Raw genomic sequence first — 139,611 nt, 5'->3', positions numbered from 1 at the left:
ATATGGCCACTCGCCGTAATAATAGGCATATGTTAGAAGGATTAGCTAGGCTTGAGTTTAGCTTGGGTCTCTATGTAAGTCATTTCTCCCTCGGATATATAAAGGGAGGGAGACAAGAAGAAGAAAGTAAATAGATCCAGTTTATTCATATCCATATAAAAAAATACACATGATGTAAGGCTATTATCCCCAGGGAAGCTCGAACATGGATAACCCCCACTGTTCTTTAGTTCATCATACGCACGCAGCTAGGACATACGGCCCTAGGTCACGGATCACGCGCCTGTCATCAGGTATACCCCAGAATTATTATCAGAGATTAACTTCCGACATTGATGAATAATGTTTACATTATATAGTACATGAACAATCATGTTTGTGACTGTTGGGATTAGTAACTGCTAATCAGTTACTCTCTAATTGATCATATGATTAACACCTAAAAGGTGTCTACTCGTAACACTAATCATTCTTATGAGTTCAACTCTACATATTCTACTACTATTTATCATTTTAATCCCATCTATTACTAAAGCAAGAAATTTATCTATGTTCCATAAGAATCAACCTGACAAATTCCAGAAGTAAATTCATTTTTGAATCGTGAAAATACAATATACTCAAAGATGTTGTTATCGGTGGATTTGTGACAGCATATGATGACTTGTACTTGCACCGCAGACAAAGGTGATCACTGAAAAATAAAAATTTAACCGATATACTATACAATCTATAGACACAAGGTGAATTCACCCCTGACTGCAGATCAACACTAAGGGCATGTTTGGTTACTCGCATGTCCTCGTTCTGACTCGTATGAGTCATATAGGCTGAGTTGAGACAGTTTGGGGAGATGCAGTAGGGTCTGTTTGGTTAGCTTTATGTGTTCAGTTTAGTTGAGAAGAGATTGTGTTTGGTTATCTACATGAGTATATGTTGTATTACAAGGAACTCATTTTTTTATCAAATAACCTAGGGTTGAAAATATTTTTATAAATTAGTACATCACCGGATAAGAATATTAGTGATTTTTTTTTATGATTTTTGGAGAATTTTAATTAAATATTGACTTAGGCTTTTTGATCAACCTAATTAAAATGAGTTGTTAGTGAGCTCTAATTTGCTCACGAAAATATTTAGAATTTTTGGACCTCTAAATAAAATCGAAAGTTAAATAAAAAAATTTATACGCACAGTGTTTTTGCATCTCCCCAGCCAGGCCCGACGAAAACAGCCGATTCCGACGTTTCCCCGAACCTGGCTAGACGGATGCAGCTGCACGAGCGGGTGCAGTCACGAGCGCCAACTAAACACACGCACACCGCTCCACTCTGCATCCGCCGATGCATACACGCGCTCAGCAAGACATCCAAACACGTCCTAAGATCACGTAACATCATTTCTTTGCATAATGGAGGCCTCAGTGCAATTCACAATGGATATGCCAAGGGTAAAACAAAACAAACAGACAAGAGAATGAGTGGTCATAAAAAATCATGAAACTGTTAAAAGGGAATCTGTCAAAATTCCAAGCGAGAAGACCTCATTTCCATTACACCATCACATCAGAATGGTGTCATGCGCACCAGCATCCAAAGCAGCACACAGCACAATTACGCAACAGCAGTTCTTCTCAGTGAAGCTATCTGTGACTCGCGAGGTTCATATTCTGAGAACGACCAGTACAGAAAGATCAGACTAGAGTAGAAACAAGCATATTTGTATATACAAAAAAGAAAGCTCCAAGTGTTGCGAGACAGACGATAAAATAAGAAACCAACATTATAGACACTTAAAAAAGATCGCATATTGTCCTTGTTCACGACAAACAGTTACAGCACTTCCTGAGCTAAAGGAATGGCAATAAAAGAAGCGAAATTACCATCCTTCCATACAATAAATTGTTCCTCTACTCACAATAAAGTCACATCACATTACTTCACCAAATTCTCACAAGCGTGATTCATCTGCCTTCTACGCACTAGTTTCTAGCCTTCAGAATTTCATGCCAAAAGTTGCGGCTAATGATAAGTCTTGTGGCATCCACACGTTATAACGGAACAAAGTAATAATCAGCCATTGGAAGTCTCAATCTTATCTTTTTTCTCTTGCCCACGCGCAGAGCACAAGCATCCGGTTGTCCACAACTATGACAAACTTACTGTTCGTATCTGTGTCCTACAAGTTCCTTTGGACAGAGAGATTGTATGATGCAGATTGCAAGGTCATCTTCATGCTAAAGAGTTTCCAAGCGGCAAGCGGAGAAACCTTCATGATAAAACATGTGAAATCATTCATTTTCATGGTTCCAAATCCAACCAATCATTTGCACAACAACTTGTACATCTATGTATTTCTATCTCAGCCTCAAAAGTGGCTCGAGATTCGTGCAACAGCATTTGCAATTTTCCGAAGAAGGGATGATGGTGCGGGTTTTGAAAGTTTACATCAATCTCGACCCACATTATATGGTGATGATAGTACATGTTCGAAGTGATAACATTTCATCAGAACTGTTGCTGCATGGCATACAAGTTAAAGCACAATTAAATCACTAACTTCAGTTCTGAAAAGTAAACAGGAGCCAAATAGCCCACCACATTTGATTCGAGTATTACTCTTGTGGTAAGATAATATTTATGTACATAAATCACATCTAGGTTTCAGTTTAGACTTGATGTGTACATTATGCCTGTTTGAGATAAAATAAAACTGAGCTGGAAAAAATGAGTTGCGATCGTGATTTCTCTCTTACAGTTATTAAAATTCCATAACAGGGCATAAAAACAGAATACTATTAACACAACACTTTCCATTTCATGTTAATAAATAGTGGAACAGTAACTAGTCATATGTGACCCCCTCCTCTGGGAAAAGTGGAAAAAGATAGAGAAAAAAAAGGAAAACCAATCACCAGTAATACATGGATCTGCTGATTGATAATACAATCACTGGCTCACTTCTACTTCCCAGTGATAGTTCAATCAGATATTGCGCAAAACTAAAACTATAAATAAGATACACTCATCGATGGTACCTGACATTTTGCCACAGATGTACTTATCCTACCTTGAAGTCCATCCATGGCTGCCAGTAAAGTTTCTTGGATGCCAACTTCTCAATGGTTTACAGGGGCATATGGACCTTGACCATCTCTGTTATAACTTATGTGACTTCTTGTTGAAGGAACAAACATGCTCTGGAGAGATGGATAAACAAGTCATAAGGTTACATTTGATGACACTTAAAATATGTTACCAAAGTAAAGCAACTCTAGAGTTTTTCAGCAAGCACATCTGTAAATTGACAAAATACCTTTTCCTTTTCAAAAGAAAAATAACATGTTTCTTATTGCATGATATGGATTAGTAGATCGGTAGGATAAATGGCACCAGCGCACTCGCCCTCTCGCAGAGGCTCTAAGCAGCTGATTGCATGGAGGAACTTTCTTGTTTATTCATTGTTGATACCGATTCTCAGCCGCCCTTTTAAATAGAGCTGGCGTTACAGATTGACTAACACCTTGCCCTAATTCAACTAACAAATCTTATCTCTAACTAATAAATCTAACCGAACTAACAAATCTTATCTCCAACTGATGAATCTAACCAGACTAACTTAAACTAACAAACTCTATCTCTAGCCTTCCGCCAAAGAAGCTTGGCCTGATCCCTCCTGCTGCACCGGAGTTGCCTTGTGCCGCCTCCTGTAGGTTCATCTGATAAAAGCGTCTACAACACTTCCGCCCTCCTGGAAAAACAGCTCGTCCTCGAGCTGGTACTCCGGATATTGCTAAGCAAAGCTTTCTAGAGTCTCCCATGTGGCATCTGCAGCACTGCGCCCAACCCATTGCACCAAAAGTTCCCACACACCGTGATTGAGATGGGACCACACAATATTTCCCGGCTCCGGAAGAATTCATCCATGTTTGATGTGCGGCAAACAAACAATATCTGTCCGAGGGTCACCATGATACCTCTTCAAGAACACCACATGAAACACGTCATGAATTTGAGCATGAGCTGGGAGTTGTAAACGATACACCATTGGACAAATACAATCTTTAATCTGAAAGGGCCCGTAATTTTGAGGAGCTAACTTCCCAGCAGCCTTGTCTATAATTGTCGCAGTCGTTCGGTGTTGCAAGTGTAGCCATACCCAATCACCTATTGCAAACTGAATGTCATGATGGTCCTCATCGTAATGCAGCTTCATGGAGTCCTGGGCGTGACAGAGGCATTCCCGATGCCTAGCCCATAACATTGCATCCCTCCTGACATGCAGCTCGTCCTCAAGTTGTTAGGCAGGCGGTGGCCATGATACCTCTTCAAGAACACCACGTGAAACACGTCATGAATTCGAGCACGAGCTAGGAGTTGTAAATGATACGCCACCGAACAAATGCGATCTTTAATCTGAAAGGGCCCGTAATATCGAGGAGCTAACTTTCCAGCAGCCTTGTCTATAATTGCCGCAGTCGTCCGGTGTTGCAAGCACAACAATACCCAATCGCCTACTGCAAACTGAATGTCACGATGGTCCTCATCGTAATGAGGCTTCATGGAGCCTTAGGCGTGACGGAGGCATTCCCGATGCCCAGCCCATAACATTGCATCCCTCCCAACATGCAGCTTGTCCTCAAGCTGCTAGGCAGTGGCCATGGTCGAAGACCTTGTTGACTCCGAATGGACGCAAGCCGGGTAAGCAAGCATTGGAGTGTCTTGGGCAAGATGATGGTGGCGTTGGCTGCAGTTGTCATCAGGAGGTTGAGTGACCCAAGCTGAGTTGCACATGAACTCCTTGCACCACTTGATAAGGCAACAGTGGAGCACACACGACGATGACATGCTCGCTTGGTAGGAAGCCGATGTGTTCCACACCGTTTAAGGCATGACGTCAGTCAGCGGCGAGGCGAACACCAAAGTCATCCCGGTGGCCTAGCCACGGACAGGGATGGACCAAGCAAGCCCTAGCCAAACGTTCCGATGACAAGCATGGAAGACGCTGGTGTGGATGGCGCCGTTGTCGTTGGTGATGCCCGGAGCTTGTATACGTGCGTTGCCGACCTAGCAATTTGGACGCCATTGCCGCCAAGAGGCTTGCGGTCATCGTTGTCCTGGTCAGAGCCTCCGGCATCGCCCATGCCAGAGGTGCCGGCCTCGCACGCGAGCTGCTTGACAACCACGATGAGGGAGGATAATTGGGTCTGGATGTGGGACATCTCATTATTGTAGCGGTCGACGGCGAGCAGAATCCGGACGAGCTTGGGTGTGATGTCAGCCATGGTCGTAGAATCGCCCATCTCTGATACCAAAGATGATATGGCTGGGAGATGAGGTGTACTCGCCCTCTTCATCAAAGGCTCTGAGCAGTTATTAGATGGAACTAAACTTATTTCATTACTTGTTGATACCGATTCCCAGTCGCCCTTTAAATAGAGCTGGTGTTACAGATTGACTAACACCTTATCCCTAATTCAACTAACAAATCTTATCTCCAACTAATGAATCTAACTAAACTAACAAATCTTATCTCCAACTAATGAATCTAATCGGACTAACTTAAACTAACAAACTCTATCTCTAGCCTTCCGCCGAAGAAGCTTGGCCCAGTCCCTCCTGCTGTGCCGGAATTGCCTTGTGCCGCCTCCTGTAGGCTCATCCGACAAAAGCATCTACAACATTGCAACTGCCAGCTCACTAAATACTTTGCAATATTGAAGATACGGTAGGTATTTGCTAGCAATGGAACTAGTTTACAAGTATCAATGACTGCTCATTGCACTCGTCTTGAGAGAAATTTAGCATCGTATCATTGGTGCTGGCTGTACTGGAGATAAACAGAAGTACAAAACAAGCATGACGTGTAAACAAATTGTTTATATCTAGAAAATAAACTAATATACACCAGCTTGTTTGTATCTAGAAAATAGACATCATAACTTACCTTAATTTGTTGTGGCAAACCAATCCAAAATTCCAGGTTTGGAATGGCCTGGAATATAAGAGAGTAAGACAAGATTGTGGTTTTAAATCATCATAAATTGTAATGCATGAACAAGTTGCTAAATTAACTGCTCACAGAAATATCAGTGCTAGGTGACGGTTGAGACTTTATATTGCAATTGCAAAGGAATTTAAAATAAAATAAAATCAAAGGACACACTATGATTTACTTTTTTATTTGAATTTCATTTATTGATATCTTTATATATCCTTTTAGTTCTTGACGGTGGTTGTGAACTTATATACAGTTCTCAGAAATCCATTTAGAAAGAGGGAAATCCAAATAAACATACCAATTTACAAGAAATCCAAGTGGAATGATTGAAACAATTATTTTCATAGTTGGGTGCACCCTATTCTCAAATTGGGTGTTTGGTACAAAACTTAACATTTTGAGTGAACTATTTTCATCTCCCAGCATTGGGATCAGGTACAGTCTTTAGGAGTCGGTCTAGCTCAGCCCTCTTGGGGAAAGACTACAACTTTTAACAAACTTTTGAAAAAAAGTTTTCTTGAGCTCATTCCCAAAACTGGGACCATAATGAACAATATATCATCCAAAATTTGGGATAAAACGGTACATTTTCACAACAAATTTCAGAAAAAAAAAATTCTTTAGAATAACCATGTATGCATATACACATGCACATGCAGATGCATCATTTAACTGGGAGTTGGGTTGATGAGAATTGCTATGGATCTCCAATGGCTGGGAGTTACATACAAGAAGAAACTGTGGGAGTTACAACTAGCCTCTCAAAGAAAACAACAGCAGTTGGGCCCACCAAATAATTTACTGGATGAGGCATATATCACAAGAAAATAAATTCAACGACTTTGTGTTAGACTAGATTTACCTCTACAGAATGAATGCCGAGGAAATAATATCTGTACATTGCACCAATCAAAATGTACCCTCCAAGAAGGCACATAACTCTGCAGAAAAGTTAGGCATTAATCCAGCCAGAACTCAAAAAAAGGAAGAAGAATAAGAAGTGAAAAACTTTGATGGCATGAAAAATCATAAACGAGACTGTAATTTGGTATCAAGAAGAACATAGGCACCCAAATTCAAGACGAGAAGGACTTGAACCTGGGTGGTGGAGGTGTACACCCACACCTCCCACTAACTGAGATAGACTCAATTGCTTCCTACTGTAGATCAATGGTTTACTATAACAACTAGTTGAAGTTTCATAAGTATATGCAACTCAAAATAACATACGTTATGAACAAAGTGCCAAACCATCCCCAGCCACTTCCAGAAGCAGAAACAGATCTTGCACAACCAGAAGGGTGTCTAAGTGTTGTAGCCTGTGAGATACAACTCTGTTAATGTCTTAAAAGAAGAATCTGCTGTAGAAAATTGCACGATTGCAAATTTTGTGTACCCACATAATCACAAGTTCCAGATAGGATGAATTTGTCTGGTACCTGCAAAAGAAAGGAATAAGGCACTGGTGATAGAGAAACAAGCAAAACAAAAACTTCAAGGAACTGTAAATAAAAGAATCTACTCACTTGGGCTACAGTTAAATCACAAAGGACGGAAACAGAAATAGAACACTTTGATGAGAACATCTGGACAACAACACCCTTTTGAGGATTGCTCTCATCTATTCTTCCCCCCAGAGAAACAATAACCATGTTAGTTCCATAGAGTAAGGATAGTTCTGAAAGATTCAAATGCCATTCTCACCAATTAGAGATATATGAGATTTGGATAAACTTCCAATGGTTGTGCAAACATCATATCCTGCAGACAACAAAACATAGATTATGGTACACCCAGTCACAAACACCAGCAACCAAAAAGAAAATATAGCAATCCTGACTGATGTTTTAAAAATAAAATTTAAAATCTTTTGAAAATGCAAAGTGGAACTACTTAAATTAATTGTTCCACCGGTATCGTTCCTGATACACAGTTAAAGATATACTAGTGCAAAAACTGGTGAAAATATATCTACTCAAGGGAAAAAAGCTACCTCCAATATTATTTGACACAAGCGCAGTGCACTGGGTGCCACACCTCAATGGACCGCCACAGTCCTTATGGCATGTAAATGATCAGAACAAAACAAAATGAAAGAAACTAATGAGAAAAATAGAATAACTGCAGATAATGTGAAGGTACAGAGGAAGCAAAATGATTGGCAAAATAACAATGTTCAGGGTAGTAATATATGTCCACACTATCAGTGCACCTATCAGATTAGTCCTTGACATGAGAACTTATCAAAGATTATGTACAAAAGCAAGAGCATCCGCTAGCACAAGGAAAAGGTCAATGTTATGCACAGCTATGTTTCACCGATACATTGTGGAGGTCGCCGTACCCGTATCTGAATACGGCGGGATACGGCGATACGGTGCAATACGGCGATACTCGTGGGGAAGAAGGTGCAGCTAAAGCAACGATTGAAGCGAGCACAAAAGGAGTGCTCCCATGCCGGTGCAGCTCTCATTGTCGACGAAGGCATCCAAGAAGAAGAAGCAGACATGTATGCATTGCCGAGGACAACTCTTCCGCAGCAAGAGAAGGCCAATGTTGGCAAAAATTAAATATATATTTATATATACTCGCCGTATCGGCGTATCCTTGTTTTTGGGTGATCGCCGTATCACCGTACCCGTATCCATATCGCATATTGGTGAAACGTAGATGCACCGCACAGACTGCTTGTTAATGCTTACTGGAAATTCAGCTGATGCAAATGAGCAGTTAAGTATGCACCTGATGGGCTAGTCTTCTAGTGATATGATGGACCCTTGATACAATCCTAACTAGTACAATGAATGGAGTTGCTACTGAAGCAGTGTCGATGGATAAATTCATATACATGCACGAATCACAAATGAAAAGTAAAGGGTTTCCGGATTTTGTAAAAATAATTCAGACAAGTAAGAAAGGCCGAGCCAAACTCAATATCGACCCAGATAAAGCAGCATCGAATGTTTCTGAATGGCTTCCGTTTAGCTTATGGAACGGCTAGGTCAAGAGAGTACCTCACAATTAAAACACACAGGTGGGTCAAAGTTGAATATCATTTCATCGCACAGCTGCACACATGGAACAAATAAAACTGTTGTTAATGGAACTCTGAGCCTCGAATTTTTTTAAGGGAGTTCAATCAATCCATTTTTGCAGTTATTGTTCATCTGCTTCTAATATTAGCTCTACTAAATGTAGGAATTACATTTGCAAAAGACGAAAGAGTAACCTATCAAAACCAACCTGGAACCAGAGTACCGAATCATTCACAGCCACCTTGTAAAACCTGAAACACAAGATGGCCGTTGTTACGGGACCACTCAGACATAAAGGTGCCATAACATTACAAACAAATGACAATGCGACCAAGACAACCAGATGGATTTCAAGGTTTGCTAGTGCACTGTGCTGTTGTGCATACTTGCAAAGCTCTGTCCCAACCACGCAAAGAGTAGTGAAGTCTACTAGTAATTTTCAACTTTGAACAAGCGAGCCAAGCAGGCCACAAGTACACACAAGTTTGTAGAGACATGCTGCTCTCTTACCAGGATAAGTTTGTTATGCTTACTATACTAATCGGTCAGCTCACGTGACAAAGTCAAGTGACGGAATCACCGCATCACAGCTTCGGCAACGCAGCCAATTCTCAAACACAGAACGAGCATTTCGTCAAACACGAGGAGCTCGACTCCGCGAAGCACGAGTAGTAGGTCCCGAACCTACCGCTCGCATTTCGTCTTCGTTCCATCGTCCGTCTCACCTCCCTTTTTTTTTTGGGCGCAAAGGAGTAACCAATTCACGCGAGTGTTACTAGTGGTCGAGCAGAGGGAGTGGTTAGTTACGTACCCGTCCTCGCTGAGGACGCCGTGGCGGTGCGCCGGCGTCGGCGCCGCGAGGGTGAAGCTGAAGAGCTCTCCGCCGTGCGCGACGGAGAACTCGCACGAACCGCCGCCCCCGCCCCCGCCCCCGCCTCCCCCCGCACCGGCGAGGCCGCAGCCGCAGGCGGCCGCAAGGAGGAGCAGAAGCATCAGGCGGGGTTCCAGAGCCGGCATTCGCAGCGGCGGCGTAGTCGAGGAGCGTGTGTGAGCTTGTCCGCTTGTGGCCGGGCGAGGACTACCGAGGGCCGAGCCTGGATGCCTCCTTCCCTTGCGCGGCTGCGGCTCGAGCTCACCTCGGCCGCGGCAGCTGTCGCCTTCGGCTCCGTCTCCATGCCCTGCGAAGCCGGCACCGGTCACGTGCGGCACTGCTGCCTGCCACGGTCCGCGGCCAGTCGCTGTGCCGGGCGGGCCCGTTCCACCCGGCTCGCGCGTGGTTTGGTTTGGGTTTTGGGCTCGTGTCCGCGCCTGCGAATCTGATGGTCGACTCGTAGGACCTGGAAGGCTGGAACGCCGCAAGCGCCAAGCCCAACCAGATTGCCGTGCAATCATCGGAGCATATCGTTTTTCGGCAACGATTGCGCCGTAACGCGAGTCGATTTTGAACCGTTGCGTCGTCTGACTCGACTGTACCTGGACGGCTGGTCATGATATTGATATGGCACAGGCAACGCAGACTCTGCCAGCCTCGTTTGCCAAGACTCTGCCTGCAGATACGTTGGGACTCATGGTGCGCGTAGTCGTGATGCAATTGCGAAACGGCACTCGACAGCGCACAGCCACAACTCGTTTCTGACAATGGTTCCATGGACGCGCGACGATTGTTTGTTGAGTTCCAATTTCGATTTGCCAAGTTCACAGAAAATGTGATTTATTACTGTTATTTATCTCGGCGAAGCCAAGCAGGCATCTCGTGTTGCACAAAATCACAGAGAAGACCAAACGGGCATCCTAAACACCCGAGGTTATCTCACGATCGAGTGCCGCACCGCTTCCTGGACGTGGACGCACACTGCAGCTTATCAACGGTGCACCGAGCCCTCTCTCGCCGCCACAGGAGTGACGCTCTTGCAGGCAACACCGTCGTACACATCACGGCGAGGCGGCGCCACCGGCGTCCTGTCGTGCTGCTGCTGCCCCTGCCCCTGCCCGCCGCTGCCGCCGTCATCGCCCGCGTCGCAGTACCCCTTGAGCATGTCCCCCTCCTCGGGGGTGAACCCAATGACGGACAGCATGGCGTCGGCGGCCCAGCAGCGCTGCTCGATGACGCGGATGGCGCGGCAGCACCCGGGGCCCAAGTACGCCTCGCCGTTGAGGAAGAAGAGGATGATCTCCCCTGTGCACGACTTGATCTCTACCAGCACCTCCCAGCACTGCTGCGACCCTTCCCCGTCCAGCCGCTCCACCAGGCCCCGAGCGGCCACAGGGACCGGCGCGGGTGCAAACATCGTCGGCCGCGCACCGGCCGTCACGTTGGCCCCGGCGAGCAGCGCCAAGCAGAAGATCAGCACGGCCAGGGAATGGCGGGAGCGAGCCAGCATGGATGGTGGTGCCATGCTTTAAGATGACACGAGCTAGCGATGCGCTAATTTGAGTGGGCGTGAGGCTTGCGGCTGTACTTATACAGGGTGCAACAGGCATGCGAAGAGACGTAAGTTTCAGAACGTGGAAGGGCACGGTTTAATCTACTAGTATATGGGAAAAAAGTGAATTGTAATTTACAGATTATAAAGGCTTGATCAGGTGCATTATCATGCGGGTAATTAGTTTTTTTTTTCGGTTGCCACCTCTCTTAGACAGCTGGGATGGAATCGTTCCATGAGCATACCAGATTATCATAGAAAGAAAGACATTATCGCATAATCGTGTGCTGCAGAGTTTGTCTTCTTTTTACAACTGAAATAGTAAAACTAGTAAACATCCTGCTTAGCTCCTTGATCTCGTACCATAAGCTTGCAACAGTTGACCTTCCACCTGAGTTCATTCGAAAAAGATAGGCCAGGTGAAGACAATCCGTTTTCAAGATGATATTATCGTAGCCAAGTGCCACTGCGACCAATAAATTGTCTCTTGCTGCCATTGCCTCAACCATTAATGCATCTGGGAGGTCACTATACCATTACGCTTCTGCTGCCAAAATATTACCATCATGGTCCCGCAGGACAGCACCACTAGCCCTAGAATAATCTCTTGGATGAAAGCGCCATCCAAGTTCACTTTAATGACACCACAAGCAGGTGACCTCCATGATTCACATGAGTTCGGATTTGATGCCGACTCTTTCATCTCTATACACATGAGTTCTTCCACCATGCCTCCTTTCATTCCTTCTTGACCATAGTGACCAAGCACCACAAACAAACAACGAAGCATCGGCACGTGAGCACAGCTTCCCTGTAATCAGATCGTGTAATTAGTTAAGGCCACGATTAAAACACCCAGTGGTAAGGGCGCATGCGCTCATGTATGCTGCCACGTTCGTGGCATGGCACCCATCGGCACGCCAAGACGACGCACGCAGGGTGTGCGCGTGGACGGAGTGCTCATCCAGTCCATGATGTCCTGTGTAACCGAGCAGGATTGACTAGATGTGTTAACAGTGTTAGTATGACACATTTTTATGCTCTAGAATTTTCAATTACGATTACAACCTCAACACATTTTTTTCTGCTCCAGAGTTTGCATGTCCTTCCTTCCCCTATCGTTCGCATTTTTGTGTGTGTATTTTGTGATGTTGTTAACCGCACCAGACCAGGCAGTGGCGCCGGCGAGCAGCTCTAGCAAATATTGGAGCAATGGAACGGTAAGTTAATACGTGTGTGATGTGTGGGTATGCAACTTGATGCTGTATTTGTACATGATGCAAGTATTAACGTACGTGTAAGTGAAGAGGCTTAAGTTTCAGAATGTGGAGAGCGCATTTATGGGGCATAATGGGAACGGTTTAATCTACTACATAATGGCAAGGAAGTGGAGTATGAAATACGAGCCTCGATTAAAAGACCGTTTGTCACCATAGTAGAAAGACTGTTGGTGTTGCCAAATGCATATCTAAAAGGGGATCTCGAAAAATGAACAGGATAGTGAATTTACATTTCAATCAAGAGAACAATTGTTATGATTCTGCCAGGCTGACAAACTTAAAATACCACATTACATTTCGACTAAATCTACCAACACATGTGGGCTATAAGTCCTCTAAGAAGTGAAATATCGGATTTTATACCATTTCGAAATATTAGTATTTGATGGTGCACTAAGACACTAGAGTACATACAACAGGAGGCCAACAGAAACATCTTGAAGGCTCAATTTAGCCTCAAAGACATCATATGTAAAGCTAGGCAGCTACGTGTAGAACTAGTAATTGCAACATGGCCATGGCCAATGTTGGATGAAAGGAAGAAGCAGCAGAGGTGCGAATTGCAAGAGGAAACGGGCAACTGTCTACAGATGGATCAACAGTGGTTATCAAACCCAGGCCATTGAAGTTGCAGCTTTCCTCGATCTGATCATGTTGCTGGTAGTAGTTGTTGAATGCATACGACACATTACCAGGCCAGCCAAGTCTAGAGCAGGAGCCACCAGGCAACAGAGCAGTGCAGTCGCCATTGGAGCACGCTGCAGAAAAACTGGAAGAAACATTGGGCAAGTCCTTGTTGTTGTCTACCACACACCATTTTGATGGAAGGTAGTCCACATCAGGGCCATTCTTGAGAGCTTTAGGACCTTGACCTATGTTAACATGGTACTTTGCCTGTCCATCAAATGTAAAAATGCCACTGTGCCTTTCATAACCTCCGCTTGCTGTACTGCATCGATCTTCATCTAAAAGGCTGAAGAGATACGTCGCAACTGGAGGCACTTTTGGGCGAAGTGGAGTCCCGAACTTTTTAGCCAGGTGATTGACTAGGCCAGTCATGAACGATTGAGCAATGGCAGGAGTTGCATTCACAGCTGCATCTGTTGGCCATCCTGCTCTCCCAACAATGATGTCCATGTCTCCGAAGCCAGCTTTGGTTAGAGAAGTAACCAGAGCATCTAAGCTTGCATCAAAGTAGTTGTCATACTTGTTTTACCATCTTTTACTGGATGTGACATTAGTTGGAAAAGGTGATAGTCCAACGACAGGTTCTTGTTCTGTTGAAAGCTCAAAACTGGATTCAGCTCGACCATAAATGGAGAACTATTGTTTGCAAGAAATGACAGGAGTTCAGCCATGGTCTTGTTAACATCAGGTCCGAAGCTAGCTTTTGAAAGCGGGGTAGAAGCATTCTGGTATGTGTCAGCGCTACAAGGTACCACCACCTTGATCTTGCTAGATAATTTTGCATCAACCAATGCTCATTGAATATTTTCTGCTGTACGGACTACAAAAGGCTGGAAATGTTGTCCATGACTCATAAGAAATGGCTCATTCCCAACAACAACGTACCTGTAAAGTCAATTTACTTGTCAATTATCGAAGGTACAATCACGAAACCGAATTGCAATGAAGCCACACATACAAAACAAACACAAATTATGGATCATTACTTGAATTCATGATTCACTTCATTTATGCAGTGGGATACAGGCATACAGTGTACTCATGATACTAACTGTATAATAAATTGCTATCAATTTGAATTTCGTGCAGAAATCAAAAATATATTTTTTACCAGACAAGGTATCATCTGCGAAGTCGACAGAGCACTAAAGACCCAATTATATACTCTTTCAGGCATTTAGGATCTAGGTTTTGGATATAGTAATTGTGAACCTGGATAAAAAAATGAGGAATACCAAACCGTAACAGATATTCTCCCAGGTTGAAAGTTGTTACCAAGGAGTACAGATATGTTTGCAATCTATCCATTGAAGAACTGCTGTTAGAAATAATGTATTCCACCTCCAATTATTTATAAGGTCTAGAGACAAGTGCTTTTATTATCTTTCAGCTCGCATTCACCAGGGGAAACCCAGCTAAAGTCAGATGATCTAAAGTTAAGTAACAAACATACACCCACCAGCACATCAATGCTGACATTTGTGGATTTTTCATAATTTAATGTCACGAAAAAGGGCAGCAGATACTTATAAGAAAATTTCAGTGGCCTACAGCAACAGACATTCATATACCAAATTAATGTCAACCAATACATCAGTAAAGCAATTTCAATTCAGATTGGTCAGCCATCAGCGCTGTTAAGTTAATCTATGAACTCAAGGCAACAAAGGAACAGTCCATTTTTCCTTGACATCTAGAATAGAATTCCAGTAACCAATCCTACGAGAAAAACTAATGGGAGCAGAAATAGTTTAACTAGGATATTCGGGCCAAATTCTCTAGTCACATTGATTAATCGAGTCAACTAGAGCCAACAGTGCCCAGTGACCCATACTATGTCTAAATATCGCAACATAACAATGTGGTCAACTTGAACCATATTAGACTAATCCTAAGAGATTCCCTTCAGGGGTTAAATTCCTGTCGTGAAGGGATTTTTGTTCTCTTCAGCGCTCCAACGGTTTTTCTTCACGGTTTCTGTGACAACGGGATTCCCAGGGTCATTTCCTTCAGGATGAGATTCTCTCTCCTTTCCCTTCGCGATTCTCTCAAAAGAAAGTTGTTGAAGATGAGAGAAAATAAAGGAAATAGAAACGGGAAAGATAATTGGAAAAAGAACGAAATGAAGAGAATATGGTTAGGGATGGTCTTATAACCTTTTTTTTTAAGTACAGCACACTAGTAAAAGATTACCCTCCCATTTCACGACTTGAAGAACACCACTGTAACATCAACCGCGATGAACGCACGGACTGATTGTGATTGGTGCATAAAAATCACGCATTGGAAGGGGAACGGGGCTCTTACTCGAACCCCGGTCGAAACAAACAGATAAATACAGTGGGACTATTTCACCTGTGAATGTACTTAAAGTCGCCTAGAGGGAGGTGAATAGGCATTTCTGAAAATTAAAACTCAACAGCGGATTATTCAGGGGCCAGATACTCCGGTGAAGGTTGGATACTCCGGTGGTCCGGAGTATTCGGTCTAGTCCGGATTATCCAGGTTATACAGGATTTCAAAATCAAATGAATCTAAGCAAGTTTGCTAGAATCTAAAAGATACCACATGTTCTAATATGAGTAAAATGCTTAAACAACAATAACCTGCAGTAAGAATCTCACGAATACTAGAATTTGGAAAAAAAAATCCCAAAACTACAACAATGTAAAGTTTGCACAAAATAAGGAGACAAGAATTTATCCCAAAGTTCGGCCACCTCATAAAGAAATGTCTACGTCTCCGTTGAGGAGCTCACAAAGAGCCGGGTCTTTTTCAATCCTATCCTCTCCTAGCAACTACAAAAATTAAGCTAAGTTTTCTTACTCAAATTGATGGCAATTACAAACTTCCTGTGGCACTCCACAACTCTTGGATGCTCTACAGGCGACGACTTGCTGTCTAGGAGCACGAGGCTCCAAGAGCAAAGATCACAAGTGAGTGATTGATGATGAACTCAATACTCAACAACTCAATTACTCTTCCAAACACAATCTCTCAATTGTGGTGCAAAACTAAACACTAGAGATGTTTGGAGGGCTCTTGAATGCTCTTAGGAAGCTTTTTCAAAGTGTAGCTCAGCAGCAACAGCAAGCATTCAATGCTAGGGGGTGTGGGGGTATATATAGCTGACCCTTAAAAACTAGCCGTTACTGTTCTGACTCACCTAACTCGGAGTATCCGGTGAACACCGGAGTCTCCGGCCTGAAATCCAAAACGGGCTCAGAACAATGTCAGAACTAGCCGTTACGGTTCTGTTGAACTGCTCGGAGTATCCGGTGAACACCAGAGTCTCCGGGTGGGACTTAGTCACCTCAAAGAAACAGTCCGAAGACTTGCCGGACTCTCCGGCCTTTCCAGGTACCGGAGTATCTGGTGAACACCGGATACTCCAGTCATTTAAATTAAATGTTAATCGAGACTCTCTGGCGGAGTCTCACTCGGAGACTCCGGCCAAAAACTTCATCTACCCGGAGTATCCGGTGAACACAGGAGACTCCGGTCTTTTTAAATTTAAAGCTTAACCGAGACTCTCTGCCGGAGACTTTCTCAGAGACTCCAGCCAAAAATCATCAAGTACCGAACACCGGAGACTCCAGACAATTAAAAATAATTCGAAATCGAGACTCTCTGGTGGAGTCTCACTCGGAGACTCCGGCCTAAAACACTGAGTACCGGAGTATCCAGTGAACACTGGAGACTCTGGACTCAAGACATTCTGCCTATTTTTCCCGATGTCCGTGGGTGAATATGTCTCTCAACTATTGGTTCTAATAGGTTAGTTTGAGCATTGAGACACCATCAAAACTGACAATTTCATCCATCTTGATAGTACGGCTTTCTTAGATTCAATTTCAAAGATAAAATAAATTAAATCCTATTGATTACTACAAACCGCTTCTCTTTTCTTTTCGAGGGACATCAACGTCGTGTATCTTCACCAATGAGACTAAAACCTGTTCATAGCTTCAATAAACACATTAATCTCTTAATCGTTTTGTCATCAATAAACTAAAATCCACTTAGAGGGTCTAGATGCACTTTCAACCTGCGCTAGTGTGTTTGTGCGTTGTGGCTGTGTAAGGTAGGTTAGGTAACCATTTTGTTTGCAATTATAATACGGCTCTCTGTATTATAGATTCGAAAATGTGTGATAAGATTTTGTTAGCAAGTTGATTTTATTCGTCACAAGTATAATAGTTTAGATAAAAATATTTAACAAATTTAGACATTCTTATACGGTGAACCAAATTCATGTGCAGATTACATGGGCAGTCCACTGGTGGAGTAGCCAACTGATTTTTCTTTCTTCGTTACCAAAATCTCAAAAAGCTCGGCTTCCTCGAGCGCCTGCGTATGCACACAACTTCACACACGCTATTCTCATGCAACATGCGAATACGCCTCCAGTTGAACTTAATGTTCTATAGTACGTATGTGCCGACTGAACTAGACACACACAGGCTTCATAGTTTTCCCCCCTTTTTATGGTGGGAAGTGCTTCCACCTCCACACAAGGTTTATAAATTCGTTTGGTAATTGAAAACATGGATCCATCGAATTTCCAAAATTCATGAATATTGGGAAAACCGTTCAAAATTTGATGAGAATTTGGCCAAATTCAGTCAATCAAATTTATAAAATTCGGCGAGAATTTGATCAAATCAATCATTTGATAACAACTCGAATTAAACCAAAAAACAATCAAATTACACCGAAAATCGATCATATTTTCTAAATTGAACTCATTTCGAACAAATTCTTCCAAAACCGTTCAATTTTCCCAATTTACCGAGCGTATTTCCCGAATTGCAGTGAAGTTCAACAAAAAACCAAAAAACGATTCAACCTTGTAAAATCAATAACTAATTTATCTGAGCTTCACATCAAGTGAAACAAATTTTATTGGTTTTCTTATAACATGATCTGCAAGATAAAATATTTATACTCATAAAAAAGTTGAATATTTTCTATAAAAAAATGTATTTGCTAAATCTAGTTAAATGTATAGTTAATTCTTTGCTAATCCAAAAATCATGAAACCAAATTTATTAGTCTTTTTACATGTCCTATGTCTTTCAAAAATACATTAACTCATGAAATAGTTATTGTAGCATGTATGATTTTGTAAATGTGTTGCAACTAGATTAATTCATAACTCACCCATCACAGCTTCAAAATTAATGAAACCACTTTTATTAGTTTACTTATACTATGCTTTATGTAAGAAAAATAATGGTAGATATAAAAAAGTTAATTATAGTGTTCTTTCTTAACATGTTCACTTTATGCTTGTGAACTTTGTAAAATCATGGAGAAATTAATAAAACTCTAAATGAAGTGAAAATAATTTTAAAGATTCTCTTAAGATACGCTCTAAACATAACGTGATGAGCCAAATCATCCTATTCATATGACCCATTTCAACAATTTTCTTTTTTTTTAAAACATCCTCTCCATGAAGGTCTTAGAATTGTTTCTAGTATTTTTAGAATTTTTTATAATTTTATTTATTTATTAAATTTAAATTTGAAAACCGATCGAAATTAAAATACGGTGTGGACCGAATTGATCGAATATCGCGAATTTCGATTGTTTTTGACAAATTTTGGGACCTTGCTCTACACCCCTTCCTGTTGAGGCAGAAACCAACCAGCTCTCATATTCTATCCCAATTCCCAACCGAGATATGTCAAGCCAACTCCCTGCACTCACTCATATCGCACCCGCTTTGACAGTTGGGAGTCAACCATCATTTACCCCACTCAAGGCTAATTGAATGAATTGTGGTTTAGGTCATGTTTATTTTTTATTTTAATTATAGTTTATAGCTTAAAAATAAAAGCAAAAATAAACGATCATAATATAAAAACTGCTTTTTACAATCTGTAAGTAAAATTATACTATAAAATCACACAATTCATAATCTGATAAAAATAAACTTTCACATATTCTACGAATTAAACTAGATTTTTACAATCTAAAGTTAATATAAACAGACCTTAGTAAAAGATCTCCGCTCTGAAGTTATACTCGTAAACAGTTGAAAGAAACAGGACGATGGCAGCAACGCAGCAATGCCATGTTAACCAAGTCGCAACTATTTAAGCTTCGAACTCGGATATAGCTCGAACCAGCTAGCAATGGCTGACAAGGATTACACACATGTAGCCATGAAGCGAAACAATACAATTGCAACTCAGTCTGCAAAGACAGTTGGAAGAGCCATCAGTCCTGTTGGAATACGTATCAAATACATATACAATACCGGTTATAGATAGATTTACGTTGTAATTAGGTGAGACTAGTAATAGAGCTGTGGCCGGATTCTTAATTCTGAGCATTTAAATAGAAGATACCACCATTGTAACCACATATCGACGGAAACAGTTGGGAGTAACGTCCGTGGTCATTGAAGGTTTATCTAGTCACTAAATATGGTTTTGGTAATTAATAACAATACTTATTGACTAACAATTGCGTTGAGAATTGTTTATAGTATATTCTATAAGTGATGCATAATTGATAGAGCATGAATTTATTGAGAAATGCAGTGTGATCAAGAGAGATGTATCAAGATAAATAAGCTCTAGGTAATACTCATGAGAAAAAGAAAAAGCTTAATAAGATTGACGATAAGCATGAAGGCTAAGTCATATGTGATAATTAAGTGACTTAAAATATGATATTATCAATTGAGTTTTATAAATTAACACATGTGCTTGAGAGTGAGTGGGGTTAGGTTCTATACGAAGATTGACAATAAAGAGTGAAGATAAAGTTACTTGTAAATATAAAGTGGCTTAAGGTATAAAATTGTCAATTAGGTTTTATTGACCAACACATGTGCTTTGTGCTTGAGTGTGAGTTGGAGTTAGGTTCTATAAGAATGCATGAGTTGAATTAAGATATAGAATATGTCAAGTTGGAAGAATAAGATCAAGACAAGTTTAATAGATAACTTGTGTGCTTGATGCTTACGATTCATGTCTTGGTGGTGAATCGAATAAAGATGATGAGGAAAGAGAAGTCTTTCATGCTTGGTACATAGGAAGTAATCAAGTGAACTTCATCCAACTTACAGAAGATCAAGAGAATCAAGTTAAAAGCGAGGGTGATCATTGTCATTAAGAGACGAGGAGTTGATGACGAGCCTTGAAGAGCTATGAAAAAAGTCAAGGCTTGAATGATTTGTTTGCCAAGTCCGATAGGATGACTCAAGGCGAAGGTATAACCAGAATAAGTTTTCTAGTTATGCTGGTCTCAAGAAGTTTGGTGAGAGATCGGGTTATAGGATCAATAGCCCACTATCAAGAGGGGCTGCCAAAAGTGTTGCTCGATTATTGTGTCGAGTGCTCAAACCATGTGCTTAGTTAGGTTTGTGTTGAGAGTTCGTTTTACGAGTTCGGAGTATCTAAAAGGTATTTTAGATTTAACCTTTGTTGTTATTATCCTTAGTGGTGATAAGTGGTTGTGTCTATATATTAGTGGTGTTTGGTATGTTCCATGTGTTAACTAGTTTAATCTTGGGTGATTAAACTTTATTCAATGGGTGGAAGTGTTCGAATTAGCTTTTGGAGTGTTCCTAATTTAATCCAATGTGGTTGAGATCATACATTTAGTAGGGATGTGTATCCATCTGAATAAGCTTTCCATAGAGTCTAAAATCACCAAAATCGGACATTGAGATAGAAAATTATCGTCATTTTTCTGAGTGTCGATTGTGCTGATAAGATGTTTCGATCCAGACTTCAGATGTTCCGATCCATCCAATTTTAAGAAAGTTGGTGTTCTTGGTTTGGAATTAATTTTGGATCGGACGTTCCAATGTGTTATTTTTTTCTAGATATGACCATTGGGATTTGAAGGATCGAATGTTTTGATCTGGGGAACAAATGTTTCGCTATGTGCAGAATCTTTCTAACAGGTAGTTTTTCAGAGTCTGGTATAAATATCCCTTGTCCTCCTAGCCTGTTGGGGACTTTTTGGCTAGCTTTGTGGTGCTGAGAAGTGGTGTTAGAGCTTGGTATTCTACCTTTGAGTGCTTCCCTCCCCTCTCTATCAAGATTTGTGAGAATCAAGCTTTTATGGCTTAATGAGGATAGAGTGAAGTGTGTCGAGCTTAGGTTGCTCGCACGTGTCGCTTTAGTTGCATGTGTTTAAGCACTTAACATTGATCATGCACAAGTCTGGGAGTTTGTTACTCTTGGATACTATTGTCTCCTACACGGCTCTATGGTGGATTGCTAATGATCTTCTCAAGTGAAGATTGTGAGCATGCCCGGAAGTGGTTACGGAACTCACTATCTCCAGACTGGAGGAAAAGTTGGCCATAGTGGAGACAAGGAGTGCATGTGTGCAACCTCATGAGAAAAATAGTTGAAAAAGATCTGACTCAAGTGTGACCGAGCTTCCTCAACGGAGACGTAGGATATTGGTGGATATCCGAACTTTAGTAATAAATCATTTATCTCCATATTTCCTTACTCTTACGCAATACTTTGATATTCCTACTTGTATGCTTATTTGTATGTGCATTGAGTTAATTTCGTGATATTCAAATTTGTCATTTTGCATTGATCGGATATTCCGATGAACAGTATTGAACCATCCAATAAACAGTAATTTTGGAACATCTGATAAATAGTATCAAAATTTTTGATTGAGGTTTCTTGCATACCCTTTTAGATTTGAACAATCTTTGTTACCCTAGGATTGTAACATTTACATTTGTTTAGGGTGATTGTGCACTAGTTGAGCTTAACATATTTAGATTTTTAACTTGTGAAAAATCTGTTAGTTTATTTGCACTGTAAATTTAGACCAATTATCAAAAGGGGACAAAATTTTGCAAAAAAATGCATATTCACCCGCATCTAGGCGACATCATTGTCCTTTCAGTCATACCCCGAGGATGTAAGTAAGTTGGCCAAACCTCGTTAAAAATATGGTGTCTTGTGTGTTGATATTATGCTTGGCTTATCGATCCTGGTGATGCTTCTGCTAAAACCCTAACAATGGTATTAGAGCCATACAGAAAGATCTAGGGAAGACACGAACATATGTTGCACACCACTCAAGGCTTGCACGGGTCTGGAGAAGGATGTGCGCAAGGTGGATCATGGAGGTGATCGACGATTCGATTTGTGGATTCAGACATTTTGAGCATGGTGACTCTAATTGTCCGATGGGTTGTATCAATGAGGATTCATTCAAATGTGGAGATCGGGTTGATGGCAGCTGGTGGTTGTTGTTCGATTGGGGTCGGTCAAACGTGATGACCAGATTTGATGGTGCGGCTAGAAGACATCGCAGACGTGGCGACAGCTTCGACTCACGGTCTGATTGACGGGTAGTCAATCCAGATCGGACCGACTGTTGCTAGCTCAAGGTGGAGTAATGACAGCGATGGTGAAAGCTATGGTGGACTTGGGTGGTTGTGACGGCGTTCGGATTGCGCGTACTGACAGTGTCACACGGCGGAGATGCGTTCGGTCAGGCACGTGTGCTACCAAGGTGCAACCTGCTCGGTGGAGGGGCTGGTGCGCGCGTACGCGGCTCTTGTTTTGGTAGGAAAATGTAGAGAGACATGAATGAACAATAGAGTGAAGAACTTGTCTCATTGATCAATAACGTTTATATATATTTATAGCACATGAATGGGTGGCAAGGCATCTGTTGGGGATGACAGTTGCCCCAACGAATGTCTTTTCATTAGTAACTGCTAATGGTAGTTAGTTTCTAATTGATCATATGTGTTTATCCTTGACGTCGGTTTGTAACTTTCCCCCTTGATCAATTATTCTAGTTGTAAACTTCTTGATGAAAACTCCTCTAAAACCCTGTGGAAAAAATATGAGGAGAAATAATATGTTGATATGCTGGTCTACCATTAAAACTCCTTTAAAACCCAAAGGAAAAAGTAAGGAGAAAATGATATGGTATATATTGGTTGTTGCTTCATTGTGGCTCATATGAGAAACCTAAATAGGAAAAAACTCATTGATGAATTTAGAGAACAATAACTATGACCTATGGATCATATTAAGACCTCCGAAAATCACTTGAAAAAATAGAAGGAATAAGGTAGATATTACCTCATTAAAAACCTTATATAAGAAACTATATAGGAAAAACTCATAAAGGAAAATAGTACAATATAATATTAACATGCTATTATTTAAGGATCAACTCCCGTTGAACCTTGCAAATCTCGAAGTTGTCGCATACCAAAATCCATGAATACATTTTCAAAATGTAGAAGTTGGTAAGCACTAGTGAATAAATCAGCGAGATTATCAAATGATTTAGTTTGCAAGATTTCTATCTCCCCATTATTTTGTAATTCATGAGGAAAGAACAATTTAGGGGCAATATGTTTGGTTATATTGCTCTTTATGTAACCTATTTGCATTTGAGCAATGTATGAAAAATTATCTTTATAGATAATTGTTAGTGATTCAATAGAACCAATACCACATGATTGTTGTATGTTATTTATCATTCTGCGAAGCCGTACACATTCACTTCATGCTTCATATAATGCAATTATTTCATAATCATTTGTGGATGTAGCCACTAGATTCTGTTTTGAAGACTTCTAAGAAATGATTGTCACAACATGTAAGAACACAAAGTCTGTCTGTGATATGGCATTGTGGGGATTTGATAAGTAGCTAGTGTCAGTGTATCCAATCATATTCATATCTTGTTTTCTTTGAAGTTAAAGACCAAGATCTATGGTGCCTTGGAGATATTGAAAGATATTCTTGACTCCCGTCCAATAGCGTTTGTTGGAGCAACACTATGCCTTGCTAGTAAGTTCACTGCAAATACGATATCAGGTCTGGTACAATTTGCAAGATACATAAGTGCACCAATGACACTGAGATAAGGAACCTTGTGTACCAGTATCTCTTCTCCATCCTCCCGTGGTCTAAATGGATCTTTCTCCATATCAAGAGATCAAACAACTATGGGAGTCTTGGATGGATATGATTTGCCAATATTGAATTTCTCTAATATTTTTTGAGTATATGCGGCTTGGTGCACTAAAATACGTGAAGGAAGATGCTCAAGTTGTATACCAAATAAAATTTGGTTTTACCCAAATCCTTCATTTAAAATTCTATCTTAAGATGATTGCATGCTTCATCTATATCTTCTGTATTTCCAATGATATTTAGATCATCAACATATATAGAGATGATGCAAAATCCTATTGAGGATTTCTTTATGAAAACACATGGATAATCATCATTGTTAGAGTATCATTTATGCACAAGGAACTCTTTTAGTCGGTTGTACCACATTCTTCCCTACTGCTTTAAGCTATATAATGACTTTTTAAGCTTTACACAATATATGTTACGGTTTGCATTTGGATTCAGAATGTCTAGTCCTTCGAAGACTTTCATATATGTGTCCGAATCAAGTGACTCATATAGGTATACGGTCACTACATCCATCAACTATATAAATAGATGATTTTGAACTGCCAATAAAATTAGATATTGGAATGTGATTCCATTCATTACAGGAGAATAAGTCTAAGTCTTATTGAAATCAATACCGGGTCTCTACGTGAACCCTTGTGTTATAAGTCTTACTTTATATCTCACCACCTTGTTATTTTCGTTCCGTTTGCGGACAAAACCCACTTGTATCCCACAGGAAAAATATTACGAGGAGTAGGTATTACTGATGTGAATACCTCTCTTTTGGAGAGCGAGCACAATTCTTCCCGGATTGCATCCTTCCATTATGTCCGGTCTGAGCGCTTGCAACACTCCACCATGGTCTTGGGATATGGATCATTATGAAGGTCATTTGCAATCTTTGAGGATAAGTGTTTATAATTGTAGTCTTTCGGTCAAATGATTCTCCAAAATTAATATAATTGATGGAAATTTCATCTACCTTTTATGACTAATCATGATTTCCCATTATAATAGAGTCGGGGTGTTCCGATGTCCCAGCATCAGTATTTCATCTACCCTTACAAGAAGCTTTATACTTTGTGACCGTACTTCTCCCCCTCTTATTTTGATTTGGGAGTTGAGTGGTTTTATTTGGTATCTCTACTCTTTCCAGCACATTCCTAGCAGGGATATAGGATTTAGTAACATCTTTATTGTCAGTAAATGCATCTGATAGGTTATTTGCAATATGTTGCAAATTTATGATTCTCTGAACTTGGAGTTCAGATTCTTGAGTACGTGGATCTGAGGAGGAAATGTCTGTTGTATTCCAATTAATTTCCTAGCATTCTTTTTGTTACTTGAAATCTCCCCTAATACTGGGAAATATTCCTCATCAAATATGCAGTCAGTGTACCGGGTTGTAAATAGGTCCCTGTGAGGGGCTCGAGGTATTTTATGATCGATGGAGAGTTATACCCCACATAGATTCTCAATTTCCTGTGTGGACCCATTGATGTATGCTATGGTGGTTAGATCGGTTCGTATACAGTGCATCCGAATTTTCATAGATGAGAAATGCTAGGAGGATTCTCACGTACTAACTACTGCAAGGAAGTTGTGTGATATGCAGTTGGTCGCAATGTAATTAAATCAGCAGCGTGTAAGACAGCATGACCCCATTATGAAATTGGTAAGTTGCAATTATGTAATAATGGACGTGCAATGTGTTTGACTCTCTTTATGAGAGATTCAACCAAATCATTTTGAGTATGGACATATGGTATTGAATGTTGTAATTGAATTCCTAGGGCCATACAATAATCATTGAAAGTATGTGAGGTGAATTCAGCCGCATTATCCATTCGAATAGATTGTATCCTATGTTCAGGATAATGTGCTCGTAATTTAATAATTTGAGCAATTATTTTGGAAAAAGCATGGTTTCGTGTGGAAAAAAGACACACATGTAACCATCGTGCAGATGCGTCAATAAGAACCATAAAGTACATGAATGGTCTAGTTAATGGTTGTATTCGACCACATATATTGCCTTGAATGCGTTCAAAGAATCTGAGTGGTTCAGCTTAGATTTAAGATAAGAGGGTCTTAAAATCAATTTCCCTGTAGCACATGCAGTGCACACAAAATCTAAAAATTGTGGGAATTTGACAGTATTTAGACCATGACTAATTGAATTGTTGATAATTTTTTGCATCATCCAGACACCGGGATGACCAAGGCGATCATGCCATATTATGAATTTGTCAACATTCTAAAAAAAATTACCTTATATGGAACATGTGGTACGGGTTTGATTTATGTGTAGTACAATCCTGAAAATAAAGAAGGAATTTTCTCTAGTATTTGTTTGGTAAATCCGTTATTTTTTGTAATGAGGAGATATTCCTCTTTGTTGTCATCATGGGTTTAGATATAAAAACCATTTTGACAGATATCTCTATAACTTAGTAGGATACATGTTGAATCGGAATATAATAGTGCATAATCGATTGTGATTTGAGTACCCATAGGGGGTATGATTATGGTACAACCAGAACCAACAATCATACCATCATGTACATCGATTGTCATAATTTTTCCTTTACTCTTTTTAAGAGTTCGAAGATATTTAGTTTCTCTGAGTATAGAGTTAGTGGTATAGCTATCCACTAAGCACATTTTCTCTTCCATTGGATTGCCCCCGTGAACATCTATATATAAAAATGGAGAATTTGAAGTGAAATCCTTCATAGATATATAGAATACATACAACTTTATTGAGCACCAATGTGCTGATACATTATTGAAGTATACAATATAGTATATGATGATAACAACCTATTACAATACTATGTAGGACATAGATATATCAATATCTAATTAATTAGGAGATTAATTAAGGTCTCCAAATAAGTTGTTGGAAGTAAATTCCACGATCATGTTGTCCGTGATATCAAGGTCCTCTTGCTGCTGCAGAGTGATGTCGTTGTCCAGTTTTAGAGAAACGCTTTGGGAACAACTGGCCTTCCTAGTGGTGTTAGGTTGAAGATTGAAACATGCTTCAAATCTTTCACCTTGAGCTGGTCGGCTTCGTCCAACGGACTTGAGATAGAGATTAATCAAGTGTCTTAGGGTGTGGCATTTCTTAGTTGTATGGCTATAGCAACCACACTTACAACAAATGTCAGAATTGTCTTTGATGTTCTTGGAAATGCCCTTCCCCTTGTTGGGTCTATGGAATTTCTGCTTCTTGTTGCGATTCTTCTTACCTTTGAAGTTCTTAGGGTGGCATTTTTTGCCGTCGAACTTCTTGATATGCTGGATATTAGAGTTAACTTTAGGTAAAGGAGAAGTGCATGTAGGACGTTAAGGATGGTTCTTCAAAAGAAGTTCATCATGCTTTTTAGCCCGAAGAAAAGTGTGAATTAATTAAGAATAGTGTTGGTAATTTCTAGTACGGTATTGTTGTTGCAATATCCTATGAGTAGGAAGCATTATAGATAAAGTTTTTTTCAATTTTCTCCTCATCTGAGGGAGCTTTGTCACAAAATAGTAACCTAGAGCAGATCTTGTGAACAACATGGTTGTATTCTCCAATTGATTTAAAGTCTTGGAGGTGAATGTTGGACCACTCACATTGAGTTTCAAGCAGTATGACTGTCTTTTGCTATTCATATCGCTCTTTGTTCTATAGATCATATGGATTTCCATCCATCAAGTATTCTAATTTTAAATCTAGATGTAGATGGTGCATTATGAAGTATAAAGCCCTATACTTGATTTGATCCAGAAGTGGCAGATCTCCTTCATGAGGAGGATTAATCGTCGTTATGAGTCCTCAGGATGATAGACTTATCTTCATGTCCATTACCCAAGTGAGATAGTTTTTGCCATCTAACTCGAGTCTATCGAATTTGATGTTGGACATTTTGTCCTACAAAAATGACCAATGATTGAATGAATTTACACTTTGAGTAAATTGAAGAATCATGGTAATGTTGTAATAATAAAAGATTTGTAAAGTCAAGCTAAGACTTGAATTACATAGTGTAGACCTCAAATTATAGTATGAACACGTTGAAGGTAGTCACCTAAATGGTGTTGACCTTTCAGTAGTGGGGGCATAATTTGTAACTATGCAATAGAACCCCACTGCCTTGTGTTATGCAAATATATGTTAACACTTTGAAGGTAATCACAAAAAGGTGTAGACCTTTGTTCCAAGTTTGATATTGGGTACACACGTTGAGGATAGTCACTATGTGTTGGACATAGTGTAGATCCCCTAGTAGTACTAGGGTACTACCTTGTGTATGGCTGATATATAAAGATTTGGAACTTTGTGTTATATCAAGTTTACAACATAATCACTTATTTTCTTTATTTAATTCTTCTTGAATTAATAAGTGATTTTTTTGCAAGTAATAGAATTTCAATTGCAAAAAAAATGACAAAGTTGTAAACATAATGGTATGTCATAGGGAATGCTTAAGGGAAAACACATGGGACATAACAAATTTTCAGATAAAATAAGGTATGGAACATTAATTTACAACATTAAACAGCCATGAACACAATTATAGTTAAAGGCAAGGGCTAAAAAAATAAAGTGACTGTACTATAAAACAACAAATAATGGATGTGGCTATAATTATAAAGAAACCTAGAGGGTTTCTGAAAAATAGCCATTCCACTGGAGTTCTCGGCATGTGGGCTGAGACAACTTAGGCTTCGGCCTGTTAGGACTTTCGGCCCAAGGCCCAGCCTGGCTCCTCCCCTCCCCGCACCGTATAAAAAGGGAGATGAAGCTGTAAGTTAGGGTTTGCAACCCTAACTGGGGTTTGCAACCCTAACTGGCCGCCCCATTGAAGCCGCCCCCATTGCATGGGCCGCCGCCGGCGTGTGCTGGAATGGAGGTCGTGCCACCAGAGAGCCAGCATGTCGAGCCGTGCGTTCGAGTGCTATCGTCCCGTGCACCAAGAGCCACCGCGTCGAGCCGCAACCGGCCACCAGAGATCGGGTTGTCACCATGGACTGCCATGAAGTCATGCTGTCATGTCACTGGTGGATTGCCGACGTTGCGGGTGCACCACCCCCTCCCTCACACACGCGCCCCATTCCCCAAGCATGTGCGCGCGCCCGGCCGTGCTTTGGCATCGTCGGTGGGGAAGTCGAGGGCCGTGGGAGCCCACGACCCAAGCAAAGACCCGAACAGTGGTTGGCCACCGTTGTTGCGAAGCAGTGGAGGATGCGGCGGTCCGGAGCACAAGGGGCGGCCTCGGTGTCTCCGTTAGCGGATCCGGCGGTCGCATTGGTGGTCAAGGTCGGGTTGCCGCCGTCAATGCCATAGGGGAAAGTAGATGGCGCAACGACGATGAAGGCTGAGTTAGAGGACTCGTTGGAGAGCGCCTCCTCGAAATCGAGACTGGAGTCGATGAAGGCCGACGCGAATGAAGATGACCCGGTCAGCATGTTGAGGTCAATGCCGCGAGAAGAAGAAGCCTGGCCATAGTCCGCCATGAATCCAGGGAATTTCCTGCTGCGACGGATCCTAAAGATCCAGTTGTGGTGGGTGATCGTCACATTGGAGGGCATCGGAACAAGTTATGCCGTCTCGGAGGAGGGAGCAATGGGTGTTGGTGATGGCTAGATAATATCCACTAGGGTGGTACGTGCGGTGTCGTCTGTTGAAGGAGTAAGCATGGTGTATTCTTCCGGATCCTCCTCCTCCGAGGACACCACCACTGTCGGACTTTCAAAGAGAGGGACAACACCCCGATGGGCTTCCATAGTGGGTGGTGGTCCGGAGCGAACCGCCCTTGTGGTGGTATTCGCTGTCGTAAAGGACCTCACGGCGGTGGTTGGTGTTGTAGGCACCCGAACTCCCAAAGAAAAGGGCGACAACGAGGTCAGTGGCGGTGAGGGCGATGGCCAAACGGCAGGCAAAGATATCGCTGGCGTTGCTGCTCGTGTAGGACCCTTGTGGCGGCCAAAATGACGACGAGCAGCACCACGACGCTGATGACGGTGTGATCGACGACGGCATGGACGATGCTGCAGGACGACAACGAAGAAGGAAGTTGCAGGTATGCCATATATGGGGCAAAATAGGTTTGCTATGGAGTAGTGCTCACCGTCTGGGAGAGGTCTTCATGCCTCTCTACTTGTAGTTGCAATTACTTAGTGGAGATCAAAGTGCTGATAACGTGTTTTGATAGAAAAATGTAGAGAAACAGGAATGAACAATAGAGTAAAGAACTTATCTCATTGATCAATAATATATATATATATATATATATATAGCACATGAATGGATGGCAACACATCTGTTGGGGATAACATTTGCCCCAACAAATGTCTCTTCATTAATAACTACTAATGATAGTTAGTTACTAATTAATCATACATGTTTATCCTTACGTCGGTTTGTAACAGCTCTGTTGGCATGTGCGTTTTGGTCGGCATGCATGTGGAGTCCTGGCCGAGTCTCACGTGGAGGAGTTGCATGTGTGTGGAGGCTAGCATGCATGTGGTGCTTTCTTGCACACCTTTGTTGTTGCATGCATGTGTCTCGGGTCACGTGCAGGCCCAAGCAATGGAATCCAGCGTGGACGGGAGGCCTCAAGATGTGTGCGGCTGCAACAGAAGCGGGCGCAGCTAGGAGTCATGGACTTGGGTGGAAGCGTGCGCGTACATGAGTTGGATGAGTCGAGTCGGTTCACGTTACAGGCATTAGATCCTCCTGGCGGGCGTGGCGCTAGCTCGGTGCGGCAGCAAAATAGCTGTGCGCTGGGAGGCCGGATGCATGGAAGGTGGAGGCAGCCCGTGAGGGGTGTGTGGTTGAGTTCTGGTGCTGGGCACGTGGGTGGCTGTTGGTCAGGGGCGCGTGGCTCACGCGGCTACGGCCAGAAGGCCGCGTCGAGAGCCACGGGTGGAGTCTAGGACTTTATGTCAGTGTTGAAATGAAATTGTAATGACAATAAAAAGCGTAAGAAAATGATTCAATATATTGCATGTTGCTCAATAAACAAGAACAATCGTCGGGCAATTGGACGTTTGCCGGTTTGGATCATTTTGATTTCTAGCACTTCCTTTTGATCAATGTCATTTCATGTATATATATCTTAAGAGTTTCTCCAAAAATTATATGGGAAAAGATATGAGAATAGGAATCATAATATGGTGATATGTTGTTAAAACTCCTTTAAAACTCATATGAAAAATATGGAGAAAATGATACAGCATATAATGATTATTATCTCATTGTAAACTCATATGAGAAATCTTCAAAAAGAAAAGAAAAAAGTCCAAATTCTTCCCTGAACTAAGATAAAGCTTGCAGAATTAGGGCAAGCAAGGTAAGAACAAGGACAACCTTACCAATCACACAATCAAGATGCAAACAAGAAGCAACATCATATAACAATACAGGCAACATGCATTAAACAAACCTAGGACTATCTCCACGACGTCACTAGTACAAAAGTTCTGGATCTACAATGACAAAAGCATGCTCATAGAGCATCTGACTATAAGGTTATCTATAACAAAAGCTACAAAAGGATCTACTCCTACTGCTAACTAGCTGCGACGTATCATCCTTATGCGTCATCTGCAGACCTGTCAGTGACGTTGCCAATGGCTGACTCAACAGGTGAGAGGGTCCCTGGTGGTGTCGGGTGGAATTGGGGTCAAAGATCCTATCGACGCCGTTGTTGCTATCGTGATCACTAATGAGCTCACTCTCGTTAGGGTCCTCCTCCTCCTCCGAGTCATCAGTTGGTATCACCATATCTTCATCTTGAATCGGCTCGGCAGGCACTAAACCTCCACTGGCTGCTAGAACTGGCGAGGGCTCAATCATGTCATCTGCTATATGTGCTGGTAGAAGAGGTACACCTAAAAGAACGATGTGCTGGGTTCGAGTCATGGGTAGCGTGAAGGTACTCTTCCTGGTAGTTGTTCTAACTCGGGAGCCATTCATGGCATTCTGTCTGTTAAGATCCCTATGATGTGCCCTTACCGCCCTCTGTCATCCTTCATGGTTTCGTTAACATGGTATCTTCAGTGGCTGTGGCCTTGACCCTGATCTGATCCAGCATCACACGGAGAGCTCTCTCACGTGTCTCTGACTCCTTTGCCCTATGACGACTAGCCTAGAACAGCTGATAGGTCTCATTGTGCATGTGCTCCAAGGCGTGGAGGTACTATGATGTGACGGCCATAGTGGTGTCGTCCTCCTCTTTCTCATGTCATGTATCCTCCATGGCAGTTAGGGGTGCACACCAAGTAGCTCGCTGGCCAGCGGCAGCTGGAAAGTGCCGCATGGGAGTGTGTGCCACCTCCCTAACACGTCTCCCGCATAGGTGCTGAAGTGCTTTGTAGGCAACCAATTGTATGTGTCAGGGTGCCGTACTCCAGTGGTGCTGACGTGCCACAGTCGCCAGCTGGGGTATCTCGTGCAGTTGAAGATCTGCAGCAAAACCTGACACTTCTGGGATCCATTCTCGTCATACTCACTCCCGGTGTACTCTCGGCGACGGGTATATCCCAGGCGACAACAAGCTTCCCACAGCAACTTGGTAAAGCCCTTCACTCGTAGATATCGTATTGTGTTTCAATCCTCGTCTTCCATCTGCTGGGAAAAAAGAGACATCTTAGAACTAGCATAATAAGTTTGCAAACGTAATAAGACATAAGGTAAGTACTGAAGCAGTTTTGATAACATAGTTTTTTGAAAATAAACAGACACGAGCAATTCTATCCTAAGGTCACGTCCTACAACCAAGCATGGCTCTAATGCCACTCCTATAAGACTCCAGCTCCCAGGATCTCCTGTGCCTCCTGTATCAGTCTCTGGATTAAGTAGCCGATACACATAGTATAATAGTTATAGTATTACAGTCAAACTTTGTACATGAATATTAAGGTTCTGAGTATAAAATATTACAAACCATACTGTATATTACAAATTTGGCCTAACGGCCAGCAAAACATAGCATAAAGCAAAAACTCAAGCCACAAGCAACGAGGGTGCGAACACGACTTTTTAGACTACTCTTCATCCCCGGCTTCACCTCCGAAGAAGTCGGCATCGGCTTCATCATCTGAATGACAGCAAGAGTGAATACAGAAGGTACTCAGCAAGTCCTATACTACTTCAAAGTGTTGATAGATGCATAATGGGGTAATTCAAGAGTAAGGCTTTACGGTTTTGGTTTTAGCGTAAAGCAGTTTTATACAAGTATTCAATTGTGTCATCTACTAAAGACTCCAAAACAGTTTCAATAGTTCAAAATAAGGTAACAAGTTGTATCTGGGTTTTTTTGTCATGAGAGAGGCTACATCTCACTCCGTAGTCCCTATTATCTCATCGAATGTACCTCTAGTATCACACAGCTTTTGGCGGATTGAGCCAGGAACTACACCACACGAACATCTTGTTCACACACACCATTAAGACACACGCATCCAGAGTCTAATCAAATGGGGTCATGCTTCACATGTCCATGATCGTGGATATGGCTATTCGAATAGATTTAACTATGTAGAGGTTGTACAGCTTTACCCAAGCGATATGCTTAGCCTCCAACTGTTGCAAACGGAGGAGAGAATGACATCGATACCCTCCAAATACCTTTCCTATTGGCCTTTTCTACGAGACATTCTAAGCCCAGAGGTCATGCACTGAAGGCCAACCACCTTTTTAAGCCTAAGTCGATTCTAGAAACCTTCAAACAAAGGGACAGATGGGCATTTTGCCTCTTATTGCTCTCAGCCTCCTAGTATTATGCCCAACTCAGTCCGGTGAAAGGGGAAGTTAGGTCCTGCCCATTCAGGACGCATAGTTGCACGGGGGTGGCTAAGCATGTCGAGGCAATTGACTGGGTCCTTAAGTGTCCAGTGTAGGTATCTTCTGGTAATGAACACCACATAGGTGACTTAAGTTCCTAGGAGCATCCTCATCCAGAGTACTACTCCACTTACCCCCGCCAAACAGTTTTCACCAATTTGTACACATCACCTACCATATCCCATACGACATCAAGGATTTTACAACCATCACAGAATTCACAATCATTAAGGATCCATGGTATATGATTTACCATTGGTAACAGTAAATCTTATCTCCGAGGAGAGGTGTTTTAAAAGCAACGTCTCCGAGAGGACGTATTCAATCCTAAGCATGTTACATATCAAGGCGTAGTTTGTCCTTAATATATATAACAACAGGTAATCTTAGGGTGATATGTATTTTGGATGATAATATTTAAGACCTGGCATGTGCTTAATAGGATTAACTACTACAAGCAGTTTGTTAAAGCGCAATACATAGCACATGTGCAGCTGGGTCGGGTGCGCGCGCGGGTGGGAAAGAGACGGCCGGTTGGGCTGGATAGCCGGGCTACGCCAGGGAGAAGAGAGAGGAGAAGGATTTGGCCCTGGAAGAAAATGGAAAAAGGAAAAGAGAAGAAATTTTGGGATAAATTCAAATGGGGTATTTGAATTTGGATTATGGTCAACTCCATTTGGAATATTTGATCTTTGATTTAAACTTGGATCTTGAGCTTTTTAAGATGCTCTGAATCAAAGGATTTGAACTTAAATTGCATTTGAGCTTAATAGAATTTAATAGTAGATTTGAAATTGAGAGACATTCAATTTCAAATCTCCACACAAAGAGCCATAAAAACCTCAAACCATGTGTATGAACCAATTCAATACAGGGACTATTTTGAAATTGATACTAGTGCATTTTGGAACACCTATTCAACTTAGTACCTTTAATATATATGAATGTATACATATTGGTATATCCTTCATCTACCTATTTCCTTAATCTTAGTTAGCCTAATTAATCATAAAAATATTTAATTGGAGTAAAATTTACAACTAATTAACATATTTAAACTCAGGATGTTACAGTTGTAACTCATGAGGATAAAACAATTAGGGGTAATATGCTTAGTGATATTATTCTTTATGTAACACGTTTGCATCTGTGCAACACAAGCAGTATTATCTTCATAGATAATGGTGGGTGATTTAATGGAACCAATACCACATGATTGTTGTATGTGGTTGATCATTCTGCGAAACCACATGCATTCACATGATGCCTCATATAATGCAATTATTTCAGAATGATTGGTGGATGTAGCCACTAGAGTCTATTTGGAAGACTTCCATGATATGGTTATTCCACCATGTAATAACACAAATAATGTTTGTGATCTGGCATTGTGGGAGTCTGATAAGCAGCCAGCGTTAGTGTATATAATCATGTTTGAATCGTGGTTTCTCAGAAATTGAAAGAATAGACCAAGATCTTTGATGCCTTGGAAATATCTAAGGATATTCTTAACTCTCGCCCAATGATATTTAGTTGGAGCAGCATTGTATCTAGCTAGTAAGTTCATTGCAAATGTGATATCAAATCTGGTGCAATTTCCAAGATACATGAGCGCTCCAATGGCATTGAGATACAGAATCTTGGGTCCCAGTATCTCTTCTCCATCATCTCGTGGTCGAAATGGATCTTTCTCCATATCTAGAGTTCGAACAACCATAGGTGTTTTAGATGGATATTATTTTTTGATATTGAAATTCTCCAATATTTTCTGGATATAATTAGCTTGGTGTATTAGAATTCTTGAGAGAATGTGCTCGAGTTGTAAACCCCAACAACATTTGGTTTTATCCAAATGCTCCATCTCAAATTCCGTCTTTAGATGATCACGTGCTTTATTGATATCTTGTGCATTGCCAATGATATTTATGTCATCAACATACATTGAGATAATACAAAATCCTGTCGAGGATTTTTTGATGGACACGCATGGACAATAATCATTGTTGGAGTAACCCTTCTGCAGAAGGAACTCACGAAGTTGATTGTACCACATTCGTACCGACTACTTTAAGTCGTATAGTGACTTATTGAGCTTTACACAATATATGTTGCGGTTTGCATTTGAATTCAGAATTTGGATTCCATCAGGAACCTTCATGTATATGTCCGAATCAAGTGAACCATACAAATATGCGGTCACTACATCAACTGCATAGATAGATGATTTTGAACTGCTAATAAGATAAGATATTGGAATGTGATTCCACCCATGACTGGAGAATAGGTTTCATTGAAATCAATGTAGGGTCTCTGCATGAACCTTTGTGCTACAAGCCTTACTTTGTATCTCACCACCTCGTTGTTTTCATTCTGTTTCTAGACAAAAACTAATTTGTATCCCGCAGGGAAGACATTTGGAGGTGTTGGTATTACTGATGTAAATACCTCTCTTTTTGTGAGCGAGGCTATCTCTGGTTGGATTGCATCCTTCCATTGAGGCCAGTTTGAGCGCTTTTGACACTCTGCCATGGTCTTGGATCTAGATCATTTTGGAGGTTGTTTGCAATCGTTGTAGAGAAGTATGTGTCGATAATTGTAGTCTTTCGGTCATATGATTCTCTAAAATCTAGATAGTTGTTGGAAATCTCTTGAACCCTTGGTAATTGTTCGTTATTTCCTAGTACGATGGAGTCGGGGTATTCCGATGTCCCAGCATCATGAATTGAGTGCACTATTGAGTTAGGTCATAGATGTTGCCTATCCACTGGGTGTATACTACCCATTTGGTGTCTGTCAACTTGATGTTAACTTGCACTTACTGTTTCAGATGGTTTCTTTCTCTGTTTCCTTTGTTGATTGCAAGAAGTTGTATCCTCCTTTGTGGTCGTACTTCTCCCTCTCTTATTTTGAACATGGAGTTGAGTGGTTTTGTTTGATACTTTCACTCTTTCAGGCATATTTTTGGTAGGATTATAGCATTTGGTGACACCTTTGTAGTCAGTCAATACGTCTGGCTTGTTATTTACAATGTGTTACAAATTGATGATTTTCTGAATTAGAGTTCAGATTCTTGAGTATGTGGATCTGAGGTGGAAATACCTTGGACATTCTAATTAATTTCCTATCATTCTTTTTGGTACTTGAAATCTTCCCCTAATGCCAAGAAATGGTCCTCATTGAATATACAATTAGCATACCAGGCCGTGAATAGGTCATCTGTGAAGGTCTCGAAATATGTAATGATCGATGGAGATTGATACCCCATGTAGATCCCCAATTTCCTATGTGGACCCATAGATGTACGCTGCGATGGTGAGATTGGTACATATGTAGCGCAACCAAATTTACGCAGATGGGAAATTCTTGGTGGATTTTCACATACTAATTGTAGAGTGGAAATACTATGATATGCATTAGGTCGCAATTGAAGTAAGTCAGGAATGTGTAAAACTGCATAACCCAACATGATGTTAGCAAATTGCAATTCTATAGTAAGGGTCGTGCAATGAGATTAATTATCTTGATAAGAGACTGTCAAACCATTTTGAGTATGAAAATATATGACATAATGCTAAACATGAATTCATGTGGCCATACAATAGTCATTGAAGGCATGTGAGGTGAACTCTGCAATATTATCCATTCGATTTGATTGAATTTGATGTTCATGATAATGTGCTCGTAATTTAATAATTTGAACTATTATTTTGGAAAATACATGGTTTCGTGTGGACAAGAGACACGTGAGACCATCGTGTAGATGAATCTATTAGAACCATAAAATACCTTAACGGTCAAGATAATTGTTGGATATAACCACGCATATCAGTTTGAATGCATCCAAGGAATTTTAATGATTCCGCTTAAATTTCAAGGTAAGAGTGCCTTAAAATTAGTTTTCTTATGGCACATGCAGTGCACATAAAATCTGAAGATTATGAAAATTTAGCTTCACTTAAATCATGACCAATGGAAATACTAATAATTTTCCGCATCATCCCTATGCCGGGATGACCAAGGTGACCATGCCAAGTTTGGAATGCATTAACATTCTGAAAAATTATCTTGTACACAACATTTGCTATGAGTTTGATGTATATGTAGTATAATCCTAATGGTAAAGAGGGATTTTTTCAAGTACTTGTTTGCCATATCCGTTATTTTTATTAAGAGAAGATATTCTTCTTTATTGTTATCATGGATTTTAATATGGAAATCATTCTGACAAATATCTCTATAACTTAGTAATGTACGAGTTGAATCGAGATATAATAGAGCATCATCGATTATGACTTGAGTACCCATAGGGCGAGTTATTATGGCACAACCGGAGCCAACACTCGCTACATCGCGTCCAGCGATTGTAAAAATATTTTCTTATCTCTTAGTAAGAGTTTGAAATTTTTTCCTACGTATAGAATTTGTGGTGCAACTATCCACAAGGCACATTTCTTCCTCCATTGGATTAACTCTCATAGAAATCTATATATACAAATAAAGCATTAATATGAAATTCTTTAAAAGATATATAGAATATGTACAAACTTTATTTAGTATCATAAGGCTTATACAATATTGTGACATACAATATATAATGATGACAACTTATTTATTACAATAACTAATAGACATAGATAACAAAGTACATAAGGAATTAAGAGACTAGATAAGGTCTTTAAACATGTAGTGTGAACCAAATTCGACAATCACATTTTCTATGCTCATGGGATCTTCTGGTTGATGAAGAGTCTGGTTGTTCCTTGTTCTTGTGGAACTTGTTGTGAACAATTAGCCTCCTTGATGGTGTCAATTTGAAGATTCAAGTATGCTTCATATCTTTGTCCTTGAGCAGGTCGGTTATGTCCCACAGATTGTAAATACAAATCAATTAAATATCTCAGGGTGCGGTATTTCTTAGTGATGTGCTTGTAGCATCCACACTTGTGACAAATATTAGATTTGTCAAGTTTAGATTTAGAAATGCATTTCCCCTGCTCCGGTGCACGTGGCTTCTACTTCCTATTGCGTATGTATTTACCTTTAAAGTTTGTTGGTTGGTGTCAAGAAAAGCCATTGAACTTGTTGTTATTCTGAACATTAGAATGTATTTCAGGTAAAGGAGCAACGTCTATTGGACGCTGATGATGATTTCTTAGAAGGAGTTTATCATATTTTTCGGCCTGAAGTAATACATGTATTAAGTTAGAATAAACATGATAATTTCTTGCACGATATTGTTGCCCTAAGATCTGATCAGCGAGAAGCATAGTAGATATAGTTTTCTATATCTTTTTCGTATCTGTAAGTTCTTTTTTGTAAAAAAACAATTTTGAGCATATTTCATGAACATCATAATTGTATTCTGTGATGGATTTAAAGTCCTGGAGTCGAAGATGTGTCCATTCATAGTATGCTTCGGGCAGAATGACTGCCCTGTGCTATTTATATCTACTTCTAAGAGCTAGTCATATTTGAGTTTCAGATGGATATGGTGCCTCATTGTGTATAATACTCCATATTTAACTTGATCTGCTAGCGGTGGATGCTGTGGATCTCCCTCTTGGGGAGGTCGGAGTGATGTTACTATTCTGCGGGACGCAAGACTGACATTGACGTTCATTGCCCCATGTTTGATAATTATGACTGTCAAGAGCGAGTTCATCGAACTCTTTTTCTGTCATCTTAACCTACATGGATTTAAACCATAGATTTGATTAATTTATTGTAGATAAATTAAAAATCATCATGGTACTGTTGTAATAATGATGCAAATTTTATAAAGTCAAGTTGACACTTAAAGTACATAGTGTAGACATCAAATTGTATAGTTAACACGTTGAAGATAATTATCAAATATGGTGTAGATCTTGCAGTAGTAGGAAGTATAATCTAACATTTATCAGTAGATGTCTATGCTCATATTACCTTGTTATGCTAAGTAGAATATTTGGAAGGACACATTGAAGGTAGTTATGAAGTCAAGGTAACAAAATGTAGACTTCACTGTAATGATAGATAATCTGCAAATATGCAATGGATTTTATAGTTTCATTACCTTTTGTTTCTCAAATATTAAATTGAGGAAATCACTTAATTTGATTTCGCGTTATTTTAATTCTGCTTGAATTAAGCACTTTTGGGCATAATAGCTCTTTGGGCTTAATTAAGGTGAATTAATATGTAATTCTGTAAGAAAATAATCTCAATTGCAGAATTAACACGGTTGTTAACACAACTACATGTTATAGGGAATACATAATAGCAAACACATGGAATATTACAGATTTCTAGAAAAACAGGGTCTGCAATGTGAAGTTATAACAGTAAACAATACAATGTGCAGTTACTATAAACACTGAGGGCCTAAACATGAAAAGTATTAGATACAAAGTACTATTTAGTTAGACCGTCTTGAAATTTGTCAGAAACCCAAGAGAGGGGGGTCTTTTACAAAATGACCTTATTAGGCTCGGTGGTTGGCCAATACAACTTGGGCCTGGGCCTTGTTGGCCTTTCGGCTAGCCTACCGGAGGGGGTGCATATATATAGAGGGGTGGGTGACAATTAGGGTTAGTGTTCCCCTGCCCTGGCCGCCACCCCTCTCCTGTGTGGCGTCGCCGCACCACCTCTGTTGCATGGCCGACGCACCGCCGCGCCATCGTGCTGACACGCCAGTGTGCTACCGCGTTGCTCAATGCAGCGTGTATTCCTCCCCGTCAGAGGAGGAGGTCGGGTTGCCACTGCCGCTGTCGGTGGGGGCCTCGAAGTGGAGACCCATGGTCGTCGGGGTCCAAGATCCCCGGCGGAGGTCGGGACGACGGTTCGCCACCGCTGTTGTGAAGCGGCAGAGAGTACGACAAGCCAGAGTTGAGGGTGACACACGTGAGGCGGCTCCAATGTCGTCGTGAGTAGATCCAGTGGCCTTATTGTTGGAGTAGTATAGGGGGGTCCCGTGGCGAGATGTCATGGTGCTGCCCAGGTTAATCATGAGGTCAAAGTCAGGCATCATCGGGGAGGTCGTCGGTGGGATGATGCCGATCGCGGGTGTAGCATTATCGGAGGCAGGCGCGCCACTGCTGAAGCAGTGCACCACTGTGGCGGCTAGGGCGGCTTGGCCCTGGCGTCGTCAGGGCGACCAACGCAGGCGTCGGGGATGACAACTCCAAGGCGACGTCGATGGGGATGTCAACTTCCGATGGCGAGGGGTCAGCGATGCTAACGGTGTGCTGAAGGTTAATGGCATGAAACCATGAATGTGGCAGTAGGCAATAGCCAAGGGGGCCCGGGTGGACGATGTCATCGTGTTTGACACGGCTATTGTGGTGCTTGGGTCAGTGCCGTGCGCATCGATCGTAATACGACGGAGCGGGCGTGGACCACGACGACCACAGCGACGGAAGAATCGGCGGCCACGACCCTAGGGAGTGTGGTGATGACGATGGCAACCCGGATGTGATGAAGATTACAATGACCGCCGATGAAGGTGTGCGAGCGGCGATGTCACACTTGATGCAGAGTGCAGGGGAGAGCGGAAGACAATGCCATTGTAGGTACTTATAGGTCCATGTCAATGGCGCTCACCTATGATCGAAAGCCTTCATGCCTTTGTGCTTGAACTCAGTAGAGCGTGCTGACAATATATTAAAATGAAATTGTAATGACAGTAGAGCGTGCTGATAACATGTTCTTAGTGATAGATGTGTGTTTATATACATGATGAAAGGGTATCGAACGGGTGCTTGTTGCTCAACGGGGAAAAACAACTGTTGGGTGAGAAACTGCCAGAGGGTTGCCGGCTTGGATCACTTTGATTTCTAACAGTTAAGAACCATCACGCAGTTGGACTCATAGTTGGACTTGGATTTTTTGCTCTCAGCCGGGCAATAAATAAGAGGTGTGGCAACAAAACTGGGCGCAACAAATCAGAACTGAAGGACACAGTCAACAGGCGTAGGGAAACCAAAGAAGATAGAAGTCCCGGATTGCGGAAATTGCAATCGGGTTTCGTGAACCGTTGCTTGTGACGATTGATGGTGAACAGCTGGTCGACTTCATCGTGTGCAAGCAGCGTGGCAGTTGATGGGTCTTGAGAGCAGTGGATTGTCCACAGGCGGTCGTGCGCATGGTTTGACATGTGCGTGGCGATGCGTCCAGGCGAGACGCGGGGACGAGCGTGTAGTGGCGCATTCAACATGCGTGAGGTACGTGTGACCAGGATTTGGCGATCTACGGCAATAGGCAGATGACATCGATGGCATCCAAATTCGAGGTGATGAGATTTAACAGGATTAGCAACTTTGGGCTTTGGCAAATGAGGGTGAAGGACCTGCTGGCACAATATGGTATCTTGACAGCTCTGCAGGTAACGAAGCCGGTCACGGTAAATGATGGCAAGTGGGAGTAGATGCAAGCACAAGCGGCAATGATAATCAAGTTGTGTCTCTTTGAACAAATCATGTATCATGTCATGGATGAATTTTCACCTAAGTTAATTTGGGATAAATTGGCCGATCAATTCATATCCAAGACATTGACTCGGAAGATGTATCTGAAGCAAAAATTGTACAGGCTGAAGATGTAGGAGGGGTCAGATCTTGTTGAGCACGTAAACATCTTCAATCAAGTTGTCACTAACCTTGTGAAGGTGGAGGTGAAAATTGATGATGAAAACAGGGTGATTATTCTTCTGTATTTCTTGTTAAGGTCTTATGAGCACTTGGTCACAACACTGACGTATGGCAAAGAGGCCGTCAAAGTGGATGATATTATTGCGGTGTTGTTTGCTCATAAACAAAAGAGAAAGAACAATGATGGTGAGAGTTCATCTCGATGTTTTTTTGGTCAGTGGTAATCAAGGCAGGGAGACTGAACTGAAAAAGAAGGGGCCATGATGCTATAAAATGTAAGGATTAGGGATATGTGAGGAGAGATTATCTGGAATTGAAGAAGGACGTGGCACATATTGTGGTTTTTAAGAAAGATGACTTGAATAGCAATGGTAACCTTGTTCTCATGGTATCAAGTGAAAAATCTTGAGGTGAAATGTGGCTGTTAGATTCGGTAAGTTCATATCATGTAATATCAAATAAGGAGTAATTCTCTTCATACTCTGAATGTGACTTTGGTCTTGCTCGCTTGAGAGATAATACAGGTTACCATGTTATAAGAGTTGGCAATATCAAACCAAAGATGTATGATAGACAAGAAGTGATATTTGAGGATGTGCAGCATGTGTCGAAACTTAGGAAAAATCTAATATCGCTTGGAATTCTGTATAGAGAAAATTGGTTGTATTAGACGATACGAGATATGAAGATCTTGAAAGTGATGCAGGATGACAGGACTATGATGATAGATGAGAAGACGAGAAGCTATCAATATAAGCTAAAAGATGAAATCATAGATTTAAAAACTACATATTTTATTGAATACGTTCCTAGCAACAAAACATCCTCCTCGAGCAATTCAGAATGAGCAACAAAGATAGACAGCTAAATCTAAGTACATAGATGTTTACACATAACGAGTTTGCATACATACTCATCTAAGGTGAAATTTGTTAGAATATCTATACATGGTCAGTTGTAATAGGTATGGCTAGAAATAGAGTTGTAATCAAACTTTTAATTCTGTGTCTTTAAATAGATAGTCTTATGCGTAGATCTTATATTTATTTTTATGTGTTGATGTTATGCTTACCTTATCAATCCTAATGATGCTTCCGTAAAACCTTAACAAGTCAAGCGACACCATGAGCAAAATAAATAAATAAATAAACATGCAATGCATGCTTGAAGGAGCGCCTGTAGAACACTAGAAGTGGGCAAGATACTTTGGTGTACAGCAACGAACTATGTTTCACTCCCAAGAAAAAAATAGGTGCTGCTCGATCGAAGTAAAAGCCTCCCCAACACTGGCTGAACCCCAAAACATGAACACCGGAGGTAAACAAGTTTCAGTGAATTCACAGGGGGATCAGCCATCAGAACCTTACAAAAAGAACTGCTTTCAACAGGACGACTTAAGATCTTAGCTGGTGCTATACAGCAAATCTCATCCAAATCAGTTAGTGGAGCCTTAATACGCATTGACACCGGAATTTGTAAGGTCGACATCACCCATTCCTTTATCTTCCTCTTCACTGTCATCATCACCATCAACCTCTGCATTTTGCTCCATCAGGGAATCTATCTGGTCAAGGAACAGCTTATCTTCCCGCTCGCTCACCTGTTTTGAAGATAGTAAGTACGTACATGTTTAGTTTTTTCAAAACATGCATAAGGGAGATAACTGTGATTGAAAGAGGAAAGTAAAAGAATTAGCAAATGATAAAGAGAACTTACAGCTCTTGGAGGTTCCTTCACTATCAACTTCCCCTTGTGTTTTTCAATCTCTGCTGTACAAGCTTTGACTGCATCAGTGAGAACTGAAATGCCTTGCTCCTGTTCAAAGGCAATGCATGAGAAAGAATCATCATTATTTTCTGGATAGTTACAGGCATGATAACCTCCTTAACCATAATGCTAGGGTTGAAACTAAAAATAACAGCTAATGAATTGGAATATACGGGGGTAAGTAAAAAAAATATTCTCGTACAACTATAGGCTCGTGGCAACTTAGCAGTTGCCACATGCTTTCACAAGTATCACAGCATACTATAGTATTTACACCACACAAAAGGCAAACTGAGACATTTCATTCAAATAATCAATGTAAACAATGGTTATTATATATCTTTCCAGACGGCAAAAATAACCAGAAGCCACATGAAATAGCATCCATAATCACCATAGAGGATCATTCAACCAAGGTAGCCTAATAATTCCAAATGAAGGTACAAAATTTGTGCAATGCATTTATGTAAACCATGCAATGATCCACTATCAACTTGACAGCTTACTGTTCACCATATTTTGTGCAATATTAACTCCAGCAAGAAAGGAACCAGTAAATCAGGCCCTTTCCCGGTGAGAAAGCAAAAGATCAAAAGTATGGACAAACAAATCTAAACATAGCATGCACAACAAAAGTATGGGAACTATTCTTAGTATCATATAAGTGCAACCTGAAAGGTGATGCATGTCGTTTCTATCTTCCAGAATAGATGAGGATCAATTGAAACATGCACTCTCAAGTCTGAACAATGTGTTTCAATGTAAAGACGATTTGAGGACAAAGGGGCTTTATCACACAAGAATAAACTTTATCTAATAGCGTAGCTTATAACAAGTAGCCCACATGAATTATGTTCTGAGAAAATGCCAACCTTGTCAAGAGTCTGTGTTGTCAGAACATAGAGTGGAGGAGCGACAAGCTTAATCTTCACAGGACAGTTCTCATTGCCAGCAGCTTCAGCTTTCTTCATGGCTTCCTGCAAATGCAGATACAATTAGCTTTTGCAAATTGCTCTGTTAAATCACAAGGGCAGCAATAGGGGTAACTGGAACCTTAATGTGGAGCACCCCATCAAACTGGAAGCATTTCATCTCGATATCAGCACGGATCTTGAGTGGCTGTGGTGTCATCCTCCTCCTTATGTTCTTCACCAGAGAATCCTTAACCTCAGGGGTTACAGCAGGCACCACCTTAACCACCTGCCAGTAAATTTAAACACATTCTTGTCTCAAATAGTTTTTATGTCCAGAGTAATTCCATAAGAAATTTCATAACAAAGTATATACACCACCAGTAACATCATTTCAAAGAACATAAACAGAACTCAGGCAATTCAATGTGCCAAAATTTGCAACTGTTTGCCTATATGATAAACTGCAAAGAAAATTAATCACCAATACAAAGCTATACCATTGTTTATCTACTGCTGGGAAATCTTAACTCGACAAATCCAATGATCAGTTACTGTATATCTCAAAGGCATACAGTTCATCTTAGTTCAAACTTAATTTTTTTTCATGTAAACTCAAATCCCAAAGCAACTAAATATATCCATGGTATGAGGTATCTTCATACCATGAGTTAACAGGTTGGGATTAACCATTAAGCAGACAAGCATTCAAACAGGAAAAAACAACAGACAAACTACATTATCTACAAATTACTACTAATAAAAAAAACAACAAATTACTGCTATAGATTTTACATAAATTACTACTGATCCCAAGGCAGACATCTTGTGTACAGGCAAAAATGCATAGTGTCAAATAATAATAGCATGACACAAGTCTGTGACATCTAAACCTACTCAATTTGTCAGTCACTACATCTAATCACATGCAAATCAACTCAAGTAACCACGGCATGATTATCCAGGTTGCAATGGTGACTGTCAGGTTGACAAGGATGGTAAAAGCAATATTCCTTTCCCCATAGAAACATAGAAACCAATACAAAATGCATTATTTGGAACTATGAGACGTCAAGCGTAGAAATCTCACAGCCAACTAATTATCTCCACCTTATCTACATACCAAGAGACACAAAGTCGTGATTAACAATTTAGCAGACAAGCTTCATAAGGGGCAAATTCAACAAAGAGACTACATCATCTATAAATTGCTTACAAGTCCAGGAAACTAAAAACCACTGATGCTCTAAGTTTCCTAAAATCAGTATTTGATTATCCCAGGAAGATGTCTGTTAAACAATTAAACATGCACAAATGCAAATAACGTCAATCTGGGGCAAGTCATCAGTATATGACAACCAAGCATACGAAATAAACAAGTCCTGCATCAACTCAGAGTCAAGATAAAGCACACAAGTAATCAAAAGCGTCAAGCAGTCACGCATGGGCAGCCAGGTGACGGTGGTGATTTGCAGGTTATGAAGAAAATGGAATTAACCTCCTGGCCGTCTGGGCCGGTCTCCTTCTCCTCGTAGGTGAGCACGTCGAGGATAGCGTCGGGATCGGCGACGATGAGCTTGAAGGCCTCGAAGGCGTGGCCGTACTTGCGGTACAGCGGCCAGCCAATCCTCTGGTAGAGCGGCTCGAGGTCGACGTCGAGCGTCTCGGCGACGTGGCGCATGATGGAGTGCACGAGCTTGGACTTGTTGTACCTGTCCTCGCAGGCGTGTGCCTCCTCCTCAGAGACGCGACGCTTGGAGAGGTCGATGTATCCCTTGTCGCGGTCCACACGTAGCACGATGGCGGGCTCCTGGCGGCCGACCTTGATGAGGGAGGAGATGGAGCGGATGCGGCGGCGGGAGAGCTCGGAGAAGAGTATCATGCCCTCGATGTTGTTGTACTCGAGCAGGGAGACGTACGCGCCCATGTCGGCGATGTGCTTCACCTGGATCATCACCGCCGCGTCCACCTCGGGGAACCGCACCTCGTACATCCGGCACTCCAGGTTCGGCATCTTCGCTGGCGGAGGGGAGGTCCCGCCGGAGTTGGAGTCGGAGGCGGGGGCGGCGGATCTAGGGTTTGGTTGGGTTTTGGAGCGAGGGCGGCGGCGGGCAGATGATGCTTGGTGAACGAATCGTCGGATGATATCTCGATGCGGGGTGAGACTTCTGAGTTTACGATGTCGTAGTGTTTACGTGTACCACGGACTTTGGCGTAATTCATAGTAATACGTAACCGCTTTACTGTTTACGCACGCCAACAGGTGGGGAGGGCGGCTCACGTGAGGTCCGGACCCTTTCCTGATTTCCTCCGCTTCCCTGATTCCCTCCCTTGCTGCCCGCCGCCGCTCTCCTCTTCTTGGTGTGGGGAGGTAAGAAACGTCAGCCGCCAGGGGACACTGCACTAGCCGGCTCCCTCTCTGCCCACCCGCCTCGCGAAACCTTCCGCAAGCTCCGTGCGCTGCGGCGCGCCTGGTCCGCTGCTAGCTCCGCGGATAGGAGAGGAAGGGGGACCGGATTGTGAGAGATGGCCTCGCCGGAGCCATCCGCGGCGGGTGCCGGCCCCGGGGGCGAGCCGACGAGCCAGGCGGCGGCGGTGGAACCGATCCGAATGCCGACGGTGGAGGAGATCAAGGGGCAGGACATCTGGAACAATTGCGCCGTCCGCAGCGTCGTCAGTGGCGTCATGGGTAACCAACTACTCTTGAGCTCCGGCATTGTATCTCATTTTCCTCTAACTTAGTAGCTCGTCTCCAATGGCCGTAGTTTTGCAAGCAAATTTTTATTTGGTCACAAGCTATGGTACTTTTTTTACCTGGGGTATAATGGGAGTTTGGGGCTACATGAATTGGTTTTAGTTACGAAGAAGCTAACAGTTACCGTTCGTCAACCAAAAACAGTGTTCGTCAAAAAAACAGTTGCCATGCTTTAATTAAAAAATGTTAATTCATTGGAGCTTGAGATGTTGAGAACTCTGGTCTTATTTCCTGTAGGAGATGGGGGCGGTTGTTCATAGGTTAGATAGTTACACCCTCTGATCCCAAATATAAGTTCATTAGGTCATTGACACGGTCTCCAATATGGCACTTTGACTAATAATATCTATAAAATATATTATTTCAAATAGAAAGAGTTATATATTATGATAGTATTTTTCATGATGAATCTAGTCACATCAACCTTACGATGTCAATCTATATGATTATTTTTTTGCTATTGATGGTCAAAGCGAAAAAAGTTCGACTTAGGACAAATCTAATTGGATATTTGGGATCGAAGGGAGTAGTTATTTACTTGCCTGTCCAAAGAGTTCGAAACAAAGGAAGCTAGTTTTGCAAGAAGTGAGGGTTTTTTTTTTTTTTGAAGAATTGCAAGGGAAAACATGATGTGTGATAATGCGCTGATTCGGGTGTCATACTTCTATTTTGTTAATGCTATTTTGCTTTTCTATCAGAAATGTTAGGAAATTCTTGGAGGCGCTCAAAGATCCTTATTATCCCCTTGAAATGGTATATGCTAATGGAGTATGTTTGTTTGTAGTAAACTAAGAGAGTTGGGGTGTGATTTTTTGTGTTGTTTTGTCATTTAGAATTGCTGGTCATGGAAGTGGTTCAACAACATTTCAACTTTCTAGTAGGTTGCGAAGAATTTGCCTGAAGTACGATAAAATCGAAAGGCTGCATGTAACTGTGCACATCCTTCTTTTTTTAACCTTCAGTGTTGCTAGAAGCATAGTGCAATAGACAGAAATTTTGATACTCCTAGATACCCACCAATGATACTCAACGAAGTCTTGTTACAAGTGTATAATGGTGCGTGTTCTTTTCTTTTTGGTATATGTTGGATGTATCCTATAAATACTGGTATTAACTCTGAATCCTTTTCATTCAATAGGAGGTGGTCTTGGTGTACTTATGGGACTATTCTTTGGAGCTTTGGACAATCCAATAACAGCAGAAGAGATGAGTGCAAGGCAACAAATAGTATATACGGCAAAACAGATGGGCAGGAGAAGCATAAGCAATGCCAAAACCTTTGCAGTCATGGGGCTCATTTTCTCTGCAGCTGAATGTTGCATAGAGAAGGTAGATATGGTGTATCTGTTCTCATTCATGAATATGTCTACATGTTTCCTACTTATTTTGACTTTGAATTTTAATGTACTGGTAGGCTCGGGCGAAGCATGACACCACCAATACAGCGGTAGCTGGCTGTGTCACAGGAGGAACTTTAGCTGTAAAAGGTAAATAATTTTGCCATTACTCTTCTGTGAATTAGATCCCAAGACAATTTACATAACTTTTAACAAGTATTGACTTACTGAAGCTTTCAACTTTCAAGACAATTTCCCTGAACTAAAAACCCCACGGTGCAACCAATTTTGGATGGGTATATTTGACATATGAATCATTTTTATTCCCAACTCTCTGACTCTGTCCATGCCTCAGAGTTCAGATAGGTCTATATTATATAAAGCTACATTTGTGATCATAGTTGGGGGTAGCGAGATATTTCTTTCCTTTTTTGTCTTTATCCCTTGATTTTTCATACCTGCTTAGCTCAAATTGTATTTGTTTCTTTTATTTGTTTTTTTGTTTAGCTAAATAGATATGCAAACAGCACATTTTCTCAATTGTTCCATGTTTCCCACCATAAACCATAAGAATAATAACAGCAATACTGTTGATGACCATTACGAAGAATTCCAGCATTACTAAGTTACCTGACCTGATGGATCTATATATGAAAATTTATTCCTGACCAAATCGGTATATTCTTGTAGGTGGCCCTAAAGCTATATGTGTTGGATGTGTGGGTTTTTCTGCCTTCTCAGTCGCGATCGAGAAGTTCTTTGATCGGCATACTTGAAATGAGTGCTGTCACTTCGAAATGAAGCCGTTTTGTAGCAAGTACGAGCAGCATTAGCAGAACAACTGATTATTTGCAACATTCAGTCATTGACATGTCTTGAGAGATCTTGTAACCTAATATTTTTGCTATTTTCAATTTCTTACCCAGCATTATAGAACTGGAGCACCTACGAGGTCTACCGGAACCAACATTTGGCTGCGTCGTTCTTCCAATATGTCTTATATTATTATCACAATCTTCAGCCAACATTTTTCTGTATCATTGTCGCTATCTGTCTGCAATGAGTTGCCTCGGTTCTACATTACCACTGGTGCAAATGTGAACCACACAAAACTGCGTTTTTTTTAACCTTCCGTTTTTGATCTGGCAAATGCCAATATGACATCATACTGGAGATATCATTCTGTCAAGGGAGATATATAGTTCGAGATTGGAATCGATGATCTTGTTTAGTATCATTACCTCGGTCGTACCATTTGCTGCTACATGAAGTGTGAGTTGTGACTTGTCTGCAACTGGTATCCATTACTTCACAGTCGGATGGCTGATAGGCAAACATCCTTCCCTCCAATAGACAATGTATCCACACTTGCAACATCTCTCTATTGTCCACAAGGAAACCACTCTCTAGCTCTTACATGTATCCACATCAAGAGGGATATTTTTTCTGACTGAAGAAGGGATCTAAAAACTAAAATTACACTCGCTTTCGCTTGAGATCAAGGACGTCCAAGTGTCTACGGGGCATGGAGCTAGTCGTCGATAATGGCGATGACCAGTGAAGCCTCTTCGGCATTTGGTGCCTGATCATCTGCAGTAACAGCGAAAACGGAGCGGGAAAAAATGTCACAGTTCAGCCCATCATGGGAAGAAAGGTTGACAAAGTGTAGCTTTCGTAACTCAAAATCATCAGAACATGTAGCGGAATCACCTGAGAGCAGGTTGGAGATGATCTGCTCGACGATTCCACCACTTTCGCTTCACCCCCCCCCCCCCCCCTTCTCCTCAGCCTCGCCATTGCTAGTCTTGGCGTCGTTCCCGCTGCCGCCATGGTTCCCGTCGCCATTGGCGCCTGACATGGCCATGCCGATCTTGGAAGCCATGGCGCTCAGAATCCCACTATTCGCTTCGTCCCCCTTCTCCTCACCCTTAATGTGGTCAAGAGCGTCGCCATTGCTCGTCTTGGCGTCGTCCCCGTTGCTGTGGTTCTCATTGCCATTGGCGCCAGACATGGCCATGCCGATCCTGGAAGCCATGGCGCTCAGGATCCCACCACCATCTCCTTGTCATCCGTACTGCCATCAACAGCGTCTCCATTGCTCATCTTGGCGTCGTCCTCGCTGCTGTGGTTCCCATGGCCATTGGCGCCAGAGATGGCCATGCCGATCTTGGAGGCCATATCGCTCATAATCCCGGCTCGCTCGCCTTCCGCGTCCTGGTCTCTCCCTTCCCCTTTCACCTCCTGTGTTTCCATTGCTCCTACACGAATCAATCGATCAATCAAAAAGATATACAAAGATGTAAACTTCCCTGACTTATTTAGCAGCAGAGAATGGAGACCAGATCGAGCACGGGTCCTTAGTCCTTACCTAAGGCTTGTGACGAAGCAAGGGGCGAGCTGGACAGGAGCTTATGGAAGATTCCTGCGCCGCCATTACTGTCTCTCTTCTCCTCCTTCATCTCCTCGCCATTAGACGCCGCGGTCGCATTGACCTCGCCGCCGCTCCCATTTGTTCTGGACATCACCGTGCCGATCTTGGACGCCACGGCGCTCAGGAACCCGCCCTCCTGACCTGGCTCGCCGCCGCCGCCACCACCTGCTTCTACTTCTTGATGCGCTTTCGCCTGCGCCACGGTCTCCCCCTGTTCCCTCCTCTCTTCCTCGCCCACCGAATCCTCCATCTGGAAACGAAACTACTAGAGCTAGCTCTCAGCCAGCACAGCGCTAAGCGTAAACTACTGCAAGCACACAGATGTTTTACGAACAGAGATCAGCCGGAGAGCAGAGCAGGGCGCAGGCGGCTGATTTATAATCGCGCGACGCGGGTGCTACACGCGTCCTGCGAGGATGCCTGCCCTCCACGCTGCGCCTCTTTTTTTAAGTCGTTTTGTGCTTGCGCTTTTGTCGGGTGGACCGCACTCGGTGTGGACGGCGGGGGAAAACTAAATTGTTTCTATTAACGACATTACGACGTCAACAAAATCAGAGTGGCGCAGCGGAAGCGTGGTGGGCCCATAACCCACAGGTCCCAGGATCGAAACCTGGCTCTGATACGAAGTCCAATAATTTTTTCCTTTCCTCGTTTTGAATCGCCTCGCAACTCTTTTTTTTGACCCAGCCATGTTTTGATTGTGTTGATCATCTACATTTTCCAGATTTTTATGACAGGACCTGATGTTCAAATCGTTTTTTTCAAGAATTTAGACCGTAATCGATCGGGTCAATCCAGCAGATGCAACGATGAACTGAACCGGTCTTTTTTCCTCCTTCTTTCATCTCATCTTACAATTTGCCAGATCACATCTTTCGCAAGTTCCTATGTCCAGATGCAATGGGCACTTGGCCAGTGCTCGGGATATGATCCCCTGATCCCAGGCCAAAACCGATTTCGCGGCGCTGATATCGTGAAAACCATCATGTCCAACTTGTGAAAAATTTAAACACCACCATGATCAAGCCGCTCCCCCTTCCCTCCATAGATTACCCATACCAACCTCCAGCTAACCCCCCCCCCCACCCCCCCGGGCTCTAAGCTGTTGATTTGCTGGAGGGATTCAGTTACGCGCGCTGCCCTATTATACTGCCAGTGCCATAAACTTCTGGTTTTCCTCCCCTAATCTAACACTCCAAAAAGAATCATTTGTGCGCGATTGACACTAACCGCGCCGGCGCTAGTTTAATCGGGGGGAGGAGCTCACGCCTTCGTCGCGTGCCTCCACCTCCCCAGCATGCTGTTACCGTGCCTGCAGCTCGCTTCTCAACCGGAGCCTCTCTATTTGTACCACCTTTGCAGCGGTGATCTCATCGCGCAGGCATCGGAGCGAGCTCTTGAGAGGGCGCGGGATCGACCGATGGGCCGGCTGCCGTGCTGCGACAAGGCGAACGTGAAGAAGGGGCCGTGGACGCCGGAGGAGGACGCCAAGCTGCTGGCCTTCACCTCCACCCATGGCACCGGCAGCTGGACCACCGTCCCTCAGAGGGCAGGTCATGTGCAGACTCGCATTACGCATGTCACAGCTTCGCAAAATACTACCAGTGATTCGCATGTATTTTGTCGCTGATGGAAGGGGTGCAGGGCTGAAGAGGTGCGGCAAGAGCTGCAGGCTGAGGTACACCAACTACCTGCGGCCGAACCTGAAGCACGAGAACTTCACCCAGGAGGAGGAGGAGCTCATCGTCACCCTCCATGCCATGCTTGGAAGCAGGTGCTGTTCATATCGATCAGCATTTGCTCTGCCTAGTCTTGTCTGGTCGTTTCATTTCAGTGTTCAACTACGTACGTGCGCATATCCCTGTTACTTCTCTCAGATAGGACCTAGCACAATTTGGTTTCTCAATCGTATGTATATAAGGTCGATCTATCTTATCATATCAGATAGAGTTGAAAATGAGGTCTCACGAAGAGAAAAAGGTCCAATTCCATGCTCATCATTCTGAATGTTGTTGTTTCTGTTACAAATTAGTGATAGGTTAAACGGAGGTGAAGATCTGAGTTGTTTTGAATTGATAAGGTTTCTTTTTTTACAAATACGCAACTGCATGGTGCAAGAAACAACCATGACAGGGCGGTAGATGTAGCCTGCAGTGACATCTTTGGCATGAAAAGTGACTAGTGTGCAAAATCAACTGCTCCCTGGCGTTGTGACAGATCCGATCGTGATCTGACAACGAAAATGGCATTATCTTACATCGTGGAGAGCACTGAACCGTTAGCGGAAGAGCCGTGAGTAGCATACACAATGCATGTGCGCATCGTCTTTGATCTGCACTTCTGTTAACAAAGCAAATTAGGCACAAGCAATCATAGTGTTAGTGCTGTTGATTACCAGGGGAAATCTTCAGATGCTATGTCGATTACTGCTAAAGTTTACGATTCTCTTATAGATAAATGAAAGTACGATGGAAAAGTAGCATGAGCTGCAGCTGAAATTTACTTGCTTTGCTGCTGACACGGAGATGATGCGTGTGCGAAATGGGGGTGCAGGTGGTCTCTGATCGCGAACCAGCTGCCGGGGCGGACGGACAACGACGTGAAGAACTACTGGAACACGAAGCTGAGCAAGAAGCTGCGGCAGAGCGGCATCGACCCCATCACCCACCGCCCCATCGCCGACCTCATGAACAGCATCGGCGCGCTCGCCATCCGCCCGCCCCCGCCCCCCAACGCCACCTCCTGCCTCCCCGCGCCGGCGCTCCCGCTCCTCCACGACGCCCCGTACCACGCCGCGCCCGGCATGCGGCAACAACAGCAGGTCGTCGTCGCGCGCATCGACGCGGACGCGCGCGCGTCGCCGGACCACGGCCAGCAGCTCAAGTGGAGTGACTTCCTCGCCAACGACGACGCCGCCGCGGCCGAGGCGCAGCAGGTTCTTGCTGGCCAGTACCACCACCACGGGGCCGTGGCGGCCACCGGCGGAGGCGGCGCGCAGGCTGCTGGAAGCAGTAGTACTGGTGGCGGTGGTGGGCGCGCGTGCGGTGGTGGTGTCGGTGGCGGCGACGACGGCGCGGCGGCGTTCATCGACGCGATCCTGGAGTGCGACAAGGAGACTGGGGTGGACCAGCTCATCGCCGAGCTGCTCGCCGAGCCGTCCTACTACGCCGGCTCCTCCTCCTCGTCGGAGATGGGCTGGGGCTGTTGATTAATTACCAGCTATATAAATGGAGCTGCTTATTTTTTAGGTTTAATTACGGGACGCTGTTCGATTTAAGTATGAACTTTGGTTAATTAATTTTTACGCATTCACTGAATTGCTTCACATTTTTTCTGGTTAATTAATCGGAACGGATCCTCTGACTTCGTGTTGGAGGGAAGTCTGGTGATTTTATTCCGTCGTGGGACGTTAGATTTTAGATGAATGATATGATTTGGTGCTACAGCAAAGCATTTTTTGCTACAGTATTTTTGCTACAGTATTTGGTATCAAGTTATTGTTCATCGCTCACGGAATAATCTTCTGTCCGTGGATTTGGATCCCAATTATTCGGTGCTACCATTAACCGGGGAGGATTCATTGGTGGAATTGAGTTTGTGTGATTTTAGAAGAAATTGTGTGTGTTAGTTCTTGAGTTACATAAACACTTATATCACCATATATAATCAATCACACAACGTCTATAAAAATCAAAAATTTAAAATTTAAAAATTAATAAAATTATCATAAATATCTCACTATCAACAAATATATTATATATGTATTAGAACTTAAAATAGTGAACGAGATCCTCTAACATACTGCACTTTCGCTGGCATGTGAGGCTCGAGCCCCATATCAGCCGATGTGCAGTAGCGATACAATACGCGAGAGGAACTGCATCCTAGAACAGTGGGATTAAGCACTTTGTTGGCTGCTAACTTGACACGTCTCCAGGCAGCACACAAGTCAATACCGGTTGTAAGATAAGACTCCCAACACCACACAGTCGAAAACACCGTAAAATTCTAGCTCCACGAGTTATCTATCCCATTAATTTTAGGAAGGGAAAATTTAATAAGGTCATACAGACGGGTTATTAAAATAGTTTATTTATATTAAGATTTATGTTTAAAAGATAAATGAAAAAATCATATATAATATATAAAAATAAATAAGTATTACTCCATGTAAGATGAATGAACGAGGATAAACCGTATATTCATACCCATGTGACATGTGACATGTGAGTTTTTTCTCTCAAATTTTTGACGCGGACTAGCCCACTTGCCACACACCACACCAGATCAGAGTAAGAACAACTAAACAAGCAAAGGGGACAAACTCGTTGGCACGCAAACACCAAAGCATGGCTGGTTCCGGCGGCCTCCTCCTGGCCCTCGTGCTCCTGTACTCGGCCGCCGCCTCTCCGGCCTCAGGGGCGAAGGTCTCCCTGGCGCTCTACTACGAGTCGCTGTGCCCGTACTGCTCGCGCTTCATCGTGAACCACCTCGCGGGCATCTTCGACGACGGTCTCATCGACGTCGTTGACCTTCGCCTCGTCCCCTACGGCAACGCCCACGTCGGATCCAACAACGAGATCTCATGTCAGGTACGTGAAATTGAAATCAAGGCGCAGCGATTCTCCGATTTCTTCCGAATTATCGATGAATCGCTCAATTGCAATCAACGATGTCTATTGCCTTTGATTGGTTTCTGCTTAATTTGGTTGCTGCTTGCAAGCACGGTAGCGGTCGTGGTAGCGTGGCACAGTCACGCCCACACAGCGTGCGCGCGTTCATCATCAATCTTCTGTCGCGAAAAGGAAGCGCATCACTGTGCAATAGAGGGTAACTCCCATCGTCCGATCAAGATGTTGGACTATCTTCAACGGTTTCTCTCTTCTTTCCCTTCACGATTATTCCCTCCAGAACGAGATTCTTTCTTCTTTCCCTTCACGATTTCTCTCGAAAGAAAGTTGTTAGAAATGAGAAAAAATAAAGAAAATAAGAACGGAAAAGAGAATCAGAAAAGAAACAAAATGAAGATAATATGATTGAAGATAATCTTAGATTTCTAATCAGACGTAGTTCGGGATGAATCCAAAGAAAGAACGGGAGGGGCTCAAGCCTCATAGTTATAGCTCTTTATTTTTTTTAAGAAGAAAAAAAGAGATATAAAATAAAAAAGAAGAAATAAAATTAGTTCTCTATATAACTTCACTGCTTCTACCACTAAACACAGTAAACAACTGTACAAGATCCGTGTCCTATACTTGCCACTAACTTCTTTTTTTCTTTGTCTTTCTTTTTTGCGCCCCCGAAATATCTGAACTTATCGATAGAGGACACGGTCGTCATCTTCTGTACGCTAAGACAAGTAGTGCTCCGACTCATTTATAACTGGAAATGAATTGACGATGTACGCCAAACGTAACTGCGTAAACTGAGACAGGCTATGCACGATTCGCAACCACCATGTAATCGTGGTCGTATTGCTGGGTCGTGGCTGCACAATTACAACATGTTGCAGTCTGTAGTAAGTGTTTTTTTCAAGATCATGGCGAGCTAAGCTCCAGCATAGCATATATATAAAGGAGAAAAGGTAATTAACTAATTTATAAAGAAAATCGAATCCGAAAACTTTAAGAAAATCATGATTTTAGAGAGGAAAAACGTTTGGCAATCCCAAGAGGACAATATAACCACAAACCGAAATTAACAACACCCACACTAGAAAGCACAACCAGACAACAGATAAGTCCAACCCAACTCAACTCGCGTGCTAATCAGCTAAACAACTATCTCCCTCATAACTCGATCGGTGAAACCCTGGCTCCACGCCGCACCTCTCTGCCACACACTCAGTCGGCGGAGCCCTGCTCCCACACCGCACCTCTCTGTTACACACAAGTCGGCAGCGTGTTGTTTCAGAGGAGCGCGCATTGGATCAAAACACTATCGTGAAGCGCCAAACAAGAATGAAAAGCTGTTGTGATTCGTGGACGTAGGGGTAAACCTATAGAACAAGGAGACGGAATAAATGAAGAGAGCAAGGGCCTCTTGAAGCAATGCCTTCAGAAAGGTGACATCAAATGCCGTTGACGCCCGACCGGATAGAAAGCAACATCCGACGAGACCAAAGCCGCATCCAGACCAACGAGCACCTCGGTTCAGGGATGGACCTCCAAGGCGACGCCTCCAAGGAAGGATGTGACATGCGAAACGCCACCGTCGCCCATCCAAAAGCCCAAACAGGGTTTTCACCCGAACAGTCTAGCAAGGGTGGAGGGAGGGAGAGTCACGACGACACCGCCTCTAGGGAGGAGAATGACGCCCAAGGGCGTCCTCGTTGTTGGTAGCGGTCAAACAACCGAGGTAGGCTTACGCCCATGACTCCCCTCACCCTACCCACTACACATCCGCAAACCGCCCACGCCACTAAGCAGTCACTGAGGCAGCCGACCTCGCGCACGCACTGACCACAAGACCACCACCGGCGTCTGGTCTCCATATGGGCCAAAACTAGGAGGAGTTGGAAAGACTGGCAAGGGGAAGAGACCAATCAACCGAGAGGCCGGATGCCATGCCACTGAGCAGCCAAGCCGCCATGCACATATCACAGTGTAGACAAAAACCACGTGGCATGACACCAGCCACAACTGCAGCCTACCGAGGGACAGACCTCAGGCACGCGTGGTGGGGAACATGGTCAAACTGGACAGGAGCCGGGGCAGCCATTGCATGTCAGCCATGGCTTACAACCACGAGAACTCGTTGCCGGCACCCTACAGGAGCAAGGCGACACACAATGCCACGAACGGGAACCCGACGAAGCTGCATGGCTCATCCAGCCCGAGACCGAAGAGCGGTGGCACCACCAACGGCGACACGTGGTAGGTCTTCTCAGAGAGGCAGTACAGGCACCCAGTCGTAGCAATCACGAGCCAGGGGGTGCCCTACCCCAGCCCTGACACATCAACGTCGAGTCACACTGCCCGATTGGAGGCCTCATCGATCTACAACGGTAACACGCAGATTAGGACCGCAAACGACCAGATCCAGGTCGCTCGAGCGGATCCCGACCGCTATCGACCGGAACTACGGCCATCGTGCTAGAGGAAGCATTGCAGCCACCTGAAACAAAAAGGAAGGGGAGGGAGGGAGGGGAGGCCGTCACCACCGACACTGGTGGCAGTGGCCGGCGAGGATTGAGCAAGGGGATGTCGCCCCACCAGGAAGGCCCCGAGGGGAGAGCTTATCTGGTTCCTGGCCCCTCACGTAGTAAGTGGAAAGATTGCTGGCACATTATAGCCACATTTTTTATAGGATAATGCATCTTTTGAGCTTCTAGAATTGCCACTATTCAGGATATGTTCCTCAACTAGTTTGTACCATTAGGCTTTCCTACGCGCCAGGTTCACGCTCTATTCGATTATTTTTTACTTGCCTACATACACATCATGGAGAACACTCAGAACACGTCAGCTTGTACGCACATATAGCAAGAACTTTATCATTAAGTGCTTGTATAATTGTAGGTATACACCCTTCTGGGGTTCATATAAACTTTCAGTTGGACAGTGTAGCTAACGTTGAGATTCACGAGTCTCATTCTGAAAAATAATCATATGAGATTTGATCTCATATATTTAAAACTTATACCTAATCTGCAGTATGTCATATGATAAATTTATAATAAAACATACGGTCACTACTTGTGGATCCGTCATATCGACGTGGCTGGTCGATGTGGGCCTCCTTTGCTACTCTGGTTACGTGGTTAATGTCTTGCCGCGTACGTGGACAAAAAATGTGTCCTCTTTGTATCCTCTCAAAAATGAGATCCCCTCGTGGGGCCTCCCTTCAGTCTCCAGCTCCACGCCTCCACCTCGTCGCGGCGCCCTCCGCGTCCAAGCGATCCCCATGGCCGCCCGCCTCGGCGCTCTCGCTCTCGCCCTCGCGGCAGCGCTCCTCCTGCTCGCCTCCTCCGCGGCCGCGGCCGCGGCCACCGGCGATGAGGGGGGCGGATCGACGAAGGTGGGCGTGGCGCTGTACTACGAGTCGCTCTGCCCCTACTCGGCGCGCTTCGTGGTGAACTACCTCGCCAAGGTCTTCGAGGACGGCCTCCTCAGCGCCATTGACCTCATGCTCGTCCCCTACGGCAACGCCCGGGTGGCTACCGACGGCAAGATTTCCTGCCAGGTGGGCCCCCGCCCCGCGCCCGATCCACTAGCTCCCCTCGACCGTTCCCTTGCCTTGGCTGTTTGTAGTTTTCGTTCGGACTTCTGATTGTTTGCTTGGTCTCTTGGGTCTCGCTACTTGCTAGCTCTTGATTTCTCTCCTCTACTCTGACTTTGTCACAGAATTAGGAATCGTCTACTGTTCGTAGTGGTTCTTGTAGTAGGAGTACTAATGCCTAACGCTGTTGAACTGTTGGCTTGTTGCAGCATGGCCCGTACGAGTGCTTGCTCAACACCGTGGAAGCCTGCGCCATCGACGCCTGGCCAGAATTGGTAATTCTTCCTCACCTCATGTAATCACAATTCGCTCACAGTACGTTGACCAAGAACGGGTTCACGATGGAATATAACAGTGAACCGTATTGTGATCAGTTCATCACTATGAGTTTGTACTTATTTTTCAAAGCCAACTATGAGTTTGTACTCACAAAGTAAATAGCACCAAGTCACCATTACCGTCATACTCTGTGCTGGAAGCTTCAATTTGACACATTTCTGCAGTTTTGCTCCAAATATTGGCACTTGGGAGTCTGCAGGGACCTCATGTATGTTGCTACTGTTGACTTTTGTTGGTTGCAGAACAAGCATTTCGGTTTCATCTACTGCGTGGAGGACCTGGTGGTGAAGCACCAGTACAGGGAGTGGAAGTCCTGCTTCCAAAAGCTGGGACTTGACCCAAAGCCCGTGACCGAGTGCTACAAGAGTGAGCACGGCCACAATGTCCGTTCCTGTCTCCATTGTCTCGTGCAACTTCCACTCCATTACTTCTCTCCTGACCGCAGTGTTGATTTGCATCTTGTTTGATCCATCCAGCTCGAGCTCAAGTACGCGAACCAGACCGATGCTCTCGAGCCTCCGCACCGGTACGTTCCATGGGTGGTGGTCGACGGGAAGCCGCTGTTAGAGGTAAGCGGCAGCCAAATTTCGCTTGCCCTTATGGTTGACTTCACCTTGCACAGCTGTTTGCTCAAGATCATTTCTGAAGCTCACAGTCTGCAACTCTGCATGTCACTTGTGGCCAACATTTTTCCGTTTTAGGACTACGAGAACCTCGAGGCTTACATCTGCAAGGCCTACAAGGGCAGTCCTCCAAAGGTTTGCGAGGGGCTAGGCGTTGCCCCAAGAACGCAGGAGCAGGACGCGGTGGAGGCACGCAACGGTGTCAGCTACAACTACGGCGATATCAAGCTACAGACTGCTCAAGTTGAGGGCGGGGAGAGTAAGATGGTGCTGTTGGACGATGATAATTGATAGCTGATGTCATGATGATGTGCTCTTTTGCTTCATGTGAACATAGTTGCAGTTCCATCGCACTGTTCAGAATCCAGATTGTGGGGCTGTAGATCGTACAGTAATAATAATAATAAACTAAAGCTGTCTTCCTGCTTAATTATAGTCTGATCTGGCTTGCTTGCTTAAGGGTAAGAATCGAATGTGCTGGCTGTTCGCACTTTCCATGCTTTACTACGGCTAGACTTGTTACTATTTGTTTCTTCTTACATTATCTTTTAGTCAGAACTGATTAATTTTGCACCCAGTTTAAAAAATAAAGAGTCTTTATATGTCGTTGAGTGTTTTTTTTTTCAGCGTAAGTCTTTAAGATTTTTTTTGGACGAACTATTTGATATTTGACCAACTTATTCTTTTAAAATTTCTATATTGTATCTATAGTAGATTTCATATTCATTACAAATATATGTTCGGGTAACTATTTTCTTCAACTCCTTGGGTCAACCAAGGTACAAAACTGCCATGCCCGTGGCATGGCAGAGATGCTTGTTTATGTCCTGGACACGATTTTTAAGGGTAGCTGAGTTCTGCTATTACAATCCGATGGCTCGCGTTCGAAATTATCATATTTCCAACATTACAAGTCTTCACGGAACATGAGCACCCGAGATGGAAATGGGATCTAATGGTTGGGTGGAATTCGATCATGATATCAAGGTTCATATTTCTTATAAAGATGTGCGCAAGAGTTGAATGCAGCGTACATCATGCTTCATAGGCTTACAACACATGATACAAGAAAAGTAAAACAAGCAACGTGTTCCAAGTTTTCTACAGGAAGTCCAGCATTCACACCACAGCCCTCAGCCAAAATGGAGCTTGTGTATCTCCAGTTTTCTACAGGAAGCCAAATCAAATAATTCAGTCAGTGCTCACGGCACAAAACAATAACTCTCAGCAAGCTTCTGTTTTTTCAGAGAGAAAAAACTTCTGATTGCCACAGGACGTCAATCCATTCCTGCCTTCATCCAGATCCCAGTACTGTTTTCGTGAATGAGGAATTGATACCTCGATTGGCTGTCAACATTGTCCGTACAATCAAGGGGCCGGAGACTATTGTCCATCGTTGCCGTGCCTTGATACACTCCGGTAGATCCAAAAAACAATACGTCTATGAATTGGTAGATCTGCACCAGCGGAATACTAAGCCAATTGCAATATCAATTGCTCCCCGCAATATATATGTGCAGCTCAATCCCATGATGTCACAGACAATGCAACCCAAAGATCATTAGATGTCCCAGATATATACATCCTATGTGTCTGGATTTGTTCATCATCTGTACATAATGGGGTTGGGCTCGAATAGTAACCGTTGCTTATTCTCTCCTGGACTGAGAATATGATTTCCCTTTGCATTGGTTCGTGGCCGTTCAAAAGATTTCCCATGCTCAAAACTTTCCTCCATGACTGATTAGCAGTAGGGGGAGGAAACAGGTTTGATACAGCATCTCTCTCATGCATCCCCACCTTTTCCTTAGTGGTGAACTCCTAACATAAGAGAGTAAAAAGAAATCAGGAATATGACCTCATAATATTTGCCAGGAAAAAGAAACAAAGGCCGGGCATAACAAGTAAACTAATAGAGTCATATTAGATGAAGTCTCAGAAAATCGAAATAAGGGCATCGTGATGAATAAATGTCTCTAGCCCACCCCCACAGGATCTGCCTGAAAAATGATAAAAGCAGGGTGACAGAAAAGCTTGGAGCTTACTATTATACAAAGCAGAAGTTTCGACTTCGTTGTATCCTAATACATAACAACTATCAACAGCCTGGAGGAAAAAAAAAGCTAGGTGGTAGAACAAGCTTCATACCCTGGAAACCCCTGAGTAGTTTCTAGTAAACACCATTCACAATTTTAGGGATGTAAGCAACAGATGAGCAGATTCGTTCGACATATGAATGTAGCAAACAAGGGTAAAGAACATAGCATTTTACCTTTTCATAGCAAATGCTTTCCAAGGTAGTTCCCATTTTTGGCTGATAGTAATTAAAGTAGTCAGTAAAAATTGCTTGAGCCAGTCGTGGAGCATCTATAAGCTTCCGATGGACTGAAGCGGCAAGAATCAGCAACTTCTCAATGTGCTCAAAAACTTGGCAAAGCCGCTTCAAGTCTCCAGACAAATCACTGATGTCAGAATTCCCTGTAAAAACAACCACTTCAGTATTCATGTTGGTGACCAATCCTCACAATCCTGGAAGTTCTCTAGTCCCTAAAGGCTGACTAGCTTCCAGCCTAACCAGTTTGAATATTTTATTGCCAGGTAGCTAATGATCCTTGGCGTGTGCTTTAAAGCTGTACCTTCACTCAACAATATTCTTAACAGAAGTATGTTTCCAAATCAGTTCATTACACATTTCAAACTGGTAGTGGTTCTATTGTTAGACAAATAAAAGGACAAGTGAATACAAAAGTTTCAGTTTACAATAGAAGCTCTACTGTGAAAAATCAATGCATCAATACTTTTTCAAAAAAATGTAAGTCTTTTATGCGTATCCGTATGGAAAGTATAATAGTACCTTGAAGAGATTTCAATGTTGACGCGATTGTAGCATATAGCTGATCCATTTTAGTCTTCACTAACTTGAAGCCACCATATGTGGTCTTGTTCAGGATATCAGCTGATGATTTGAAGGCAGTGCACACCATTTGCTCAAGGAGCTGCTGTGGCCTCAAAGTTTCAAGGTAATGAAGCACCTGCATATCATGAATAATAAAAACACAGTAAGATACTAAGATGCTAACTTATAGTCATGCAGATCATGAATAACACTTTTTAAAGTAATAACAAAATGAGTAGTTCAAAACTCTATCTTCCAGCTAAAAAGAAAATGTGCTGATTAATTTGAATTGCTTTTTTTATATTCATCATTGTAACATTCAACCTACACATTATTAGTAATTATATTGGTCATTCACAATTAAAGAGTAATTTTCTATACGATGGTGAAATCACTAGCGCTGGGATAAGAAGCAGTGAAATACCTTTTCTCCTTCCCGAACAGGATCGAGCAGAGACTTCTGTTCAGAGACAGGCAATGCTGGTGCATCATTCCAGATTTTGCGCCACACATTCCCATGTTCAGACATACGCTGAGAAAGCTTTCCTTTTGGAGGCCAGCCTAAATTACCATCAGCTTTGTCCTCACTCATCCAGTCACCGGGCGAATGCCACCGAATAAAATCTTCAAAGACGCTGTCTGGGTTTGCAGCTTTAAAAGCAGACATATCTAAGCATGGGGCAGAGCTTCCTAATTAGTAGCAGACGAAGAAGTTCTACAATACGAGCAATAAAAAGGAAAACTAGTATTTTGTCTTCAAAAGAAACCCTAGTCATAGCTCATAAATCAGAGTAAGTAAAAATAAAATTCTTGAAGATAGAAATAATAATCAATTATGTGACGGATAAAATATGTCATGATGTTTCCAGAAAATCTTACCGGAAGATAGTATATCTCTTTCCAATTGACCAGATAGACCCTGCAGGAACACAGGAATGCTATGTAATTTACCACTAACTTTGATATGATTTAGTTATGGTCCTATATTGTTCACAACATACCAGACCAAAAATACATCGAAATCAACAAAAAAAAACTGAATGTAATAGAATTAGTATATGTCCATCCAGTCAACTGAGCTTACTGTAGTTTCTTTGGATGAAACCTTTGAATAAATAAAGGATCTGACCCTTCATGCATAAAATGGCAAGTTCAAGAACTTACAATGGCATTACCAAAAGCTTCAGCTGCATGGAGCCTTTCTTCATGCATATCTTCAGTCATCAAAGGTGCATCCTAAGGAACTGATGGCAACATAAGAGGGTGCATGCAGATCTCAATATTAATTAGATCAAAAGGTCAAGACAAACCTGAGTGTATGGAGCATGCATTTCCTGAAATGTATTCAGTAGCATCATTGAAGGTACAACACCAGCTGATCCTTTACGAGTTTTTTTCACTGCCTGTTCCTATACTATAAGAATTAGCATCAAATTGTTTTTAATTCCAAATATACACAGTGAATAACTGTATATTACCGCAGTACTTGAGATCTCGTCTTTGTGGCCAGTATCTTTATCACGATTCAGTGATTTCTTTCTCTCAATGCATATCGCAAGCTTGCAAGGAGAAAAGGCAAAAGGCACAACTATTTAAGTATGCTGGCAAAAACATGGTTATCTTTGTCAAAACTTAATACTCTGTTCATAAAATGATTAACAGGTGGACTCTTAATGCCAGTCTGTGAGATACGAAAGAGGTGGCCAAAAAATAGTTGAATCATTCTACAAACAGCAGCTTGCAGAAACAAGCGAAAACTCTTTCTAGGATAAATGATTGAACTGGTGCTGATTGCACATCACCCCTCCTACATCATCCTTCTATCTCTCTAAAGAAACTCATCGTCCTCCCGCATCCTCTCAGATTTACAATCGCCACACACTGAATGAAGCCGCATTGGACCCAGCCACCATGAGCTCATCCTCTTCATCGCTATCAGATGAGGCTGCCTCCCCACAACCTGAGCAGAGCTAAATTTGGCCACGAGCAGTGCAGCGCAAGAACAAGATGTAGGCTGGCTTTAGCATTGGTTGAGCATAGCAGCAAAAACATGATACGAGCTATAGTGGAGCTCGAAAAGATATTGTGGCGGAATTGAGCGAGTGGTGCAGGCCAAGCACAATGTGGAGAAACGACGCGGGCCAGATCAGAGCTTGCTGTCCTGGCACTGCAGAGGAGCCAAGCTGAGAGCGTGTGTTGGCAGAGACCAGCGAAGATGATCTGACATGCTAGAGTAATATGTTTTTATTCATGGCAAGGGCGTTTAACTAGTATACCATGACATTCAACCACAACATATCAAGCAATGATATAGCCAAACAAATAACATTTTCTCACAGAATGTTAGCATCTCCTATGAATGCCAAATGTGGCACTAGGAACTACAAGGAAATAAGTATTGATGTACCATTTGTAACTTTTGGTGGATAAGACAAGAAGAGAGATCAATGCTTGAATTGCTTTGCATCCTAGGCAATCTTTCCGATTCCTCCCAGCACCAACGAATTTCACGTATAAAATCAATCCACAGTACAGCAATAGCTGGCATAACAAACAAGTCTGTTATCAATAAGAGTCTCCAAATTAAAACAGACATTATAAGATTCAGCGCAAAATACATACCACGTATATTGCAGTTGCCAAACCACAGTGCATGCAAACAGAACTGGGCCAAAAGTGAATCTGAGGGTGCACCTCTCATCGCGCGACTATACTTATTTTCTGCTTCCACATAGTTTGAGTTTCCAGCCTCTAATAAACAGGAACATGATAGTTTATTAGATTCTCAAAATGAAATCAACGAGAAAGGTGCAGAAATGAAATGAAATATCATGATATATTACAGGTTTATAGCAAATGATTATTTATCTGTTACTCATTAAGAAGTAATGTCATTTCATTATTGCTAGTTCGGTTTGAGTTTATAAATCCAGGAAAGCCCATCACCATCTACAACCTTAAAAGGTAGCATTGACATTCCTTCTTATGGCTCAGCAGCTTATGAAGCTTGCACATGAGTTGACAGGCATCAAAAAAGAAAACGGTATGTAAGTGTAGTCACAGAACTAGAACTAGGTGACTATCAGATCAAGAAGACAGAACCAGCCATGTACAGTGCAGAACTAATGTAAGCTCAAGATCCTGCCAAACCATGAGCACCCCAAAGAGAGGACCATGAGTTCAGGCGGTAATCACTTTTCTGCAAAGGCTAGCGGACCATTCACAGGATCAGACAAATGATTGCTCCAATTACTTAACAAAGAATATGCTCTCCTCCTAGGTAAACTCCAGCTGTATAGATTTAGAAGAGGACCTTTGCGAAGTGCAATAATTTCAAATAGCATGCAAAAAGTACCATATGAGCCAACCTAATTACTCATTATATTAGCAGTCTAGTGCAACATTGTGGATTCTTTAAACCGTCAGCATTGAACTTCGCAAGAGATTGGCTCCATTATGCTCAGTAATATGATGATTTAGTAACTAACTTTCTAAATCGGGAAAGAAAGGATGAATAAATACCGTCACTGAAAAGATCTTTCATAACACGATCAATAACGGATGGTGGAGGCACAGTAGCAGTAGATTTCGAATTGTCCTTACTTGAATTATCTGCTACCTAGCATGTCAAATTAAAATTAGAAACAAAATGCTAGAAACATAATTGGGGTCAGTTGGAGGGTATTTTGACATGTATCAAGTTCTTAACCTGCAACAAAGTCTTCCAAAAACTGTGCCTCTGCTGACGATTCATATGCATTCACAAGAAGATGTAGCTGGGATGCAAACCCAACAAACTTTCCAATAGAATCATCTACCCTACAATGAAGGTTGAACATAAATAAAAAGAGAATATGGAAAGACAATACATGATTTATGTAAGAGACACCTGCTATTAGTGATCATTGATGCAGTTGGATAGATATAGTGCTTATGCATTATGAAATGGAAATTACTTGCAGAAAATTAACAAGGGATTTACAAATAAAAAAGTTACATGTACTGAGATACAACTGGGTGAAGAAGCCAGCTATCAGCATCAAAGGATGAAGTGTTTTCTACTTCAGCCATCTCAAGGGTCTCTTCAAACGACCTCTCTCCCCAAATAGCAGTCAGCTCAAAACCTATGATGATCAAGTAGATCATGTTTCTAAATGTACATCAATTTGAAACATCCTCTATGAAAGTTAGAAAACATGAGATGTATTGAATCCAATATACAACTGGCAAATATCACTTCAAATTGAGATAACACTTTTCAAACATATCATTCAACAACTCATAGGATCCCACTCATTATAGCCAATTTATTCATGACAAATCTACCTTATATCATGAAAGGTACATTATCTCAGGTCCATGTTAGGGTTCTTGAAGACTGAACAAGATTTATAGAACCTCCGTATTCCATTTTACATGAAAGGTGGGATTTTCTTCTCTCCTGAGATATCATACTTTCTTACCACTTTTAGTGTCAAACAGGTAAAATGCCTAACTATGGTATGTATTATCCCGATACAAAAACGTGCTAATGTGTAAAAGATGTGAGCATATCAAGAGACAAGTAGTAACTATGATTAAAATAGGATAATGAAGATGGTAATATCTTATGCTAGATAAACCTTGGATGGTACAGATAAAAAGGGATTGACCTATATTACTGGACAGTGTAAGGACATAGGTGTAAAGCGGAATAATTCAGGGGAAATTTTAAAATGTGTTGGTGGCTTTTTGTCGTTGATCTGAGCCTTTTAGGTTCAATCCATGGTGAATCCCATGGCTAGGGCCGGTTTGTTCCCATTATTTTTTATTATTCACATTTTCCTTGTAAAAGACATAAGACTTCAGTTACCTTTAACAGGATCCTCAGCAGAGTACCACTCAGCCCACGGGCAATCATCGTCCCATTGTTTTCTGGGATGGCTTGCAACTTCATTTTCAGTTAACGATGCAGTTACTTCAGAATCTAAAGTCTCATTATCATAATCATACTCAGGAGTCCTGTAGGTAAGCTTCATTGAGAAGTGAACCTTTACCCTTGCCGGGAAATCTGTCGAGGATAGGACCTTCAAAGTCCAAAAAGAAAAATGAAGGTCAACGCATGTTCAAACAATCCAGAACAGTTCAGAAATGTTGAAGAGAGAAAAGTCAGAAGAGCAACAGAATACTGAAAAAAAGCAAGCAATATGTTTTGAAGTTTAACTGCTAAGCGTTGTATAGTTACTAGCTGGTGTTATTTTCCCCTCCTAATTGGGGGGGGGGGGGGGGAATCATCTTGGCTTTTTGGTGGTTTCTGTTTAGTTTTGTATGGAATACTGTAAGATTTTATGGAATAACGAAGACATCAGGGGAGAGTGAAAGCTTTTAGAGACACTCACAAATTTTGATAGAAATAGCTCATGTAACCCCTCCAGATGCATGAGTCTTATTGGCACCTGGCTACCAATTCGGTCAGCTTCAAATCTTCGAGTAAATACAGTTCCCAAATTTTGGATTCCTATATATGCTTTCCTTGAAGGGTCATGCACCGGTACAAACGCTGGCCAATTGCTAATTGAAAACAATTCAGTAAAATGACAGTAATAATGCTTGTTAGGTAAGCAGTAACCTAATAGCACCCTCTGTAGCTGTAAAGATTGCAGGAACTTGAAATGTGAGTGACTAAATACTCCCTCGTATGGACTAAATCCACCAGTTTCTTCAAGAAGACTGAATACACTAATATTGTGAAGAATCATGCTTGGTTTACCATATTGTACATAACATTAGTTCTAGGTTTTTAGCTATCTTCCAGTTCAAGCGCATAACAAAATTTTGACGGAATGGGTTATTAGTGCAAATACATCTAAACAGATAGAGGAAAATTAGGATTGTATGGGTGTGCCGAAGTCAATGAGCATTGAACAAAAACAAACTGTCACTGATTATATTCATGCATTGACTTGCCAAACAATATGCATAACTTTCTTTTTCAAGTCCTAACCAAAAAATCTGTAGGATATCCAATCCAGTAGACTATCCATTATTAACATCAGCCTTTACTCAAAACTCACTCACCTGCCACAAGTAGAGAGAGCAATTGCTACAGAACTCAAAAGCTTAGTGGATTCAGGATCATCGAGAACCACACCACTGGCACTTAACGGAGCAATTATCTGTGAGTACATAAAAGCACTATCAGTTTAATGATGGAAACTAGCCTGTGCACATTTGGGGGGGGGGGGGCTCCATTACATATTAGAGCTTGGTGAACGATTTTGATAAGGCAAATGACCATTTGTTGCACTAGAATTCAGTGATTTTCATTGGAAAACTCAATCACAAATGCTTTGCACTGAAAGAAAATTATGTACGACCAAAAAAATCCACAAAAAATACTTACAACAATAAATGCACCCAACAGAAAAATCATGTGGCGGCTTTTGTACAAATGCAACATGAAAAAATCATACCAAAAACTCATCAACTCCAAATGAGAGCTGCATGCTATGTGTATCATCATCCCAGTATGAGTTTTTTCCTACACATAGATGTTGGTGACTGTGAGAAAAAAGAATAATAAACAAAAGAAGTTATTTGGACAAGAATAACATGATATAGAAACTTGTTGAATGCATTAAAGTTTAAACCAATAAACTCTCTCACACCTTTCGCAGATTTCATGAAATGATATTCCATAGAATAGACTCTTTTCCCATGCTTCAGTTCACGTTTGACCACGTATAAGTTTTCAAAGGAAGGAACTCTCTCTGCACCTTTTTGCTACAATAATGTAGTTTGTTAACAGAACAATACTTCATCACACAAGCATGATTGCATAAATATTAAATACTAGAAAGAGCAATAGAATACCATTAGGTTCTTCGGGCCATCTGCAAACCAATGACGGCAAATAACCTCTATCTCAGAGATAAACCTAGATGATCAAGAAATTCTTAATGACCCTTTGCAAATAAATAAAATTGACCAAAAACAAGAATAAAATACTTGGATAGCATCATTGTAGACTTGCAGTACCTTTCCCATGATGAAGCAATGGTGAAATCATCAAACCGCTCTAACTGCGGAGATTGATGAAATATGATTATTCAACAGATAATTTTCGGCTCGGACGGATTTGACAAAATGCTGAGTTCTAACATCTACTCATGTAGGGAGCTACAAACAAGCCTTAAGAAAAAGCCGCAGTGCAGGAAAACTAACACTAATTACCATATACATTTAGTCAATCCAACAATGAGGCAAATGGTACCTAACAGAAGGTACAGTTACCGAGCAATTAGCATGTTGCCAGTACACATTATGCAACTAAGCATCACAAAGTTCGATCCCTAAAAAGTACCTAGTTTTTCTGTCTGTTATAGCAATTTGCAGCAGGAAACGTGCAAATGCACACTCCTCCAGAAGCACAACACTCACAGCTCGCTAATCGACGAATAAATTGATGATCCGAAGCCGTGATCTGACAGGCCAACACACCGACATACCCGACTCTACAGCCTTCAGCAACCAACATAGATTCTAGCCGTCCAAAATCAGATTAGCAACTCTAACAATTCAAGACAGGAAACTACCAAACGCGCCACACAAACCAATGCCCCTGACGGCCTGAGACCTCGTCATCATGGAACGACAGCACGGCAGAACCAAAAGCGGACGCGTTTGGCTCAAAAAAACCGGACCCGAACTGGGAGATTGCAATCACGCCCTAGACCGAGAGAGCAGCCGAAGCGCGCGTACCTCCTCTTCGGCCTCCTCCTCCGCCTCTTCGTCCTCCCCGATCCGGCGGTGCTTCGCGTACCTGGAGGAGGAGGTGGAGGCCATGGCGGCAAGCTCCGCCCGCGCGGTGGGGGCGGACGGCGGGGGTGGCGTCGCGTGGGAGGAGCCTCTCCGCTTTCCCCCGTTAGATCGGCGAGGGGGAGGTCGCGACGGAGGAAGTCGAGGAGCGTGATGCGTCGATGCGTCGATGCCCCGATGCCCCGTCGACCCAAGAGCTCCCTGTTCGTGCACGGCGGTTTCTAGAGCTGCGGGCCCGCGGCATAGGTACGTGCCGATGGTGTACGTGGATCCGGTCTAGGTACAGGTTCGCGAGGTGCCGTCGGCATCGGCCCAGTGGGGTGTATGGACCGCCCGGGTAGTGATAGTGCTGGGCTGAGTAGATCTGGCCCATGGGAGGAAGCCTGGTGAGGCTTCGGCCTATTGAACTTTAAAGGCCTGCTTGAGATCTTTGCCAACTCCGTACGTCGCGCCGCGCACCGGAAGCCCGGCGTCGATCGGCAGCCGCGCACATGACATGGCTTGAGATCTTTGCCAACCACCGCGTCCGCGAGGCACGTGGTCCGCGTAGGGAAAATTTCTATTGTGTAACCCTTACGTAAATCAATTTATATTTATCAATCAATTAAAAACTTGTGTTAGAAATTGTAAAAAATCTAACAAAAATATTATAGTGTATAATATACTATCATTTAATATCTCATAAAATTTAGACTCAAACAACAACTTGCACAGGGAGAAAAAAAATCAATTACTCATACAGAAATATTATTCATAGATGATTTTTTTGGTGCTTGTATAAGTTGTTGTTTGAGCTTAGATGATAGCATACTCTATACTATTATATTTTTATTAGAAAATTTTACGATGAATTGCCAAGGCAGCCTCGCGTCGGCAGCCGGCCCATCGGCTAATGGCGCCGGCGATCCCGGCCGGTCGAGCTGGATCGGACGGCGGCGCCGCCACCAACCTCGTATTTATTGCTAGTCCTGGAAACGTGACCATCTCTGGTGTGATCCGGACACCAGGACGAGTTCTTATGGCTTGCACTGTTGTTGCATAAAGAATCAACTGCTCCTCACTTCTTCAGTATCCAGCAGGATTTGGGCTTTAATTAGACCGATGGATTCGGCATTTCGGTACAGGCCGTCCACATACGGTCCGGCGGATGCCGATAAGGTGAGTGGCATAACTCCAGCTGCAAAGAATTTTCGAAGTTGGGAATTTTAGTTATTAAAATTTATAGAGCTAGAATTATGATATATAAAAAGTATTTAGGTGCTCTATTTTATTTTGCATCTTAAATTAAAAATCTAGACTTAAACTATTTTATTTTAACTGTAAACTTTAAATCTGATGAAGTGGAGTTCAACCAAATGAGACCTAAGATTAGGTATTTAAATCCAAATGGGGCACAGTCCACAAGTGCACAAAAGACCCGATCCATTGATCGGGATTAGCACGATGGGTTTTGGGTAAAACAACTGCCGTGATGCTAATCTAATCGTATGGGAGCACAGCGCAATTAGCTCGCCAACTCCTCAGACGCAAGACCAAAGTGAAATGGCCGATACTGGAAACGAGCCGAGCGAGGTTAGCTGTGAGCGAGCCAAACCAGTCAGCATTCCGAGTTGAATATCAGGCTCGACGGAGGCTCGCGAGCCATTACCGGCTTCGACAGCCTTGACGAAGTACTCCTCCAGGCCGCCACGATCTCCGTGAGAGTTCGATGGCGCAGGAGATGGCGGCCTAGGCGCTGATGGTCCTGGCGCACCGGAGCTACGACGACCGCGCGGCCATGGCCGAGGCCGGCGCCACGTCCGCGCTCCTACAGCTCACCCTCGTGGGCACGACACTCGCGCAGAAGCACGCGTCCAGTATCCTGGAGATCCTCCACACCGACAAGGGCAAGCAGGTCGCGAACGCGTCCGGCGTCGTGGCGACGGTGTCAACGCCACAGGAGCGCGGGTGCCGGGAGGAGACAGAGGAAGGAGAACCCGCGGACGCCGGCATGGGCATGGAGAAGTGCGCCGCGGCAGCTGGTGCAGCAGAGCCTGCAGAGCAACATGCGGCGCATCGTGCGGCGCGCGGCTTTCGCAGGACCTCGCGCCGGTCGTCGGAGAGCCTCAAGGCGCTCACCGCCTCCTCTACCTCCAAGAGCCTGCCATTCTGGAGACAAAGCCCAAGCCCTCGCCTACCGCAGAACTCCAAAAGACTCGAATCGCCTCTTTGGAGTCTCAAATCACGCACAGTTTGATGCCGGACTACCCAACTAACAGGGATTATTTGGAGCATCCCCTCCCTTTCCTCCTCCTTGTCTTCGTCGACCTCGTCTTCTTCTTTGAGGTGGTGTTCTGGTGGGGATGGTGGTGGTGGAGGTGGCTCGCGAGACTCGAACTTTATTTCCACACGGTAGCCGAACTCCAGATCAGAACTTCTCAGGGAGCGATCAAGAGACATCTGATGGTTCAGTTGGGGGTCGGGACCATGGTTCACTTTACCGACCGGAGGTCGGTTATCGACCTCCGGCGGTAACCGAAAAACCGCGGTAACCGCGATTATCGGTCAAAAATTCAAAAAAATTCGGAGAAAATTTATTCGGCAAATTTTAAATTTTTGTAAAAAAATCATGTTTTTGCCCTCTCGGTAACCGAGCGGTTTGGGTCGGTTACCGAGCGATTTTCTCGCATTTTTGATTCGGTCGGTTACCGAGCGGTTTGGCTCGGTAACCGCTCGGTTTTCTCGATTTATCGAGCGGTTTTATCGAATTTCAGCGCAGTTCAACAAAAAACCTAAAAAAGGGTTCAATCTTGTAAAATCAATAACTAATTCATCCGAGCTTCAAATCAAGTGAAACAAATTTTGTTGGCTTCCTTGTAACATGATCTACATGATAAAAGTATTTATACTCATAAAAAAGTTCAAAATTTTCTGTGAGAAATTTTATTTGTTAAACCAAGGTAAATGCATAGTTTACTCTTTGCTAATCCAAAAATCATGAAACTAATTTTGTTAGTCTTCTTACATGATCCTATATCTTTTAAAAATATATGAACTCATGAATTAGTTATTGTAACATGCATGATTGTGTAAATGTGTTGCGACTAGATTAATTCATAACTGACCCATCACACCTTAAAAATTAGTGAAACCACTTTCATTAGCTTATTTATATTATGATTTACGTAGAAAAAATAATAGTAGACATGAAAAAATTAATTACAGTGATGTTTCTTAACATATTCACTTTATGCTTGTGAACTTTGTAAAAATCATAGAGAATTTAATAAAACTCTAAATAAAGTGAAATCAATTTTAAAGGTTCTCTTAAAATACGTTTTATATAAGAAAAATATGTGTTTGCATGTTACACTTTTCCTTAACGTGAGTTAATAATTGAGCCGCACGCTTTAATTTTTTTCATTTTTTTCAAACTTTCTCCCTATAGAATATGATGCAAACGACATTATTTTTGAAAATTTTTTTCACAGAAGTTCTTAGAATTGTGTCTAGTTTTTTTTAAGATTTTTTTTGAATTTTTTTTAAATTTTTTTATTTTTTCGAATTTTTTGAATTTAAATTTCGGTTACCGAACGGTTTTTGAAATCGGACCGGACCGGAAAGGTCGGTAACCGCGATTTTTGAGCAGTTACCGACGGTTTTTTAACCCTGGTCGGGACACATGTTTCCGGTGAGACCAGCGGAGACAATGGCAGCCGAGAACAGTGAGGAGGGCGGGCAGTAAGATAGGAGAACAGGTGAAGGGAAAGGCTCCTTATCATACGTGTGGTCATGTCGTGGAACGTCAAATCGGAGGATCCAGTCAACGATCCATACGACACCAAGCGCCACCAGCATGCATGCAGACACTATGTTAGTGTGGTGTCCTGCAGATCGAGCCCCTTGGTCCTAGACCGATGTATCTGGTATCCCATCAGCATGCCTAATAGATCATAAGTTTTTTTTTTGCCATTAATAATAGATCATAAGTTTGTATGACTGCACCAAAATATGAGCTTGTATTTAAATAGTTCATTGGAGCTAAGATGACAGCGTTTTGCAGTTGGCATTTTTGCCGGTATTGGACACGGAATCTTGCTACACTGTTTCTGTTCCTATGACTCTAATACTACTTCTACGCGATATTTCTGTTGCTATAGCGAATTAGGGCTCCCAGCCATAGCTTGCCATAAGCAGCAAAATGACGTAGCGACATAGGTATTACTGTAAGTGACACGATTTCATTCTGTTTTGAAGTCAACATGATACTATCAGTCAACATGACACATAGGTAGCACATCAGCCATCAGTTGCAAGCAACATGACTCTTCCTATCCAGTCCACGATCTGCAGAAAAGTATACTATGATGCTGAACAATCGTGTCACGTCATGCTGTAATTTTCAGTCTACCAGGGCTACTACTCTCAGTCTCGCCTCCCGGCGAGTGAAAAAAAAGGAGAGGAGAAATTTTGGTTCACGCAGTGTCCGAGCCGGCATAACGGCAGTGCATCTGTACATGGCTGCGCCAGCTGCAGCAGAGAAGCTTTTCCTTTCTCGTGATACCAATAATAAAGGATCAGGAGATGAAGCGAATTAGTGCATGTGGATTATTTGGGAAGCGTGACCTTTCCGTTGTTTGCGGAGCGGACGGCCTAAAACTATCTTTAGCAGAAACCTTAAAATTTTATTCTCTATAATATTATTATAATATTTTCTATAATACTATTATAATATTTTATATTTTTTTATCTTCAATAGTTATCATATTTTCTACTTTTCAGTACTTTACTTTTTTCTTCATATACATATGTCATTTTTCATGAACAGTGACAGAGGATCTACAACTATCCCGCAAAAATACCGCTCTCAACCCGTAAATTTGCAGTGCCCGCTTTACAGTAGCAGCTGATAATGACTCCGCTGGAGCTGGTTTTCGTACGCAGAGAGTCTGTATCCAACCCTGTACGCCTACTATAGCACCTTATAACGATTTCGCTGGAGATGGCCTAACATATCATAAGTTTTTTTTGAGCTCTGCAGATCTCTTTAGTAGACATGTCCATGTATTATAGATGTGTGGGTATGTGTAGAATATAACATGAGTTTGAATACTACATCACTTACCTTAATGTTAAGACGCTAAAAAAAAAGATGAAGCGAATTGCCATGTCCAGTGCGAAATTTCCATACTCACAGTACAGTATAGTATGGAAAAAAAAATTCTACGCAGCACCGCTGCAAACTCCTCTGTGTGCAGCACCTACCCGATTCACACCACGTGTCCAGAGTTGGAATCTCAAAGAAACTTTCTTCCCACCCTGCAACCGTGCTCGGCTCGGGCCATTCCCGAACGACTCAGCCATTTCCTTCTCCCAAATTGAGATCAATCGAGTGGTCATGGTTGTCACAGAGTGCTCTACATTCTGCAAATGCTTAACAGGACTATCAACCAACCTATGTGCTGAGGTTGTGAGCATCATATTCATATGCTAGATATGCAGACTTCAGACAAGTTTTATTTTTATCACTTGCATTTGCAAATTGCAAAGTACCGATAAATCGAAAAGATATGAATTTAATCTCACCACGTACAAACCTCGAACCAGGAAATGAATTACAACCACAGACTTACTCAGGAAACAACAATTCTGAAAACGAAAAATAAGCATCACATCCCGCCCGGCTAACAGAAGAGGTAGCCGAGGGCAACGACGACAACCAACATAGCGGCGAAGGCCGGCACGGTGACGTTGGCGTCGGGATGGGCTCGTCGGCCGCAGAGGTTGTGGCCACCAGAGACGACCGCGGCGGCCGCGGGCGTGGCGAGGATCTTGGCCTTCAACTGCCCTGCCATCTCGCCGCTTCTAGCTTGTGTGGATGGGGGAGGTGAGGAGCTGATATAGCTAGCAGCGGCGAGAGGCGATCAAACTACCAACTTGTTGCCGTTGTTGTTTCTATGAATTTACAATGGGGAAAGCAGCGGCCGTGTAGGGGGCAGGCCACCGATCCCCCCCCCCAGCTAGGTCATGGCAGTGCAGGTCGCTGAGCTGTAGCATGATCGTGGAGGACTTATCCCCGTCGATCTGGTGCTGCTGGAGGCGGGACGCGAGCAACACCGACTCATCACCGAAGGCTTGCACGATCGGGTTTTTGGCGGCAGTGCCCGCGGCGAGCTCCCAAGGTGACTTGCCGTCGGTGTCCAAATCGGCCCACACAGAGGGTAGCGTGGAGAGCATCTGGTCGAAGAAGTCGTCGGCCTGCCCCGCCATTGCCAATAATCTCGATTCGGGAGAAGGAAACCAATAACAGCGATTACGGCTCTGAGCCGTTCGGGAATGGCCCGAGCCGAGCTCAGTTGTGGGGTGGGAAGAAAGTTTCTTTGAGATTCCAACTCTGGACACGTGGTGTGAATCGGTGAGGTGCTACACGAAGGGGAGTTTGCAGCAGTGCTGCATAGAATTTTTTTCCCAAGAATTAAGATAACATCTCCGCTGACGCAGAGTGGCACTCTGAACTCTGAATAATATGTATTTTGTATCATAAGTGATGCTGGCTTCAATTTTTCCCTGGAAAATGTGCAGAAGCAATCGTCTCGTAATTTATTAGAAGTAAAAATAAAATAAAATGTGAGGATGCACATGCTTTGACATCTGACATTCGGGACCAAAAAATCCCAGCTCACAGAGTATGCAGTTTGCATGGTCCATCCGTCCATGCAAAGAAAGGTCGCCATTTGCAAGCTGCAAAGCATCCTTGGCTCATTTTTGCGCCTGTGCACTGCAGCTTAATTCATGTTTTCGTGCCTGTGCATGGCAGCAAGATCACATGAACACACCAAACACCTCCATAAATTATTCGCAGGACGCCAGCCGCCCAGCCCCACCTCTCTCCATGATTCATGTTTCTCTCTCCTCCCTTTCCTGAGGCCCTCACTCGTAGCCTGGTACGGAGTACTACAAAAGATGGCATCATATTTTTCTTTGCCTCCCTCTCCTCGTCTGGCTCCCTTCTTCTTCTGCCCCGAATGAGCTGAGAGGTTCGGAGCAAGACTAGTTATGTAGAGCAAAATCATAACCAGAAAAACCTCCTCCCTGGCCCAGAGATTCCCCACAAATCCAGAAGAAAAAATCAACATTTTCAAGTTGTTTCTCTTGCTACTCGATCTAGCTTTTTTCCTATTTTTTTCGCATTCTGTAAACACTTCTTCCTTCGGTGTTCTAGTAAAATCAGAGATAAGAAAGAGTGAAATCCAGAAAAAAATTCAATATTTCCTTGTTTGTTTGGTCCAAGCAAAGTTAGAAAACCAAGAACTTCGTAGTAAGATCTTGGTTCTGTTCCATTTGCATCTATTCAGCCGGGGATCCCATTCAGCCGTGCAGAAACAAGGGATCCGCCCAAACCATCCAACTTTACTCCTTCAGCAGCGGAAGATTCGCGTCTTTCCTCGGGGAGTGAAGATTCAACAGCGGAAGACGCAAGTTTCCGGCTATGGCGGCGGCGCTGGAGTGCTGGTCGGGGCGGCCGAGTACCGACGAGGAGATGGCGGAGCAGGTTCTCATGAAGCCCCACGGTCGCTCAGACGACTCCCTCCCCACCTGCGCTGACTCTGCCTGCCCCGGCGAGCCGACGTCGGCGCAGGCGGCCCCCAAGAAATGGCAGCGCCTGGGCCGCAACTTCGCCGGCGCCATCGCCGCGTTCAAGAACACGCTGTACCTGGACGGCGGTGGCCTCCCCCGCGACCCATCGCCGCGCGCCGAGAAGCCGCCACCTTTCCTCCTCCGAGGCCTCGCGCAACTCTACTCCCGCGGCGCCGCCAACCAGCAGCTGCCAGAGAAGCTCGTCGCCGACCTCCGCCGCCACTTCGACGCCCTCCCCAACAGGTCAGTGTCCCGAAACTGACACCTTTTGTGCTGTTCTTTTTTTTCAGGACCACCCAATTATTCAACAATGCAAGATGCAATGGTCAGCTTTTTTCCCCTCTTCGTGGGAATTTACACTAAATGGAGATGTCAAACTTGCCGGTGCCTTTTTGTTGGAAAAACGTTCCCTGCCATCCAAGCTTCGTAGTTAGTACTAGATTCCAGGGATCACGAATTTGCGCGATCAATTTTAAGAGTGGTAAAAGAAACTTTACTGTTCTGTTAAATCTAATGTGCTAAATCAAGCACATTATCTGATATGTAAGCTGAGATGACAATTCATTTCTCTTGTATGTGCTGAATGGTTGCTGACAGGCAGAAGTTTCGATTTTGCAGCTATGCACAGACAGGATTTGACATGATAGATGTCCTCTTGCATGCCCGCCTTGTAGAGCAGGCGACTGGTGAGGATCAGCCTGCAGTTAACATTGAGGAAGTTCATGGCAGAGGGGGTGGTGATGAAGGGACTGCTTTTCAGCTTACTTTTGCTTGCATTGCCCCGCTTTCATGGCAGTCAATGTCTGGCTCACTTGATAGCCCTTCGTTCTGCTGCAAGAAGATCCAAATATTTGAGAAGAGAGGATTGACACTTGGTGTTGTCATGATACTTGTGCAGTCTGGGAATGAGGTGCTCTTCAAGAACCAGATTGAGTCTGCACTAAAATCGGCCGTAAAGAAGCAAAGGAAGAACAGTGGCGGTGTGAAGCTTCCATTTGGGCTTTGTGGTTGTCAAGAAGAAGGATCAAGAAATTTTGATGAGGAGTCAGTGTTTGATCCAGATGACAGTCAGGTACTTGACAATGAGCCAACTCGCAGACCACAGTTTCCCACTCCCCTACCACAATCATCAGTCTTTGTCTCAGTAGATGAATGGCAAACCATTCGATCTGGTGGTGAGGAGCTTGGCCGCTGGATGCTGCGTTCCGAGGAGATTGAGTTCATTGATTGGGTTGGTGCAAATTCATTCAAGGGGGTCTATAGAGGAAAGAAGGTTTGGGTCAACAAATTGAGGGGCTGTGACATGGGAAGTGCTTATGATGTTGAGATCCGTCAGGACTTGCTGCAGTTGATGAGCTGTGGCCAGAGGAACATCCTCCAATTCCATGGCATTTGCTTCAATGAAAACCATGGCCTTTGCATAGTGACTAGGATGATGGAAGGGGGATCAGTTCATGATCTTATTGTGCAGAGAAACAAAAGACTGTCACTCCAAGACACGGTTCGGATTGCTCTTGATGTTGCTGATGGTCTGGCCTTTATGAACAGCTATGGCATTGCGTACCGTGATCTCAATGCTCGAAAAATCCTGCTAGACAGGCAAGGGAATGCTTGCCTTGGGGATATGGGCATTGTTACCCCTTGTTATAATGTTGGTGAGGTCACTGAGTATGAGACGTCTGGATATCGGTGGCTGGCTCCAGAGGTTAGTTTTCTCGACTTGATTTACTGAAAATTCATATTGTTGTCTACAAGCACTCTTTCTGAAGGTGAGATGTTCAGTCCTAGCGTATCTTCATCTATTTTAAACTGAAAATTCGTATTGTTGTCTACTGAAAATTCTCGACTTGATTTACTCTATTTTAAACTGCTAATCTTCATCTGTTATTAACTTATTATGCAATGACCCAATATTCAATGCTAGCAGTCAGGAGAGGTTTGTGTTAAGATCTCTGTAGCACTTAGGTGTGTTCACAAGCACATTAGTTGGATCAAACTATTTTTGTGTTTATGATGGAGGGGAATTTAAAAATATCCTGTGGGGGAACTTAAAAATATCCTTTGTAACTTGTGAAGAAGTGTTGCTTCTTGTTTCCATGTTCATGTTTTCCTTGTAGTAAATCAGCCAGTTAGGTACTATCTCATGTCCACTCAGTAGTTCATCCCTGTAACCGTGAGAAACGAACTCTGCACTTATATTGTTTTCTTCTTGTTTGACAGTCACTCACAAAACAGATAGGCAGTAAAATAAAATCATAAAATTTACAGTACCCCGAAATAAGTTTTCTACTATCTTATTTTGTACCGAAATTGTCCTTGCTGAGAAGTTACGACCATAATGTCTACAGATCATTGCTGGAGATCCTGAAAGCGTCTCCGAGACCTGGATGAGCAACGTCTACAGCTACGGAATGGTGCTCTGGGAGATGGTCACCGGAGAGGAGGCGTACTCCACATACTCGCCGGTGCAAGCAGCTGTGGGAATCGCTGCCTGCGGGCTGAGGCCAGAGATCCCAAGAGACTGTCCTCATTTCCTGAGGTCACTGATGAACAGGTGCTGGGACAATTCCCCTCTGAAGCGTCCTCAGTTTTCTGAGATCATATCCATCCTACAAAGGCAGAATGTCAGATAGTTTTTATCTTTTTCTTCTCCTTTTCTTATGCTATATATCAGTTTGGGGCTGTTTGCCGAATCATGCAGGAAACTGCATATCCAAAAATATTGGGAGATCCACAATTTACCACTGAATAACTTGCTATGTTTCTTATATGTCGTCACTGTGTCGATAACATGTGGGTCCTGGTCCCACATGCCATCTCACATTAGATGGCATATTATGGATTAGGCGGTTATTTGGTGGCATATCGTGGATTTATCCAAAAATAGAATATATGCGCAAAGCTTTGCTATATTGCTCACATTTCATCTCCATGAAATTTCTGGCTATCTTGAATTGGTTCACAGGAAGTGACATGAAAATGAAAGAGCGTGAAGGATTTAATAGAAGGATCTAGGGGGACAAAGGACATATGTTTTGCCCTATCCTCTACAACAAACTGCATAGTCCATATTAAAAGCCCCCAAGCACAGCTATGTTGTGGTACACATTTGGATGCACATTGCGAGTAGCATATTAAAAGCCCCCAAGGGGTAGCAATGTTGGATCTACCGGGGCTGGCCTCTGGGACAGGTCAAGATCTGTTGGGATTCTCTGTTTGACCCGCTCCAGATTGTGATTGGCAATTTGGGTCAAAATTGAGGAACAGCCAGCCAGCCAGCCCCTCGTGTCCACATCTGTTTCTTCTACTTCATGCCTGCCTGTGATCACGCCATGTGCTTCCATGGCCACCATCACTGGCGTCTCATTTTCATCCAGCAGTGCCCACCTACGACTTTGTCAGCCTTAATGCGCATAAGATGCTTCTTTTGTCTGATCCTATGCCCTCCATTTGGGGCTCCTTGAACAATGTGTGTTGATTGCCAGAAAAAAAACAATGGTATGAGTGATTGTGTCGCCTCAATAATTTCGTCTACCACCGACTTGGGTAGGGTAGAAACAGTATTGGCTGAATCCATGTAGAGAGGAGTGAAGAGAAAAACCGGATCTACTGTGGAATCCATTCCGGATGCTCTGTCGATGGACCATCATGGCCAAGATCATGAATCAAGCACAGTGCAAGTTACCAATTTAGCACCAAATTACGCTATGAGAAAAAGTCCATTTTTTTATACCAGTTCATTTAACCTCTGGCTGTTTGCAAAGGTGGTTTTGCTGCTACATGGGCATCCTAGTCATACATGGGCGCACATGTGGCTAGCCACGTAGCAATAACGACGGGAAACATAAAATATGTTAGAAACCAAATGATCAAAAGCAACTGATCATTAACCAACAACAGTTGCCATGTACCTTAGCGAATAGACAAACGTTCGAGAGGGACGCCTCCCGAATGAATATCTATTCATCGTGTATATATGTGAACATTCATCAATGAGAATATACATTATTCCAATCCATTTTGTCAATTGCCTACTTTATATCATAATTTACTTTCAACATGTTATCATCATGCTCTCCACTGAGTGATAAAAAAAGGAGAATAGGAGGCACGAAGGCCTCCATCAATCACAGGTGAGAGCAATAGCAAGATGAACTTTACCTTCGATTGCTTCGACACTTCTTCATGTCCTGCACCAGGAACGTCGTCACCGCCCACACTTCGGTCGTTGTCATCGTGGCCTAGCGCTCTTCTGGATCGCGGCCACCATGGCCCTCGCTCCCATGGATATGGTCGCCATGGCCTGCATATGCCTCGCCATTCTTCAGTTAGCATGCACCACGTCGGTCGAGCCACCCGCCTTTGCCCCCGACCATGGCCGACGCAGGCGACGTCAACCCTCCACATGCCTACGACTTCTGTCTGATCCACGACCTCACACCATTCACCTACTCCCAACCAGGAGCATTGCCACTCTGTCACCACTGGAGGTCAACGTCCACATCGACGTTGTTTCAGAGCCACCGTCCCCGACGCTTGCGTAGATCGCCCCAATGGCGCTAGGGCCGAGCCATCCTGGCCGCATCGCCGCCTCGATGGTTCGAGGCATTAGCAATAGCGCATCTACCTCTATCTGAGTCCCGCCAGTGACCCGCGACATCACGCCGATGCCCTCCCCAACGATGTTCATCTCCAACTCCTCGGTTAACCTAGGCGACATGATGGCAGCTCACTGTGGGCTACCCCTCCTACTTCACCAACCTGGTGGTCGAATCCACTCAAGGTGACATCGAGGCTGCCCCTTGTGCTCCAGCTCGCCGCATCCTCCGTCGCTTCACGATAGTAGCGGTGAACCGCCATCTCAGCCTCCGCCCGAGATCTTGTACCCCGACAACCACGGATCTTCACTTCAAGGCTCACACCAATGGTTGTAGCGGCGACCCAACCTCCTCCTCCAACAGGGAGGAGTACACATTGTGCTGATCGGCGCGGTGGAGCAACCAAGCGGTGGCAGCTCAGCTCCGTGGCGACGCTGGTGAGCGAGGCGTGACGGGCGAGGCAGGGTGTGATGTAACCCTAACCACCATGACGCGCCGCTCTTATATGCCCACGTGTGCCTCTGACCTGGGCCGATTGAAAGGCCACCAAAGCCCAGGCCCAAGATGCAGCCTGCCTCTCCTCCCCCATGCTTCCCCGCCTGACTTCATGGGCCAAAAGGCCCAGGTTGTCTTGGGCCACACACGCCAGCATCCCCACCGAGCCAAATGCATTTTTTTAAAACCCTATGTTTCTAACAAATTGCAAGATAGTCCAACTATATAGCACCGTGTATTAGTACTTTTCATGTTTAGGCTCTCGATGTTTATAGTAATCACAAATTGTGTTGTTTATTTTTGTAACTTCATATTCTAGACCCTATTTTTTTAGAATATTATGTAATGCTCAATGTGTTTGCTTCATGCAATCCCTGTAACATGTTACTTTGTTTATGACCGTGCTAATTTTTTGCAATTGAGATTATTTTCTTGCAAAATTACATACTAATTCACCTTAATTAAGCTCAAAGAACTTTTATGCCTAAAAGTGCTTAATTCAAGCAAAATTAAAATGCAAAATCAAATTAAGTGATTACCTCAATTTAATATTTGTGTAACACAAGGTAATGAAACTATAACATCTACTACATATTTGCAGATTATCCACCGTTACTGTGAGATCTATATTTTATCACATTGACTTAATGATTACCTTCAACGTGTTCTTCTAAACATTCTAATTATCATAACACAAGGTAATAGAAATATATGCATCTACTAACAAATGCCAGATTATGCCTTCTATTATTGTGAGATTTACACCATATTTTGTGACTATCTTCAACGTATTAGCTCCACAATCTGAGGTCTACAGTATATAATTCAAGTCTCAAATTGACTCTACATGATTTTGCATTATTTACAACATTACCATGATTCTTCAATTTGTCCAAAGTGTAAATTCATTCAATCATTGGTATTTTTTATAGGACAAAATATCCAACGTTGAGTTAGATGGTTGAAACTATCTAACTTGGACAATGGAGATGAAGATAAGTCTATCGTTCTGCGGACTAATAACGATGATTAATCCTCCTCAAGAAGGAGATCTGTCACTTCTAGATCAAATCAAGTATGAAGCTCTATACTTCATAAGGCGCCATCTTCATCCAGATTTAAATCTGAATACTTGATGGATGAGTATCCATGCGATCTATGAAACTCGCTCAAAGAGTGTTATGAATATAAAAAAAACAGTCATTCTGCCTGAAGCTTAACGCGAGTGGTCTAACAATTGCCTCTAGGATTTTAAATTTATTGGAGAATATAATCATGATGTTCACAAGATCTGCTCTAAATTGCTATTTTGTGACAAAGCTTCCACAGATGAGGAGAAAATTGAAAAAACTTTGTCTACAATGCTTCCTGCTCATAGGGTATTGCAACAACAATACCATGCTAGGAATTACCAGCACTATTCTGAATTAATTCATACTTTACTTTAGGTTGAAAAGTACGATGAACTTCTTTTGAAGAATCATCACCAGTAACTACATGCTCTGCTCCTTTACCTGAAGTTAATTCTAATATTCAGAATACCAAGATGTTCGACGGCAACAAACACCGTCCAAAAAACTTCAAAGGCAATAAGAAGCGTAACAAGAAGTAAAAATTACATGGACACAACAAGGGGAAGGGCATTTCCAAAATCAACAAAGACAAATCTAAAATTTATCGCAAATGTGGTTGCTACAGCCACACAACTAAGAAATGTCACACCCCTAGACACTTAATTGATCTCTATCTCCAGTCCGTTGGACGAAGCCGACCAGCTCAAGACGAAAGATATGAAACACATTTCAATCTTCAACATGATACCACCAGAAAGGTCAGTTGTTCCCAAAGCATTCCTCAAGAACAAGACAACAACATCACTCTGCAGCAGCAAGAGGACTTTTAAGAGCACCGACAACATGATTGTGAAATTTGCTTCCAAAGATTTATTTGGAGACCTCAATTAGCTTCCCAATTAATTAGATATTAATACATATATATGTGTTGCATAGTATTGTAATAGGTTGTTATCATCTTATACTATATTGTATATTTCAATAATGTATCAGCACATTGATACTCAATAAAGTTGTATGTATTCTCTGTATCTATGAAGAATTTCACTTTATATTCTCAATTTCTATATATAGATGCCTACGGGGGACAATCCGATGGAAGAAGAAATATGCTTAGTGGATAGTTGTACAACTAACTCTATACTTAAGGAAATAAAATATTTTTAAACTCTTAAAAAGGGTAAATGAAATATTATGACAATCGTTGGACGCGATGTTATGATTGTTGGCTCTGATCGCGTCATAATCACTCCCCCTATGAGTACTCAAATCACAATCGATGTTGTACTATTGTATCTCGATTCAACTCGTATCCTACTAAGTTATAGAGATATCCATCAAAATAGTTTTCATATCAAAACTTATACTAACAACAAAGAGAAATATCTCCTTATTACCAAAAATAACGGATATGCCAAATAGATACTAAAGAAAATTCCTTATTTATCTTTAGGATTGTGCTATACATATATCAAATCCGTACCATATGTTACGTACAAGGTAATTTTTCAGAATGTAGACACATTCAAAATATGACATGATCGCCTTGGTCATCCTAGCATTGGGATAATGTGGAAAATTATTAGCAATTCAATCTGTCATGGCATGAATACTGCCAAATTTCCCACAACCCTTGGAATTTGTGTTCACTGCATGTGCCACAGAGAAATTGATTTTAAGACTCTCTTACCTTAAAATCTGAGCTAAACCACTCAAATTTTTTGAATACATTTAAGGCAATATATGTGATCCAGTCCAACCATTATCTGAATCGTTCAGGTACTTCATGTTTCTCATTGACACATCTACACAATGATCATATCTATGTCTTTTGTCCACACGAAATCATGCATTACCAAAATAATTACTCTTATTATATTATGAGCATATTATCCTGAACATAGGATACGATCCATTCGAATGGACAATGCGTCTGAATTCACCTTACATGCTTTCAATGATTATTGTATGGACATAGGAATTCAAATATAGCATTCAGTACCATACGTCCATACTCAAAATGTTTTGCCCAAATCACTCATCAAGAGAGTCAAGCTCATCGCACGACTATTATTATATAATTGCAACTTACCAATCTCGTATTGGGGTCATGTAGTCTTACATGCTGCTGACTTAATTCAATTGCAATCAACTGTAATATCACACTGCTTCCTCACTATAGTTAGTACGTGAAAGTCCTCCTAGCATTTCCCATATGTGAAAGTTCAGTTGCGTTGTATATGTATTGATCTCATCACCACAGGGTACATCAATGGGCCCACACTAAAAATTAGGGATCTACGTGAGGTATAACTCTCTGTAAATCATAAAATACCTCGAATCCCTCACATGGGATCTATTTATAGCCTAGTAAGTTGATTATATATTTCATAAGGAGCATTTTCCGGTATTAAGGGGAGATTTCAAGTACTAGAAAGAATGTCAGAAAATCAATTGGAATACCACAAACATTTTCTCATCAGATCCACGTACTCAAGTACCAAAAAGAATGCCAGAAAATCAATTGGAATGCCACATATATTTTCTCATCAGATCCACGTACTCAAGAATCTAAACTCCAACTTTAAAGAATCATAAATTTGTAACATATTGTAAATAACCTGCCAGATGCGTTTACTGATAACAAAGGTGTTACTAAATCCTATATTCCTGGTAGTAATAAGTCACGATGGGTTAGAAACGGTAGATGAAATTTTCATCAATTATATTGATTCTAAAGAATCATTTGATCGAAATACTACAATTGTCGATACTTACTTCTCCTCGAAGATTGCAAATGACCTTCACAATGATCCAAATCCCAAGACCAAGGCAGAGTGCCGCAAGCGCTCAGACTGAGCATAATGGAAGGATGCAATCCAGACATAATTACGCTAACTCTCCAAAAAAGAGGTTCACATCAATAATATCTACTCCTCGTAACATCTTCCTTGTGGGATATAAGTGGATTTCTGTCTGCAAACGGAACAAAAACAGCAAGGTGACGAGATATAAAGCGAGACTTGTAGCACAAGGGTTCACGCAGAGACCTGATATTGATTTTAATGAGACATATTCTTCAGTAATTAATGGAATCACATTCCGATATCTAATTTCATTGACAGTTCAAAATCATCTATCTATATAGGTGATAGATATAGTGACAGAATATCTATATGGGTCGTTTGATTCGGACATATACATGAAGATTCCCAATGGAATCCAAATTCTGAATCCAAACGCAAATTGTAACATGTATTGTGTAAAACTTAAAAAGTGATTATATAGCTTAAAACAGTCGGGAAGAATGTGGTACAACCAACTGAAAGAGTTTCTTCTACAAAAGGGTACTCCAACAATGATGATTGCCCATGTGTTTTCATAAAGAAATCGTTAACAGGATTTTGCATCATCTCTGTATATGTCGATGATCTAAATATCATTGGAAATACAGTAGATATAGATGAATCACACAATCATCTAAAGACAGAATTTGAAATGAAGGATTTGGGTAAAACCAAATTTTATTTGGGTATACAACTCGAGCATCTTCCTTCAGGTATTCTAGTTCACCAACCGCATACCCAGAAAATATTAGAGAATTTCAATATGGACAAATCATATTCATCCAATACTCCCAAGTTGTTCGATCTCTTGATATGAAGAAAAATCTATTTAGACCACAGGAGGAAGGAGAAGAGATACTAGGACCCGATGTTCCTTATATTAGTATCATTAGAGCACTTATGTATCTTGTAAATTATACCAGATCTGATATCATATTTGTAGTGAACTTACTAGCTAGATATAGCGCTACTCCAACTAAACGCCATTGGACGAGAGTCAAAAAAACATCTTTTGATATTTCTAAGGCACTATATATCTTGGTCTTTTCTTTAAAGGAAAACAAGATACAAATATGATTGGATATACTGATGTTGGCTACTTATCAAATCTCCATAATGCTAGATCACAGACAGACATTGTGTTCTTACACGGTAGAATAACCATTTCATGGAAGCCCTCAAAACATATTATAGTGGCTATATCCATAAATTATTCTGAAATAATTGTATTATATGAAGCATCACGTGAATGCGTATAGCTTCATTGAATGATAAACCACATATAACAATCATGTGGTATTAGTTTCATCGAATCACCAACCATTATCTATGAAGATAATTTTGCATGTATTGCTCAAATACAAACATGTTCCATAAAAAGTAATATAACCAAACATATTGCCCTTAAATTATTTTATCATCATGAGTTACAACAAAGAGGAGAGATAAATATCTTGCAAATTAAATCTTATGATAACCTCATAGATTTATTCACAAAGTTATTACCAACTTCGACATTTCAAAAATATGTTCATGGCATTGTATGCGATGACTTCGAGATTTACAAATATCAGAGGGAGCCTGGTCCTAAATTTTTAACCTGTTCATACATTATATTGCACTATTTTCTTTTATGAGTTTTACTTACAAAATTTCTCATAAATAGTTTTTAATGAGGTAATATCTATACAAGGTCATATATCGTATCTCTTGTTTTCCCTACCAAGGTTTTTAAAGGAGGTATATAAGACATATCTATTATTCTCTAAACTCAATTATGTGTTTTTTCCTTTTAAAGATTTTTTTCTTATGAGTTTATAAAAGACAATAATCTATATAACTTGTATCATTTTCTCTTTATTTTCCTATTAAGTTTTAAATGAGTTTTAACAGTACATCACTAATACTCTCCTTATATTTTCTCACATGGTTTTTGGATGAACTCTAAGATGGTATATATACATGAAACAACTTTAATGAAGAGAGAGGTTAGAAACCAAATGATCAAAATCAACCGATCATTAACCAACAACAGTTACCATGTCCCTTAGCGGATAGGCAACCATTCGGGAGGCAGAGGGATGCCTCTGAACAGACATTATTCATCATGTATATATATGAACATTCATCAATCAGAATATACATGATTTCAATCTGTTTTGTCAATTGCCTATTTTACATCGCAATTTACTTTCAACAAATTCTTTCCCTTCGTACTTTACTGATGGTCATCGGCGTCATTAAATCCGAGCTGCGCTCTGTATATACCCCGTCCTACCTTTTTTTTCCTTTCTTTTATTCCCCTTCCTAGTCAGCTCAAATGTGCCATGTTGGACGCCACGTTGGCCACGAAACCATCTGGTACCCTTACGCTACGACCGACGGTTGTTCCATTCCTCAAATCAAACAGCGGCCACGTCCATCGATCAAAACGAATCCTTTCTTCCTTCGTGCCTTCTGTGTGTTTAGCCATTGATCAGGTCGCCCCGTGGATCAAGGTCGGCGAGGCCTAAACAGCTAAAAACCAGGCCGCGGAAAGAACTATCCCGGCGGAGGAGCGGAGCATTGGCGGACCTGATCACATCGGCGGAGGAATCGGAGTTTACATGTGCGATGCAAATTTTCACGTATCAGAGAAATGGTTTTTCATGAATTTATCCCGATTTCTACGGAAACCGAATTCTTTCATGTAAAACTCTTACGAAATTACCATGATTCCATTTACTTTCCAGTCGAATTAAAATAGGCAGGCAAGTTTAGTCACCAAGACACAGGCTAGATCTGTAGAACCTACGTAAACCACTACGAGTCCACGGGCTAGGAAGTAATAATAGGTCATGCATATGGCACAGCGTGACTTTACTCCACTGTGAGGCGTTGGAGTTATATAATCTGATGCTACAGTGAGTTTGTAAACAATAGAACTGCAGAGTTTGTGAACAGTAAAATGTAGACGTGTGTAGCCATTGATCATGCTACTGTTTACCACTCATAAATCACTGTTCCTCCATGATTTCAGATGGGGAGTCAGAGGATTTGAACATCATGCATGCACCAGTCAGTACCTTCGAATCATAAATTTTCTGCAGCCATCAGATCCTCTCGCAGCTCTCGCTGAAACGCATTTACGCCTTCATTCATGGCGCCCATGCCTCCGCCCGTGCGTTGGCAGCAGCAACTGCAATCACCAACCGACCAACGTACTGTAAAAACGTCAGGCTGCTGCAATGCCTCATCGTCCGTACTCTGATACAAAGAAGACTATGATACTGATCGGTATAGACCATTGAGATATGAGGCAACGTGGCGCAGTATAGTATAGTTGTGGTCTTATTGTCGATAAGACCACAACTGGAGAGCTCGGAATTAGCAGGTTATCACTCGGACAGAAACAACAAGTACGCGCAGTGTAATGTTGTGAACCAGAACGAGAGAAAAACCATCATCATGGTCATCTTATGGACTGCGGCTGAGTCAATTCAAAGTTTGGCATCCAACTCAAACATGTCTATTGATTGGTGAAAACCTTGGGTGCGAAAGACGTGTGGGTAGAAGAGCTCGAGGCCGTGCTACTCACCCATAAAAATTCCATGAGGACAACAAACATGGAAGATCATGAGCTAGGTTTGTCGGCTTTTCTCCTTATTTGTGAAGATCGCTGGAAGTAAAATTCCGGAGGATCTACTCAGAAATGGGACAGGCTTCTTCAAAAGCTTGCTGCTCCTTACGACAGAAGTCGAATTCGTTGGTGTAGTAATACATGCAACCAGCATAGTCGTCCATCTCCTTGGGACACTTTTGGTGAAGATCTTTCAACCTGGGAATGGAAACTTGATTCAAAGATGGCACATGAAGGACAAAAGTGATAAGCTTAAACCCACATTGCTCAAATTGGCAGTGCATGGTAAGAAGTGCATGGTCCTACAACCTAAACCATACATGCAAATGCAACTCAAACAAAAGTGATAAAATTTTAAGGCCACCACGTTGTTCAAGTAAATAATGTAGACCAAGAAGTGCACATGACTCAACCAAACATTTTTATTTCAGGAAAGAAATAAACAACAGCTTGTAGTATAACAATTACACAGGAAATAGGCCATGTTACCCCTAAAGAGAATCTCGGGCTGGTTTTTGGGTGAAAATAGATCCACGTCTTACCAAGAAACAACAACAACAAATCCTTTTAGTCGCAAGCAGGTTGGGGTAGGCTAATAACGAGAAATAACCCCCCAAAAAATCTATATCCTGTGGAGTTGCTTATATTATATCGGCTTTAAATGTGTTAGATGTCATCTCCAACTCAATGTTCAGCAATTGCATGTAAGCCAAATCTCGAATCATAGCAGCCACAACATCAACATTTATAAGGTACCATCCTGCTTCTTACATCTGTCCTGCGTGGCTGTGTAACTCATACAAAACAGCTCCTTGAACTGAGCGCCCAAGATGCAAAGCAGCTGCTACAAAGGGGTGTTATGTCACAAAAGTAACCACCCTTTCAACTGTTTGGCGCAATGGACTCACTGAATTTGTAAAAAAGAAAAAAAAAAGGAGGGGGCTAAGGCCTCACTTGAGCATCTGACAAACAGACACTAACGAGTAAAGCAACAAGCCAGTTCAAAATTGACAATTCTTTTCATGTCACTATTACTCATTGCCAGGCTCAATGTTAATGCAATTCACCAAAACATGTCTCCTTCCCCCGTTTTTCTCACTAAATTGCTGGATCAGTGTATTCTGTAATGTAAAAAAGGAAGTCAGTCTGAAGATCAATGATTCTTTAATTTCCACATCATGATACCTTATTAGTGAGAAACATGTCCTCTAGATGTCGGAGGAGATGCAATCACGCAGTTTAGCACGACTGTTGAAGAGGTGCTAATGCCATCTCGCCTTAACACTCAGTGTTGTACATTTGTATTTGTATCATATCTCAGGACAGGTGTGCATCCTTGTAGTATACATCTGTTGAACTTGTTACTATTTGCTTCCAGAGTCGCTTGTAAACATTATATTTCAAATCAGTAGATTAATTTATGGATTTGCCACACAGTTTATATGGTGACTAAACATCCTCTGGCTTTGACTGCACATTCTAATACAGAATGAGTATATATGGTGATCAGATTAGCGAACATAACCTACAGCAAGAAGTGTGAAGAAATATTGTCTTAGCTGCAAACAGCAAATGTCATCATGATGAATGATCAGTTCAACTCAACTAAAGAGCAAAGTGGATGGCAGTTACATGGAAGATCTATTAGTAAAGTGTTTCTTATCCTACCAGTGGAAGAGAAGGTGTTGTGGCATTGTGCACACGACTTGAACCAGTTAGAGCTCTCATCTCACATTTCCAGTTTGGGTTAGTAGCATTGAACTAACCATTGTGACATTATCTATGGTACATAGCAAGTAACAATAAGTCTCACATGGTAAAGGAAGCAGTGCTTTGTATCTGTATTTTGTCTAAAAGTGCAAACTAAAGCACTGTACATCCACATGCAATCTGTACTATTAATCTTGGTTCCGTTAGGGATTTCATTAATCTATTTTGTCCACTAAGAACAATTTGATTATAGTTAGTAAATTACTGATATGAAAACGATGTATATACGAAGCTAGAAGCCTACAGACAGTATGGCACATGCAAACTTGCTGCACAAACGACCATAGCAGAATCAACTGCTATAAGAGACAAAATTAAACAGGTTTCACATAAGTATACCCTTACTGTCTTAGAGACTTGGAACTGAAGAGGAAGCAGATGAGTAAGTTACAATCCCTTATTGGATGCAAAGGAGGACACAATCTTTCCTTTTTAAGATGAAATTCACCTTAAGATACATTTAGTTCATTTTTATGGACGACTCAAAAGCCTAAAAGAGCTAGCTAATCAGTGTGGCACTGTGGCATCACCAATTAATTGATGAACTAGACTACTAGCTAATAACCTCACCAATTTATCCCCATTATTGTGTAATGTGATCTGGAGTCCAATGATGCATCGCATTGTAATTTTGCACCTTTATCAACAATTATCAAATCACTGCTCATGTCATAGCATGTTTGCACAAGATGCAAACTTCACTCGCATGTTTCTTAGAAAATGCTACACAACACTCAATGCAAAACTACAAATTAACCCAATCTAAGCATAAAATTGCATAGCAATGAGCCCTGCATGTAATTGAGCAACAAGTTACCCAAAAAATACGCATTAGTTACCACATACCCAACGCCAATTAGCTATTCACATTTCACTAGCACCATTACTGTTAGAATCTGTCTACCGGCTCGAGTGCCCGGCACTCGATTTTTGCAGTACATGCCCCGACCCCCTCCTTCTCCGCCACTCACTGACGGCGTCGGACGAGCCCTCCAACAAGCCCCTGCCACCGCCACCACCCGCTCCCTCCTCCTTCCTCGCCTCCCATGAGTTTCTCCATTGTGTGTTTGCCACCCACCCCGCCCTCCTTCCCCGTCTCCAGCGGCTCCCTGTTGCCGCCTTCCGCCGAGGCGCCAACCCATCAACTCGTGAAGCCCCCACCCCTACCCCACCGAACCAGTGGTCCTCCGCCTCCCACGGCACCGCCCCGCCCCAACGCCAGCCTGGCCTGCTGCCGGCGACCTTCCCTCTAACCCCAGGGATTTGAGGGAGCCTAGTAAGATCCCGAAGCCCCAACCCCGAACCCTAAATCTTTGCCGGAGGTGGAGAAGAAGAGCCTCGCCGGACACCGTCTCTTCTTCCCAAAAAATCGAGTGTTCCAACGAGCAAATTTTAGGATTCCCTTTACGGTTATAATTATACCTCGTGCAAATGCAACCCCGGGAATGCAAACTTTGCATCACATTTTCGTCACTGCCAAACTACCACTTGCTACCGCACCACTGATCACCCCCAGCACAGTCTAATTGCCCAGGTACAAAATTTACCTGACATAATTAGCAACTTATCTCTGATAGCACCCACAAAAACATCACAAACCCGGAGCACCACAGCCCAAATTAACAAAATTCACCAATAGCAAGTTGGAAGAAATATTCCACGAGCCCGGAGTCCAGGCAGACAGGAAGGGGATCGGACGAAGTGGGGGCAGGAAGGAGAGAGCGCGGTAGGCGAACTCACAGGCTGAGGACGCAGCGCGTGACCTGGCGCCCCTTCTCGAGGCACTTCTCGGGGTTGGGATCCTTCTTCTTGCAGTTGAGGAAGGCGACGTTCTCCGGCCGACACCGGACCGCGATGTGCTTGGACGCTGCCATCAGCACCGACGACGTCGGGATCGGCTCCCCCGAGGCGTCCACCGGCGTGCTGCTCGCCGACATCGCTGCGGGAGCGAGAGGGTCTCGGGGGGGCTCCTGGCCTTGGAGATCTGGGGGGGGGGGGGGGGGAGGTGGGGGAAGCGAGACGGCCAGACCCAGACGGGAAGGGAGAGGGACTGATGGAGGTGGGGTGGAGGCCTGGAGGGGGCGCATCACACTTCGCGTAGGGGCTGAATAGCATTTGTTCGCACACCCCTCCCACCCTCTTTCGCGGCCCGCGAAACAGTAATCATGCGGCCTGCGAAACCTCTCTACCGGCCCAGCTCCTGCCCCCCCCCCCCCCCCCCACGAACCCGCAGCCGACGCCGCATCGAAGCTTCTCCGGCGACCTCTCCCGATAAAAAAAAAAAAAAATTGAATTGTTCCAACCACCAAATCGAATGTTCCAACACCCCCACATCCCCGCTTTCTTCTTCCTGTCTCAGGCATGGCGCGCGGGGAAGCGGCACGGCTGCATAATGTATTTATCTGGGCTCAATTTGTAAGGTTTCTGTGAAGCTCTTAGTGTTGTCCTTCGTCGGATCAGGATCGTATAAGAATCTTACTTATCTAAACGCGTTATCTACGTCAGCCACATGCTTTGTCACCATCCGATCTGAGCAGCACTGATTGAAGTCCCTCCAATATGAAACTGTCATCTGCTCAGTCGCTCGCGCATTCTAGAAAAATTATTCATCGCTCACAGCTCCCGGATAAATTCTTCATCGCCTATGGACTCCACCTTGCGTGATTTCTGAGTTTTCGAGACCAGCTCCTTCCGATCCCAAATCCTCACCGCCACCATCCAGAAGCGAACCCAATTCATCATCCCATCCCAAATCGTCCCGATCCCGAAAAAGAATATTTCTACCATCTAGTCATATAGGATGCCGAAGATATATGATACAAAACTACCATGATGGTATAGCAATATGTCGTGTATATGGACCTCCTGATCTATTCATCACTTTCACATGCAATCCAAAATGACCAGAAATTAAACTCATGTTAGTTGAAGTTCAACAAGTAAATGACAGAGCTGATATTATCATTCGAGTTTTTCACATGTGTTAGAAGAACTTTTAATAGATTTAAGATCATGATCTATATTTTGTCCAATACTTACCCTGCTATACTCAATAGAGTTTAAAAAATACGGGTACCCCATGCACATATTTTACTATAGCTTGATAAGAACTAGATAGAAACCACATGCAAACAAATAGATAGTTTTATCTCTACTGAGATACCTGATCCTAATATAGATCCTTTAGGTTATATACTTATAGCAGAACTTATGATTCACGATCCATGTGGCGAGAAGGATCCAAAATATCCATGTATGAAAAAAGAAAATTGCTCAAAATTCTACTCTAAAGATTTCAAAGATGAAACCATATTTGATAACAATGGTTTTACATTATATAAATGTAAGGAACCATTCAAACAATATTCTAATTAATCATCAGGAGGATCATTAAATATAATCACAACCTCGACGATTATCCAGAATATCATCCCGTTAGTCCCGTCACGTGTTTTGTGCCTAAGATCGGAACACATACCTTTATAACATATAGTATCACAACACAGCTTAAGAAAGAGCAAGTAATTAAATTTATATTACAAGTTCTTAAGTATACAACAAGTTATTACAATTTACAGCAAAAGGAAGTTAGGAGGAGACTAAAACCTGCTCAACTTCTAACCAACAAAAGAAACTAAACTCCTTAGGAGAAAATAAACTCAATTAATGGCTCCTTGGCATACCATTTGTTACATCTTTTCCCTTATCTTTCGATGTTGTGCCTTGTACTTAAGGGGAAGGTTCAAGATTATTTTTTTCTACAGGAGCAAGGGTGATGTTATTTTTCAATCACCTTTTTTTTAAATCAAACGACGAATCTAAGTCGTTCGATCGTAATCAAACGGTCCAAAGACTGTGTCGGTGTATCAGGAACCGGGGGTCCCTGAGTCCCGAGACCAGGCCAGCCGTCCGTCACGTGTCACCATCCCGCGAGGTCCCTCATGCAGAATGAGAAAAATCTAAGTTTCGGGAGAAGGTGCTCGGGGCCACAGCCTCTGGTCCCCGAGCACCCCAGTTCCCCGATGACCCGTAGAGTCCAAGTACCGAGAAGAAAGTGCTCGGGGAGGTACCCGCTCGCCCCCGAGTACCATAGTCCCCCGATGGGCCGAAGAGCCAAGTGCTCGGGAGAGAGTGCTCGGGGCTGCACGTGGCAGCCCCCGAGCGCTCGGTTCCCCGAAGGTTCTACAGAAGTGCTCGGGAGAGAGTGCTCGGGGCTGCACGTGGCAGCCCCCGAGCGCTCGGTTCCCCGAAGGTTCTACAGAAGTGCTCGGGAGAGAGTGCTCGGGGCTGCACGTGGCAGCCCCCGAGCGCTCGGTTCCCCGAAGGTTCTACAGAAGTGCTCGGGAGAGAGTGCTCAGGGCTGCACGTGGCAGCCCCCGAGCACTCGGCTCCCCGAAGGTTCTACAGAAGGGCTCGGGAGAGAGTGCTCGGGGCTGCACGTGGCAGCCCCCGAGCGCTCGGTTCCCCGAAGATTCTACAGAAGTGCTCGGGAGAGAGTGCTCGGGGCTGCACGTGGCAGCCCCCGAGCACTCGGTTCCCCGAAAGTTCGCGTGAGAACACCCGATGCCCCGACGACCCAGAAGGATCTGTCGACGAGGTGTCAACCAGTCAAAGGTCCGAGGCCGCATTTAATGGGCATGCGCGGCCTGACATCCTGACATCATGACATCCCCAACTGCTCCCGCCGCAGTGTCAGTTCCTACCATACTTTGGCAGGGGGGCGTGGGTCCATTAATTGCACGGGTCCCGTCCCGTATCATCCGGAGTATCTTGGGATAACGTTGCCAGGATCAAAGCGTTCCGCCTGCCACCCTGCCCTGGCAGAAGAACAAGACAGGGTGGGCGCGCCGGGTGCCTCTGTGGCCGCCCGGTGGGCCCTCTCAACGGCGCCAGGACGTCCACAGTGACGGGTGGTCGGATGCGCGCCGCGTTTTTCCACCGCCCCTGTCACTTCGCCCAGAGGGAATGATGACGCCTTTCTCAGTCGTGGCGTCTTGGAACTTGAGCCCCCTCTTTCCCATTTGGGGTATGTCGTGGTCGGCGAGCGTATAAAAGGAAGGGATGGATAACACAGGACGTAGGCGCAAAGGAGATCAAGGAAAAAGAGACAGAGACACACGAGAAAACATCCGAAGACAGATCGAGACGATCGAAGACATCATCCGAAGAACACCGCAAGCAAGCTTGAGTAGAGCTAGAGCAAGGGAGCCTCAAGCTCTCAGTTAGACAATATATTCTTGTAACCAGATATACTCCGGAGGGGATTCCCTTCGAGGAAGGATATTGCATCCACACAGGAGTAGGGTATTACGCCCCTGTGCGGCCCGAACCTGTCTAAACTCCAGTGCATTTATTTCTCTTTGCACTAGGTCGACCATCTCCCACCACCGGCCGTTGCATTTATTTCCACTTCCATTTATTTCTCCGACGAACTCATTCAGGATCATCCCCCGGCCGAATCTCTAAAAAGAGGTCTTTCGGGATCCCTGCGACAGGAGTTCATCCTCCGACAGACTGTCTTCAACCTCCCCATCGCTCCCTCGACGCCAACTCACTCTCCCGCCTCCACCTGTCTCGAGCAGTGCACTAACCGAACTCTGCTTGCCCCAGTCCGAGCACCGCCCGCAACATCCCCGCCGCTTCGCCCCCGCACCTGCCTCCTCCGTCAGATCGGTCTCCCTCCCTAGGAGCTCTTCTAAGCCCAAAAGGTAGGAAGTCGCCTCCAAATCAACCCCATCAAGAAACCACTGCTGCCAAAAGATCACCTGATCGCAGATGTCTAAATTTCAGACATGAAGTGTGCAAGAAAAATGTGTCCACATATTAATTGTCAACAATCAGTGCACAATGCGATAACCGAAAGTGTGTGGGGGGAGTAAACAGCATTGTGTAATTTGACAAGACATAAAGGTTGGTTTGAAAAAAAAGGAGAGAACCTGACGGCGCCATGGTTCCTACCATGTCCACCTTGTTTATGGGACAAAATTTGTATCTTTTGGTGCACTATTCACCACGAACATTTAAATTTTGCAATCTCAAATAATAAAGTATAAATCGCAAAACTCTAAAAGGGTGCAAAAACCACTGTGATTTCCATATTCGTCTATGATGGGCCAATCCTTATTTTTCACATGTCTAACGCACTAGCTAAACAATGTTTATGAATGTTTTTATCCCTGATATTCCAAAAGAAACACAAAAGAAATCCGGCATTTTTCAAACCCCAAAAGTAACAGAACTTGTTATTTATTAACATGCTCGGCGTTCAATGCTACTCCTATTTGGATTTGGCAACAGCCCAATTAGAGAGAGAAACACAAAAGGTAATCCGGCATTTTTCACCTAGTCCAACTCACCATCGTGATGCCTCCGACCGCACCTTTGCTCAGACGCGACCGCCCGACCGACGTGCTTTCCGCAGAATCACACCCGTCATTCCCAACAACGAACGGCCAGGATCCTCCGTGAAAAGAGATGATGAGTGTGAAAAGGTCCCCGTGGAAAGAGATTTGGGTACATTCATAAATTCTGTTAATAGTTCCGTCTTTTTACCTGTTGGTAGCAGAGTGGTCACTGCTGGAGTTGCTTGCTCGTGGGGCGTCTCCTTTCAGTTTTGTACGGGTGCTTGGCCCCTGCTGTTGCATGCCAACTATTTGCAGGTGTGCAATGTGATCTCTTGGATATTTAGATGAATGAATGCTCCATAGCTGCTGACAATCCACAAGATATATTTTGATTTAAGGGCTCGAGGTTTTAACCCGAGTTGCATATCTGGCTATTTCACTCCGTGTTTACTCCGCACATCGCTGCAGACAATCAGTTTGACGCAGCAATCTTTATCATTTCAATCACCAGCATGCCTTCACGGTAATTTCCATCACTAGCATGCCTTACAATTTAATTATCTAATCAGTCATTTTAATCTAATTAAAATACTTACTTACTTAATTAAATTAAATTAAAATAGATCTACGGATCGCTTCACACCTATTGCTAAGTGCGCAGCGGTGAAGCACTCAAGCTGCCATGCACGTTGCTGCCCGTGTGCACTGGGGCTCAAGCCAGCGCGTTCCCCGCATAGGCATGCGGACATGCGCTCGTTGGGCGGCGACGGAGGTGGCCCGTGGCCGGCGTGCGTGCGGGCACGGCCACCCCAGCTGAGATCGCAGGCGTTGTGGCCAGCGGGAGACGGCCAGGAGCGCACGCACGCGCAACCGACGGGTCGGCTTGCGTCTGACTCGATCATCACTAGAAGCAACACGGCCCATCTATCCATCCATCACGAACGAATTCACGATGGCACACGCGCACCGATGGCCCGTGTCTTCTACTCCAAGTCACCGGGTGATGATGGTGCTTGCTTGCTTCCCGACGCCGCGATCTGCCCTGCCGCTGTGCTCCACTTCCACCAGTTGAGTTCAGCTCTCCAGGTCAAGCAGCAAGTCGCCACAACGTTATTAGTTCTGTTCCTATCACAGAAAACAAGTCGCGGCGACGTGGAGGTGCCTACCAAACCAAACGCCCCCTCCCGGCACCTGCTTTTGCGGCATTTTCTTAAGCGCAAGCTTGTAACCGGATAATCAAATGGGCTAATGCCTTCGGAGCTCAGCGCTCGTCGCAGCCAAAATGCACCTCACGCACGACTTCCTTCGCTGCAGGGTCGCAGATTCGTTTCGCGTTTACTACCTGACAGGAGTTATCAGGTCCTAATCATAAATAAAACCGCCCTTAATTTCCAGCTGGTAGGTACTAATCATCTGAGACAACTCATCCCAAGAAGATGGGGCAACCAGCCTGATCAACCAGGCGAGGAGAGCTTTCCTCCATGGTTGTCCCTATCGCACGGCCGCGCGTCCCCATCCCCAGCCCTCCACCGTCACTTCTTGTCGCCGCACCTCTCCGAAAGACTACGTCCAGCCAACCGTAGAAACGACTTGCAACTTTGCATGTTCTTCGCGTACACGGTTTATGTAAGTTAATTATCTCTCCTATCTAATACTCATCTATCTGTTAATTTTCTTATATATGTTATGATTTTTTTATTTATCCTTTCAACTTGAATTTTAATGTAAATAAACGATACTAATAAATTATATAACTGTATATGCAGTGAAATTTTCGCTTCCAAACGGCTCGGCACCTCGGCTGCACGGGGATCAGACAAGCGAATTTTTCCGATAAATAAATAAGCATACACAGACCCTGTCTCCCGCGCAATTTGGCCCTCTTGTGCTCGGAAAACGCACATACTCTGATCACACTCCAACGGTCGAGAACATGAGCAATCCGCAGCTAATCCCGTTTGGGTTCGCCCATTGACCACTAGTAGGAGTATTGCGTAGTGAGTACTACTAGTAGCCAGTACTCGTACCATGTGAGCCCTACCCTACATTAATTGTGGATTGTCTCCGGCCATCGAAATTGGAGCGCTGCCGGTGCGGTTTCCAGTCGCGGTCAACCGGCTGAGGCGTCTGCATCGTCTGTGACAGCGGCGGCCTCTCGCTTTCTTCCTTCATCGTCTGGACAGGCACGTCGACAGCGAAGTGTAGCCCAGAGCAGATCTTAGTTACAAGGTGCTCAGGAGTGAGAGACCATGCTACATCGTCTAGAACTATTCTAATGGGTGAACCTTTTCTCATAGGTGGTTATGTACTTGCGTAAGTTCGCCGGCAGCCTGGCACCAATGCAAGCACGTACCTTTCCAAAACCATCGTAGCATGATATCAATGGGTAGAAAATAAGGTTTCACTCAATGCAACAGTAACTTCTGACTTACTGCTTTTACTTTCTCGTAACAGTATAGCTTGTTATCTAAACCTATCAGCCTCCTCTCCGTGCTAACCCGGCTATCTCTCATCGCCCTCCCCTAAACCTTCCTATATGTTAGATCACCACCATCATGACCAGCGACGTTCTTATCGCCTCGTTGTCTCATCCTGCATCCGCCACCACCATTAGATTGGCCTGCCTCATGTAGCCTCCCTTTAAACCTAGAAATAGCAAAATCACACCTAAAAGGTAATTCCTGTAACTAAATCTCGCTGGACTTCATCGACTATAAAAGTTGCTAATTTAGACGATTAGAGTATTTAATAACTATTTGTGTCTGCATAAAACAAAGGTTTTGAAAATTTGCCACAGTAGGGAATGTGTTGTAGTATTTAATAAATATTTGTGTCTGCATAAAGCAAAGGCTCAATAATCTACTGGTGGCAAATTTTCAAAACCTAATGCCGAGACATTTTATTATGAAGGGGACGACCACCTAAGCTCAAACCAGAGCACATCAGTTATTGGGTATCTCTAAGAAACTGGTTTTAACAAGTTTTCTAACTAATTAGGTTTGTTACTTCACTACTTAAATTTTTAAAATGTTGGAGGAGTCTCTTCGTGGTCAAGAAAAAAGACACTTTTATTATGAAATGATTAATTAGCTAACTAAATAGACCTACGAGATATCTGTGAAATGATTACACCAACCAAGCAAACATTTAAAAATAAGAAAAATAAATTAGTGAGAGTCCCTTATATCCTGTTTTTTTTTTCTTGTTTCTAATTCTGTTTTTGCTACTTACAAAAACTAGAACAAACATGATTGAGAAGTAAATTTTAGAGAAGGCAGAAGTTTGCTTATAAATAAAAATAAATTAAAGTTGAGAATCTCGCGAAGAGACTTTTTTTTAAAAAACTATGTACTAAGAAGTTAAATATTTATTGTAGAAGACAACATACTATATAAAAATAGCTTTTTAAACAAACTAAAAATACAACTTTTAAAAAAATACAAAAATAGAAGTTCAAACAAACATACTAGTTGTGTAGTCGCCTTCGTGCTGCCTCCTTTCACTCTCGTCTCCGCCACCTCCGGCCGCTACTTTTTGCCGTCTCCACCGCTTGCCCTTCTTCCTCTCCCAACCAATTGCGCGTTTCCCCCCTCGCGCAGCTCTCTCTCTCTCTCTCTCTCTCTCTCTCTCTCTCTCTCTCTCTCTTCCCGTGACCATCGCCTCAGCCTCCACCTCCTCGGGGTTCCTCCAATCCGTGCCACTGCGCCGCTGCGCTTCTCCTCGCGGCTCGCTCGTGCTGCGGTTTAAGCAAGTAATGGAGCGGCCGCCGCCTCCGAGGCTGCTGCTCCATGTGTTGTTCTTGGTCGCCGTTTATTGGCCGCTCGGGACCGCTGGTTTGGTTTTCGTTACTTGGACTCTGGATTCGTCAGGGTAGTTTAGTTGGGTGTGCATTTGGGCTTATGGTGTTTTGCATTCTTCGTTGGCATCATGGTTTGCAGCAGGGATTGGAGGCCTCGGAGATGGTCCGGAGATCGATGGATCTTCGTTTAGTTCTAGGTGAGTGCGCTCAGATTCTGAGAGTTAGATCTTTAGTTTCTAACTTGCAAGAAATGGGCACAATTCCAGTTTGGTTTCCAACATATGTAATTCATCACGAAATAGTAGTAACAGTAGCAGTGTTTTTGTAGCGACTATCTTTTTCTAGTAAGAATTGGAGTTAGTCTTGTTGAATTCCATTCTTAAAAGAACTTTTGTACTGCTTCTCTTTGCACTGAAGTGGTAGCAAATTTCTAGCATGCATGAATTGTTCAGCGTTTATTTCTGGCACATGTGTTGATTTTAGAAAGCCTTGGAGTGAAAAGTCATCAAGTGCTGGATAGCTAGGTCGTAGAACTCTAGTTGCACCCCTCTTATTTTCAACTTCAATTATAAAACGGAATCGTTAATTCATAAACAATTTTGCAACTATAATAAGAAATTAATCAAAGGAAATTAGTTTCTTGACTGCCATCAACAGAGAAGGCATTTAATTAGCTTTCTAATATAACTGTTCCTTCTCTGGGAATTTCAGAAGGCTGCTGCAGATTGGTGGTGGAAACGAAGGTGGCCTATTTCTTTTCCCCCACACAAGAGCTCTCTCACACAAGAACAGACCGCATAGAAAAGCTTCGACATCAGCACCTGCACCAGTGTCTGCTCTATCACCCTCACCATTCATATCCCCACCAGAAGGCTCACCCTCACCATCGCCATATGCTTCACGACCCATGCCACACGGGTCTCCTTCACACCATCATCCGGCTGTAGTCCCTCCACCTTTGGTTAGGCCTAGGCCTACAACTAGGCAAGCTGAGCATGGCCATTCAGCTGAAACTCGAGGTCATTCTTTGCATAAACATTCCTGGACAACCTATAGTTCAGTCGTGGCAGGGATTGCTGTTTCCCTTTTAGTAGTATTGGCAGCTGGTGTTCTCTGCTTCCGAGCTAAGAGAATGGGAACTGTAAGGCCATGGGCGACAGGTCTTAGTGGACAATTGCAGAAAGCTTTTGTAACTGGTATGCTTTCTTCCTACCTATGTATACACTGTATCTGGGGGACTATTCTTTTTGTTTTAGAGATGGGGCTTTTGCCCCTGCCTTTCTTGAAGGCTTGACTATTCTAATTTTACATCACAATACAATCATATTTCTAGGTGTGCCTGCACTGAAACGATCAGAGCTGGAAACAGCATGCGAGGATTTCAGCAATATAATTGGTTCTACATCTAGCTGCATGCTGTACAAGGGAACTTTATCCAGTGGAGTTGAAATTGCAGTGGCCTCAAGCTTGGTAACATCTGCAAAGGATTGGTCGAAAGAAAGTGAATCACAGTACAGGAAAAAGGTAGTATTGTACAGTTATCTTCAGTCCGTACAGACGTAACTTTGCTGAATTTTTATTTGATTCAAATGATAATGGTTTCAGATCACAAATTTGTCCAAAGTAAGCCACAAAAATTTTATGAACTTGCTTGGCTACTGTGAGGAAGAGCGCCCCTTTACCAGAGTGATGGTATTTGAATATGCTCCAAATGGGACACTTTTTGAGCATCTCCACAGTAAGTACATTGTTATCATGAGTCTATCAGTTTCTTCTATCAAAAACCCGTTTTCTTCAGTCTGTACAATTTTATGCAAATAATGTTATAACGTGAACAATTGTTAACATTTCTATAAATCGTCAATAGCCCAATGTAACTTTACATTAAAGATCCTAACTGATAAACTCTGCCTAGCTATTTAGTGGGGAGATGTCAACAGTGTTTTGAGTCATGTCTTGCTAGTTCATAAGATATGGGTGCATATGTGCGCCATTTACATGTCTGCGTATGCTATATCTGATAGTAATCTGAAGTTTCTGTATTGTTGATCTTTGTATCAACGTTTGACAATGTCATCCTGATTCCATTTCAGTTAGGGAAACGGAGAAGCTTGACTGGATGACGCGGCTCAGGATATCGATGGGAATTGCTTACTGTATTGAGCACATGCATCAGCTTAAAGCACCAGTTGTGCTTGGGAATTTTGACTCGACTACAATCTACCTTACTGATGACTTTGCTGCAAAAGTCTCAGATCTTGAATTTTGGAATGATGCAAAGGGACCTAATTCAACTAACGGTGACCTCACTTCCTCATCGGACCTGGAGAACATTGTGCATAAGTATGGCATAGTGTTGCTGGAAATATTGACTGGACGACTTCCCTATTCTGAGGAGGATGGGCCACTGGAACAATGGGCGTGTCGCTACTTTGACGGTGAGATGAGTCTTGTGGAGCTGATTGACCCTAGCATCAGCTCCTTCCCTGAAGATGCTGCGCGTGCGCTTTGCGAAGTTGCTAGGTCCTGCATTGATCCAGATCCAAAGAAGAGACCTCGGATGGCAGAGGTTGCAGCTCGGATGAGAGAGATCACCACGCTGGGGCCTGACGGAGCAACTCCTAAGGTGTCACCGCTATGGTGGGCTGAGCTTGAGATCATGTCTTCTGGGAGCTAAGTTGGCTGCACGCGAGATGATATTATGTCTCCCAGTGTGACCGAAAATTCTTTGATCTGTTGGTTGCTTCTAATCTTATTTGTGCAATTGTTGATTAGGTAGAAGATGGTTGGAATTTGTCACGTGTGCAAAATTGCAAATAGGGAGCGGTATTGTACATGTAAAGAAGGTTAACATCACAACAAGCTGATACGCAGACATTTCAGTCAAGTGAGCAATAGAAAGGATGTGTGACTTGCTTTGCTGCAGTAGCTCTTTGGCACTTCCTACTGGGATAGAAAAATGTCAATTCCTTGCGATTCCAACATTCATGACTGAAAATGCCAAATTTCAACCCACCCAAATGGAAACAAATAACGACATTTTTGGCGTAAAGAAACAACATTTCCACTTTGGAGTTGTGGGACCATCTCACATGGAGAAAGGATCCCTCCAAAAATAGGTGTAAGCTGCTTGGTGTGGCGAGGACACGGTATTCTTTAGTAAAAGGCGAAAGAATAGTTCGCTTTGTGCTCACCACGCAGCTGCATGCTTTGAGACATTGGGCCTGGTTTTTGTTTTAAAGAACTCCCGGTGGAGATGATTCTAGAGCTTAGCGGTATGGGACTAAACTTATGGTATCTAATCTGGTGGGCCTAATATAAACCATATATTGGTTCAATGCTGACCCTGGGCCAATCCAGTATTTACCAAACAGATCACTGAATACATGCGTGACGCGTGCACATTTCGACTGAAGATAAAACAGTGTAGTTGTGGACACGAACATCTCGAGTCTGACTAAGATAAGCTACCCAGATTTGGAATGCAGTAGAATATAGATGTTCTGGACCCTGGAGACGGCCAGACGTGGTGGCCATGTAGGAACCACAACTCACATCACTAACACAATTTGCTGCAGAAATAAAGTAGAGAGAATCTTGCCTTCGCTGCATTACTTTAAAAACTCAATTTCTTTGTGATCAGTCGTGCCTCCAGATGCACATCAGAAGGCGTAAAAAAAAAGGGAGAAAAAGAGAACGATCATGCTTGCTGTCCTGTCTCTCTTTAACTCGTTCTTCCTCTCTTCTGGAGCTGTTGGTTATCTTCAATCTTGATGTACATATGAGATGCTTTTGTCACTTGCACACTCTACCTTAAACAGCACATGCTCATCTGCTGTGGTTCTCGCTCATGGCGGTGCCTTCCAGCTAACATGATCAAGCGTCGTATACTTAGACGTGTGTGTGTGTACGTTCGGGTGCTCCTGCCTCGCTGATCTCCAGTGCTTCTGCTTCCACCAATCCCGGGAGAGAAGAATCGTCTCATCATTCTGCCTCGCAAAAAAATGCAGCTGAATCAACGACGAGGAGGACGGCGATCGAGCGCGCAGCTGGCTAGCTCTGCGGTTCGGCCTTCATGGACGCTTTGCTGTACAGCTCCAGGGTGTCGCCGTGCGTCGGGTCCAGGCACAGCGCGGCCTCGCAGTCCCTCAGGGTGCTCGCGTTGTCGCCCATGGAGTCGAAGAAGGCTGCGCGGAGATGGAGCAGTTGGAGGTCTGGCTTGAAAGCTATTGCCCGCGAGAGCTCTGAGACCGCCTCCTCTTCCTTGTTCTCATCCATCAGAACTGGAAGAATAAAAAGAAGGTTACATGAGTGTTACGGTATAGCACTGAATGAACACAGAGCATACAAAGCCTCAACTTGAACATTTCTAATGCACATCTCAACTTGAACAGAGCATACAAAGCCTCAACTGGAGCAGGTGTGTTGGCATGTGCATCAAAACTGTTATTGTACCAGGGTTGACACTTCACATTGTTGGGATTGAAAGAACATCCATATGATGCAGAATCATATAGACCGTAAGTCCGTAAGATGATTTTCTAATTCTATTTTATTGCAATGGAGAACTTTTAATACTTTTTTTTAAGAAGAACTACGGCAGGCTTAACGCCGACCTGAACAGCTTTATAGATACGCAAAGTTTGAGCATACAAGATTTGCGAAGGTTAGGGTAGGGAGGGAGGTTGGGACAAATCACTCTATTACATTAACTAAATTTTCACTCCAAAATGTAACAATCAATTACCTTTCCCATACATTTCTTAAATATATATCACTGGATCGCAATTTGTATCACCTATAGTTCTTATCAATTATCATACTAAACTTGACAGCATGCAAGCATTCCAATGTGTTTAGCAAGAATACTGCAAGCAGTCCATGTAAAATGTCAGGTATACTCACCAGCAGCTCTATATCTGTAAGGATAAGTCCTTGTAGGATCCAAAAGTGTCGCTGTATTCAGATCGTCTCTCGCAACATCGCGCTCAGCATACTCTGACCGTTTTTCATATGCTGATGCACTGTTTGTAGCTATTTTTATGAGTTTTGACATCTCATCAAATGCAACCGGTTTTCTATTCTTCAAGTAATGGACACGTGCTAGACCCTGATGCGCTCGTGTATGCTTTATGCTCAGTGCTATACCATAGCACTCAGCTGCCTCATCCAGCATATCACAATCGACATATATGCTCCCCATGTTGTTGTATGCCTGAAGAATGAAACCTGTGAGCACAAACAATTAACAGAAGTCATGCAAAGAGTCACGAATGATTCTTACTTGCCCCTTGCGAAGGTTATCAGATGCACAACTGTTAGCATGCTCCAGAAGCTGCACAACAGAAAGTGCAGATTCTGTGTGGAGGCTAGAATCTCCTAAAGCATACGCCTTCAGAAAAAAGGCTTCGAATGACCTTTGAAGGCTAATTGACTGCTCAGCCTTGGCTAGTGCTTCGTCCCGGTGTCCACTATCATATAAAATCCATCCTTCATATACAAGCCTCTCATGCTCATGGAGTGAACAGTTCCGGGCAAATCGCAAACTACGCATGGCAGCCTTCTGACAATTTAGCCTACAATGTATAAGAATACAACAACAACAACAACAAAAAGAGTTAAGACTCTGGATCCAACAAACAATAAAAACATCTCTCACTTGTTCTCTTTTTTTTCAAAGAAGTTCTCCCCACTTTACATGGAATCCATAATTATAGGATCACTATAGGTTAGCTGCGCCTCTACTCAGACAGTATCAGAATTCAGAAATGCAAGCTGATGAACAATGCAATAGACTAATATAAGTGTACAACTTAAAGTTCCCCAAGTTAGATACCAAGTTAGATATGATCTTTCCAAGAATTCTAAACACTGGCCCTCCATTAATTTTTGGATTTAGTAAACATTGCTCACATGAACCTGAAGTTTGAAATAGGATTTGTTCTCGGCAAAATGAAAGGAGAGAGATACACCTCAACAGGAGAAGTGATTGCCGAAACCGCAAACTGCTGTTTCCGGATTCCCTGGTGAGCATCTGCTGGACAACTGCTAGAGAGCCGATGTCATCCACCGCCGACCACCGATCATACAGCTGCATCCAGCAGTCTGCCATATCCCACTGCTGCACCTGCCCTCGGAGGAGCTCAATCAGCTGTTCCCCGTGCATTTTCCCATGGAACATCATGTAAGTTGGATCCAACGTCAATATCACCCTGACATCCTGCACTGCTGACTCGTATTCCTCAAGTGCAAGGTAGAACCACGCCCGGAGCTCAAGGCAATCGGTCACCATCTTGAAACCGAGGACCTTGCTGATCTCTGCGATCCCCGACTCAATGTTGTCCTCCTCCAACAACGCAACAGCACGATACTTGTATGGGTAGGTCAGCGTCGGGTCGAGCTCCGTCGCCGTCTGGAGATCAGGCATCTTCTCCTTGCCGACACAATACAGCGAACGTTCTTGGTACATCCATCCGGCAGGCTCGTCGTATTCGCCGACAACACTGTTCATCAGCTTGTATGCAGAGTACTTGTGCCCGCGCTTGTACTTGGCACGCGCCACTCCGGCGAGCGAGTAGACATGGCCCTCGGCAACGGCATCCTCGAACCAGCCCTGCGCGTCCTCAAACTCGCCGCGCTGCAGCATCACGCACCCGAGCTGGTGCAATGCCAGCTGCTTCTGCCATGGCAGCTCCGCACATTCACACAGCCTCTCCAACAGCATCACGGTGGTGTTCGACCTCATGTCCTGCTCCATGGCAACGTAAGAGAGGAAGTAGTACAGCGCGAAGGACGCGTTACCGGCAATGTCAAGGCACTCTCGGCCCTCCGGGCTGCAGAGCAGACGCGCGATGTCCGGGTTGGTGAGGGACTTGGGGAGCTCCCGCAGGAAGGCCTGAAGGCAGGCGGCGACGAGGAGGTGGGCGGCCTCCTCGAGACCGAGGTCGATGAGGGAGAGGGCGTCGTCGGCGCCGCGCACCATGGCTGCGAGCTTGTCGTCGCAGGCCGCCTTGAGGCCCTCGCAACAGAACTTGTTGGAGAAGGCGAGAAGCTCGGAGATGGTGTCGGGCGGGAGGTCGTCAATGCGGCCGTGGCGGCTGTAGGCGGCGACGGCGCGCATGCCGCGCGGCGTGATGCCGTCGCGGGTGAAATCGATGCGGTCGCGATGCGCCTCGGCGAACCCGCCGTAGAGGAGCGTGTTGAGCGGCTTAGAGAGTGCGGCGATGCACGAGCGCTCGCACGCCACCTCCTCCTCGCCGATGACGAACCACAGGTCATTGGTCTCCGCCTCCTCTTCCTCTCCCACCTGGTACGCGGCGCCTGACGTATTGCGCCTGAGGCGGTGGGGTGGAGGCGAGGCGGGAGGAGGCGGCAGGCGGCGACACGGGCAGACCGGGTCCACACCGGAGGACATCCCCGCGAAGACCGTGGCGCGGGGGCACTCGAGGAGAGGGGTCGTCGCGGTGCAGGGAGCGAGCGGTGTCGGCGTCGGGTCGAGCTCGTCCTCGCGGCGCTCGTACCGGAGCCATGCGGAGAGCACGACGCGCCGATGCGGATCGTCCGCGTGGACGCGCGCCGTCCGCAGCGACTGCCGGAGCAGCCGGGCGTCCCCGATCGAGTGGAACAGCGCGTGCTGCTCCAGGTAAACGTCGCAGAGGCCATGGCCGCCTTCCGCCGAGGACGAGACCCGCCGGAACGACGCGGCGAGCGCCGCGACGTGGTCGACGGGGTGCAGGCACGTGTCCAGGGCCGGCTCGAGCGCCTCGGCGACGGGGAGGCCGCACGGCAGGTGCGGCTCGGCCGCGAAGGCCCCCGACGTGGACGGCGCTGCGTGAGGGTAGTACAGTGACGCGGACCTGAGGGAGAAGCTCTTCGGCGGGGGTGGAGGCGGCGGCCTGCCGCTGCCACCGGCATCCCCCGAGCCGGACGTGGACGTCGCCCCGACGGAGCTGAAAGCGTAGAGTTGCGCCGCCTTGCACCCCTCGATCAGCTTCAGGCTCCGTATCGTCGTCAGGAAGTTGTTCGTCATGGTGAATTCCGGCAATCCTCCTCCTCTCTTCGTCCTCGCGGCGACGATCATAACAGAGCGGGAGTTTCCGGCGGAACGGCTCGTGCGCGCGCGCCTCGCCTCCGCCCTCCCGCGCGGCCGCGCGTCCCCGCAGTGCGCCCGGGCGTGACCTGTTAATGCCGTTGGTTGCGGGGGCGGCGGGAGAGGGCCGGACGCGGGGAGACGGGGCGCTTCGTTGGGAACGGAGGGGGAGGGAACCGAGGAAGCCGGGGCTCCGTAGCTGTCGTGTAGACAAAACGGGTATTTTGTGAGGTTCAACCTTATAAAATTTCCTTTCCTCTTTCACCTGAGCATTTGGATCACGGAATGAGTAGTTGAGATGAGGGTCTCGCGCTCTTTTATGAGGTCGGACCTCATAAAAGACCCGCTTTCTCTACACGACACGTGTCTATACTCTCTCTCCACTCCCCTCTCTCTCACCTGAGCCTTTGGATCACGGGATGAGTGATTGAGATGAGGGTCTCACGCTCTTTTGTGAGGTCGGACCTCATAAAATTTCCTTCCGAGAGAGAGGGGAGTGGAGAGAGAGAGTATAGACACGTGTCGTGTAGAGAAAGCAGGTCTTTTGTGAGGTCCAACCTCATAAAATTTCCTTCCCTTCTTCAGGGATTTTTTTTTAATTTAACTGGGTTTTCTCGCTGCCTGTAGCTGTGGGTTTTCGCTTGAAATGGACATTTCCCCTGGTCGGAGGAAACAGGAGAAAACGGGGAGATAAACTTTACTACTTAAAAAAAAATTATATTATTTCTTCATATATATTTTGCTCTCCGCACCTGTTTCGCTCTTCTCTCCTGCTCTCTTTCCCTTCCACTGATCCCACTCTTGCGTTCCTCCGGCACTGCTCCGCCCTCCTCGCTCCCTTTACTTCCGCAACGCCCAGTTATCTTGTGCCTCTTTGCCTTCCTCGATCTTCTTATCTTACATGCCTCGACAGCCAACCGTGCTCCTCTTTCACATCAACACCTCGCCCTCCTTATTTGAAAACCTAAACAGATCGACACGCGGGCACCTCGCTCATCGTAACTCGTGGATGCCACCTAGCCACGCCCCCAATCACGCACATACGCCGCCGCTACGCGATCTCCCACGCCCCCCAGTCGCACATAGACGCTTGCACGCCTCCACTCTTCTCACCATAGCACAAATCGGCCCTGCTCTCGCCTACCGTGCGTGCACAGCGAGGTGGGCGACCAGGTGGACATGACCGCCCTTATTCGATAGGGCGGGGGCGATGTGGGTAGTCAAATCCCAGGTTGACTCCGTCTCCTTCGGCTGGTTGACGTTGAATCCGCTGCAATGACTATCAAATCGAGCTCCCCTGTCGGACCCCTCCTTTTGGGTCACATCGTGTAGCTTATACCAGTCCCTGGATCAGTAGCTGGTACGCACGAATTCCAACAGAAGTAGACATCACATACATACATCGAATAAATACGATAATAGAGTACAACACATAGTTCATTACAACAGAAGCCCGTAGGCATAAATTTAACAAACCCTCAAAGCACAGCGGAAACACACAAAAAGCGACCCAAGCCCTACAGGCAGCTTGAGTGCAGACGAAACCGGCTTCTCTAATCTTCATCTTCTCTTTCGACGAAGTCAGCCTCTGAATCATCTAGATCCACAATTAGCAAGTGTGAGTACGTAAGGTACTCAGCAAGTCCTACCTCAAGGGGAAAAATTAGATGCTTAAGGGTAGATCAAGGATAGGGTTGTAGAGTCTTTTAGGTTTTGCGGAAAGCTAGTTTCGTTGATGCAAGGTTCATTTTGCAAAGACTAACTTTAATAAAAACATTTCTGAAGAGAACACATAAGTTGAGCTTATGGGGGGTTGACGGCCCTGGGGGAGATACATCCGTCCTGCCAGTTCCCACAAGTCTTTTGCCAGCGGACACACAGTCCAGGAGGCTTAGGGTACAAAGCCAAAATCTTTCTTTTCGAAACACAGGCACACAGCCCACTCACACACCAAGGAGATACTCACGCCGAAAAGCTAATCATTGTGACCAAACCATAGCATGTCCTTGACCGAGGACACAGCTATCCGGATAGGTTTAACATTCTGCAGAGGTTGTGCACTTTACCCACAAGATATGCATAGGCTCCCACTTTAGCAACTGGTGAGACCGTCATAACGAGACGTAAAGACCTCACAACGAAGCCACAATATCCACCCATGGGGCACTAAGATACCAGGGGTCTTAGAAGATTCACGGGAAAGATCACTTAGCAATCCCAAGGCTTTGCCTTAGCCTCAACAATATCACTAGCCGGACCTTGGGCTACACACTACCCAAGTCTTCTCCTGGTCCCTATTGCCACTACCAGCCTCCGGGTGGGTATCGCACTAAGTCAGAGGAGTTAGGCCAAGTCTTGCCTATACAGGCCATGTGATTGTACGAGTGGATACTAGTTGAGATGTTACATCGAACCGGTCCTTATATGACCGAGGCAAGAGTCTCCCAGCAAGAACACCACAAAGACGAACCTTGCTCCAAGGTAGCTCCTACCTTCGTGGGGCACCTTACTCACCCTCGTCAACACTACTCTAGAGTTTTCCCAAGAACACAAGTTTTACACGCACACGCACCAAGCACACATCATTTCACATTGTAAAGCATGATTATCATATGTAAATAATCTAGTTCTTTCTTTTGAGCAAAGCAATCCTAAGCATACTAGTAAACAAGTATTCATCCAAATAATTATTATAGTTGATGTTGGGATCCTCCTAAGGTTTCAGCGGAATAAAGGTAACAATGACAAGGCATGGGATAAAAAAGCTGGGTCATAACTATTCTAGCATTTCTTTAAGAATCATAACTATTAATCTAATCATGCATACTCCTATTATTTGAAACAATGGCTCTACGGGTTGTATTTAAAAACATAGGATCAATATAATCAATGGTTGTAGGACTTGCCTTCGTTGAAGTCCTCGTCTGCTCCTTCTTCAAACTCCGGGTCCTCGGGGTCTTCCTCGAATGCTCCTTCCTCTAATAATCGCAACAACGACATAGGCACAATCAATCAAACAATTAGAACAATGACCAAAAAATTCACAAAAATTATGAAATTGACATAATTGGGTAGATCTCGAATTTAGATAAATATCGGTGGAAAAATCGATGAAAACGGAGTTAGGACGGAGGAGAAACGGGCTTCAGAAGTTTTGCTGCGAGAAAAATTCAGAAGAAAAGAAAAAGGGAGAATATTCCAGGAATATTTTGCTGAGTCCGCTTGGGATTGGACTCGGCTCGCGGCTCGGCTCAAAGGGCGGCTCGACTCTATTTTGGGCTCAGCTCAGAGGGCGGCTCGGCTCTATTTTGGGCTCGGCTCGGGCTCAGTTTTGTCGGTGGGCTTCAACGGGCGGCTCAGCTCAGCTAGTATGGGCCCACTCGATAGCCACACAGGGAGAGAGAGGGAGATATAAGAGAGAGCAGAGGAGGGGTGGGGAGCCGGCTCGAGCAACAGAGAGAGATCGGGAGGGAGAGAGAGGAGGGGTGGCTCGGGTGGCAGAGAGAGAACGGGAGGGAGAGAGAGGAAGGGGCGTGGCGGCGGCTGAGGGTGGCGGCGGGCCTTGCCGGCCGGATCTGGCCGGCGCGCGGCCGAGGCTGGGGAGGTCGGCGGCTGGCAGCGGAAGGGCGGCGGCCCAGCGACGGGAAGCGACGGCGGCCGGCGACAGAAGCGGCGGCGACCGGCGACGAAAGAGACCAGGTACGCTTCGGGGAGAGGGAAAGGAGGGAGAGGGAAGAGGAGAAGGGACCGGGGAGCTCACCGGCGGCGACGCGCTCGGAGAGAGGCGACGGGGTGCGGAGGGCTTGAGAGAGAGAGAGTGGGAGTGAGGTGAGGGGAAGAAGACACTGTTCAGCGCTTATACAGGGGACGGCGACGGATCGGGCGCGCGGGGCGCGAGGAGGCTGCACGGGGCGCGAGGCGGCGCCGGGCGGCGCGGGACGCGAGGTCTGCCGACGAGCGGCGACGGGACGACGCGGCGTGGCACGGCAGGCGGCGGGGCAGGCGGGTCACGGGGAGGGGATGGAGGAGAGAGGAAGAGAGAGGAAAGAGAAAGAGAGAGGGGGAATTTTTTTTAGGGATTTGACATCCCCTCCTCCGGATTTGTTCTCTCCTAGTGCTAATCGGCGTTCGTGTCATCGATTTCGCCTCCACCGTGCTGGATTTCCAACTCTTCGACACGCCCCGTCCCATACTCGTCACTGCTCGATTCCATTAGGCGGTAAGAACCTCCCCCCAACGCTTGCTCCCCCATCGGGAAAAAAAGACAATGTTATTTGGCTGCGTTTCTTGCGCGGTTTCCTATTGGTTGGTTCAATCGCCGGACGGACGCTTGCTCCGGTAGATTAGTTTCTTGGTTCACGCCCTGAGGTTGGATTAGAGACGGGAGGAAAGCAATTCTTCGGGTTATTTGGTTGGGAATTGGCAAAGACTATCGGATCCTCTCATGCACAACATGACAGCGTCCATCGACGAATGATTCATCTATCAGGCCGCTTGATTCCGTGGTCCTGTCCACGGATCAATTTTTACAAAGTCAAGCATGAGAGGATCTTCCCATTTCTTTCACAGAATAAAGAGCTCAATGCTGATTTGGCTTTCTGCGTGACCGAAAACAGATAGTTGTTTTTCTTCTACAGCTGTCATAACGAAGTAGTAAAATAAAAACTACGTGCAACTTTTTTTTTTCTCTTGTCCTTTTTCCTCGAAATTCACAGCGAAGACATCGTCTTCTCTGTGAATTCTGAAAATTGTGCTGGTTCTTTAGGGTTCATGAGTTCTTGTAGAGAAGGGAATCTAGTTCTTGAGTTCTTGGTGAGCATTTATTATGTGAATATGTGAGTAGAAGTGATTTTCTTTGATTCTGATTCTGTGATATGGGAATCAACCTGATCAATGTGTATTCGATATTTCTACAACAATTACGAGATTAAATGTTCTCTAAGATTGAAATATTCTCTAAGAGGGTCATAGAACTGAATTTTAGGAAAAATTGCATGCAGACTGAATTTTACAAAGTTTGACCTAGAGTGGAACAATATATATTTTTTCTACAAAAAGGCAGTGTCCTTGAGGGTCAAACTTTGAGCAACATATATTAGAGAATCTTCAGGGAGATGATGAACATATTCTGCATATGCTTTCAGTTGTTATGTTCACTTCTTTAGGAATATGATGTAAGCTTCCTTGAATTGATCGGTTCGATTCCTTCATCTCCAGGATGGTTAGTCTGATTCTCTAGTGTGGCAACTCTCTTTCTTGCTCCTTCATTCATGCTATATACCACAATTGTCCTTCTCTGGGAAAATGAATTTTGAAGGTTGAGAAAAGTATAAGTGTCTGTAGAATTCAGTTCATGTCAGTGACATGCTCAATTTCAAAAGCCTCATATTGAGCTCCCAGAGCAGCTTTTGTCTGAAAGATAACAGTTTTGATAGGCTAATCCTTTTATTGAATTCTATGGTCATTCTTAGCCTTCCAAATATACCGCAAAGTGTAGTTCTTGGTTATGTCATTTAGATCCATGTATAAACCTACTTATTCTGTTTTCGTTATTGACATGCATGGCTGATGCCAAGCATTTTGGTTATTTCCATCTCCAGTCCTTTATTATTTTAATTGGGGAATTTTTTTACTTGATGAGGCAATTTTTTCACTTGACCAAAACAAAGTTGTTTCAGTTGTGTGTATTAATTGGCAAGTGTTTTCCTTGACTCACTACATTATTTTAATTGGGGAATTTTTTTACTTGATGAGGGAAATTTTTCACTTGACCAAAACAAAGTTGTTTCAGTTGTGTGTATTAATTGGCAAGTGTTTTCCTTGACTCACTACATATCGCTTTACCATAATTTATCAGTACATCTTTCAGTTAATTGTTCCACTGCTGATATATTCTTATTTATTATATGACATACACAACAGAACCACTGAAGAGTTATGCTCGCTTCATCTAACTTAAGAAATAAGGATTTTTATGTGTCTGGATTAATTTGTGTGTCCCTACTTTAACCTAATTTTTTTATTTGCATTCCTGTCATCAGCCATCCAGAGTTATTGGGAAGCACAAGTTCTCGTTTGGAAGTTCTTTCTCATTCCTGACATCAGCCATCCAACTGATGATAAAAAAAGAAGTGCTCAAAATAAAGTAGGATATATATGAGAAGCATAGTCTACAGAGAGATCCTTACGACATAGACGAGATCTAAAATCTCATGTAGTGTACTTTTTTGCTTTTATTAGGAATATTTTTTATTCTTAAAATTGGCTACTTACAATATTCCTGCTGAGGCTCATAATTCAGACATTGCATTGTTTTTTATTTTTGCATCTTCAATTTAATTCCTGACTCTGAAGTTGATAGCTTTTCCATACGTTTGATGTCATCTTGTGCAATTTTTATTTACATTGTAACACACAAGAACTCAAGTAGTATCATTTAAAATGTGTTAATAGAAAATACTTTTACTTTAAATAATCATAATATGTCACATCAGTAAAGATAAAACTCATTTATAACATGGATGAATCCGTCCAGCAATTTTTTATGGATGTGCTCATCTATCTTAGAAAAATATTTTACTACATGATCATCTCATTCAGCTTGTCCTCTAACCAAACATCATAAATAACTGAATGATCATCTTAAGTTCAGAGATATACTCCAACCAAACACACCCTATATCTCTCTATGCCTTTTCCATTACAAGCGGACCCACATTGTGTGAGTTTGCACCAAAGCATTACATTGAGTTGCTACCAGAAACCTTTGTCCCTTGCATCGCATATTGCAATGTCTAGCATCGAAGCCACAAGCCAATAAAAAATCTAAGAAAATTCATAAATTTTCACTTAATAAGTCATGCTTCTACAACCGACCATAGAATAAATGTGCTTTCCATCAGTAGTTAGCATCGCCCTAGAGAACACAGTGGATTTCCCAAATCTCACTTTTTTATATGTCAGCACATGTGCTATCATGGTTTATCAAGTGACGTTTGAAACCAAATCACTACAATCTAAACGTTCTTAGTATCTCAAGAATTTTTTTATGAAGATGCTATAATTCAATCGCCTGCTTTCTTCAATCTTTACAATAGGCAGCTGTCAACCGCTGGATTTTCATCCAATGTCCCTCCTCACTCGTGTATTCTTTATCTGCTCCAAATATTCACCCGTGTATTCTTTATCTGCTCCAAATATTCACCCCACGTATTAATCTTCTTCCTTGCACCGCCAGCTTGCTTCCCCCACCCCGCTCGCTTTCGGCCGGCTTTAGTGGCGTTCCCATTGCAGAATTCGTAGTCGCCACCCCTGCCGTGTTAACCTAGCTTTGCCAGGACCGTCTCCTTTCGCCTCCACCCATCACCGGAAGTCCTTCGTTGTTCGTGAAATATGGCATCCCCGTCACGTCGACACCTTGCCCCGCACCCACCATCACTGTTGGACACACCTGTCACCTCGAAAATCCCTCTAAATCCACGGACCAAAGAAAACACCGCCAGGAAGCAAACCTCGTCGGAGTCCGAGTGAACAAAAACAAGAAAAAAACAGTCATCGCATGTAGTATAGGAAGCGCAAATTTTTTAAGGTCTAAGATATTATACATGCCTGATTGGAGGAAGGAATTCTGACTATCCGAACGACTCCACATGTACCCACCTGTATTTGTGGTTTTGCATTATACGTTTTTTACATAATCTCCATCATTTTAACAGTATGAAATCTATATTATATAAAAAAGAGCTGGTTGTACGTCATCCCCTCTCCCACCTTCATGTTTTCCACATGTCTAATAAAAAACAAAAAAACCCATTGTTTAATAAACAACCACTTAACAAAAGAACCAACCTCTCGTCTCAAGTTAGGGGTATCATCTGCCCTGAAGGAGGTTCCTGGGATAGTTCACGGAGGAAGCCCGGATACCGTAGACCGTCTTACATTAATTAAGCAACGACTGTTGGCCGTCCTTGGCTTTAGCATTTACCGTACTCACCACATACTGATCTAATGGTAAGGTAAACCGAATACCTCTGTAGCTATGATCATTTGGGTCTGAACATCGATGATGTGAGCGGACAGGCTTGCAGAGGTATTTAGTTTGCTTCGGGAGTAGTTCTGGATACCTCCGCACTGGAGCGATGCATATATCAAATGGTTGGGTTTATTGGGAAAGGTTGTCATGAGTACACCTTGTATGGACTTGTGTAGTCAAGCAAGCCAAATGATCCTCGTGTCGTGTGGGTGAAGGAGTATCCCCTACAAAGTGTAAAAACAGTTCGAACTGCCACGCTCTCGGTCATGAGCATGTCTTCTGTCCATACGCACCATCGTAGAGTCACGAGTTGTGGTTTGTGGTTGGATATGAGAAAGATGGTTCGTGTTACATACATATTCTTGATGGTTTCAATTACATTTATATTCAGTTGGTCATTGCAGGGTATAATGGTATTGTTGTTAGTTAAGTTTAAGTGCTCACACATATGTCTAGGTTGCTTAAGCATATTAATGTACTTAATCTTGAGGTCTTTTTCTTGCTAACAGCTCAATATATAATCTTGGGAGTCAAGCTATTTATATGTGCTCTATATGGATTAAGTCTTGCGAGTACCTCCGTATTCAGCTGCTCTATAGGTTTTGCAGGTGAGTAAGAAGCAGTGTTTGGCTACTTCACGTCTGCCGAGGGTGGTGGCGGGAATGAGTAGTGCATTCTACTCAATTGACGTGCTTTTGTGATGGAGCCTAAGGACATATGGCTCCATCCTCCTTTTGTCGCTTATAGCTTTAGCTTCCATTGCGTAGTTTTTTTTTGTTGGTTAGGAGTTGAGCAAGTTTTAGTCTCTTCCTAACTCTCTTTACTGTAAATTGTAATAACTTGGTAGTGCTTAAGAACTTGTAATATATTGTTAATTATTTACTCTTTCTTAAGTTGTATTATGATACTATATGTTGTAAATGCATGTGTTTCGATCTTAGATATAAAGTATATGCCGGGACTACCGGGATGATATTCTGGTTTAATCATCGATGTTGTGATTATGAATAATAATTCTCCTAATAATTAATTAGAATATTATTTAGATGGCTCCCTACACTGCAGATGTAGCATTATGCTGCCCTGTAGTGATGATCGAGGAGGGTGAGGAAGTACAACGTCCAGCAGCTCGCTCCCCTATGTGACGCCTTTAAAAAGGTTGTATCTATTGCGCGTTGTGGATCAATCAGATCCTTGCCTAGCAGTAGCTCTCAGAGGTTTGCTTAGGTGGTTAATACTCCCTCCGATTGCAAATATAAGTCGTTTTAGACTTGTGCATAAGGATTAAGAAAGTAGATCAAATGACCTTGTTGCCCTTCATTTATTTTGTATTATAAAAGATAACTCATTCATTTGTGAGAGTGATAGTATTTATTAAACAAGGGCAAGACGGGAACAAAAGAGAAAAAAATGCATAAAAGTTCAAGAATAACTTATATTTAGAGAATAGTTGAGAAGGCTAAAACAATCTACATTTATAATGAGAAGGAGTAACTAAGTAGGCAACTGACAACTGTAACTACTATTTTTTTTTTGCAATGTAGTTAAGGTCGTCGTCACGCCAGTTGCTTCAATGGGGGTAGCGTTGCAGTAAGAAGTAAAACAATTACAACTACTACTTTCTTTTGTTCTCTTGCTATAAGAAGGAAAACAATATTATATGTAAACTTTAGGAACCATTGTAATACAGAGATACTAAATTTAAAATTCGTTGTAACACACTAACATTGTACTAGTTAGAAAAAAGTAAAGAGAAGAGCTGAAGGAATGGGTCGCATTGTTTTGGCTTGGTTAAGATAATGGGTCGGCGATGTGAAGCGAGGGAGGCGGGCCCCACCGTGGCCGGGCAAAGGTTGGATGAAGATAGCTGGGGATTAGCGTGGGGGCGATATAAAGCACATTTATTCTGGTCACCTGGCGGGGTAATTAGATGAGTACTGCTTAATCGTAACCCCGCCACCGATGTTGGGATGTGCACGACGGGCCCCATGTGCTATGCTCCCCGTTTGCCCGCTTCGATTACGGCACAGCAGTAATCCACTTACGGCGCATCGATCGCGACTAGCTCCTACGACGCAAGGCTGGGCGTTGCAGAGATAGGCGATTGGCAGCACGGCGTGTTTTTTCTTTTTTCTTCTTTTTTTTTTTTGCGAGGAGGCAGCACGACGCGTGGTTGACGCTGGCGATTTCTTCTGCATGGCGGTGCTGTTTGCTTCATGTTTTCTTTTTTCCTTTATAAGAAAGTGGAAAGTAAATCCAGAGTGCTCCATCCTTTCGAGAGAAAAAAAAAAATCCAGAGTTCTCCGTATAAGATGGACATGGGAGGATTTGGATTGTTACGGCACCGCTTTGTCCGTAGTCGACAATGCCAGCAAGCTACCTCGGTGCGTTGTCTCACGGAAGGAAGTGGACAAAGAGGACGTGGCGTGCTCTCAATTGGTAAGAAATCAAATTAAAATATATCTTAGTTTATTTATAATGAGTGATTAATATTAATATTTATTTGGCTGGATGATATTCGGTTTTGTATGTGTTTTGATGTGATTTGAATTGATTTGGAATTTTATTTGAGCATATTAATTATAGACTAACTGGAATTGGAGTTAAAAATATGTGTTTGTTTGTCTCATAGTGTGTATGTGATGGATGCAACTTGTCGTTCCATGGTGGGACGATCGGGGCCAAGCGGAGTGCTTGGTGCCAAATAATTAAGGATGTTAGCCGGAGTCAAAGGTGATTCAAGCTGAATATGTAGAGGTCAAGCAAATCATGGAAGTGGATAAAGATGGCGTGTTGATAAAGTCATACGAAGGGGATATCGGTGCAAGTGATAAGACGGTCCGAGGGATCGGGAGCTAGATAGATTTGCCAGCGGTCAAGATCGCATGACAGAGTACACGCATCGATATTGAAACGCTTGCTTAAGGTGTAAGTAAAGCTTCGAGTCACGTTTTGAGAAACGTGCAGGCAGTTTCGCGGTCTGGTCTTAAAATTATGGGAGAATTAGAGGAGTACGTGGCACCATCACGAGGCTTGCATCGAGGTGAAGCTAAATCGTGAAGGTGCCGCGACGGTACGATAATGGAGAAAAAATAAATCAAAATATCCTATGTGATAGGTAGGAGTGTACTATAAGCGAGGATTATTTTGGGAAAAAGCTAAAAAACTTAGAGATCGAATTTTCTAACCATATAAATAGAGAGATATGACTACGAGAGAGTTTAAACCAGCCACTTGAGCTTCCTTGTGCCACCCATTTAAGAACTTAGAGCTAGGATTTTAAAGAAGAGAAGGATGAGTGTTAGCTTATGTAATAGGTGAGAGTTTTGAGAGGTAAATCTCTGTAATTCGTTTAAAATAGGACTGATCTCTTTGAGTAATGAAATTGATGCTTTTACATATGTTTGAATTCCCTTCATTCTAGTGTCTCTTTATTAGTTCCCTTTCAAGTTTGCAAGTTTTTCTGTTTCTGTTTCTGGTTTTGATTTTCATTTTGATTTTTTACTGAAATTTTAGCACCTTGAGGTTATTCTTCTTGTTGTTACAGGCATAAAATTCGTATCACACGTTTATGTGATATTGTCTTTAATTCTCTTGCCTCTAAACAATCAACTTGGAGAGTTTCGTTGCTCAGGGTTTATCTTTTCTTGTTTCTTTGTAAGTTATGATCTTTCGAGTGCTAAGACACATGAATTGATCTTAAATATAACATATGATTCATATACCATCCGAGGAGTTGTGGTGACTCGATTTTCTCTTGTTAAAACTTCTCTCTATTTTTGTTTCTGTTTGAGTTTTAAGTATGTTGAGTAATCCAAATAGAAGAAAATTATCGATTTCGCTAGAAATTTATTGAGACATCTATTAACCCCAAGTCGGCAATCTTATTCCTACAACTTGACACGTGGCCACGCAGCCAAACATGAAAAGGACTACCAAATTCCGAACATTCGGTGCAATGCTCCATGTGCGCATGATCACGAGTCATGGGCACACGGGTTCGTGTGGACAAAAGTACAGATAGCTTTAATTTGCACAATTATGTTCGAAATCAGCAAGCAGATATATAGAAGCATAAGTCCGGGACAAGTGCATATAGTGTATAGCTCTATTTAAAATGGACGAATTTCACCGAGTACATGTATTTTTGACGCGACACATTTTGTGGCTGTGAGTGGGTCCCGCATTAAAGCACATAACATTTATTATTCTTTTGTACTATTATTAAGATCCTATTTTGACTCATGAATTAGATCTCTTGTTAGATTTAACTTCATAATTTTTTATTTTTAAATAAAAAATTATAAATATATATGTCTGTTTTGAAAATTGCAGCTAGATGGGGTATTGGTCAGCCGGGATGCCGAGCTGTGACATAGGAAGACAGGCAAGAGGACGAAGAGCTGGGCGGCGGCGATGGTTGCGACCAGGAGTTTGCTTTTGTTTGACCCGTGTGCTTTGTTTAGACTCTTCATCAGCATTGTGGGCTTGTGGCACATTCGAGAGCTTTCATGTAATGCGCTTGTGTTGTGACCTCTGAGTGCACCAGTAAATCAGTGATCAGTTACGGTTGATCAAAGAAAACGATATGTAAATACGTCCTTTCGAAATAAAAAAGATTATTATACGGAATCGAATTCTGAAGCAACCTACAAACCCTGAAATGCCTATGTTTCAGATCTTGCAGGTTTGTTCTCCTGTTCTTTTCCTGGCCAAGAAAGCTGGGAAGCCTTTTTTGCTTGTCAGCTTTTACCAATCACTGGGGCGATGATTAATGACAGGGCAAGTACATAGACTGACATGCAGAGCAATGACCCAGAGCATGTTGCAAAGCAAACTACTACCTCTGTTTTTTTCTTAAAAAATTTTACGAATACTTAAAAGTATCTAATACTACTAAAGTATATTTCACGATGAATCTAATGGTACGAAAGTTTTAATTATTTATAAATCTTTTATAAAAAAACGTAAAGTTAAAATTACTATAGTAAAAAATTAGTGACAAGTAAAAAAAACGAAAGTAGTATATACTACAGTATAAACATAAGCAGCCTAGTACCATATCCCAGCCGACACAAGAACTACCATCAGACAAAGTTTCCTACTGGGGTTGACGATTTTGTAGAAAATTGGCTTGAGGGGGGCAATAGGAACGACTGGGTCTTCCGTGAAAAACTAATTCCTGAACCTAGTGCATTGATCTTCAAAATTCTGTTCATTCTGCAGCAGTGGCGGATTCTCCTCAAGACTGACGACAGGAAGTTCCTGGGGCTCATTTGACGGCAGGTCCAGAACCAGCTAAAAAGGATGCAGAGCCAGGTGGTGTAGGCAGGAAGAACCAAGGGGTTAAGAAGCAACGCTGCGTCTGAAAAAAATTGGTTTATGGTTGTGATCCTCTTTGTAATGCCAGCACAATGCTACTTTAGGTTTGGGGGGTTTTGCTTTCATGTGTGATAGTAGTGGTGTAGCCGTTTATGGTTAGCTGGTATCCCCAACCTCTTTTTTTGTCTGCTTTGCAAGCTGGCTATAACATACTGGTTCCATGGTTTTCAATGCAAACCGGGACATGCTCCTTTTTCTAAAAAAAAAAACTAGCATCAGACAAAGTTACCAAACATATCATATTTACTGGATAATAGTGTTTCGCAACCGAACAGTTGAGCAGCTGGAAACCACTAGGGATTACAGAAGCAGATACCAAAAGGCCTAAGTGAAAGCCTGAACAGCTAACAAAGATACATTTAGGCGGTTAAGCCTCTACCTTTTTCAATTGCTGCAAACCTGAAATCAGTGAACGAAAAAAATCTTACCATGTGCTATTCTATAACCTGGCTAAGCTTTTCCTGAAACCTAAACCGATGCAACTGCTTTTCATAAGGGCATCACATCAAGTGCCTTCTGTCTCCACACTGCCATCATCTCTCGAATAAAAGAGGCTGGAATTAGGATTCTGGCTACCTTGGCCAGCCTATTATCATAGTTCCTCTGCAAAGAGTGGAAGACAACAGAATATAAGGGAATTGTGTCTTCTGAAAGATTCAAAAATCAGAAAGCAAATGAAATCATGAATATCTTAACAGAAATCATGAATAACTTAACAGGTTATTTCTGAATAACAATAAGCGCTCATGGAGTATGGATCTGGCAATTCGTATTCAGTTGGAAAGAGGTGCAACAGAACATGGCATTGATGGCAATGATGCAAATTTTGCACGATGAGTGGTTTCACTAGAAACACCAGCATTGCCAGTTGATATCCTACATACGGATGGATCCAACCCATAATTCGAGACGTTCCTTTCTAGAAATAAAGGATGTCTAGCAAAATTTAATCATCGGTCATCACATGATCATGCAGTAGTTGGTGTTCTCGTAATGAAGTGTAAATTTCTAGCCATGCCGCCTCTCCATTCCAAAATGAACCAACCATTGTCGAACATGAATTCTGTAATAACCACCTTGTGGCATGCTCTGCAAATGCAAGCACGCGTAAAACCAAAACAGAGACCAAAACTCACCAACTAGAAGTCGCCGCCGGCGGTTGCGGCGGCGACGTCGACACCGACGGAGGCGTTGACGGCAACGTCGACGAGAAGCCGCATACGCTCGATCTCGAGATCGCGCATCGCCTCCAGGCGCCGCTCCTCCAGCCGCGTAGTCTCCCTCTGCTTCGCCGCCTCCACCCGCTCGTACGTTCCGGCAAGCCTATCCAAAGCAGCCGCCACTTCCGTGCAGCTTCTCCCTCCGCCTTCAGGATGTTTCCCGGAGGCGGCACTCACCGGCGACAACGATACCGCCGTCCTCGGCCGCTTCGGCACCGGCGGCCAGTCGCGGGGCAGAGGAGCACCGCCGTTCTCCTCCTCCACCACCACCTTCGGCGTCGTGGCGCAGGGGCGAGGCGCGAATCCCGGAGGAGCGGAGGGGGCGAGACGCAGCAGCGAGGAGAGGCGGTCGAACCATCCAGAGAACGGCACTGGAGGCGGCGGGGCCCCCTTGGACCTGGCGCGCTCGGCCCTGAGGCGCTTCTTTAGGTAATCCACGCGGTTCTTGCACTGGTCGATGGTGCGCGGCGCGCGTCCGGCAGCGGCGCGGTGGGCGGTGACGGCGGCGGCGCAGGCGCGCCAGTCGGCGGGGCGGAAAGGACCGCCGCGGGTGCGGAGGTGGCTCGGGCCCCAGGCGTCGAGCAGCGCGGACGTCTCCCCGTCGCTCCACGGCTCGGGGGTCCACGCGGGCGGCGGCGGGGGAGGGCGGCGGCGCGCTGACATCGCCGGCCTGACGGGGACGGAGTTGGTTCGAGACGGAGGTGCGGCCGTGAGGGGCGTGCGATGCTTGTGCTGCAGCTCGATCGACGATTGCGCCGTGGCCCGGGCCAATGAATCCTGTGCGTACGTGTGTATATATAGTTGCGTGGACACTGGGCGTATCGACGGCGCGGCACGGTGCGTCGCATGGTGAGTGGTGGACGAGACTTGGGGTTGTGGTGCGGTACACGAACGATTTTGTGTAGCTTGTAAGGTCTGGTTCGTTCCGTTGGTGCCGTGCCTGTGCGTGCGTCTCAAGCGTTGGTCCCGGTCGGGCGGACGAACAGGCAACGCTCGTCCCGTGAGAGGCGAGCTGTCACGTCGTACGGTCTGGTTCCCCCGCGCGTGTCCACTTTTGGGAACGGCGGCCGGGAGCGGAGTGGCGGCGCCACCCGGCTCTCGTCCGCGGGTCGTTGTTGGCGCGGCAGACGCGATAGGGTGGGTGGGTGGATCGGGTCGCCGTGGTGTATGCTGGCGTCCAGCGTTGGTTTGAGGTTGGCACCCGGCCTGGGCCGGCGGTGGCTGTATGATCGGCGCGCGCAAGCATCAACTCTCGCGGGTTTTGCTGGGTTTCCAGAGGAGCTAGCGCGGGGCGGGGACGGCAGTACCACCCCTGCGTCTGCCTCCGGCTCGGCCTCGTCAGCTCGTTGCCGGCATCGGGGATGGATGCTCGGTGTCGCCGGATCCTTCTGCAAACCCAGACGGCGCACCACGTTTGGTTTGGCTACGGTGGTTGGTGGACTGCACCGGATTGCATACATGGAGGAGATTTTGGAGGACTACGGCGGAGGCCGCCAAGGTAGGTGGCAACTTAAGAGTACTGTGTTCAATTCGTAGATAACCCGCATGGCTCATGAATCTTTTTTTTATACGAACATGCGTCGTGAATCTTGCAAAAGCATTAGATGTGAGCTTCCAGTAATACTAGCACTACACAAGCAAGCGACGGCCAATAACCAATGTGTTTTATATTTGTAAATTGAATGGTCCGACTTTGGCGTGTGGAAATTCCTAGTACAATGTTGTTATCGACTACAGTAATCATATATCAACACTACTCAACTATTTTTACTACACACCAACCTCGCGGATACTCGCCACAACTCCTTAAAAAAAAATTTGTTACCATGAGCTGCTACTGCTAGACCTGCGCGGTTTCCAGTACGTCGGTGATATAGGAATCGGAGGTCCTTGAGTCCCGAGGCCAGAACAGTAGAGTGCCACGTGACGCCCTTCCTCGGGGGTTATCTCCTCGAGGTACGAGAAGACCAAGTGCCGGGAGGGGGTGCTCGGGGCCACGAACAGTGGTCCCCGAGTCCCCGAGTACCCCGATGGCCCGAGAAGACCAAGTTCTGGGAGGGGGTGCTCGGGGTCACGAACAGTGGTCCCCGAATACCCGAGTTCCCCGATGATCCGAGAAGACCAAGTGCCAGGAAGAGGGTGCTCCGGGCTGCGAACAATGCCCCCCTAGCACCTAAGTTCTCCAATGATAAGAAAAGCAAGTTCCGGGAGAAAGTGCTCGGAGCCGTGAACAGTGGGCCCCGAGCACTCGGTTCTCCGAGGACCCGAACAGTTAGTTTCGGGAGAGAGTGCTCGGGGCCATGAACAGTGGCCTCTGAGCACTCGGTTCCCCGAGGACCCGAGCAGTCAATTCCGGGAGAGAGTGCTCGGGGCCGTGAACAGTGGCTCCTGAGCACTCGGTTCTCTGAGGATCAAGAAAGGGCATATCCGGGAGAGAGTGCTCAGGGCTGCGAACAGTGGCCCCCGAGCACTCGGTTTCCCGAGGGCCTGAGAAGTCCTTCGCCGGTGGTCCCCACAGAGGCCCAACGGTGAGGTGTCAACTGGTGAGAGGCTCGATGCTGCATTTAAGAGGGTGCGTAGCCTGTCACTTCCAACTGCTCCCCCCACGCTTGTTGTCAGTCCCTGCCACGACCTGGCAGGGAGATGTGGGGATATTTAATGCACGGGTCCCATCGCGCGTCATCCGGCGCGCCTCGGGATAACGTCGCAAAGCTCGAGGCGCCCCGCCTGCCGCCCTGCTGTGTCAGGCTTGCTCTGACCGGACGGGCACACCGGGCTGCTCGGTGGCTGCCCGATGGGCCCTCCCCGCGGCGCCAGTTGAAAAACGGCATGATGACGAACAAGACCGGATGGGGGCGTGTTTTCAACCCTCCCCGCCACCTCGCGCAGCAGCCCATGATGGTTGCTTTCCATTTATGGTGCCTTGGAGCTCGCGCCATCCTTTCTGGGCACGTCACCACCCTGGCGGGTATATAGGCGGGGCGGGCTCCCCGGAGAAAGACAACTGAGTTTGAGTTCAAGTTCGGCTGAGTTCAGTTCGATCGATCGAAGATCAAGACAACAGAAGACGAACACCGAAGCATAGATCACCCGAAGAACAAGGAGCACAAAACTCTAGACTAGACAAATATTCTTGTAACCTAGCAGATCCTCAGAGAGATATTCTCAGAGCATCTATAGCATACACACAGGAGTAGGGTGTTACACTCGGTGCGGCCCGAACCTGTATAAAAATTCCCCGAGAATTTACTACTTCCTGCATCCGATCATTCCACCTACACCTGCATCTCATTTACTCCCATTTATTTCACCTACGAAGCGGATTCAGAATCATCCCCCGGCCGAATCTCAAAGGGGGTCCCTCCGGATCCCCGGTTGAGGAGTTCACCCTCCGACACAGTATCTTCCACTCCACCTTCACAGCGTAGCCCACTGTCTCTCCTCAACGTTGAGCCTCGCCAGTTCGACGCGCTCGTACACCTCCGCCAGCTTTGTCACCGCCGCCGCCGGGCAGTCCTCGCGACCCCATTTATTGGCATCACCGGAGCCGTTCTACTCCCGGGCACCTCTGATACGGGATGTCTATCTTCTATAGATAATATAATAAGTTTTCAGTTAGAGCGGATCAAGAACCCTTACCATTACTTCATATTTATCAACTGTATTAAAACACGGTTGACCTTGTCAAGAAAGCTTTTTCTACCAGCGAATCGAGAACACAAGTAAGAATAAGTAGATATAATATGAATCAGAGGTGACCTTGATCTTCGAGAGGTGACCTCCGGGTAAGGTTGTGATGCTTCTCCCACGGTACTAAGTAATAAAACATCACAAGAATTTAGTAGTAATCCATCCAAAAAATCATAAACATCGAGAAACAAGTTCATCATGTGGTCTAATTGTCGTCCACGTGCTCTTGTAATTGGACTGTATGATTTGAGAATTATTGGTGGTATTGATCGTATCTGAAGGAACTATGGACTCATCATCCTCCCTCTTTTGAATTTGGAGTCATCCTCGACTCAAGCTCTTCTTCTTCTCCCGATTAGGGCTTCAAATCTTAAATGTTAAATATGAGACTAACCCTAAAGTCTACAGGAATGTCTAATTTGTATGCATTGTTATTGATTTTCTCAATTATCTTAAATGGTCCATCAGCTCTAGACGTCAACTTTGATTTTCTTAGTTCTGGAAACCTATCATTCCTTAAATACAACCAAAATAAATCATTCGATTCAGATTTTATTTCCTTACTACTTTTACTTCCAGCAATTCTATATTTTTCAGTCATGCTATCTATATATTTTTTAGTTGTTTCGTGTAACTTAAGAATAAATTCAGCACATTTTTATCATCTAAATTAAGTCTTTTTAAAAGTAGATAAATGTAGTAAATTAATAAGAGCATGGAGATTAAATCCATACACTACCTGAAACAGACTTACCTTGGTGGTGTAGTGTATTGGCCTATTATAAGTAAATTCAATATACGATAAACACTCTTCCCATATCCTCATAATTTTCTTTAAAATAACTCATAACATGATCGATAATGTACAATTAACAATATCTGTTTGACCGTCGGTCTGGGGATACACGTAGTAGAAAACAATAGCTTCATCCCCAATTTATTCTAAAGTGATCTCCAAAAGTGACTAAAAAACTGTATCACGACCGAGACGATAGTATTAGTCACTCCATGTAGTCAAACGATTTCACTGAAAAACAAATTAGCTATGTTTGTAGCATCATCACTCTTATGACAAGGTATAAAAGATGTCATTTTAGAAAATATATTCACAACTACAAAAATGTATCCTTCCGCCTCATTGTCCTAGGCAATACTAAAACAAAATCTATAGAAATATCCACCATGATGCATTAGAAACAGGAAGATACATATAAAGACCATGTAGATTTAAGTGAGACTTAGCTTTGTTTTAAGTGGTACAACTTGAATATTTTTTCTTGTACAGGTCCCTATTTGAAAACCACTCATGCTTTCATCAATTCATTCAATGGGGCAGCATTGTGCTGAAATCCCGCACAAAGCGTAGATAGAAACCCGCAAGACTATGAAATCTTCTCACTTGAGTAACAGTCTCAGGGGTTCGTCAGCTCTTTATGGCTTCAATTTTTGCTTCATCCACTTCTATTCCCTGTAGTGTAACAACATAACCAAAAAAAGAGACTCGATCCGTGCAAAAGATGCAATTTTCGAGGTTACCAAATAAACGTACATCTCACAAAGCATTAAAAATAGCACGTAGATGATCAAAGTGTGACTTATGTGACTTGCTATAAATCAAGATATCATCAAAGTATACCACCATAAATCTTCCAATGAAACCACGCAAAACTTCGTTTCTCAATCGCATGAAAGTACTAGGTGCATTAGTTAACCCAAAAGGTATTACTAATCACTCATACAAGCCAAACTTAGTTTTAAACACAGTTTTCCATTCATATCCAAATTTCATTCTAATCTGGTGGTAACCACTTCGCAAATCAATTTTAGTTAAAATTATAGAACCACTCAACTCATTAAGCATGTCATCTAGCATAGAAATAGGATGACGATATCTTATAGTAATGTTATTGATGCCTCTACAATCAACACACATACGCCAACTACCATCTTTCTTAGGAACCAAAAGAACATGAACAACACGAGGATTAACATCTTCTCGTACGTATTAAACCATTGAATATGGTAAGGGTGAGGATGAGTTTTTGTCGGCAAGGCAAACTTCTCGATCAAATATGACTTACCAAATTGTTGCAGGTCCCTCCATCAATAATGACGTGAACACGGTAATACTTGACTACGAGGAATATTTGAAATAGATTGTGGCGTTGTAGCTGTTTTGCTTGCTCTATTTGAGTGTTTAACACTCACTGCACAATGAGGATCCTATAATTCTCCATGGCAGCAGCACTGAATTCTTCCTTGTGGTCGATATTCGTCTTGTATTCGTCTTCTTCACCTACAAGGTTAGCTGCAAGAACATATTCATCCTCAACATTACTAGCACTTACATATTCATCGTCCTCTGTTGCAATGTACGCTCGCTGACTTGGGTAATCCTTCATAACATGAACCATTCCCTTATATAGGTGGCAAATAACCCAATCGTGCGACCAGTCGAAGCAACCGAGCCTTCACACTATCAGTTTTGCTTACCTAGGGAGCGTGTAATGGTGTCGAAGGTACTGTTGAATGCGCCCTACTCAAGAAGGAAGCAACAGACCGTGAAGCTAAACGTGAGGTTGTTTTGTCTTGACCTAGCGTTGATTTGGAAGCAGTCAAGCTTCCAAAATTGTTCATAGCCTATATTGTCATCCATTTAATTCTTTTTCTACCAAACATGCAAGTTAGAACAACCTAGGAATGCTATCATATTATTTGTAATCGACTATGTCCTAAATTTCATGCCTTAATCATCCATAAAAGCGTCCCATTGCAACCTCTTCATCCACAATAATATCACAACGCAGCATGCTAATTTGTAGCTCCTGATAATACTCCTCTACAGAACTATCACCTTGATTTAAGCGTTGAAATTTCTTACACAAATCACATTTAAAGCATTCCATATAGTAGTTTCTAATCCGTCAATGCATACCCTATTCCACCAGATGATTACAAAATTTTTAAATTCACTAGTGGCTTACCTAACTCTATGCATTTTAAGAATTAAATGAATATTAAACTTTTGTTATACCGTTATCTCCTAATCTAAATACCTTCCAGGATCATAAGCACCATCAAAAGATGGTATAGTAAACTTAACCTTATCAAATAGATAATTATTTTTACGTGGGTTATGTTACTAAAAGTTATTACCTATTATACCTTAACAATTGAAGTTCAATTGGTTCATTTATCGTTCAGCAAAGGCGTCACGTTCTTGCCTCAAAATTTCATCATCCGTGACAGACTCCTCTTGTTCATGAGCTGCACTATGAGGATCTACTCGACCATTGTTTAATGGCAGATTAACCAATCGATCAAAGCGTGTATTGAGCATTGCAATACTTTCATTGAGTCGCTGCAATGCGGTATTGGTTCCCGTAAGCTTTTTGTCAATGTCATTATTAATAGTTTGTTGATGATCATCCAACAACATTGTGAGCTCTTTCCTCAGAACACACTCTTTTGCATCCAATATTTCACTTGCCATAGTTAGTAGCAGACAGAAGATAAACAAAAGATATTAACCCTATTCACACACTCTCAAGCATCTTACTACACTCTTGCAAGTGTTCTTACTAATCACAGTAGTTGGCACAATCGGTACTTGTTCGTGATACCTTCTCGGGTGCGAGTGAGATAGTTGCTAGGGAAGAAACCGTTCCGATTGAGAGAATATGTATCTTGGACAAGCAGTATTTAGTAGCAAGAAATAACAATAAATAAAATTAGATTAGTAAAGCTGAATAAGACTTCACAACACTCCTCACAGTTGTTGGCCCGAACATGTTCCTAGAACTAGCTCAAGCAAACCAGAAATTATAACAGACACAAGCACAATAGAACAAAATTCACATTGTAGACTGAATTTTTTTTAATTCTCTCTCTTTTTTTGAAAGTCATTGCTTCTTGCTTACTTTTTTGCGAATATGACACAAACTCAAAACTCTTCTACTGCCCTTTTTAAGACTAATGAGGTATGTGGGTCACAAACTTTTTCTAAAGAGTAGAGATATAAAGGTAATAAAAAGATTCTCTCTCTCTCTCTGAACTTTGGTTACCTCTGTTTCAGCTATGGTAGTCGGATCCGAGAAGGTGGGCGACTCTGACTAAGTGGTCGCGGTGACTAGATGGTCGGACCCCGAGTGAGTGGTCGAAGTGACTGGTCGGAATCCAAGTGGGTCATCGGAGTGACTAGTCAAACTCCGAGTGGGTGGTTGGAGTGACTGATCGGAACCTGAGTGGATGGTCGGAGTGACTGGTGGAATCCTAAGTGGGTGGTCAGAGTGACTACTCGACTATAACAGACAATGACTCGACGTTAAACAAAGACACCAACGGTGGACTGGAACTCAACAATGCGAAAACTGAAAATAAAATTGTGAAAGACACAAAGTGATTTGGACATCGGAATAACTATGATTTAAATCTTTTTGTGGGGTAATTTTCTGGACTCAGTAATGAAACAAAACTAAACAAAGGGGATAACTAAGATTACCTAACGAGCAACTGAAGCTCTGATACAACTTGATGCGGGGATGCCCGATCTTTGGTAAGTAAAATGATAAGTCAATTTAGTAGAGCTTCGATGTTGATGATCTAGAGGCTCCGATCAGAACAGGTAAAAAACTCTCGCAACCACTACACCACTACTATGTGGTTATCAACCATGCCAAGACATTGTTGACCTCGCCAAGAAGATTTTTCCTACCAGCGAGTCGATAACACAAGTAAGAACAGGTAGATGTAATCTGAATATTGCTGATTACCACAGATTCAACAAACCGATACATAATGAAACTGTCTAAAATAGAATAATCTAAGATAAACTTGAGACTAAACTATGACAGCTACTATATATTTATAGGGAGGCATGATGAGGTTGATCTAGGGTTATGCAACCATGAAAAGAGGCGTACACAACCTGTACTCCGACCTCGATACGATTACAAGACCCAACTAGGTCCAAAATGGTGGTACAATACTTTATTTTTTGACTCTGACTAAACTATAAGGAATATTTGGTCAAGCTCATATCCATTGAAAATGACTCATCATAAATTTTCCAGAATGTCCAAGATCGCTTAAAACGGATTTCGTATGAGAGAGTTATGCTTGTTTTACTGACGTGTTATCCTAATACTCGACCACGACTGCGACTTCGACCACGACTACGACTAGAGCGCAGCCTCGAGTCCGAGTAGACTTGGCCTTTGAGGGGTGACATCTGACTAAGTTTGTGGTGCTTCTTCCATGTTCCTAAACAATAAAATATCACAAGAATTTAGTAGTAATCCATCCAATAAAACATGAACAACGAGAAATAAGTTCACCTAATAGTCTAATTGTCGTGTGCGTGCTCTTGTAATTGGATCTTATATGATTTAAATATTATTAGCGGTATTGATCATATTCAAAGAAGTCATGAGCTCATCAACCCCACTGCTGATCACCCCCTCCTCCTCCTCGACGGACGACGGCGTGCCGGTGAGGGAGGCCGGACGCTAGCCGGTGATGGGGCTGTCCACGATCACGCAAAGGCTCTTAAAGTGGCGCATCCCGATGGCCACGGCCTGGAGAGCTCCTCCTTATACTACGCCTTGAGGTTGTGGATGCGGTTCTGGCACTAGGCATGGCTGCGGTTGGAGGGGCGTCCGACGGCGGCAGGGTCATTTACCTCGCTGGCCACGATGTGCCACTCGTTTAGGAGGAGATGGCGTTGACGGCGCTGCAGGTAGAGCGCGCCCCACACGTCGATGGGTGCCGCCATCTCGCCATCGCTCCATCTGCCGCCGGCCCGCGGCGACGGCGTCTTGTGTCTGGGCATGCTTAGTTGGGCACGGTAACTGAGCGAGAGGGGCTGAATTATCAGGAGGCTGCAGGATGGTTACACTTGAACAAGCAGAGTACGCACAAGACGGCTGCTTTTATAACAACCAGGCAGCCACTCACAATCGCAATTACCATGGTAAGTTTGGTGAGCTGAAGAGAAAAATCAAGCAACTACGACCAGCACACCAGCTTGCAAGTAGCCACTCACAATTACCAGGGGTGTTCGTTAAAAAAACAATTACCAGGGGTAAATTTCGTGGGCAGAAGACAAAAAAAAAAAAGTTGCCGGTGGCTGATCAGGCGATCATTCTCCTCCTATGAGAGGAAAATCTACTTGTGGGGAGAGGAAAATCTACTTGTGGGCAGCCATCAGTCTATGATCATTCCTCTTATCTTTCTGTACCTCCTATGAGATCACCCATTGCAGAAGGCCGAGAGTATGTAAACGTGTCGAATCGTGAAGACTGAAACTTGCCACGCATAGAATCTGGTTAGTACAGTGCCGCAGTTTACTAGAATGTTATGTCAGCCCTGAGATGTCATGTTCCAAAACGAACCCTGAGGTACATGGCCTCAAGTGCAACCTTTAATGAAAAAAGTAAGTTGCATTGATTCGGATATCGGATTTAATACATAGGCACAGGAGTATCATGAAAAAAAATATGGTAAGGCATCACAAGTTCACAACTCAACATTGAAAGGACTTGTGTTGATATGGATTTGTGTTTATGAATTACATAATCTATTTACCAAACTCATTGTACCGTGAGTTCAATTACATGAAGTCCTAACATATGTCCCAGTCTTGCAGAGCACACCCCACAGCACACAACTGAGAGGTATACATTGTTACTGGATACTGATATTGTAGAAGCAGTAGATATCAGCCAGCTGTACGACAACTAGTGAGATAAGGAACCAAATCTTAAACTTTATTCGGTGTCGAATAGTTGTGCTCCCTGTCAGTCCACGTCGGTAATTTTCTATCAGCCGTCTGATCGATCCATCGCTTGGTCCTCCTTGCGTTTCGAGTGGAGTTAGGTGGCAGCCGAAGATTTTTACTGCAGCTCCTTTAGTGTTGGACACATGTCTCACTCCGGTTCGCAACCCTCCCGGTGCCATCCACGCGTTCCTTAGTGATTGGAGAGGAGGAAAATATCTCACCTAACCCGAGCGCTCTTTCTCCCCACTTCGCCTTTTGTCTGGTCTCCTCCCATCGGTAGTCGCCGCCTCTCAGTGCCTCCATGCCATGTCCTCCGCGTTGCCCCGCAACCCCTCCGCCTCTGCACTACCCCGCCAAGCCCTCGTCGACAGTCAGCAGTAGGAGTAGTTGTCGTCGCTAGGGTTCCCTCCTCGCGTTGCCCCGACATCTCCTCATTGTTGGATAGCAGCCGGAGCTGTCACCGCCGTCGTCGGGGTTCCCGCTCCACTACTACCACCAGTAGGCGGGGAAACCACCAGGAGTGGTGTTGGTGTAGATGAGGGTGGCAACAACGTACAAAAGTGGGAGCAGCGACGATGGGTATGAGGATGGCCTCGCGGCGGTGTTTGATGGGGCCCAAATCAGCTATCAGAAGAAAGAAATCGAACCTCAAACCAGCTGGGTGATTTTCATCTGCTTCCCCAAATCAGCCATAAAAAAAAAGTGTTGTCGTCTCCTAAGAAAGCAATCGAACTTGAAATCAGCTGGTTGATTTCCATCTGCTTCCCTAAATCAGCAATCGAAGAAGAAGAAGAAAGGCTGAGCAAGCAAATCTAGTTTCTGAGGTCACAAATCCATCTGAGGTAGGTACTCTTCTGCTCAATTTGGGATTCGTCTGTAGGGTGAAGATGCAAAGGGCACTAAATTGATCAATGAAGGAGAGAATCGACTGCATCAACAGTGTTGATGAATGCTTAGAGGTGAGGACGCATAACATAATTTTCCATTACAAGTCAATCGCCGTTCTTATCATGGCGTAACAGACACAAATTAACTCTTGCATAATATTTATGTGCATATGATCTCCTTTTCCCAGGCTTCCAGGATATGCACTTGTGCCTCGTGATCAGAAGCATCCACTTTCTTGATGTTGTGCTTAGTATGATTGAAGTAATACCAGTTCTTAGGTTTCAACTATAGACAAATCATCATCTGTGGGCAAAGTTTGTAGCTTGTTCAGCTATTGTGGAATGTCATAAGCAATGCTCTTTGAGTTTGATATTCTGTTTCTGAAATATGCGACTTCTGTGATACGAAATATTGATTCTATATGGTGCGTATAAGCTCTAATTCAGCTATTGTGGAATGTCCCCCCTTTGAAATACACATATTGTTTTCCCCCATCTATGGAGAATCAATTGAAACCACTATCATAAGCACCCTACGAAATACACATGTTATACTTCACATATGTAATTAGCCTATATTATTGCTTCTGTTCACATAGTTTGTCAATGCGCTATGTTTTACGTTATGGTAGCTTTCCAAAGCATTTGTGTAAATTGGAAAGGTATTACCTGCAGTTGTATTTCTTCTAAGTCAAAGAGTAACAAGATCATTGTGGTATCCCATGTCTTTCTTCACAAACTGTTATTGCTCTTTAGAACCCTGGAACATGATATGTTATTGGTGTTTACAAACCTCGAACATGATTATGCCTATAATATAACTATGTTGTTTCAATTATTGTAATATAAATATGTTGTTATTGTTTATCTTGCTCCTGTCATTGTGTCTGCTCAGTGTTGTGCCAATATTGTTGTCACAACACTGATGTCTCCAGGGATGTAAATGCTACAATTTTTGCACATTTCCATGATTCCGTCTTTTTCTATGTTTAAAGATCTAATGTTGTATTACATTTGGTATTTATACAATTTTTTGCATTCTCCTTGTGTGGTCGTGATATAGTGTTTGTCGTTTCAATTTTTGCATTTAGACCAGGTCCTAAACCAGTCTAGATCAGTTTAGACCAGATCCTAGACCAGTTAGATTGATTCCTAGACCAGTCTAACCTGTTTCTAGACCAGTTCCAACCAATCTAGACCAGTTCCTAGATTAGTTACGACCAGCTAAGCCATGTTCGAAGACCAGTTCACTAGCTTCCCAAGTAGCTATTAGACTACCCTAACACTCTGCACACAAACACTATATCACGAATTATCACTCATAGCAGACTGATTTAGACTACCTTGTAGACCAGACTAGACTAGACTGGTTTATATCAGGTCCTAGACCAGTTAGACTAGTTTTTAAACTAGTTAGACCAGTTTCTAGACCTATTTTGATCAGCCAAAACATGTTCCAAGATTAGTTC

At 43.6% G+C, this 139,611-nt stretch overlaps 15 protein-coding genes, 2 non-coding genes and 1 pseudogene across 27 annotated transcripts; 8 read left to right on the top strand and 10 right to left on the bottom strand.

Moving 5' to 3' along the window:
* Positions 1-1,812: 1,812 nt before the first annotated feature.
* Positions 1,813-10,331, bottom strand: LOC133912290 (uncharacterized). Of its 6 annotated transcripts, none has more exons than XR_009908780.1 (12): positions 9,847-10,329; positions 9,244-9,286; positions 9,015-9,068; positions 7,994-8,057; positions 7,705-7,761; positions 7,527-7,621; positions 7,401-7,439; positions 7,231-7,319; positions 6,863-6,941; positions 5,947-5,994; positions 3,038-3,199; positions 1,813-2,268 (listed from the first exon to the last, which is right to left on the bottom strand). XR_009908780.1 is itself a non-coding variant. In XM_062354954.1 (12 exons), exons 1-11 carry the CDS (start codon positions 10,050-10,052, stop codon positions 3,119-3,121), a joined length of 855 nt encoding a protein of 284 aa, XP_062210938.1. In that variant the 5' UTR covers positions 10,053-10,329; the 3' UTR covers positions 1,813-2,268; positions 3,070-3,118. The 6 variants fall into 6 exon arrangements, 4 of the variants coding, with proteins under 4 accessions (XP_062210938.1, XP_062210939.1, XP_062210937.1 ...); XM_062354954.1 differs by having other exon boundaries at positions 3,070-3,199; XR_009908781.1 differs by lacking the exon at positions 1,813-2,268 and adding an exon at positions 2,284-2,519.
* A 421-nt stretch (positions 10,332-10,752) lies between these two features.
* LOC133910998 (egg cell-secreted protein 1.3-like) lies at positions 10,753-11,516 on the bottom strand. The gene has a single exon (XM_062353232.1). It carries the CDS (start codon positions 11,429-11,431, stop codon positions 10,898-10,900), a length of 534 nt encoding a protein of 177 aa, XP_062209216.1. The 5' UTR covers positions 11,432-11,516; the 3' UTR covers positions 10,753-10,897.
* A 1,491-nt stretch (positions 11,517-13,007) lies between these two features.
* On the bottom strand, positions 13,008-14,334 carry LOC133910997 (glucan endo-1,3-beta-glucosidase 9-like). The gene has a single exon (XM_062353231.1). It carries the CDS (start codon positions 13,873-13,875, stop codon positions 13,216-13,218), a length of 660 nt encoding a protein of 219 aa, XP_062209215.1. The 5' UTR covers positions 13,876-14,334; the 3' UTR covers positions 13,008-13,215.
* Positions 14,335-43,965: 29,631 nt separating this feature from the next.
* On the bottom strand, positions 43,966-47,693 carry LOC133912288 (eukaryotic translation initiation factor 2 subunit alpha homolog; the record flags this gene model as incomplete). The annotated part of the gene is made up of 5 exons (XM_062354951.1): positions 43,966-44,427; positions 44,544-44,642; positions 45,467-45,571; positions 45,648-45,794; positions 47,004-47,693. Coding segments are annotated over 5 exons (1,191 nt in total), but the record flags the coding sequence as incomplete, so codon positions are not given.
* A 119-nt stretch (positions 47,694-47,812) lies between these two features.
* Positions 47,813-50,637, top strand: LOC133912289 (mitochondrial import inner membrane translocase subunit TIM22-4-like). The gene is made up of 4 exons (XM_062354952.1): positions 47,813-48,194; positions 49,399-49,589; positions 49,675-49,747; positions 50,288-50,637. Exons 1-4 carry the CDS (start codon positions 48,032-48,034, stop codon positions 50,371-50,373), a joined length of 513 nt encoding a protein of 170 aa, XP_062210936.1. The 5' UTR covers positions 47,813-48,031; the 3' UTR covers positions 50,374-50,637.
* Positions 50,638-51,637: 1,000 nt separating this feature from the next.
* On the bottom strand, positions 51,638-52,368 carry LOC133910512 (uncharacterized). The gene is made up of 2 exons (XM_062352885.1): positions 51,966-52,368; positions 51,638-51,855 (listed from the first exon to the last, which is right to left on the bottom strand). The coding sequence occupies exons 1-2, from the start codon at positions 52,276-52,278 to the stop codon at positions 51,638-51,640; spliced, it is 531 nt and encodes a 176-aa protein (XP_062208869.1). The 5' UTR covers positions 52,279-52,368.
* A 210-nt stretch (positions 52,369-52,578) lies between these two features.
* On the top strand, positions 52,579-52,650 carry TRNAM-CAU (transfer RNA methionine (anticodon CAU)). Its single transcript has one exon. It is a non-coding gene; the product is annotated as a tRNA-Met (tRNA).
* Positions 52,651-53,448: 798 nt separating this feature from the next.
* LOC133912287 (myb-related protein Zm38-like) lies at positions 53,449-55,345 on the top strand. Its single transcript, XM_062354950.1, has 3 exons — positions 53,449-53,581; positions 53,673-53,802; positions 54,582-55,345. The coding sequence occupies exons 1-3, from the start codon at positions 53,449-53,451 to the stop codon at positions 55,234-55,236; spliced, it is 918 nt and encodes a 305-aa protein (XP_062210934.1). The 3' UTR covers positions 55,237-55,345.
* Positions 55,346-56,377: 1,032 nt separating this feature from the next.
* LOC133910511 (gamma-interferon-responsive lysosomal thiol protein-like) lies at positions 56,378-56,862 on the top strand. Its single transcript, XM_062352884.1, has 2 exons — positions 56,378-56,620; positions 56,752-56,862. Exons 1-2 carry the CDS (start codon positions 56,378-56,380, stop codon positions 56,860-56,862), a joined length of 354 nt encoding a protein of 117 aa, XP_062208868.1.
* A 2,460-nt stretch (positions 56,863-59,322) lies between these two features.
* On the top strand, positions 59,323-61,645 carry LOC133912286 (gamma-interferon-responsive lysosomal thiol protein-like). Its single transcript, XM_062354949.1, has 5 exons — positions 59,323-60,212; positions 60,458-60,523; positions 60,830-60,970; positions 61,064-61,156; positions 61,289-61,645. The coding sequence occupies exons 1-5, from the start codon at positions 59,685-59,687 to the stop codon at positions 61,499-61,501; spliced, it is 1,041 nt and encodes a 346-aa protein (XP_062210933.1). The 5' UTR covers positions 59,323-59,684; the 3' UTR covers positions 61,502-61,645.
* A 542-nt stretch (positions 61,646-62,187) lies between these two features.
* Positions 62,188-72,118, bottom strand: LOC133912285 (uncharacterized). 3 transcript variants are annotated; one of them, XM_062354947.1, is made up of 21 exons: positions 71,847-72,116; positions 71,124-71,167; positions 70,959-71,022; positions 70,754-70,868; positions 70,559-70,626; positions 70,164-70,261; positions 69,485-69,656; positions 68,959-69,172; positions 68,104-68,230; positions 67,816-67,925; positions 67,629-67,718; positions 66,729-66,857; positions 66,514-66,647; positions 65,585-65,665; positions 65,417-65,509; positions 65,271-65,342; positions 64,986-65,025; positions 64,531-64,775; positions 64,065-64,242; positions 63,483-63,688; positions 62,188-63,031 (listed from the first exon to the last, which is right to left on the bottom strand). In XM_062354947.1, exons 1-21 carry the CDS (start codon positions 71,928-71,930, stop codon positions 62,732-62,734), a joined length of 2,664 nt encoding a protein of 887 aa, XP_062210931.1. In that variant the 5' UTR covers positions 71,931-72,116; the 3' UTR covers positions 62,188-62,731. The 3 variants fall into 3 exon arrangements, with proteins under 3 accessions (XP_062210931.1, XP_062210929.1, XP_062210932.1); XM_062354945.1 differs by having other exon boundaries at positions 65,417-65,515; positions 71,847-72,115; XM_062354948.1 differs by lacking the exon at positions 62,188-63,031 and adding an exon at positions 63,043-63,210 and having other exon boundaries at positions 65,417-65,515; positions 71,847-72,118.
* Positions 72,119-73,570: 1,452 nt separating this feature from the next.
* On the top strand, positions 73,571-74,139 carry LOC133910510 (uncharacterized; annotated as a pseudogene).
* A 4,507-nt stretch (positions 74,140-78,646) lies between these two features.
* On the top strand, positions 78,647-82,311 carry LOC133912284 (serine/threonine-protein kinase STY46-like). Its single transcript, XM_062354944.1, has 3 exons — positions 78,647-79,763; positions 80,139-81,225; positions 81,869-82,311. The coding sequence occupies exons 1-3, from the start codon at positions 79,372-79,374 to the stop codon at positions 82,151-82,153; spliced, it is 1,764 nt and encodes a 587-aa protein (XP_062210928.1). The 5' UTR covers positions 78,647-79,371; the 3' UTR covers positions 82,154-82,311.
* A 9,651-nt stretch (positions 82,312-91,962) lies between these two features.
* On the bottom strand, positions 91,963-96,004 carry LOC133912283 (NADH dehydrogenase [ubiquinone] 1 alpha subcomplex subunit 8-B-like). Its single transcript, XM_062354943.1, has 2 exons — positions 95,662-96,004; positions 91,963-92,349 (listed from the first exon to the last, which is right to left on the bottom strand). The coding sequence occupies exons 1-2, from the start codon at positions 95,856-95,858 to the stop codon at positions 92,214-92,216; spliced, it is 333 nt and encodes a 110-aa protein (XP_062210927.1). The 5' UTR covers positions 95,859-96,004; the 3' UTR covers positions 91,963-92,213.
* Positions 96,005-103,759: 7,755 nt separating this feature from the next.
* On the top strand, positions 103,760-106,989 carry LOC133912281 (probable inactive receptor-like protein kinase At3g56050). 4 transcript variants are annotated; one of them, XM_062354940.1, is made up of 6 exons: positions 103,760-104,098; positions 104,207-104,262; positions 104,768-105,260; positions 105,398-105,588; positions 105,670-105,802; positions 106,158-106,989. In XM_062354940.1, the coding sequence occupies exons 1-6, from the start codon at positions 104,020-104,022 to the stop codon at positions 106,739-106,741; spliced, it is 1,536 nt and encodes a 511-aa protein (XP_062210924.1). In that variant the 5' UTR covers positions 103,760-104,019; the 3' UTR covers positions 106,742-106,989. The 4 variants fall into 4 exon arrangements, with proteins under 4 accessions (XP_062210924.1, XP_062210923.1, XP_062210926.1 ...); XM_062354939.1 differs by having other exon boundaries at positions 104,204-104,262; XM_062354942.1 differs by having other exon boundaries at positions 103,761-104,098; positions 104,207-104,261; positions 104,776-105,260.
* A 160-nt stretch (positions 106,990-107,149) lies between these two features.
* LOC133913871 (U5 spliceosomal RNA) lies at positions 107,150-107,267 on the bottom strand. The gene has a single exon (XR_009909112.1). It is a non-coding gene; the product is annotated as a U5 spliceosomal RNA (small nuclear RNA).
* A 312-nt stretch (positions 107,268-107,579) lies between these two features.
* On the bottom strand, positions 107,580-112,374 carry LOC133912280 (ethylene-overproduction protein 1-like). The gene is made up of 4 exons (XM_062354938.1): positions 110,037-112,374; positions 109,349-109,640; positions 108,970-109,279; positions 107,580-108,347 (listed from the first exon to the last, which is right to left on the bottom strand). The coding sequence occupies exons 1-4, from the start codon at positions 112,142-112,144 to the stop codon at positions 108,118-108,120; spliced, it is 2,940 nt and encodes a 979-aa protein (XP_062210922.1). The 5' UTR covers positions 112,145-112,374; the 3' UTR covers positions 107,580-108,117.
* A 13,410-nt stretch (positions 112,375-125,784) lies between these two features.
* On the bottom strand, positions 125,785-127,653 carry LOC133910996 (trihelix transcription factor ENAP1-like). The gene is made up of 2 exons (XM_062353230.1): positions 126,704-127,653; positions 125,785-126,170 (listed from the first exon to the last, which is right to left on the bottom strand). Exon 1 carries the CDS (start codon positions 127,448-127,450, stop codon positions 126,707-126,709), a length of 744 nt encoding a protein of 247 aa, XP_062209214.1. The 5' UTR covers positions 127,451-127,653; the 3' UTR covers positions 125,785-126,170; positions 126,704-126,706.
* Positions 127,654-139,611: the final 11,958 nt, after the last annotated feature.

The sequence above is a fragment of the Phragmites australis genome, chromosome 3, assembly GCF_958298935.1.
Source record: "Phragmites australis chromosome 3, lpPhrAust1.1, whole genome shotgun sequence".
Lineage (NCBI taxonomy): Eukaryota > Viridiplantae > Streptophyta > Magnoliopsida > Poales > Poaceae > Phragmites > Phragmites australis.
This window is presented reverse-complemented; position numbering and strand designations above follow the sequence as displayed.

What these genes read in the sequence shown, in the direction of transcription:
- LOC133910511 (XM_062352884.1), top strand. Translation starts at nt 56,378, where the DNA reads ATGGCTGGTTCCGGCGGCCTCCTCCTGGCCCTCGTGCTCCTGTACTCG. An exon ending in ACAACGAGATCTCATGTCAG is followed by an intron (nt 56,621 to 56,751) that starts GTACGTGAAATT and finishes GCTGCTTGCAAG; the next exon opens with CACGGTAGCGGTCGTGGTAG.
- LOC133912286 (XM_062354949.1), top strand. Translation starts at nt 59,685, where the DNA reads ATGTCATATGATAAATTTATAATAAAACATACGGTCACTACTTGTGGA. An exon ending in ACGGCAAGATTTCCTGCCAG is followed by an intron (nt 60,213 to 60,457) that starts GTGGGCCCCCGC and finishes GGCTTGTTGCAG; the next exon opens with CATGGCCCGTACGAGTGCTT. An exon ending in AGAGTGAGCACGGCCACAAT is followed by an intron (nt 60,971 to 61,063) that starts GTCCGTTCCTGT and finishes TGATCCATCCAG; the next exon opens with CTCGAGCTCAAGTACGCGAA.
- LOC133912289 (XM_062354952.1), top strand. Translation starts at nt 48,032, where the DNA reads ATGGCCTCGCCGGAGCCATCCGCGGCGGGTGCCGGCCCCGGGGGCGAG. An exon ending in CTGAATGTTGCATAGAGAAG is followed by an intron (nt 49,590 to 49,674) that starts GTAGATATGGTG and finishes ATGTACTGGTAG; the next exon opens with GCTCGGGCGAAGCATGACAC. An exon ending in AGGAACTTTAGCTGTAAAAG is followed by an intron (nt 49,748 to 50,287) that starts GTAAATAATTTT and finishes ATATTCTTGTAG; the next exon opens with GTGGCCCTAAAGCTATATGT.
- LOC133912280 (XM_062354938.1), bottom strand. Translation starts at nt 112,144, where the DNA reads ATGATCGTCGCCGCGAGGACGAAGAGAGGAGGAGGATTGCCGGAATTC. An exon ending in ATAACCTTCGCAAGGGGCAA is followed by an intron (nt 109,280 to 109,348) that starts GTAAGAATCATT and finishes TTCATTCTTCAG; the next exon opens with GCATACAACAACATGGGGAG. An exon ending in TTACAGATATAGAGCTGCTG is followed by an intron (nt 108,348 to 108,969) that starts GTGAGTATACCT and finishes TTATTCTTCCAG; the next exon opens with TTCTGATGGATGAGAACAAG.
- LOC133910512 (XM_062352885.1), bottom strand. Translation starts at nt 52,278, where the DNA reads ATGGAGGATTCGGTGGGCGAGGAAGAGAGGAGGGAACAGGGGGAGACC. An exon ending in TGCTTCGTCACAAGCCTTAG is followed by an intron (nt 51,856 to 51,965) that starts GTAAGGACTAAG and finishes TGATTCGTGTAG; the next exon opens with GAGCAATGGAAACACAGGAG.
- LOC133910996 (XM_062353230.1), bottom strand. Translation starts at nt 127,450, where the DNA reads ATGTCAGCGCGCCGCCGCCCTCCCCCGCCGCCGCCCGCGTGGACCCCC.
- LOC133912290 (XM_062354954.1), bottom strand. Translation starts at nt 10,052, where the DNA reads ATGCCGGCTCTGGAACCCCGCCTGATGCTTCTGCTCCTCCTTGCGGCC. An exon ending in CTGTGTGTTTTAATTGTGAG is followed by an intron (nt 8,058 to 9,014) that starts GTACTCTCTTGA and finishes ACATGCCATAAG; the next exon opens with GACTGTGGCGGTCCATTGAG. An exon ending in GTGATTTAACTGTAGCCCAA is followed by an intron (nt 7,440 to 7,526) that starts GTGAGTAGATTC and finishes TTTCTTTTGCAG; the next exon opens with GTACCAGACAAATTCATCCT.
- LOC133912283 (XM_062354943.1), bottom strand. Translation starts at nt 95,858, where the DNA reads ATGTCGGCGAGCAGCACGCCGGTGGACGCCTCGGGGGAGCCGATCCCG. An exon ending in ACGCGCTGCGTCCTCAGCCT is followed by an intron (nt 92,350 to 95,661) that starts GTGAGTTCGCCT and finishes TTCCATTCCCAG; the next exon opens with GTTGAAAGATCTTCACCAAA.
- LOC133912285 (XM_062354945.1), bottom strand. Translation starts at nt 71,930, where the DNA reads ATGGCCTCCACCTCCTCCTCCAGGTACGCGAAGCACCGCCGGATCGGG. An exon ending in TTTCATGAAATCTGCGAAAG is followed by an intron (nt 70,627 to 70,753) that starts GTGTGAGAGAGT and finishes ATCTATGTGTAG; the next exon opens with GAAAAAACTCATACTGGGAT. An exon ending in CTGTTCGGGAAGGAGAAAAG is followed by an intron (nt 64,243 to 64,530) that starts GTATTTCACTGC and finishes CATGATATGCAG; the next exon opens with GTGCTTCATTACCTTGAAAC.
- LOC133912287 (XM_062354950.1), top strand. Translation starts at nt 53,449, where the DNA reads ATGGGCCGGCTGCCGTGCTGCGACAAGGCGAACGTGAAGAAGGGGCCG. An exon ending in CACCGTCCCTCAGAGGGCAG is followed by an intron (nt 53,582 to 53,672) that starts GTCATGTGCAGA and finishes GAAGGGGTGCAG; the next exon opens with GGCTGAAGAGGTGCGGCAAG. An exon ending in CATGCCATGCTTGGAAGCAG is followed by an intron (nt 53,803 to 54,581) that starts GTGCTGTTCATA and finishes ATGGGGGTGCAG; the next exon opens with GTGGTCTCTGATCGCGAACC.
- LOC133910997 (XM_062353231.1), bottom strand. Translation starts at nt 13,875, where the DNA reads ATGGACATCATTGTTGGGAGAGCAGGATGGCCAACAGATGCAGCTGTG.
- LOC133912284 (XM_062354944.1), top strand. Translation starts at nt 79,372, where the DNA reads ATGGCGGCGGCGCTGGAGTGCTGGTCGGGGCGGCCGAGTACCGACGAG. An exon ending in TTCGACGCCCTCCCCAACAG is followed by an intron (nt 79,764 to 80,138) that starts GTCAGTGTCCCG and finishes TCGATTTTGCAG; the next exon opens with CTATGCACAGACAGGATTTG. An exon ending in ATCGGTGGCTGGCTCCAGAG is followed by an intron (nt 81,226 to 81,868) that starts GTTAGTTTTCTC and finishes TAATGTCTACAG; the next exon opens with ATCATTGCTGGAGATCCTGA.
- LOC133910998 (XM_062353232.1), bottom strand. Translation starts at nt 11,431, where the DNA reads ATGGCACCACCATCCATGCTGGCTCGCTCCCGCCATTCCCTGGCCGTG.
- LOC133912281 (XM_062354939.1), top strand. Translation starts at nt 104,020, where the DNA reads ATGGAGCGGCCGCCGCCTCCGAGGCTGCTGCTCCATGTGTTGTTCTTG. An exon ending in AATCACAGTACAGGAAAAAG is followed by an intron (nt 105,589 to 105,669) that starts GTAGTATTGTAC and finishes TAATGGTTTCAG; the next exon opens with ATCACAAATTTGTCCAAAGT. An exon ending in ACTTTTTGAGCATCTCCACA is followed by an intron (nt 105,803 to 106,157) that starts GTAAGTACATTG and finishes ATTCCATTTCAG; the next exon opens with TTAGGGAAACGGAGAAGCTT.